General features: G+C 45.0%; 6 protein-coding genes, 1 long non-coding RNA gene and 1 pseudogene across 11 annotated transcripts in view; 5 read left to right on the top strand and 3 right to left on the bottom strand.

Moving 5' to 3' along the window:
• Positions 1-17,723, top strand: part of COL7A1 (collagen type VII alpha 1 chain) — a 119,511-nt gene extending 101,788 nt beyond the window's left edge. Inside the window, exons 102-120 of the mRNA XM_077924950.1 lie at positions 443-499; positions 721-792; positions 1,319-1,390; positions 1,973-2,008; positions 2,104-2,184; positions 2,814-2,867; positions 3,482-3,535; positions 3,625-3,687; positions 4,172-4,234; positions 4,922-5,038; positions 5,357-5,434; positions 6,925-6,978; positions 7,471-7,519; positions 8,123-8,155; positions 9,732-9,827; positions 11,022-11,135; positions 12,172-12,234; positions 12,980-13,159; positions 13,642-17,723. Of these exons, the coding sequence (XP_077781076.1) occupies positions 443-499; positions 721-792; positions 1,319-1,390; positions 1,973-2,008; positions 2,104-2,184; positions 2,814-2,867; positions 3,482-3,535; positions 3,625-3,687; positions 4,172-4,234; positions 4,922-5,038; positions 5,357-5,434; positions 6,925-6,978; positions 7,471-7,519; positions 8,123-8,155; positions 9,732-9,827; positions 11,022-11,135; positions 12,172-12,234; positions 12,980-13,149 (1,326 nt within the window). The 3' untranslated portion in view covers positions 13,150-13,159; positions 13,642-17,723. The remainder of the gene's footprint in view (positions 1-442; positions 500-720; positions 793-1,318; positions 1,391-1,972; positions 2,009-2,103; positions 2,185-2,813; positions 2,868-3,481; positions 3,536-3,624; positions 3,688-4,171; positions 4,235-4,921; positions 5,039-5,356; positions 5,435-6,924; positions 6,979-7,470; positions 7,520-8,122; positions 8,156-9,731; positions 9,828-11,021; positions 11,136-12,171; positions 12,235-12,979; positions 13,160-13,641) is intronic.
• Positions 17,724-20,715: 2,992 nt separating this feature from the next.
• On the top strand, positions 20,716-51,022 carry COPG1 (coat protein complex I subunit gamma 1). Of its 3 annotated transcripts, none has more exons than XM_077924951.1 (24): positions 20,716-20,804; positions 25,246-25,298; positions 25,389-25,469; positions 26,107-26,178; positions 27,162-27,241; positions 28,512-28,587; positions 28,812-28,904; positions 29,375-29,461; positions 30,072-30,229; positions 31,195-31,328; positions 32,718-32,785; positions 33,398-33,586; positions 33,705-33,800; positions 36,661-36,904; positions 38,108-38,183; positions 39,299-39,402; positions 41,128-41,253; positions 41,697-41,765; positions 42,829-42,971; positions 45,528-45,699; positions 46,350-46,447; positions 48,776-48,914; positions 49,025-49,123; positions 49,747-51,022. In XM_077924951.1, the coding sequence occupies exons 1-24, from the start codon at positions 20,777-20,779 to the stop codon at positions 49,875-49,877; spliced, it is 2,616 nt and encodes an 871-aa protein (XP_077781077.1). In that variant the 5' UTR covers positions 20,716-20,776; the 3' UTR covers positions 49,878-51,022. The 3 variants fall into 3 exon arrangements, with proteins under 3 accessions (XP_077781077.1, XP_077781078.1, XP_028574993.1); XM_077924952.1 differs by having other exon boundaries at positions 20,787-20,808; XM_028719160.2 differs by lacking the exon at positions 20,716-20,804 and adding an exon at positions 23,111-23,314.
• LOC114591720 (NTF2-related export protein 2 pseudogene) lies at positions 21,959-22,823 on the bottom strand (annotated as a pseudogene).
• A 2,918-nt stretch (positions 51,023-53,940) lies between the features above and the next one.
• Positions 53,941-68,253, top strand: HMCES (5-hydroxymethylcytosine binding, ES cell specific). 2 transcript variants are annotated; one of them, XM_028719162.2, is made up of 7 exons: positions 53,941-54,294; positions 55,575-55,844; positions 58,891-59,034; positions 62,558-62,677; positions 65,336-65,505; positions 66,236-66,428; positions 67,014-68,253. In XM_028719162.2, the coding sequence occupies exons 2-7, from the start codon at positions 55,662-55,664 to the stop codon at positions 67,221-67,223; spliced, it is 1,020 nt and encodes a 339-aa protein (XP_028574995.2). In that variant the 5' UTR covers positions 53,941-54,294; positions 55,575-55,661; the 3' UTR covers positions 67,224-68,253. The 2 variants fall into 2 exon arrangements, with proteins under 2 accessions (XP_028574995.2, XP_028574994.2); XM_028719161.2 differs by having other exon boundaries at positions 53,944-54,294; positions 55,651-55,844.
• On the top strand, positions 55,852-57,327 carry LOC144327013 (uncharacterized). Its single transcript, XR_013391987.1, has 2 exons — positions 55,852-56,377; positions 57,193-57,327. It is a non-coding gene; the product is annotated as an uncharacterized LOC144327013 (long non-coding RNA).
• Positions 68,254-71,050: 2,797 nt separating the features above from the next.
• LOC114591721 (histone H2A type 2-B-like) lies at positions 71,051-74,621 on the top strand. 2 transcript variants are annotated; one of them, XM_028719163.2, is made up of 2 exons: positions 71,051-71,166; positions 71,370-74,621. In XM_028719163.2, exon 2 carries the CDS (start codon positions 71,469-71,471, stop codon positions 71,847-71,849), a length of 381 nt encoding a protein of 126 aa, XP_028574996.2. In that variant the 5' UTR covers positions 71,051-71,166; positions 71,370-71,468; the 3' UTR covers positions 71,850-74,621. The 2 variants fall into 2 exon arrangements, with proteins under 2 accessions (XP_028574996.2, XP_077781079.1); XM_077924953.1 differs by having other exon boundaries at positions 71,138-71,240.
• A 5,135-nt stretch (positions 74,622-79,756) lies between these two features.
• On the bottom strand, positions 79,757-81,356 carry H1-10 (H1.10 linker histone). Its single transcript, XM_028719164.2, has one exon. It carries the CDS (start codon positions 81,212-81,214, stop codon positions 80,540-80,542), a length of 675 nt encoding a protein of 224 aa, XP_028574997.2. The 5' UTR covers positions 81,215-81,356; the 3' UTR covers positions 79,757-80,539.
• Positions 81,357-88,651: 7,295 nt separating this feature from the next.
• Positions 88,652-116,272, bottom strand: RAB7A (RAB7A, member RAS oncogene family). The gene is made up of 6 exons (XM_028719165.2): positions 116,112-116,272; positions 94,629-94,719; positions 91,849-91,975; positions 90,568-90,786; positions 90,095-90,223; positions 88,652-89,604 (listed from the first exon to the last, which is right to left on the bottom strand). The coding sequence occupies exons 2-6, from the start codon at positions 94,679-94,681 to the stop codon at positions 89,509-89,511; spliced, it is 624 nt and encodes a 207-aa protein (XP_028574998.1). The 5' UTR covers positions 94,682-94,719; positions 116,112-116,272; the 3' UTR covers positions 88,652-89,508.
• Positions 116,273-117,789: the final 1,517 nt, after the last annotated feature.

The following is a 117,789-nucleotide window of genomic DNA, read 5'->3' on the forward strand; positions in this document are numbered from 1 at the left end:
CTGTAGCTGAGAGGTAGAGCACATTCTTTGCATGCAAAAGGTAACAGGTGCAAGCCCCAGCATCACCAGGTAGGGCTGAGAAAGAAACTCCTGCCTAAAAGAGACCCACTGCCTGTCATTATAGACCATACTGAACTGGATACAGCCATGTTCTGACACACAATAAGGCAGCTTCCGATATTGGTATAGTTAGCGGTATGTGGCGTTACCCCTAAACTTTTTTTTCCTGACCTTGCAATTGCTCTAATCATTCTGTAGCTGTGAGGTGAGCTGGTGCTCTCTCCTTGGATTTTGCCATGCTGTTACGAAAAGCTTCCGTTGATTCTGTCTGGACTGAAAATTTGAATTTGCCCAGGAGAAAGTGATTTTTGCTCACATGACCAACAGGAATGGGGGATGCAGGCATATGATCTGATTGGCAATTGCTTTCTCTCAATTGCAGGGTGACACTGCCGTTGTGGAGGGCCCACCAGGTGCTCGGGGGAACAAAGGGGAGCCAGTAAGTGTCTTGGCTTTATATAAAAAAAAAAACCCTCTACCATGTGGTGGGTGGGTGGGGGCATATGGCACTGAAGTCTGCATCCCTAGTCCTTTCAACTAGTTTTCTTTCCTTGTACCTGTTGATGTTTCACCCAATATCATATCATATATACCATTTGTACTCTTCCGACTGCACTGCTGGTTATTTACTGATAATCCCTCTTTCCCATCCTTTTCTAGGGAGACCGTGGCCTAAAAGGGATGGAAGGTGACAAAGGTGACAAAGGAGACCAAGGCATCTCTGGAGAGAAGGTACCAGAGCAAATCCCTGGGTACCTGCATACATGACTTACATTGGGTTGGGGTTGTATACCTGTGTCTGAAGGCAATGAGCAGATATGGGGCCATATTTTACACAGATCATAAAGTTGCCAACTCAGAACAAGTGGTAGGGGTTTTTTTGGGGGGGGGTGCTGCAAAACACTACTAGGACGTTGGCAAGGCAGGCTAAAAGAAGTAGGTTCAAATTCTGAATTCTCACTGGTGTACAATAAGGTTACCAAAAGATATAATAATGGTACAATCACTTAAAATTAACCATAACTTCAGAAAGCTTAAAGTGCTCGCTGAAATAAAAATGTCTTCACCAAGTTCCAACAGGGAGGAAGCTTGTCTGATCTTGTTAGGAAGAAGTTGAACACATGACTCCTAAACTCTGGCTTTGGCCTATAGTAATTTTGGAAAGTGATTTTTGTCCCTTCAGCACCAGGATGGGACAACCAACTTCTTTTCTCTGTTGCCCATATTTTTCATTAATGTTCACTTTTATAACCTATAGGGAGCGAGAGGTGAGCAGGGAGAGAAGGGGTCAGCAGGATTCCCAGGAGCACGTGGTCCTGGTGGGCAGAAGGTAAGAAGTTATCTCATGGTTCACTGATTACTGTTGTCCTATATGACTTCAGGAATGACACCGTTTGACTGGTGGGGATGTCGGGCGCGAAGAACGCTTTTTCATTTAGGGTGGGTTTAGGAGACACCTGCTTTCTTAAAGACTACTGCAGAAATGACACCGCAGGTTTCATGTCTAAAAATATCGGATGGCCGTACTCAAAGGTTGCAATCTAAAGTATTGGTAATATGGCTGGTTGACAGCAGCTAGGATATCGATGTGATCTCGTCTTCTTTTCAAGTATCATTGCAGGTGCTTTGAAACTTCTGCTAGCAAGAAGGCTGTCATTCTGGAGTGGCTTGTGCATGTTAGAAAGTTCAAAGATGTCAGCAGAATGATGCCCTTTTGTAGTCTTCATTGTTTTTAGAGACTCTCATTGAGGCCAGCAAAAGTTTTAATTTAGATTTTGAAGCTGAAATGGCCATCTCCCAGCCTTTGATCTTTGTTGCATGCAGATCTGTGTGCGGGTTTCTTCTTTAGCATACCTGCCCACTTGACTTCTCACCTTTGTATTAAGCATTTCCATATTGTGTATTTGCACAGGGAGAAGTTGGCGCATCGGGAGAACCAGGAGAGCCGGTGAGGACTTGTCCTTTGCTTCTCTTTCTGCTCTGTCTTAACGCAGATCGCATCCTGAGACTCACAGTGACTTGCCTTCCTCTTTATCCCTCCAGGGCCAACCCGGGAAGGATGGCATCCCAGGCACCAGAGGGGAGAAAGGAGACATGGGTCCTTTTGGGATGCGAGGTCCAAAGGTGTGGCATGGCGTGATTTGCTTTCTTTTGTGTTTCTCCCTGTGATCCCAAGAGATAGTTTCCAGACAAGGAAGTACTATGTGAGCCCTGTCACGAAACAGACTGGAGCTGAACCTCTCCGGCAAAGCTATTTTAATATACTTGGGAACTATCAAAGGGGAGGTTCAGATTTTGTGGTTGTTGTGGGGTGTGTTGTTGCTTCTTATAGCCCGAGACTGCTTGCATTATCAAGAAAAGGTTTCTTCATCTTGTAATCCATGATTGCATGTAAAAGGTGCCTCTGTAGCTCATCAGCGAAGGGTGTGAAGATCCTTGGATTACACTGGCAGAATACATCCCCTGCTGGGCTGGCACAGTGGGTAAAAACCTTGGATTGGATGTGGGAGATCCATGTTCAAATCATTCCTCAATCATGCAGCTTCTTGGGAAATTCTGTATTATTCAGCCTGGTCCATTTCACCAGATGGTTATCATGCTATTGTCACCAATGGGCTTGCTGTTGCTTTGTCTGGGCAGGGGTCAGGAGATGTATTCTAAAATCCTAATAATGAACTGTGTACGCTGAACAGTACTATAAAAATAGCTTAAGGCTCATTTGTGGTGTTCTATTTCTCTTCTACCTGTTGTAGGGGGACCGAGGGATGAAAGGAGCCTGTGGCCAGGATGGAGATAAGGGGGAGAAAGTAAGTGCCAAAGTTTCTCTTGGTTCCTCCCCCCCCCTTTTTGCATTATGACACATTGGGTGGTACTTAAATAAATAAAAATGCCAGTGTAAGGATTAGCGCTAGTGCAAGGGGATTCCACCCCCCTCTCTAAAGCACTAGAAGTTTTCAAAACATTGCTTTGGGCAGACACAGAATCTGTATGTGTAACTGCACAGAAACTCCAATCAGCTGAGCAATGGGGGGGGGGGAGGTTGCAGCACAGGGATAGCAACCACTGCTGCATCAGGATCACTAGGTATTCAAGTCTTTAGCCTCCCCTTTCTCCAGCAATCCTGATGCAGCTGAGATCATTCTGCGTACATGTGTAACTTGTGGCTGTGTGAGAGAGATGTGTGACAGTGCAGCAGCAGGAGAGGGTGTGTGTGTGTGTGTGTGATTGTGCTTATGTCCCTGCCCACCACTGTTCCTGCCCACCACTTCTTGTTGCCCTTGAGGGCCAAAAGGTTGCCCACCTCTGTCCAAGAGACCAACCGCTCATCCTATGAAGAGTGTGTGAGCTCACTGCCATGCTAGCACCCAGCATTTCCCTCTCTTGTGTCCTTTCTCACTATTGGACCCTCCATCTCTTCTAGGGAGAGCCAGGCCTGCCAGGCCGAATGGGACTTGCTGGAAGGAAGGGTGACCCTGTAAGTGTTCCCAGCGCATGCCAATGAAGCAGTGTGTGGCAAGACATGTGTTTAGAGAGGTCAGCCTACCTTCTGCTTTCTTTTCCTAGGGTGAGGTGGGCCTGCCTGGAACCCCAGGAATCCCCGGGAAAGAAGGCCTCATTGGACCCAAGGTATGGACTAGAGAACATTTATGTGGACTCAGTTAATTGGGCTGGAGGATGGCCAGTAATATTAAGCTGCATCCCAGCAAGATGGAAGTACCAAGGATGGGAACCAGGCAGAGGGCCTTGTCGGTAGTGGCACCCACCCTGTGGAACGCCCTCCCACCAGATGTCAGAGAGAACTACCAGACTTTTAGAAGATATCTGAAGGCAGCCCTGTTTAGGGAAGCTTTTAATGTTTGATGCATTACTGTATTTTAATATTTTGTTGAAAGCCGCCCAGAGTGGCTGGGGAAGCCCAGCCAGATGGGCGGGGTATAAAAAATAAATTATTATTATTATTATTATTATTATTATTATTATTAGGTGTTCTTGAGTCTGGTTTTTCTTTTGTGTGGGCAGGTGGTCTTTATGAAATGCTTACTCTTACAGACACATCTAAAAAGTCCACTTAAGTTATATACTTGATCAATATGTTGCTTTTTGTTATTAGGGCGACAGAGGATTTGATGGCCAACAGGGGTCCAAAGGAGACCAAGGAGAAAAGGGGGACAGGGTATGTTGTTATTTCTCTGGAAAGTGGTGAGGTTTCTGGTTTCATCAGGATCAAAGGTAGTCTCAGACTGCTGAAGAATTTGAGAGCATCCCTGCATGTCCCTTTTCTGTGCTCTGGCACACAGTGTGATGCCTTTGGACATGCGCTTCATCTTCTGTGCGTCTGCTGGGCAACTTTGAGGATGATGCTTGTGAAGCCTCGTTAATTGCTAAGCAAAGCTGCTTCCGTCAAAAATTGCAAGGTCCTTTGAGTAAAAAGTGTGGCGTGTGAAACAGGAATCGCATTGTCTACATATAACTATGGTAGACGTATTTCATTCAAGCGCATGACGAAGGCAAAAAGAATTGCTCCATAACTCAGAAGGAATGGTACAGGCATCAAATGAAAATGAACAGTGGGCTAGTACACTACAACGTGTAGTAGGCACCTGATAAATGCTTCCCATCTGATAGCAAGAACACTGTTGTTAAGGGCTGTAAACAGCTGTGATAACACTGGAATCCTCCTATCGGTGAAGCGTGTTTTGTTTTTGAAGGCAGGGAGAAAATCTTCTTACCATTTGAACTATTTTAGTGCATGCTGGCATTGTGTAATATTGGCCTTATGCAGAAGCAAGGGGCAGTCAGTTTTGTTTGCAGGTTAGGGATGCCATGTTCCTATTCTTATCCTCTGTTCCTTATTTCATAGGGTGCTCCAGGCATTATTGGCTCTCCAGGACCCAGGGGCAGTGATGGACCCCCAGGCCCCCCTGGTCCCCCTGGCAGCATTGGCCCAAAAGGCCCAGAAGGGATTCAAGGGCAGAAGGTAAGGGCCCATAATTTCCACACCACTTTCCTGAAAGCCAAATGTCTGTGCTTTAAAAAAAAAAAAAAAAAGGTTGATTTGTTGCACTAGGGCTTTGATCTGCTTCATTTGTGCAAATCTAAATCTCCAGTTTTGTGCTTGAATCCCTCCCACAAAATAGTGATGATCTGGAGGTCCCGTGTCCCCCCAAACCTGCTGTCTCTTCTTCTTTTTAAAGGGCCACATAACTTCTGACGGCTGGAGAGGCAATGCAAGAAGTGCTAAAAAATAAAGCGAAATAAAGCAATTGTCTTGGTGTGTTTGATTTCCCCATTTTAGGGTGAGAGAGGGCCACCAGGAGAGTCCGTTGTAGGAGCCCGTGGAGTCCCGGGTCTGTCAGGAGAAAGAGGGGAGCAGGTTTGTAAATATGTCTGTAAGTCCCTTTGGAGGTTGTTTCATTTGGCAGGTTGCTTCATTCTGGCAGGTTGCTTCATTTACTTTGAAATAAAGTAAGGGTGAAGGAATTCCATCAGTTCTGGTTTGGTCTTATTCAGATTTATGCAATGTGCACAGGCCACTCTGCAGAGAGTTTGAGCTATTGAGCTAGGTTGCCCAGGGGCCTGTAGGATTATGGAACTGGTAAGTCCTTTCTGCACAAAATACACACTGGAGATTTCATCTGGCTGGGCTTTGAAATCTGCCACCAAAATCTCTCTGTCTGTGTTTAACCACAACCCTAGAACAGAAACCTCATCATACCTCAAGTCTTCTGGCAAAGTGGGAAAACTCAATTTGACAGGAAGCTCATTTCAGCCTCTCACAATGCTGCACCTTTATATATATTTGCTACATGTCTTCATGAAAACTCGGTTTTAATTTGGAGCGGCAACTTGTAAGTGCTTTAATAGATAAAAGAACACATAAAAAACTATTTCAGGATCAGTAGTTACTTTGGTCACACTAGGATCTCCAAGCCAATAAAAGGGAACCAGACAACAGCAGCAACAATGCCCAACTGATGGAGCCCCAGTGTAGAAGTTTCCCAGGGATCATGAGGAAGGCTGGGGAAGGAGCCCCAGACTGAGCAGGCCAGGACTGGACAGGGTCAGGCAAAGGAGCAAGTTCTGTAGAAGAGTTGAGAACCATAGGTGGAAGGAGTTTGTGGTGGGTACATTAGCTGTAGCTGCAAGGAGGATACAGGAAAGAAAAAAATATTAGGCACAGCGGGGAGGTAAGGGAAGGGAGCGAGGGAATCTCTGGCTATCAGCCGGATGCATTTTCTTTCAGCCATAGGATCCTTGGATACCCTTGCTCTCTAGGCTATATTTTCAGCAGTACAGATCTGGAACTAGCTGGCAGACTGGATCCTCACCTCCCACACCCTTATATGCCAGATTGGTGGGGAGGGGCACCCCTGTTGGTCACCTGACATCACAATGGTGTCCGGTTACATGTTTTCCTTTCCCTGCACCGTTTGAAATCAGACTTTGCAGGTAAAAGGCACAGCACTTGCGGGGTTGGCAATCAGCTGATTGGCGGTGCTTGCAGAGCTGTTTGCTTTTGAAAGCAGTCCTGCTGTTAGCAGGTGTAGAGCAGGTAGCAGAAAATGGCTAATTAGGGCCATAGGTTCTGAATAAGGTGCAGCTCACCTGGGCTAGGTAAGGGCCAAAGGCTTACGTTATTTTCTCACAATGGCCAACCAGCTCGCAGCAGGACATGAGCACTGTAGCAGTCACTTCCTGCTCTTCATTCCCAGCAATTCATATTCAGAAGCTTCCCGCTTCTGACACTGAGCGCCTTCTCTAGCTTATATTGCAGATTTTCCAGAAACTGGGTAAGTTTCTTAGCATTATAATGTATTGTCTTCTCTCATTAACTTGCTGGATTCCTTTGTTTTTTGTTGACAGGGAAGTCCAGGGCTTGATGGCCTCCGAGGAGAGAAGGGAGATCCTGGAATGACGGTGAGGAGAGAGACCTAAGTTCTCTGGCATGACATTCTGAATAAAAACTCTAGGATAGGACGGCCATTTCAATATTGCTAGCCCTATAGCGGCCAATGGCGGTCAATGCAGCCAGGTTTCGTCCTTTAGCAGGAAGTCAAGTTCAGTCAAACTCTTGGTCCTGATTTCCTTTAAACTAAGGTTACCAGACGTCCCCATTTCCCAGGGACAGTCCCTGGATTTACAAATCAGTCCCCTGACAAAATCCTATCATTCCTACTGAAGTTGAAAAGTGTCCCCAGATTCATTGAAAAAAAATCTGGTAACCTTACTTTAAACTTGCTCCCTCCTGCTTCATCCATTTTGACTCTGCTCTTGCACTGGAATGTCTTTAGGTGACAAAAGTTTGCGCTCTTACCATTCCCTGTGTATATCTCACATTTCTACATCGGCCATTGGAGACTCATGCAGAGGTAATAGAACTCATCATGCTATGCACTGTCTCCTCTGCAGGAAGAAGAGATCCGTCTGTTTGTCAGGCAGGAGATGAGTCAGCACTGTGGTAAGGCTCCACCCGCCACTAGCCTTTGACCACCTGCACCTCCATCCTGCTGTTTTCTCCCTTGACTCTTCCGCCTTATTCTGTCTTTCTGAGTGCCCTTCTCCTCCTAGTTTCACAGGTACCCTAACTGGGCCTGAAACATACTTGTTCCATGGTGATAGGTACCCACGTATTTCTCAGGCTGTCCCTTCAGGAGTGTTCTGTCTGAGCCAAACTACCCTTGTCGTGCAAAAGATCTGGGACTGGATTATCGGCTGGTGCCTTCTTTTTTTAATTGAACTGCAGTTGTGGGTAGGTGGGAGATGCAGCAGGCATGAGGGTTGTGAGGTGTTCAACTCTTCCCTCAAGTGCTGTTGTCTCAATCAAAATCCACCTCCAGGGTTTTTTTTGCGGGGGAATAAGTTGCACAGGGGAAAAGGCAGGTTAAATTCTGCTTCCTGGCACTTGCTGCTGTGCCAAAGAAATTGACAGCCCCTCACCCCATGGCTATGTTTCGGTTGGTTTCAAATCTTCCACATAGCATGTAGTTTGGCCTTCAGTGCCTGACAGCTGAGACCCAAAACTGGGTGCCTGGATGAATTAATCGCCTATTTCTCATTTCAGCTTGTGGAGGCCAGTTCTCCCCTCCTGATCGACGTGAGTATATTTGTTTCTGATGGATCAGCTTCCTCTTTGGCGTAATCAAAATCCCAGCCAGCAGGAGCAGCTGGCATGGTGAGACGGTGCCAAGGACCTGCCCTCTCCACAACTGCATTGCTGCCTTGTACCAGAATGGGGTGGGGCAGAACGGCAGCAAGTTTGGGTGTGTTGGTGCACCAGCGGCAGCATCTGATTGGCTCTGCGCTGACCTCGCTGCTGCCTAGCCCTGCCTCAGCACCTTCCAGGGAAGCAGCAGCAGTGCTGCTGTCGGGAGGGCAGCTCCTCAGCACCACCCCAGCATGCCAGCTGCTCCGGCCAGTCAGTGGTAAAGAGCAGCATCCTGTACCTCATGGATACAGAAATATGGTTTGTGCTTCCAGGTATGCAGCAGGCTTCATCAGCTCACTACATCCTTTGTAATGGGCACTGTTTTTATCACCCCATTTGTGTTCTTAATCAATTTATTAATTAGTGCTAGAATTCTTTTCCAGCTATATTTTATAAATATCAAAGTATTAGTGACCTGTAATGTGAGTGTTTCATAGCACTATCATATTCATTTTGGGGGGAACAATACAGGGCAGAACTTTCCAATGGCCTCCATTTTAGCAAGCTGTTCAATGGCAGCATCCGAAAATGGGTTATAGTGTTATAGTGCTGAGTTTGATGCTTGAATGGGAACATAGTGAAATGAGCAGCAAAGCTTTGGGAAAACCCAGCAAAAATTATCTTCCTCTTTGTTCTCAAGGGAGAATGGTGTGTGCGTGGAGAGGCAGCAGAGGAATACAAGCAGAGGAAGAATTTTGGAGGGGCAGTGGGAGACCATGAGGATCTCAATATCACAGGGAGTCTCAATAGCATGCATATAAAAAGCATCCCCAGAAGTGCCAGCATCAGGGGTGGGAGGCTCTGAAGCAGGGCAACACCCCTCAGTCACCTGTGCTCAGGAGCTTGTGATCAGAATTGGATTTCCAGAGGTGCTGGGAGGACTCGAGGGACTTCTCAGGGCTCCCACCTGCCTTCACCACCTCCTAATAGCTCACAGATAAATGCTGCATACCTGGGAGCAGCCGGTGCTGTTCTTATTCATCTCCCTGGCGTATACTTTCCGCTGTTTCGCTAGTAGAAGCTTTCCATGTGTTGTTGTGTAGTGCTGAAACGTTGATCCACCCAAATGTGCCAGGGCTCAAGGGCACGGTCCCGCTTCCAGCATGCAAAACCGGGACACAATTCAGCCGTGCAGACTCTGGTCTGCTTTGCAGAAGGGTCCTCTACCACTACAGGAGGAAATGCCTGGCTGAATTGGAAATGCCACTGGATTGGGCTGCTGGGGACAAAACGTTCTCTCTGTAACAGTCAGCCCATCGTGCAAACCTTATGTCAGGATTTCCCCTGTCTGATGTGTTTAATGGCCGACTTTTGTGGAAGAGGGCAACACCGGGTGCGGCTCTTGAACTCTGGCTGTGGGGTGGGGGGGGGGCCTGTGTTTCATGTCTGGAGTGGGAGGTAGTACAGCTTGTCAGTCACTCTTACGTGCGTGTTTATGTTTGTGTTGTGACCTTGCCCCTCCCAGGTCTCCTCCCCAACTATCCATCCACCCAACCGTTCCCGTCTGTCAATGCTCAAATAGTCCCTGTGCTTAAGTTGTCCCACGCTGAGGAAGAGGAAGGTGAGTCTTGTCTCTTGCTGTTTCATGTGCACAGCATCACCTCTGCTAGCATGCGCAGGGGTTCTGCCACCAGCCTCCCCTTTCCTTGTCTTTTCGCTTCCGTTATAAAGCCAAGCTGTTTCAAAGGCAGGATTCAGTGATAGGCTTGGATCTTTTGAGGGCAGGGCCATTTCTGCATAACGAACGTAATAAAGTGAAAACAGCAAAGCATCCTATGGGGATGTTGAAGACTTAACACACTCATGGCAGTATATAGCATTGCAGACCAGAGCCCTCATTGTCAAATGTATGGTCTCCTTAGCTTATCCATTTGTCAACTGAGGAGGATTAAGCTTTCTTTATCTGACAAATTGCAGTCTAGCCAGCAAAAAGCTTGTGCCGTAATAAACTTGTTAAAGACTAGCAGTCCTTTTTGTTGGCTTTGCTACAACAGATAAACATAGATGGAGTTGATAATATTGCATTTAGGGTGGTAATAAGGACAGAAGTACTGGCAGATCCTTCTCATGGTGACAGACCGTGAAAGGACCGATGGCTACAGAATATGCCAGATACGGAAGTAGCCCAAAGGTTCCCTTTGCTGGAAAGCTGCCATTTGATCACCCAAAATACATAAAGTTGCTATGCCCTTATACTGTGGGGCTTGCCTTTGGGCAATTAACCGATATGGCATAGATCAACAAGCAGCTATGTAACAATTCTTCATTTCATGCATAAAACTAAGCCAAACTATGGTTTGCTGTGAACAAGCAAATGTGCAGGTTACCATGCTACCGGGGCTAAGTCATGGGTTGGCTTAGCATTACATCCAAACCCGAGCTTTTGGTTTGTCTCCCACAGACCAACCATGGGTGGCAAGCCAAGACAGACTTTGGATACAATTCCTGGTTTGTCTGGAGCAAGAGCTCTGCTTCCACAGCTGGAGGCAGCAATGCTTCTGAATACCAGTTTCTGGAAACCACAGGAGGAAAGAGTGTTCTTGTGCTCGAATCCAGCTTGCTGGTTTCCCACAATCATCTGGTTGGCCACTGTAAAAACAGGATGCCAGACTCGATGGACCATTGGCCTGATCCAGCAGGCTCTTCTTACTTTAAGTGTGCTCAGGATGAGACCTACCCATTTGTTCTTCCTTCCTTGCCATCCATTCCTCATCATTCTTGGATTCCTTCTGAAGCAGCCGTTCCTGTTTTGTAGGGAGCCAGACACGACACGTAGTGAACGTAGATGACCCTGAGTATGAGTACATCTACACAGAGGAGGACTATGAAGAGGGAGCAGATGGGACAGAGAGCCCTATGCTGAGGGATGGTGAGCTCCATTGGTCTGCAGAACACGTTTGATGGAATTGGGACATGCTCTCCTGCAGTTGCCCCTTGGGTGGGGGTAGCAGCACGCTGGAGCACTTGGCTCCTACCGAAGCCCAATGAAAGTGATTGGGAATCTGTGGGAATCTGTGTGAAATGAATTACTGGCTTTGGGTATCCCCTGCCCCATAGCATATATTACATTGAATAGAAAACCACTGCAGTTACTGGTGCTGTATACTCCTCCATGACCACTAGTAGGCAGCCTTGGCAAGTAATATTGTAATTAAAAAGCAGCTGGGTGGAGAAGTCACTTTCCTTGGCCATAGGACGAATGGGCTTTGAAAGATGGAGAGCTTTGGCAGACCTGCCTCCCACCTGTGGTAAGCAACAAAGTAGAGATCACAAGTAAGCAAGGCAGATTCCACGCCCTGGTTGAGAATAGAAAGAAGCTTCAGTATCCAGCAAACACATTATTAATTTTGATATTCCCTAGCCCCTGCAAGGTTGGTAGACCTTAAAGTTGCCTCTTGGGCTGGCATATCACTGACCAGAGTTTTCTAACAGAAGGAGTGAAGTAGGTTAATAAAAAAGACTCCTTAGGAAGCCAGTAGTTAGGCCTATTCTGTTACTCCCATACTTCTTTTCCTTGCGAGTCTCAAGGATTTTTAAATTTTTGCACTGTGTGAACTGTATCCATAGTACACAAGGTCCAGTTTTTTCGCTTTTGATCTTTAATCTGCAGGAGCATGGGAATAGTGAGACTTGGATGATATAACAGCTACAGTTCGCTTTCCTTTTTTGTTTTATTGTGTGTGTAGATAAGATGGTGATACACTGTGATCTCCTTTGGTTCTGGGTTTTGTTTTTGGCCAGAAATAAATTCTGGGTCTCCTGAAACACCTTTCATGCCCTCGCCATCCCATTCCTTCTTCCCATCCTGGGGTGGCAGGGAGGATGGGGAGAAGCCCGATACAGACACTAGAAGCTTCTCCTGTGGCCATGACTTCTTAAACCAGTACTCTGCTCCCTGTTTGTAGAGGTACTGGGCCCCAGGGCAGCTTCCAAGCATGAACGGCAAAAGAGAGCTCCCTCTGAGGAAGGTAAGCAGCAGACCTGCCTTGTGACCTTTCTCTCAAAGGAGCTGTCTTCTCCTTTCCTTCCATCCTCTTGGAATGAATAACAAGCCATTCGCTCCACCCGCTTCCGGTGTTATAAATTGTAAAAAGTGGGTTATCTGATAAGGAACATGGAGACTGTGGGGTGCATGCGGCCTGCCAGCCCCCAACACTACGACCTGCACCATTACCATCAGGGCCAACCAAGATGGTGGAAATATTGGCAGGCTGAATATGGCTCTGCTCCGCTTGGATCCTGAGATGGCCTGGTATTCTTTGTAGAGGTGGCATTTTCTGGCAGGGCCAGTCCTCAGACTCCTTTTAGAAGAAGAACTCAAATCTAGTTGTGATGGCACTTGGAGGGCGTGTTGCTCGAACTTCTGGAGATAAAAATAATGACATGTGTCCGCAGCTGCATGTTTCCCTGGTCCTCCCAGATGCTTATGTCTATACTGTGGATGAGTAAACTTAGCTCCTTGTGAGGTGATGGAAGTTAGAAGGAAATCTGTAGGCTGAAGTATGTGAATGACAACATCCTAGCATAACCTGCCGATGTGTTAACTACCAACCCTGTGTGGCTCTTTTCCACCCTACTCTGGCACTGTCTTAGGCACAATAGAAGGTCTGCAGTGTTTTCTGTTGAGGTTCTTCTCAGTGTAACACCTGAGAGTGGATGCTTAAGCCCTAGGAAATCTAATGTATAGGTTTGTTTCTTCTCCCTGCCTTCCAGCTGAGCCATGCTCCTTGCCCCTGGACGAGGGAGACTGCAGCAAATTCACGCTAAGGTGGTACTATAACCAAAGAGTGTCTGAGTGCCGGCCCTTCATCTACAGCGGTTGCAGGGGGAATAGCAACCGCTTCCATTCCAAGGAGGACTGTGAGCTTCAGTGCAAGTCATAGGCTGCTGCAGGTAAGATTGTTTCAAAGAGGGGCCTGGGAGCCGCTTCTCCATATTTTAGCAATTCCTAAAGCATCTTTCCTCAACACTGTGCCCTCTAGACGCTATTGGACTACAGCTCCCATCAGCCTCAGCCAGCACGGCTAGCAGTCAAGGGTGATGGGAGTTGTAGTCTGACAGCATCTGGGGGACACCAGCGACTCAGCTATACAGCTGCAAATAAAACATTTTAAGTGTGTTTTAAGTGCAATATACAATGTGACACTAGATGGCGATGGCGAGCCTTATGGAAAATTCAAGGTCTTTTTTAAAACGCTTTTTAAAAAAGCATTTTTAGAACGGTTTTTATATGTGTGTAGATTCCACGCAGGTTTGGGAAGTCTGTCCTAAACCAACATGTTGAAAGCAGGATCAGTTTTAAATACTGTTTTCAAAAATTGATTGGGTTCTCTCTCTCTCTCTCTCCCCCCCCCCCCCCCCCCCGGTTTTGGTAGGTGGCAACACAGTGGATCAGAACAGATGTGTATAAACTCTGAAGTGGGTTTTGGATTCTGGGAGAACTGACCAAAAGAAGAGTTCCGGCTCCTGAGGCTCCCAAACTATTCTTCTCCTGCAAAAGGTCTTAGAGTTACATACACAGAGAGTACATTTGGTCTGAGACTCATCTTGCAGCCATTTCTACTGCCTGCAGCACAGTTGCGCATGTTTGTGTGTGTGTGTATTTTGTATGTGTGCATGTGTGGGCTGCTTCAGCTGGAGCAGAGAAACGGTGCTATTCTTTTTTTTTAAAAGTATTTTGGTTGCTCTTGGTTTATTTTTTAAATTAAGGTGAAATTTTTATCAAATGAAAAACATATGCATAACCTCTTTTATATATAATATAAAAAGAAAAAGAAAAGACATATTTTAATTAGAGCTTTCTTAACTTATTTGATGCTGGCCGACGGATGACACATGGAATGTATTATATAGCCAGACCAAACTGATTCTCTCAATTCAGGTTTGCATCCTTTATGAGCTTTTCCTCTTGCTCCCCTGTATGCCCTTTCTGTTGCAATAAAAAGTGCTATGAGTATCTGAATTCAGATGTCCCATGATGCATTGCCAAAGCTACAGTTCTAGCGATGCTCCAAAGGGTTTGTTTCTGCAATTCTTCTGTGAAACTTGACCCCCACCCATCCCACCTACCCCAGCTTGTCAAATGAGGCTTGATGAATACACCTATGATTTGCCACATCTGCAAATCTGGTAGGAGAGTTTGTCACTTGGGATGGACTAATAGGGTAAAATGATTCTTATGGAGTGTTTCTTAAGGACACGACCAGGAGGAAGAATCTTCTAATTAGCTCTTCCTCTTTCTCAGAATCTTCCAATGCCTGCAGTGTACGTACACCTCTTCGTTTTTCAGCTCTAGGCTTTAAATCTGCTGTGGGCAAAGTAACTGCACAAGAAATCATATGCAAAGCAGATGAAGTCCAATCTTACCAAGACCCCTATAGATGTCACCTCCATGAAAAACAGGGAGTTGAAAAACTGGAACCTGAGTTTCCAGGCAAATTAGTGGTTCCATTTAGCTATTGTGATTAATCGCCATTAATAAACAATAGTGGTTCCATTTAGCTAGTGTGATAATTGCCTTTAATAGACCCATTCACTGTCTATTAATAGACCCATTCACTGGCCCTTCTCACATCCAGTGGCAGTGAATTCCATATGTTAACTTCACTGGGGCAAAAGAGGCTTCCTTTTTCCATTCTGAACCTACAGATCGTTCTGAATCTCATAGTATTTCATCATATTTTAAATAACACTACTTATTTTATAAACCTTCACTATCCTTTAAATGGCTTGATTTCTAAGCAAGAGTCAAATGCTAAACCTTTTCTTATAGGTGAAGCTGTTCAGTGCCTTGATCACTTAGATTGTTCTTTCCCATCCCTTTTCTAATGCTATTCTGTTCTTTTTGAGATTGGGCAACCAGAATAGTAAGCAGTCTTCCAAATGTGGCTGTGCCACAGATTTAAATAAATGCATGATGAAACTGACAGGAATTATTAGGAAAGAAATTGCAAATATACTTAGCAATGTTTTTTCATTGCTGCTGCACATTAAGCCAACATTTTCAGTTATCTCTTTCTGAGGTACTTACTCAACCAATTCAGATCCCACCAAAAGGTATAATTGACTTTTATTTTTATTTTTGGCCAGAAACTTTCTAAAATACTGTTGTGGTTGTAAACATTTTTTTTTGTCAGAACCTATGGGGAAACACCCTCCTGTGTAAATATCACTCTTAAAAAAATGAATTCATTTGAAGAAGTTTCACCTTAATCCTGAACAGCAAGCAATAGTCTCCAATAAACAATAGCATTTTGGAAGACTCCAAACAAAAATCAGAGCACATGTATTTTGTATGAGGGGATTCTGTATGAAACACTTGTTTTTATGTTTTACCTGCTGAACAATATTATGGAAATAATCAGTGAAATGCTGAGAATGGTGCTATGCTGTTATTATGTTGCTACCACTACAGGGCATTTTAAAAAGCTTGGCAATCATGTGCATTTCAACCTTTTTTCTTTTTTCTTTTGTTATCACCCTTTCCCAACAACTAAGCTTGCTATCTCCTCTGCTCAGCCCTGCTCCTCTCTGTTCCTTCTCGCTCTTTGGCATCCTGTGTGATCTTATGATCAGTGCAGATTCAGACAAAGTGGCTGTTGTTTAAAATACCTTTAAAGAAAATAGGGAAACAGCTAAATACACAAACATATGGCATGTGAAGAACCTAAGAAGAGACCTGCTGGGTCAGGCCATGGCCCATCTAGTCCAGCAGTCCTGTTCTCACAGTGGCCAACCAGATGCTTATATGAAGCCTGCAAGCAGGACCTGAGCCACAACACTGCTTTCGCCACTTGCGATTCCCAGCAACCGATATCCAGAGGTGTACTGCCTCCGATAGTGTTTCCCACTGATGTCCTTGTGGATGCTACCTGGTGCTATTACAGTAATTATTTAGTCATTGTGTATATAGGAAAGCAGCAATTTATAACCCACCGGATCTGGTCTGGAGTCAACAAGTTGTGGGTTGTTGCCTTTGAAGGGTGGCTATTAAAACACCTCAATCTTAAATGTGTTTGTGGAAGTACCTTTACTTTTTAGTGGAATTTACTTCCACCTTTTGGGCACCACCCAGCGACCATTGGGCATGCCTAAGTCCCCTGGCTCAAGTACACAGTACCTGACCACATTCGAAATCAATTGGCTTAAGCACACTTAACTGGTGGATTGTTGTCTTATTTCCTGTTGGATTTCACCAGAACCTGTGAAAGTTTTAAGGTGGTAGCCAAACCCACTGGTTTCTTAGAGCGGTACTTCATAGTTAAGGCTACCATTTTCCTGTTGAGCTCTCTTGAGTTTGCAGAACATCAGGTGTTATGCCACCAAATTGTAATGCTGTTTGCTAGCTCCAGAGAGACTCTTTAATCCAGAGGGACTCTGACAATAATCCCAGCCCTTTCCCAGTCCATGAAGAGATGTTGCTTGCCTTTTGTATTTCTGGTGTGCAAATGCAATCAAATGTAAAAATGGCCTCCGAAAATCAGAGAAGCAGATCATAACAAGCCCAGCAAGTTAAGTGCAACAGGTGACTCAGGTAATAATTTAGTACTGGGATCTGTGGGGCAGTTTCTGATGGCATCACCTAGAAGTGTTCATTTGGAACCCTCCTGTCCATAGGACACAGTTGACTATATTACAGTAGTTTATCTGCCTGGGGTTGGTAGTTTGATGTTGCTGACTTTGGACAGGATGGCTTTGAATGGGCTACCATAGGTTTACTGTAGCCAACCTGATGCCCCGCCTCAGATGCTGTGAACTACAACTCCATCAACCTTGACTCTTGGCCATGCTAACCAGGACTGATGGGAATTGTAATCCGCAACTTCTGGAGGGCACTGTGTTGTCTACCTGTGCCTTAACCAGCTCTGTGCTCCTTTGAACAAAGGGAAAGTCACTGTCAATGTAAAATCACATGAGAAAGAACCAGCTATCTGCTATCTAGTGTTCATTGTCTCCATCATGGAAAAAGCATGAACATAGGAACCTGACCATTTTAACAAAAGATGGCAGGGCTTCAACCCTGCAAAGAAATCATGTGCTCTACTACTCCACTATAGCTCTTCATCTATACTATCAGTACCTTGCAAATTCCAGAAGAGTAGGCAAGTTTAGTCTTTTATAGAAACAACAGAGTCCCATGGCACCTTAAAAGACTAACAAGGGTATTCCAACATGACCTTTCATAGACCCAGTATATGAACTCAACATAGACCTTGCCTTTTGTCCTCTGTCCAGTGTGTCTGCAAAGAAAGAAAGGCATTTTGGTCAAAGAGCACCACCCCCTTGGTGTACATATGATCTTTGCTGCCATCAATCACTATTTTATTCCCAAGATGCTGGCTGCAGAATAGAGATGCAAAACTAACTGTTGTTTCTTCTGTTTGTAAGATGCCTCTAATTATGTATGGTGCAAAATCCAAATGCAGTAAATGAATAAAAGTTTGTTTTACCTCATTCAGTCAAGTGTGTTCGTCAGCTATTTTGTTAGAACCCAGAACAGGACAAATCACCTACTGTACCTCTAATCCCACAAGAAATCTGCTTCCACCTGAAGCTGGTTCTGAAGATCTAATCTCCTCACTGTGAAAGGGAACCACTTCTCTAGTGTTCCCATCCCAAGGGTCCTCATTCACTTTTCCCTCTGCATCTTGATGGAAGATTTGGGTGGTGTACCGACTGAAATAAAAATAACATTCTTGGCAATACATTCATTTTTATTACAGAAATCCTTCCCCATAGCAATAAGTTCATCCTTCCCCAAATCTCTAAATTTTTCTTTATTTCTTTCCAAGTAGTTATATAATTGTCTTTAAAAATATTTATGTTCTTAGCTGTCAGCCATACACCTAAGTATTTAACTTTTTTTCCTATAGATAATTCCATAGTTCATTGTAAGTCCTTTTTATATTGCTCTGTCACGTTTTTCACCAAGACCTTCATTTTATTTTTATTTCATTTGAAACCCGCCACCTGACCAAACTCCTGGATCCTATCCAAGACCTTCGGTATGCTGCTCCTCAGATCTTCCACAGTAATCACAAGATCAGCCACACCACCTTTCCTATGCCCCTTAAAATAGCCTGCTACCTTCTGTTGTGTTGTAGGACCCTGTCCCATCATCACTGCTGAAGGTTCAACTTACAGTCTGGTTGGTTTCTGCATGTGGAGTGCAGTTGGGAGGGTGGGTACACCACCATGTCCTTTGCCTCAGGTAGCAAAACGTTTTGGGCGGTCCTGATGCAGTTATCATGTGTTGTCTTAAGCTGTAACATAAGAAGAGCCTGTTGGATCCGGCCAATGGCCCATCTAGTCCAGCATCCTGTTCTCACAGTGGTCAACCAAATACCTGCAGGAAACCTGCAAGCAGGACCTATGCACAAGAGCACTCTCCCCTCCTGTGGCTTTCCGGCAACTGGTATTCAGAAGCATTGCTGTCTCCAGGTGTGCAGTTTGAGCCCCTGACTCAAGCCTCAACACTCCATTACATCACAATGGCTCACACATTGTGAGTGGCACTAGCCATTGTGGCTTCAGAGGCACTGTAACAGCCAATCCCTTTTGTCTAAACTTTATTCTTGGCTGTCCACGTGTCAGCAAGACTATTTCAATTATGAAAGGCCAACCTGATTCCCTGCTTTCCTCCCCTAATGGCTGTGGATAGCAGAAAACAACCAACCATAACTGTCGTTTGCGCTGCTACGCTTGAAGGTCAATGCAGCCATGAATTTGGGAGCAGAGCAATGGGTTCTGCTCAAATGGGTACCAGCACATGCTCTTGTCTACCAGTTGCAGTGAACAGAAGGAGAGAACTGCTAGATCAATCCAAAAGCCCATCTAGACCAACATATCATTCTCACACTGGCCAACCAAAGGCCTATGGGATACCCACGAGGAGGACCATAGCATGATAGGAATCTCCCCTTTCAATTCACAGCAAGTGGCATTCAGAGGCCTACTGGCTCCGACAGTGGAGGGAGAAAATAGCCATCCTGGCTAGTAGTGGTGAGTGCATCAGCTGAACCTTGCTCTGTGAGGCTTGGCATGGAAAATAATGTTTTGAGGCAGCCCTTACTTAGGGCTTCTTAACCTGACGACAGAACTCCTTTAGTCTCGTCATTTCTTTCATCTCATCGGCACTACAGCAATGCAGTGAGGCACTATCCCCTATAAAGTAGTTTTTCCTGCTTTCCTCCCCTGCCTCAATATTATCAATAAACCACATTAAATGAAAAGCATATGTGTGTAGAGCTAGACACCTTACTCACACCATGGTTAACTTTCTATAACAATAGCTAAAAGGAGCATCAGAAAAAGCTGTAAGGTCATGCCTCCCACCCACCCTTGATATAACTGAACACTATGGACACCGGGCTTTCAAAAAACAACAACACAACTGCATCCAAAGGTGAAGTGTCCTAGTTTGCACTGTATCATCTGGACAACTAGAGTTCAGCTAAATAAGGTATTCAGTGGTGTTGTTGCTTATTTTTTTAAAAACAAACATTTTGATTGAAATGTGTATTACCTTGGGCTTTGAGACAGTGCATGCACACCCACACGGAGGTTGCCTGTTGTGCTTAGTTTTGTACTTTCCAACAGAATTTATGCTTGCAGCAGAGTAGCTAAATAAAGTAGGGATGGGGGGGGATCTATAGTCCTTCAGATATTTTTTGATTATGACTCCTGTATCATTCCAGATCTCTGACCATGTTGGTTGGGGGCTGATGGGGAATTGGGAGTCCAAGAACATGTGAGGGTAACAGATCTCCCTACCCCTGATGTAAAGGAAGCTGAAATTATTCACTACATATTAAACAGGCTCTCCAGAGTTTCTTGGATATAAAGACTGACTTTGGAATCAGCCCCAATTCCCAGGTTTCTGGTTAAGATGCCATCCTGGTTTGGATTGTATATACAACTAATATAAGACTGAAAAATATTGTGACAATTCAATATGCATTTTCCTTCTAGCCTAACTATTGTTTGAAAACCGAAGTAGAAAATGATATGGGGTGATACATTGTGTAGCTAAGATGGAATAAGTCTCTACTTGGGGTATTATTCTCCAGAAAGAATGCCTTTTGAAATGTATCCATTAGAAATTTTATGAACTGCTATCTCAAAAATAATAATAAAAATAAATAAATTCCAAGCTGTGTACAAGTCCTATCTAAATATAAAATTTGACTAAATTACATAAACCAATGTAAAACAGAAATAAAACCGTAATAAAAACAGATAAAATCACTAAGACATTGAAAACAAATCTAACCTGACAGCGAAGTTTTCAGCAGTGCAGTGATGGCACCTGCTGCAAAGCTAGCAGAGAGCAAATCTGAAGCGTCACCTTTTGTTGCTGGACCCTGACTCCAGCTTCTTTAGTGAACATTTTGAGATAACAGCGGCTGGCAGCTTGGTGCAAAGTACACAGGCCACTTGTGTAGTGTAGGTACAGCACAAGCTGCTACAAGACGTCCCTGCGTACTCTAGCTGAAGCTCACCACCGTCAACATGTTCTTTGAGGACCACTGGATCGACAGTAGGTACATCTCTCTTTTTGAATATTTGCAGAATGTAAGATATTGGTATGAGGAGGTATTTTGAACGAGCTTCTTACTTGCTTTCTCCTTGAAAAGGACAAAGTAGCATTCCACAGCAGACAACAGGAAGTGTTGATAAGTGTATAATAACTATCATTATTAAACTAATGCAGTCTACAACTAGGTCTCAACGGCACAATTGAAGAGACTGGTGGTGGTCTTCTCTGGTGGTGGGTTTTTACACAATAGTCAAGATTCTGGTCCTCATGCTGGTTAGGTTAGCATTTTCACAGCAAACTTCTAAGCATATGTTGTTAGGAGTAAGCTACACTGAGTAAGTATATTTAGTAAGAACATTTAGGATTGCAATTTTCATTTGGTCCCATTGCCAGCCTATTCTTTTGTCTGGTGAGCAGGGAGAAGCTTAAATTCCTCTGACCCAAGGGATTCTTTTTTAAGTTCAGTTTAGGGAACAGAATAGAATATTCCACCATGAGTATACAAAAGCATGGGACTACTCAGTAGCTCGTTTAAGACTAGTATCTGGGCAAGCTTGTCTTGATTCAGTTCCAGGTTGAAACAAGCTCTGCTGGTTTACAGTATATGTCCTTGATATGCTTCACATTTCCACCACCTAATACACCTTCAACTCCTAACATTTTGTTACGCGGTTAAGTGATCCCTGCTTTTTCCAAGTGATGGAAGACCAACATTACAAAATTACAGGATTGTTATCTTGGATGAGAGAACCCTGGGTACTTAGGCATTGAGAGAATGCTTATGGGGTCTTTGTTAAGGTTTGTTCTATTTACAAAGTACAGTATGTTGGAAGAAATAGGCCCATACAGGCATGACTAAGCCAAGCATGTATGTCCCTTTCCTTGCCCCTATTAACAGTTTAATAACACAAATTCTTTGGGGGTGGTGGTATTTTTGTTTCTTACTATGCTATGTATTTTTGTGTTTTTATATTGTAAACTGCCCTATGATCGTCAGATGAAGGGCAGCATAGAAATTTAAAAAACAACGTAACAAATAAATTTGAGAGGTGTAACTTTCTCCCAGAATGGGACAATGGGGAAACACTTCCTTGACTGACTTCTGCTTGTTAGGCAGCTACCTTGTCAAGAAAAAAACCAAGAGAAAACACAAGTAAGAATAAGCAGCAGAGGACTTTTACTCTTATTCATGAAAAACCAACTCAAACGATACCATAGGGTAACAGCCGTATTGGAACAATTAGAATTAAACACAGGTGGCTCTCCAAACAGCATCAATACAAATGTTCTGAAAGGAACAGCCCTTCTTTTCAAGTTCTATTTTTGTGAAGTTGATAGTTCCTGGCAAGCTGCAGTTCTTCCAAAGAGGAGGGACTTTCCCACAGCCAGAGTACGGCCATCCTGAAAGCCAATTAGCTTGTCCAGAGGAAAATATACCCAACTGCGGTTGCCCACTAATTCGGAGAGTCCAGGAAGCGGAAGCAGTCGCTTGCGATCTTCCACACTGTGCTGTTGTTTGTGGTCTGTGCTGTTAGCAAGAAGCTCTGGTTGAAGTACTGCTGCTCGTTCCCATCAAACTTGACGAACCCGTATGTCACGATCAGGATCGTGTTGTGGTTCTCTGTGGCTTGCTCGTGAACAGGCTGGCAATCAAAGGTGGTAATTTGAAAGTCGCTTGAAGGCAGCTTTTCGAAGAACTCTGCAAGGGCTGCTTGCCCAGAGACTGCATTCCCATTCCAAACGAGGGTCGCTTTCTCCTGGTAGAGTTTGGTCAGCGCCCGCCTCCTTTTATCCATGGTTTCATAGTAAATATTTGCGAATTCTTCCGCAGCTCGGCAAGCTTGATCCACATAGGTTTTAAAGTTCATCGAGGTGGCCATGTGGGCGGCGTCTCTCGGCGGCTGAGGCGGGAAAATAAGAGGCGGAACCTCCCTTCTCTTGCCCGCAAGGGTCCGGAATAAACCCGATTCCCTCAGTCCTGCTCGAGATTTGCTCCCGCGCTGCCCACGCGTAGCTCTCCCCTCCGCTGCGGCGGCGCTTCCGCTTCCCTCCCTCTCAAATATCCGCGTTCCCTGAAAGCCATTGGTCAGGATCACGTTCTCTCGGTTCCCAATCCGGCGCAGCCATTGGCTTGAGAATCAAGGACGCCTCGCGGTCAGCTGCCCGCCCCCGCGCCCCTCCATCTCCGCCCTACTGCTGGCAGCCACGTCGAGCCCTCGGCTGCCGGCGAGGCGACGAGGGCGCCTGCGCGCTGCTGTGGTGCTGAGCTGTCCCGGTGACATGCTGGCAGGAAGTGGCGCCTTTGCAGGAAGTCGGAGCTCCAGGGATGCCCAGGGAGGCGCAGTCTACCCTAGTAGTGTGATAGCCCTTCTCGGGGTCCGCGCCCCTTGCCTCTCCCCTTGGCCGTGCTGGGTCGCCTGCCGGCCTCGGCTCTCAAGCTTCTCCACGGCCCCTGCAGCAACACAGGGACAGGATGCTGAAGAAATTCGATAAGAAGGACGAGGAGTCCGGTGAGTTGATGGGGAAGTGTGTTACTACTACCCTCTTAGATCTGTCGGTGTCCATACTGAGTTCAAAAGGATGGGATGCGAAAGTTGCAATATTTATCTCATTAAAGAACAGCCAACAGCACCCTAATGAATTGATGAGAAGTCTTCGCTGTATCTCGTTGCCTATAGCAATTCATTTGTTGTCCCAGTTGGGGAGCAATGAAACTACTAGCACGTTTGCAAAGCTAAGCAGGGTCCAGTATGGTTCCGAATTGGATGGGGAGCCGCCTCTTGAGATTTCTGCATTGCAGACAGTTGGGCTAGATGATCCTAGAGGTCCCTTACAATTCTATGATTTACATGTGAAATTCTTATTATATAGGAATTATTTTAGGCATACTGTATATGTTTTGATTGTTGCATTGCTTCAAGGTGCTTCATGGGAAGCGATTCATCAGATAAATAAAGGTGATCTTAAGGGAAGTGCATCTATATCTCTTGCACATCTTATTTTAATAAGGCTTGAAACTGTTATCGTGGTCTTTCTGCGCAAGGTTTCTTTTGTTCTACCATAATATACTTTTATTGTACGTTGGTTCAGCAGTTGTATACTTTCCCACCCCATAGCTGTTCCATTTCTGTTGGAACATTTATCTACTGTTTTTGCTTCATCTCTCCTAATCTCTTGGGCCTCGCTTGGCAACTTATAAAGCCCTAGGCAAGCACTCTTGGACTGTTTTAGTTGTACAGTTCCAAATGTGACATTAGGCAGTCTATAAATAAATAGTGCTTACATTTGACTGGTGAGTTTTTTGCAGGCAGTCTATAAATAAATAGTGCTTACATTTGACTGGTGAGTTTTTTGCAGGTTTGGAGAAAAAGCAAAATGACACCTTCTCCTTTCCTCTCTCTCTGTGTGTATAAGGCAAGTGCCTATCAGTGGTTTCTCCCTCCATCTTTATTTCAGATATGGTACAGCTTTGTTGATAGATGTCTGCAAGCCACCCTTCTTTGGAAACAATAGGGATGCTCATTTTAGGGCAGTACCTTGTGTGGATGAGGGAACAGATAATGAATTTGGTTGACAAGATATGTTGGATAATTAAGTCACCTACAACTGAGTTTCTTTTGTGTGTAAGCTGTGAGTACAAAAGAAACTGCCTTATACCAAGCCTGACCATTGGTCAGTCTAGCTCAGTATTGCTGACTCTGGTGGGCAGCAACTCTTCAGAGTTTCCAGACAGAAGACATTTTCAGCTCTGATGGGAGATGCTGGGAATTTGAACCTGTTTTATTCTACATGCAATGCATATGCTTTACCGCTCAGCTATGAACTGTAGATGAGACAGGGCTGCATAAATTTTATTTGCTTTGTTTTGTTTTTGGTTTTACACTATTGTTTTTTCTTCCTTTTTTAGCAAAGGGCTGGGAAGTGACATTTGAATTCATAGAATATCAGAAATAGGGTTAATGGGTGTACCTATCTTGAGGTTAATAGCAACTGGGGGAGGAGAGAATTGAACCTGAGACCTTGTTCATGCAAAGCATGTGCTCTGTCGCTGAGTTATGAGATCTTCTCCCATCACAAGTTTTTCTGTAGGTAAGACTCTTACAGAGCTGGTAAATTTCCAAGCTGTGGTTGCTCAAGTAGCTAAATATATCTAAACTTTTTGAAATACTTCCTTCGCTTTCACAGGGTTGGTTACAATGGTGTTAATTGCATATAGCTTGTCAGCCTCAATATATGGGATGACTTGTAGAGGTCTTAGCCTATCACATATGAGGAATTCCCAGATCTACATTAAAAGTTCTTTTTGAGGATTCCAAGGTGATAAATATTCACCCCAGCAAAGTTGATGGTGGCTGAAATTCAGGCTTTCCACATAGTGGAAATAGTGACACATAGTGACAAATCCTTGGTCGAGATCACATTTGATGTTCCTTTGTTGCAGGTGGGGGTTCCAATCCATTCCAACACTTAGAGAAAAGTGCTGTGCTGCAAGAAGTAAGTTCTTTAACAGTGCCGGTCTTTTTCTCAAGGAAACACATTTTGGCATATCTCTGAGATCTCATTCATTCACATCTTTCTTCCCAGGCTCGAGTATTCAATGAGACACCTATAAACCCTCGGAAATGTGCTCACATCCTCACCAAGATTTTGTATCTCATAAACCAGGTAATGGGGAGACTTATTTTTTTCATTTACAGTGGTTTCTTGTTAAACCAGAACTTGTCTGCCTGTTAATGCTCATGAGTAGAGCTTGTGTTGTGCTGCTTGGAAGAACGGCTGTTTCAATAGCAGTGGGTTGTGAATTGTCTTGGTAGTGTTTCTTTTCCCGCCTCCAGACTGATGAAGCAGGGACTGTCATCAAGCAGCAACCAAGTAGCCTGTGCCAGTTCTCAAAGTGACTCTCTTTTGAAGAGGTAGTTGGTTCTTTCCACCTGGGAAGGTAGCCTCCTTCCAGCAATTCCTGTAGCCAAGCTGGTGCCAAAGGTATTGCTGCTTTCCTTTGGACCACATCAGTTTGACTTCACGCCCAGAGGCACACTCCATTGTCTCTTGAGACAATGGAGACAGACAGATGCCAGCAAGAAGCTCTTGTGGCAGGGGTCATTTCCCACAAATATGATGTTAACAAAGTTGCTTCTTTCTGACCTCCCAGCTGAGGCAAACTGTTGACATGAACTTCCATCTCTTGCTTAAAGCGATTGCTAATGTAAATGTAATTTCTGCGGCAATGCTCACTGCAGTTTATTCCATTACTGATTCTAGTTGCTAATAAATGTTGATGGGTTTCTTCCCTGCGTTCCAGGGGGAGCACCTTGGTGTGATGGAAGCCACAGAATCCTTCTTTGCAATGACCAAGCTGTTCCAGTCCAATGATGTAAGCATGCCAAGTCTGCCTCTATATGTTCACATAGGGGAGGGGAAGAGTATGGGAGGCCTATCCTTTAGTGCAGGGCTATCCAAACTCCAAGAGACTGCAATCTACTCCCACTATAAAACAACTGGCAGTGAGCTACCCATTGGATTGTCCAAAGTTGTTGAGCTTTTTTTTAGGGAGCCAGAGTTGTTGAGTTGAGGGTCCTAGGATTGACCACGGATATCCCACGATCGACCAGTAGATTGAAATCAACCTGTTGGACAGGCCTGCTTTAGTGTGCAGTCCTGGGCAAGAATTCCTTTTGCCAAAGAGCCACTTTGGCAAAATGGTGGGGTGGCAGGTCCACTCCCAAAATGGCCTAAAGCCATTGTTACATTTGTTTCTCATAGAATCATAGATTTGCAGAGTTGGACCCAAGGGTCATCTACTGCAGCCTCTTGCAATGCAGGAATCTCAACTGAAGCATCCATGACAGGTGGCCATCCAACCTCTGCTCATATGCAGCCTCCTTTCCTCTCATGACAAAACAGTTTATTTTTTGACATATGCTATTGGTCAAGTGCAGTCATGGGAACATAGGAAGTTGTCTTATACCAAATTCGACCATTAGTCCATCTAGCTCAGTATAGCCTACACTGATTGGCAGTGGTTGTCCAGGATTTCAGACAACAAATCTATTCCAGCCCGACCTGGGGATGCTGAGGATTGAACCTGGACTTTCTGCATGCAAAGCAGATGCTCTGTCACTGAGCTATGACTCGTACCAAAATATGTTCTGGGTGAGCCAATGGCAAAATGTTTGGCGACTCCTGTTCCCCCCCAGAAATGATAGCAATATCGATTGATTGATTGATTGATTGATTGATTCATTCATTCATTCATTGGTATCCCACTCTTCCTCCCAAAGGATCCCAGGGCAGTGACATTATACCCTGTCCATTTTTTATGCATCATAACACTTATCTCCCTTGTTTTTCTGCCAGCCAACTCTCCGCAGAATGTGCTACCTGACCATCAAAGAGATGTCCAGCCTCTCAGAGGATGTCATCATTGTGACTAGCAGGTGATTCCTTCTTGAGCTGTTCTCCATGCAACCGTTTCCCCTATTTTTATTTAAGTTGTGTGTGTGTGTGTGTGTGTGTGTGTGTATCTCCTTGAGACCCTTTTAGCCCAGTAGGGTTGGCAGCAGTGCCTATAGGAAACAATGAAGTTGGTGGGTGTTTGAGAGGCAGAAATGATCTTCTTGAAAAAGGGTGTTGAAAGACAGATGCTGAAGTCCTCTCAGTGCAGTTGGACAACTCCAACCTGGAGCAATCCAAGCATGTTCACTGCAGCTGGGAAATCAAGACAAAACAACAAGATAATAGTGCCTTCTTTCTTTCCCCCTCTAAAAAAAACCCTATTGCTTTTTTATCCTGTGGGTACTTTCGTGAGAATCTTTCTAGCATACATGGAGATAAGGAATGTTTTGACTCAGTGGAAACTGTTAACAGCAATGCTTGTCAATGTTTGCAGGCAAATTTGAGCAGTAGTTTGCACCTTCCTTTTGAGTGTGTGAGAGCACACACATTTTGACAGACAACAAACCACATTGTTAAGGTGTAGCAACTCGTATTTTAGCTTTTGTGCTGTATCTTGTGATTTACGTATTAGCTGTTTTCCTGCCCCCAATGAGGGCGGCACATGTTGTGAAATCATCAGTTTCATAAAGTAACAGGCTACCATAACTTCTTTATTAGGAGCACACTCAGGGATTTGCAGGGGTACACATTATCATAATTATTGTGGCCCTTTGGGCCACTCCCACAAAGGCATTTCCATCTTGTTGGGAACGTGCTTCTGTTTCTTCCAGCCTGCAGCTCTTGTTGTGGAGGAGGTGGTGGTGAGGTTAACAAAATTAATCCTCCTGGCAAACTGGGAATATCCCCTCACTCACCCAAGTTTAGGATATTCCAGCATTCTTCAGCAGAGTTTCTTTTTCTTTGAGAAAAATAAGTGGCTCACGTAAATGTAAACAAGCTTTAATAATAAACTGAGAGAAAACTGTAGCAAAATAACATGATGAGCAAGACTAAAACAACATTGTGAGTCGAGTCTGAGGTAAGAAAACAAGAAGAGGCAGTTGGTCCCTCTTAACGGACATTATTAACTGAACATAACGGATCACACTGAAGAGAGGGGCTGATTCCGGATCAGAACACACAATCCCTGCCCACCAGATACCAAACATTCAACTGATCAAATTAGGTCCCAGTGTTTTTCTTACAGCTCTCGCCACTGTTGTCTACTGTTTATGAAAGCAGTCCTAAAAGCTTTTCCTTATTTTAATCCAGTTTAACCAAGGATATGACGGGGAAAGATGACAACTACAGAGGCCCTGCTGTACGAGCCCTCTGCCAGATTACCGATGTAAGTGCCGCAGTGTAATTCTTTGATGGCGGATCTTTTTCTCCCGGCTACCCCTGCTGTCTTTCCCCATCCTTCCAATAGCTGTCTCTCTTGAGTCCCCCTCTTCTCCCTTGCTTCCTGACTTGCTTCTTTGTTGTTCATTTTGCCCCTTCGCTGAAGTCCTCCTGCCAAATGGCCTCTTGTTTCTGCTCTCACAAGCACCTCTCGCTTTGCCATCCCCGCAGACGACCATGCTGCAGGCCATCGAGCGCTACATGAAGCAGGCGATTGTGGACAAGGTGCCCAGTGTCTCCAGCTCTGCCCTTGTGTCGTCTTTGGTACGTAGGTTTTTGACACACAGCCTGTGCCCAGAGCGAGAAGGCCTGTGTTCGGATAGGAGGAGTGTTACATTGTTTGACCATCTGTAATAATAAGGGTATACGCTCCTTTTTGTGAAAAGCTAGGATCGGAGAATGTACTTCTTTCCAGGAACTCAGAGTGTCTCTGTTCTTGGTCCCTTGGTGGGCCATTGCTGCATTTTGGGGGAAAAGCAGTGACGTTCTGAAATTTATACCTTTTGCCAAATTGCTTTTCAGAAGCATTGCCTTCCTGATATCTGAGACTGTTTCAAGCAACAGATGGAAAGTGGGTGGTGGTGATAGGCTAACATTAACATGTGCAGCTCATAGAGCCCAAAACCTGTGCCAGATCTTTCTGGGGTCTTCCCTTGTCTCTGCTGGAAGGACCCTTATTTGGATTGCAAAGGCCACTTCGTTATGTGCCTCCTTGTTGTTATTTTTCTTGACAGCATCTTCTGAAAACAAGCTTTGATGTGGTAAAACGCTGGGTGAATGAGGCTCAGGAGGCAGCTTCGAGTGATAATATCATGGTCCAGGTAAGAATATTAAAGCCACTTTCAGTCATTTTTTAAAAATGACATTGAGTTTTAGGTGTGGGCTTCTGGGTTGATTTGTGGCAGGGAAAGGGAACCCTTCGTCCGCTGGCTAAACTTGACCCACCAGGGGTTCATATGTGCCCTGCAAGTCCTTGCCCCCCAAAGCACACCAACCTGCCTTATACATGATGTCCTATGTGATGTTAGGTGGGGGAGCAGGTAGAGATATGGCTGCCAGTTCATAAGCAAGAACCTCAAAGTGCAGACTCTTCTGCCCATTGGCTGGTGGGTGGCACAAAGGTGAAGCTTTGTGCACTTTAAGGCACCACGTAGGGTTCTTTTTAAAATAGGCGACCCTTCCAGCTCTACAATTCTATGATTCTAAGCACAGTGTGGTGCTTTGAAGTCTCAGCTTTGGGACTTCAAAGTGCCCAATCCCTTGACATCACAGTGATGTCTGGTGATTGACAGGTGGGCTACCACACCCACCTGTCACATTTGGCCCTGATAGCTAGGATCTGATGGGGTTCTAGCCTGTGAAGCCAAAAAAACGTGGAAATAACCTTGACCCTGATACGACCCATTTTTTCCTCTCCTTAATGTCTTCCAGTATCATGCCCTTGGCTTGTTATATCACGTGCGCAAAAATGACCGCTTGGCTGTCAACAAAATGCTGAACAAGTTCATGCGCCATGGCTTAAAATCGCCTTTTGCCTATTGCATGATGATCCGAGTGGCCAGCAAACTGCTGGAAGAAGAAGCTGGAAGGTAAGTCCTACTGCTTGCTATTGTTTTTACATCCCAGGAAAAAACATTCTGCGTAGTGCTACACCAAATGTTCTTCAAATTTGATTTTGGGCTTTTTTTAAGTATTGGAAAGTTTCCCCAAAGCACCTGCAAGTCTTACCTTTCTTACGTTAGAGAGCCAGTGTGGTGTAGTGGTTAAGAGCGGTGGACTCATAATCTGGTGAACTGGGTTCACTTCCCCGCTCCTCCACATGCAGCTGCTGGGTGACCTTGGGCTAGTCACACTTCTCTGAAGTCTCTTATCCCCACTCACCTCACAGAGTGTTTGTTGTGGGGGAGGAAGGGAAAGGAGAATGTTAGCCGCTTTGAGACTCCTTTGGGTAGTGATAAAGCGGGATATCAAATCCAAACTCTTCTTCATAAAATGGGGGGGGGGGGGAGGTCTCCTGCTTCTAAGAAAGTAGGAAGTCCATTATAGGAACATAGGAAGTTGCTTTGTACTGAGTCAGACTATTGGTCCATCTGGCCCAGTACTGCCTGCACTGATTGGCAGCAGCTCTCCAGGATTTCAGGCGGGAGTCTTTCCCAACCCTACCTGGAGATGCCTGGGATTGAACCTGTGACCTTCTGCTTGCAGGTTGGATGCTCTACCGTTGAGCTGTGTCCTTTCCCCAATCAGTTTTGGCTGCATTAGAACAGCACTAAGAGCAAGCAAAGCTATTTGGGCTGGGAGGCATGGCCTTTGATGATACTGCCTTGCCACCAGATCTGATTCCTCCCACCCTCTAAAACTCATATGCCGCTCAATGGTGGCAAATCGCCCCCCTTCAAGTGGATAATACACCTCCAAGCAGTTGGGTCATTTCCGAAAGTTCAGTTTGCTTTCCCAGTGGACAGCCATGCAAGTTTTTAAGTCAAGCAGTTGGCCTATGTGTGGGAACCTGACTCCTCCTCCTCTTCTTCTTCCTCCTCTTTTGGTGTCCTAGCCGTGACAGCCCCCTGTTTGATTTCATTGAGAGCTGCTTACGGAACAAGCACGAGATGGTGGTCTATGAAGCTGCATCTGCCATTGTTAACCTGCCCAGCTGCTCGGCTAAAGAACTGGCACCGGCTGTGTCTGGTAAGTCTTTTAATTGTTGAAGGAAAGGGAGGCTTGCTGGACGCAGGCCAGTTTGGCTTGCTGGTCGTAAAACTGAAGTCTCGCTGTCAATAAAAAGCACTCCCTTGCTGGGTTCAGTGCAGGATGCTCCAGCATCTTGAGGGTTGCTGTGTGTTGCCAAGCAGGCCTGTGAGTGCTGTAGGATAGCATCAGCAAAGTGACATGCAGGCAGGCTCATTGATTGAGATGGTGCATTTGGGCCCTGGGAAGATTGGATATGTGATGTAAGAAAGCCTTTGCCTAATGTTAGGCACCAGGCCAAAATGTTCCTCTTTAACCAGGCCTTTGCTTGATTTGACTGACATTCTATGCCCTTTTAAAATGTATTAGGGGGTGTTATTGGGTGGTTGTTGTTTGTATTTTGATTATGTACTTTGTGGTTTTAAAGTTTGATTTTTTCCCCTGTGAAGTGCCCTGAGACATTCGGGTATAGGGTGGTGGAATAATAGTAGTAGTAATAATAATAATGGTGATAATAATAATAAATTAATAATATAATATTTGCTAAGAAAACTGTACTCTAAAAGAAATCAAAATCCACTGTGAATATTAAGAGAGGCATAAATGAGTGGATGAGGGACGCGGGTGGCGCTGTGGGTAAAACCTCGGTGCCTAGGACTTGCCGATCGCATGGTCGGCGGTTCGAATCCCCGCGGCGGGGTGTGCTCCCGTCGTTCGGTCCCAGCGCCTGCCAACCTAGCAGTTCGAAAGCACCCCCGGGTGCAAGTAGATAAATAGGGACCGCTTACCAGCGGGAAGGTAAACGGCATTTCCGTATGCTGCGCTGGCTCGCCAGATGCAGCTTTGTCACGCTGGCCACGTGACCCGGAAGTGTCTCCGGACAGCGCTGGCCCCTGGCCTCTTAAGTGAGATGGGCGCACAACCCCAGAGTCTGTCAAGACTGGCCCGTACGGGCAGGGGTACCTTTACCTTTACCTTTAAATGAGTGGATGAACAACGACTTGATGCAGGAACAAAAACCTGGTCATGTCTTGTCATCTCCAACAGACAGCGTCAACCAGGGGTAGCTAACATTGTGCCCCCCAGATTTTGTCGGACCTCAACTACCATCATCACCAGGTAGGCTGGTCAATGGTCAGGAATGATGGGAATTGTAGTCTAGGAACATCTTGAGGGCACCACATTGGCTATCCCAGCTTAGATTTGGTGACTGGTGGACAAAGCAATGTGCATTTGCCTCCTCTGGGAATGAGAGAAATATGTCTCTTCTGCAAACTTCTTGTGTTCCAGTTTCACCCCTTATGCAGGCTGTGAACTGAATCATTGCAGTATGGCTGGTGTGACTATCTTGCCAATAATACTCTATCATCATTATTATTCATTTTACAGTGTTACAATTGTTCTGCAGTTCACCCAAGGCAGCACTTCGCTATGCAGCAGTTCGAACCCTCAACAAGGTAAGAAGGCTCAAAGAACTCTGTGACCAGTTGGGTTTGCCTGCTTGGGTAGGGCTAAATTCTTAGTCCTTGGGTAGGTGAAATAATAAAAAAGAAGTGCCATTGATCCTATGAGACCAGCTGATAGGAACAGATTTCACCGGTTCTTTGAACCACCTCTCTGGTTATGTGTCCATTTCTTGGTTTTCTGAACTGTGGTTTAAGAAACTGGGAACAAGTTTTGAGGCCCACATACTTCTTCCCCTGCACACTGTCTTAATTTTAAGTTGCAGCTCCTTTTTGTATCCCAGACAAGAAAATCTGGGTCAGTGTTCCACTAGGCAGGATCAACTGTGAAGATTTGTGTTGCTAAACTGGTATTAAACTACAGCATTTTGTATGCAAGGTGGAACTGTTGCTCAAAGATAACAAGGCAAGAGCTGAAGTTAGAGCACAACAAAAACAGTTTAATAAATGGCAGTTTATTTGTGTGAGAAACTTTATGATTCTTGCCCATTGTGCTGTGTTGTGAACTCTCCCAGGGGCTCTTGTATTGAAGATACTCTATATTCATGCTTACAAGTTCAGCCAGCTTGCAGGGAGCAAATTCTTCTTTCTGTTCCTCGCCACTAGGTTGCTATGAAGCACCCGTCTGCTGTGACTGCCTGCAATCTTGATCTGGAGAATCTGGTCACAGACTCCAACCGCAGCATTGCTACCCTGGCCATCACCACCCTGCTGAAAACCGGCAGCGAAAGTAGCATTGACCGGCTCATGAAGCAGATCTCCTCTTTTATGTCTGAAATCTCCGACGAGTTCAAGGTATGGAAAGACTCGTGCTTGGGGCTTTTATTGAGCTTTTCTGTTTGTGGGATGTGGGCTGGTGTGAGACGCAACTCCGGTCATTCAGTGTGCTTGTTGCATTCCGTGTTCTTTCCAGGTTGTTGTGGTACAGGCCATCAGCGCCCTCTGTCAGAAGTATCCACGCAAGCATGCCGTCCTCATGAACTTCCTCTTCACAATGCTGCGTGAGGAGGTAAGTGTCGCCATTTGCATTGCTCTCCTCATTACTGACTCGGGGCAATCTTTCTCCTGAAACCTGTGCTACCCAAAATGGAAGCCTGCGTGACAGAAATGTGACTAGCTTCACCTTACAGCTTCGACTGCAGGAATCTGATACGATGTAGAAGTCTTTTAACCCAGTATGTTTCTGAGCACAATTCATAGTGTTTGTGCTGACTTTTAAAACCCTAAACGGCCTCAGCCCAGTATACCTGAAGGAGCATCTCTACCCTTATCATTCTGCCCAGACACTGTGGTCCAGCACCGAGGGCCTTCTGGTGGTTCCCTCACTGCAAGAAGTGAGGTTACAGGGAACCAGGCAGAGGGCCTTTTCGGTAGTGGCGCCCGCCTTGTGAAACGCCCTCCCTTCAGATGTCAAGGAAATAAACAACTATCTGACTTTTAGAAGACATCTGAAGACAGCCCTGTTTTAGGAAAGTTTTTAATGTTTGATCTTTTATCGCTTTACGATTATGATGATGATTATGATGATTATTAATATTCTGTTGGGAGCTGCCCAGAGTGGCTGGGAAAACCCAGTCAGATGGGCAGGGTATAAATATATTATTATTAATTTATTAATTTATTCTTTCCCCACTTGAGTAATGTCAGTCAGATGCTACCACTGCTCACAGGGTACATGCCTACTACAGGCATGATACATACTTGCCAATACAGTATTAGCTAAAACCCACTCACCATTTCCTGCAGATAAGCATTGCTTACTGATTAAGCTGTACTTATTTGGTGAACGTCCTTAGAAGCCTCTGCATGACTGGGAACCTTGATAAGGCAAGCAGTCACAAGGAGACTTTTACATGAATTTAGTCAAGCATGCTTAGAAAACCACATTGGACCTTCTCACTCAACATGGATCAGGTGCACACAAGTGCGCATGAGGACAGTGGGGGCTGTTTAATGTGTAAATAAGGCTACAGTTTGGGTTGAGGGATTTTCTAAGGTGCTGCTTGGTGTTAGAATTATTTTTTTAAACTGTCAGCCTGTCTCCATATTTTAGATTAGGAAAAGGGAGATGTTTTGGGTCCATGGGCCAGGTCCTTATCAGAACTGGCCTTGTGGACCAAATTTGACAGGTGGGTGCTAGTTTTGCCAGCCCTGGGTGCTAGTTGCCGCCTGTCTTGCCACCTCCTTTAGAATGGGCACCAGCTCCCAGCCAGTTGTTGGCCATTTCAGCACACTCCCCCCCCCCCACCTAAAAATCTGCAGCCTGAGTTACATCAGCTCTTTCCTTTGCTAATGCCACAGTGCTTGCAAAGAAATGAGTTACCCCTTTAACCATTTTTGCAGGCAGATCACCAACAGAAGTCAATTATTTTTCCAGATACTTTTTTTTCTTCAAAAAAGCAATCTGATGCAATGTCTGTTTTTCTAAATATATTAACCAGCTGCCAATATTTTCAGTTGTATTGCTTTCTAGTAAGATCTGGATAAAACTACGACTGTTTAGGCTGATTTTTCTTTCCCTCTGAAAATGGAATGTTCTGTTCTGATAGCTTTTTGTGTGGGTGGAGAGTATCGTCCTGAGTATTCTGGTTTCAGATGTTCCTTCCATTCCGTTTATTCCTAATGGCTCCAGGGCAAACAATCTGAGACGGCTGCAGCATCAAATATGGACTGAACTTTAGATGAGGCAGCACATTTTTAAATCCTATAGGGCAAACAATGGTCTCTTTCCCTGCAAGCATAGCCTATTCTACTTGTAATAAGCAGCTGTTGGTTGTATCTGGGAAGATGAAATGCTCTTGTTTTCCTAGTATGTCATTTTATGAAAGAACCCAATATTCTGTTTATTTGGGGGCTTCATGGACATGAAAATATTATTGCTTGATGGTCTGTTCCACCTCTGTCCATCCATTCTGTTTGATATGTGCCTTAATTTCGTTCTTGAAAATCTTCCTGCCAACACTGTGATTTATAGCCAGTCCCTGGGGACTCTTCAGCAGAAGATTTCGGCTGGAACAGAAGAAATGCAGAGCTTCAAAACCCAGTTCTCTGCATGCTGGAGGCTGTACTCAGGGTGCCTCCAGGCTGTCGGTGTTTTGTGGAAGGGATTCAGGCGCTTGCCGGATCATTAGCTTTATGCAATTAAAGTGGATTAAAGTGTTCTGTCTCCCTGGCTCAACAAATCCACTTTTTAAAAAGGGACACTCTTCGATTTGGAAAGTGGCAGGGAAGTGCACTGAAGTGCAAGTTGAACAAATGATTAATGGGAAGATGTCTAACTACCCAGCAAGCAAATTGGGATGAGTGCAGGATGAATGCTCATTGTCTCTACAACAACCCAACTGGCACGAATGCTCAGCACAGATTGGACTTTATCTAATCTCTGTATAAGCTTTGTGCAGACAAATTGGGAAGAATGCTGAATAAACAGGTTGCCTTGAACAGCCCTAAGGCTTTTCCTTTTGCACCTGTGCCTTCCAGTAAAGTCTGTCTCTGCACTTTTTTCAGGCTTTTATTCTCAGCCATATGCATGAGAAACTCTTTTTGGTATCCCGTCTTCTTTTTCCAGCAGAAGGCAGCAAGCAAAAGAATTATAAAAATGCAAATTGGTTGGAGCAGGACAATGGAACAGGCAGGGGAGGTGGCAGGGTGTCCCTTTATAAAAGGAAAGCATAAAATCCTAAAGATTCCAGACTCTTCGCTAAACAGTGCATATGAGTAAGCGCCCTGACACCCTCTTGCCTTGAAATGCAGGTGAAAAATCATTATTACCCAGTAGCTTTTCTTTTCTTTTTAAGAAAGGTACTGTAAAAATAGAGCCACTGTCCTCCACTGAGCTTTCACCCTGACTCATTCATGTTCCTGTCCAGGGTGGCTTTGAGTACAAGCGAGCCATTGTTGAATGTATCATCGGCATCATTGAGGAGAACTCAGAGAGCAAGGAAACCGGACTCTCCCACCTGTGCGAGTTCATTGAAGACTGCGAGTTCACCGTCCTGGCCACCCGCATTCTCCACCTGCTGGGCCAGGAAGGGCCTAAGACCAACAACCCTTCAAAGTACATTCGTTTCATTTACAACAGAGTCGTCTTGGAACACGAGGAAGTCCGGGCAGGTACATGCACACATACAAGGAGCTTATTGAGTCAGGTTGTCGGTCGGTCTAGCTCAGGATTGTCTGGGCTGCCTGGCTCCCCAGGATTCAGGCAGGCAGGAGTCTTTCCTGTCCAGAGGTGCCAGGATTGGAACCTGGGACCTACTGCCTGCAAAGCATGACAGCCTCTCCTCCTCTTTATGCTGTTGGGGGTAATTGAGCTTTCCTGGCTTAAAATCAAATCAAGGCAAATGGTCACTTGGGACCAGGGTTTAAATTTTAAAATGGGAACATTGCTTGATTTCTTCTGAACATTTTTATCCTTATGAAGCAGGGATGGGGAACCTGTAAGTCTCCAGGTGCTGTTCGACTCCCAACTCCCATCAGCCCCAGCTGGAAGGGACAATGGACAGGGATGGTGGAAATTGTAGTTCAGCAGCATCTGGAGGGCCACAGATTCTCCATTCCTGACGTAAAGAATGTACTGATAAAGAGCGATGATACCTTACATGTTATAAGAGGATATTAGCTGCAAGGGATAGTTCAGATACTTCTGTTATATGAGGTTCTAATGATAACATAAAAGCTATTTGTTCCTGGTTCAGTCCTGTGAATATATTCCTATTCCATGGTTGGCTAAACCTTTAAGGCAGTGGTTTTCAGCTAGTAGGCCATGGCACTCTGGGGTGCCATGAATGATGGTGAGGGGTGCTGCAGGCAATACTGGCCTCTGTCCCTCTTTCCTTCCCTCCCTCCTCTGATGCCCTCTCGCGTCTCTGCCTCCCAAAGGCTTGCACAACTGTTTATTGCAGCAGCCCTGGCTACAAGCTCCCCAGCTGAATGATGCCTCTGGGGCTGGCCAGGGGGTGCTTCCCAGGGCCCTGTGGGAAAGTATGAGGACGCACCTCTCTTTGGGGCAGGGGAAGCAGCTCACAGACCGGGGCATCAGCTGCAGCTTTCTGGAGGACTCCCAAGGAGAGAGAAGAAGAGAGGAGGCTGAGGGAATACTTCGCAAGGGAAGGTGTTCAAAAAAGGGTAAGAGGCTGCCAGCTCTGCAGGCAAGGGGTGACACAACTGGGCTCCTGAGCCCCACAAGGGTGCTGCAGAAAGAAGGTAGTTGGTCAAGGGAGCCGTGGACCCAAAAAGGTTGAAAACTTCCGCTTTAAGGGTCTTCCCACACTGTCTTCTCCAGCTGATCATCCTCCTTTCCTTTCTTGCTTACAGGTGCTGTGAGTGCTCTGGCTAAATTTGGGGCTCAGAATGAAGAAATGCTCCCCAGTGTCCTTGTGTTGCTGAAGAGGTGAGTTGTAATTAGAGCAGCATGACCACATAGATCTAACCCAAAACACAAAAAACTCTCCCTGGGAAAGATGGGCAGTTTTTTTGCTGTTGAGACAGCTCTGGGAAAAGCCAGACATGCTGACTGTGTGGCCTAAGCTGATTTCATAATTACTCCTGCTGCTCTGTGGTCAAAGAGGGCTGGCATGGACTACAGTTCCCTGCAGGAATCTGATTGGATGTGGAAGTCCCGCTGATTTTCCCCAAGCAAACAATGCACAGACCTGCTTTAAATTTCTGATTTCCTTCTGACTTAGAAAAACTGGCTGGCTGGTCAGTGCTACTGGAAACCCAGCCCGATAGGCGGGGTATAAATAGTAAATTATATTATTAATATTGTTGTTGTTGTTGTTGTTATACCATTGCAGCAAGGACTGTTGCTGTTGGAACCGTGTCCCTGGCCAAAGAGGCAGAGCAGACAGAATCGAGACATCAGGGTTTCAGGTGGCTGGATTTGAGGATAGAATCAGTGCAGAAGGCTTAAGAAAATGAACAAAACATTTTTAACGGGAGCAGTAACATCTCACTTTGCAAATCCCCAAAATAATAAAAACCGGAGGAAGGGAAACGCAAAATTGGAAAATGCCGGATAAAAATATAAGACTTCCACAGATGGAATGGAGGAGAACTGTTAGAGGCCTAAACATAATAACCAAAAAGTGCTGACACAGCCTTGGGTTTGCTTCCTGAAGGAGGACTGAAGGAGGTCAGGGGTTGCGTGCATTGATGCAGCTCTCTGATCTTAGTCTCTGCAGCAGATTAGGAGCTTAGCAGGGTCAGCACAGATGCCTTGGTCGAAAGAAGGGATTGTTCCCAGGCTCGGATGCACTGAGGTGGCCACCCATTGCAGATTCACTCTTGGATTTGGCGCCACAAAACAGTCTTAAGGGGCTCTGAGTAAGCAGCTGTTTCCTGACAGTTGTCAGCACTGGGACAGGCTATATATGCTGCTTGCTGATCCCTTCACCACAGAGCATGCTATCCTCTTTATTGACCATCTGGATTGGATTAACTTGGATAGGTCCATGTGAATTTAAGTGATTCCCACTGAGCAGAGCTCTCTGATCTCGGTTTCAGGTGTGTGATGGATGATGACAATGAAGTGAGAGACAGGACCACGTTCTACCTGAGTGTCTTGGAGCAGAAACAAAAAGCCCTCAATGCTGGCTACATCCTGAACGGTAACCAAGCTGCCAATTTGGGGGCATGTGAAACGTAAAAGTCACATTTACGGCTAGAATTTGCCATAATGTGGAACAGGGGTTTGGGGGAGGTTTTTTAAAAAATAATAATAATAATCTTGAAGACAGTGACAAAGATTTGACAGTTAGAATTGTAGGTGCTGTAGTTTGGCTTGAAACTTCTGTTGTATTTTTCTTTTCTTTTTTTAAAAAAACTGACTTTCAAACTGCTCAGGTTAGATTGGGAAGCTGTTTTGTAGCCCAAAGTCTCACGGCAAATTTTATACTGCTATCAAAATTGTTCACAGTCACATAAGACAAACCAAAAGGAAGGTCATGCATACATTGAATAAATCCTTAGCTCTGACTCGGGGAACTTAAAATTCTCAGCTTGTTCACCCTACCACCCCAAAACAATGCCACCCCTAGCTTACTTTTTAAAAAACAAGTTATATTTTATTGAAAAGTTTCAGTGAGAAAATAAAGTAGAAGGAAGGGGGGGGGAATGAAAAAGGAAGAGAGACCCGTAGCTTATTTTTGCTAAAATTCACCACATTGGCTCTTGCCAAAGCTATATACAGACTAACAAGGGCAGCTCAAAATGTTTACTTGCCTGAAGTGAAGCACAAGTCTGCCCGTTCTCCTCCCAACTCCCCATTCCACATGGAGAAGCCAACTGGCCTGGCCTCTGAACCTTCCTTTGACACTGGTGATGGGATAGCATCCTATGCTACATATGAGACAGCTGGCTAGTTTTGGGGAGCCAAAAGAGGCTGTGCAGCATACGTGCAGGTCTCTCCTCCAATGGAAGGGAATGTCCAGGAGGCTTAGGAGGGACCGGACCCTGCTGCCCATCTACCCCAGTATCTGCTGCCCAAGGCACTTTGCCTAGCAGTAGGGCCGGCCGTGCAGATTAATTTCCCTTCTATCCCAACCTAGTAACCGTCACCTTCCAACCAGCTCATCATTTCCACCTTTAACGTAGAACATGCAGTTCCTCTCAGCCAAGGGGTTGGTTAGAAAGAAGGAACAGGAAGGCAGGCAATAGATGACCCCTTATTTCCACACCTGCCAAGCTAGGACACCAAAGTGCATTGTGCAGCATTGATGAATTGGTGGTGTAGTAGGGGAAGGCTTGATGAATAGCTCTGTAGGCTCCTTTTCGGTTGCCAGCATTTACTGATACTTTTCAAGTGTGTCTAATCTGTGGGTCAGCGGAGATGGCTTTGTGTAGCATGAAGGGCAAATAGAGATTTTAGCCTGATTTCCAGATCTGCTTCTCTTCCTGTGCAGATTGTATAATAAGGGATGGCAGAGCCTCTGTGCTCCCTGAGCCCTGAATGGGAACAGATGCATTCCAGTTGTTTTGTACGCAGCTCTCAGGAGGAGAGTCGTCTCCATAGGTACCCTTTTGAGGTTATGAGTGTCCCCAGCTCCCTGAAATGCAGATATTCATCAGGAATGGATTTGCAGTGAAGCATTTGGTTCCTCTGCATCTGGATAGCAATATCTCCTCAGTGGATAGTTTCTCCTAGCTCAATCAGCAACCCATTTAAGCTGTAGGGGATTAAATTGGCCCCAAGCCAGGCCCTTTAAGCAGGTTTTGGGATGAGGCCATATGGAAGAGCAGATGTGGAGACTTAATTGAGCTCTGATTTATAAGGCGACAAAGAGGCCCCTGGTTTCCTGTTAAGTTCAATTTTGGTCACCCTTTCTCTTCTCCAGGATTGACTGTATCCATCCCTGGCCTGGAGAGGGCGCTACACCAATATACACTGGATCCTTCTGAAAAACCCTTTGACCTGAAGTCTGTTCCCTTGGCAACTGCCCCCATCACTGAACAAAGAACAGGTAATTGTAGAAATAACAAGGGACAAACTTTCTCATCGGTGTCTAGCACAGCACGTTTCTTGGGGACTTTCCAGTTCTCTCTGCCCTTTCAAGGTGGCCCGGCTTGAATTTCATGGGCCCTTTTCACAGCAGCACCTGCGATATTATGAATTGCTTCAGTTTCATCTTGCTAAGACATCAGGGACCGTTTTCTTTTCCCCTTATGCTGCTACCTGATCAGAATATTGGTGCCATCTTCTTCCATTACTGTAATCAACCTGCTGTTTGTTCCAATTCTGGCTCTCCTCCCACCTCCTGTCCTGGTTTTCTAAATGAGCACCAAAAATAAGGTGCTGTTTCTCTGTAAGAGGTTCGATTCCCCTTTTGAATTACTACAACAGAGCTTCAGGTTAGCAAACGTGAATTACTGTACATGTGCTGTGTTTTTCTTGCTCCATTTGCAGAAAATGCTCCGGTGTCTGCCACCAAGCAGCCAGAGAAAGTGGCAGCAACCAGACAAGAAATATTCCAAGGTATGATATCGCCTTGTATTTGAGTATAGAATGTGACAGTTGAGCAATTTGTAGGATTATTCCCTCAGTCTTTCGATATCTGAGATTTTTCTGATAGATGAAGTGTGTTAACTAGAAATGTTTTGGGGGAGAGTAGAGTCAAGATCAACTACTTTTTAATGTATATAGCAGTTGGAGGAACTAGATCTGGACACTGGGCTAGATCCTTATCTCCCCCACTTGTGGGCCAACTTTGACTAAAGAGAAACGGACAAATTGCCAGTTCCAGATGGCATCCACTGCAAGAACTCAAATGTGAAATTGTTGATCTTCTAAACAGAAATGTGAAACTTGTCCCTCAGATCAACCTGCATACATTAGCTACTTTCCAGTTCTCAGGTAATACAATTTTTAAAAAAGGGATCCAGGGAGGATCCTAAAAGTTATAGGTCAGTTAGCTTAATGTTTGGGGGGAAACTGGTGGAAAGTATTGTTAAGGATAAAATAGCCAAGCATATAAGATCAAGTCTTGCTGAAGTAGAACCAGCTTGGCTTCTATGAGGGAAAATCCTTTCTCACAAACCTATTAAGAGTTCTTTGACAGTGTCAACAAGCATAGATAGAGGTGATCTGTGGTGTTCTTTGACTTTCAAAAAGCTTTCCACAAGGTACCTCGCCAAAGACTGCTGAGTAAGCAATTCCTGGATCAAGAATTGGTTAGGTGCTAGAAGCAGAGAGCAGGAATAAATGGAATTCCGCCAAGGATCAGTACTGGGACCTGTGATCTTTAACTTGTTCATAATTGAATAGGATGCTGGTCTACATGAGCCATTCTCTTGATTCAGCAGGCTCTTCTTGTGTTGTTCTGTACTTGAATGTTTTTATCCATGTTTTACAGATGAGGGAACTGAGGCTGGGAGTTGTTTATTTCCCTAAAGCTATGGTCTAAGTAGAGCAGAAATCTTGAATAGGTTCCACTTGCCAATTCTTTCTCTCTCTGTGTGTCCTTGCACTTGACTTTAGAACTCATCCTCTGACAGTAAATGGAAACCTATTTGTTGCCTTTTAAAAAACTGTATTTTAGAACAATTAGCTGCTATCCCAGAGTTCCGAGAACTCGGCCCGTTGTTCAAGTCCTCTTCCGAGCCAGTGGCTCTTACAGAATTGGAGACGGAGTACGTGATCCACTGTACCAAGCACACGTTCACAAACCACATGGTGTTCCAGGTGGGTACTGCGTTGAAAATACATGAGTAGTGACAGTAGTCTCTTCCATTTATAGATGGGTTAATGTTTGGACATCTCAGAGTTGTTTACAGTATGATATATGCACAGTGGGTGCAATAAAAATGTCACATGGTTTACCTTCAAATAAGCGCCAAATATGGTTTCCATATCCATGAAAACAGTATCAGTATAAATAAAGTCAAATAGCATTTGAGGCAGCATAAGGTAGAATCCTAACAAACATAAAACACCCTTTTCATACCGCCACTTGCCCAGTCTCACGCTCACAACATCTGTTCCCCAGTCACTACAATCATTCACTACCCCTGTCAACCAACCAATCGCACTCAGCACCCACATACAAAGGATTGCTGCCAATCATATACACATAAGTGACTCTCCTTCTCTGGAGGCTAGGACCCTAGCCAATGGATTCAAATTACAAGAACAGAGTTTCTGACTAAACATCTGGAGGAACTTTCAGACAGTAAGAGCTGTTCCAGCAGTGGAACGGGGTCCCTCAGGAGGTGGTGGACCCTCCTTCCTTGGAGGTTTATAAGCAGAGGTTGGGTGGCCATCTGTCATGGATGCTTTAGCTGAGATTCCGGCATTGCAGAGGGTTGGACTAGAGTAGACGATCCTTGGGGGCCCCTTCCAACTCTATCGCTCTGTGATTCTACATATGCTTGCACACCTCTCTGTCCTCCATCCAGGCAGTCAAGAGGCATACTGAGAGGTCAAGGACATAGTCTCGCGAGATAAAACACTCAGAGGTTCGAAGCAGGGCTGTGGCTGGTGAGGAGATTGTGGCCTGGGTAAAGTCTCAAGAGGCTTAGTTAGTCAGAGGGCTGCTTTTGGTCCCTGGTTCTGAGGTTCCCCATCCCTGCCCTAAGACTTAACCACATTGGGTCTGGGTTTAAACAAAATGAGTAACCGTGGTTCATTAGAAACAGAAGCAGAACCTTCCAATCTTCTTGTGGCTGAACTGGAGGAGGAGAATGGGGGGCATGCAAATAACACGGTGGCCTGGTGCCTAGAATGATTCATTTGGGGTTGTCCCTCACAGAGGCCTCAGACCAGAGGATTTCCCTCAGCTAAGCAGGGTCAGATGATTGATGCATGCAGCACAGCTCCACGAGGGTAGGTTGGATTAGCTTATGGCAGGGCACAGGTTCCTTTTCATATCTGAAAGATGGGGAGATGTCCTAGTGGGTGTCTACCTGACCCCATTACAATGCTAAGAACCACTTTTGATGCTGATCCTAAAATATATGCAGATTTGTTTTACTACTGAAACTGTATATGCCTTGGGAAATGTGCACTCCAGTGGTGATGCTGGAGGATGGAAAGCCATTCTTAAGGATGTTTCAGCCCAAGAAATATTGTAGCAGAGGAAGCCAATGCAGGCGACTCTCAACTTACACTGGGGTTATGTTCCGGGGATAGGGTGTAAAGCCAAAATCGTGTATTGTCAAAACTCATGGAGCTCCATGGCATGGCAGGTGGGATTGCCAAAGTCTTTTCCCCCTGGAAATATGCCTCTTTTCCATCCATTTTTTTTATTTGATTGATTGATTGATTGATTGATTGATTGATTGATTGCCAAGCACTTAAAGCTGAATACAGTAGTTAAATGTGTGTAAGTTGTGAGTTACTGTATATGGAAATTGGATCTTCATGGAAGCAGGCTCTGTGCCTATGCTGGCTCAAGAACTGCACTGGCCTACAGCTTAGTTGGGTGTGGAGGGTCAACCCAGGACCAGTGCAGGCACTATGTCTGCAGATGCACTGAAGCAGGTGCTTTCTGCAGTTATCGCCTTAAATATGGGTCTTACTATGTGTGTCTTTGAAAACTATTGTTGGAAACCAGTTAACCTGAAAGACCGCCTACTCCTCTGTAAACCAGCAAGATCGTTTATATCCTCTGCATATCTCACCCTACAGAATGTTATAGGATGGTGCCCCCAAAATGGGCATTTTCCGCTATTGCCCCTATATTATGGAAAATCCTTCCCTTTGAAGCAGCAACCACCAGTCACTTCAGATATCTTATAAAGAAACATATTTTGGCCTAGGTTTTCCCTAATCCCTAAGATCGTACTCTGTCTTAATGTAAATTCCCTGAATTTTTGTTTTTATATATTACTTTCATACAGTATTATCCTTTTACTGAGCCCAGGATCTCTGTACATAGTGCCCAGGTTTGCCCCGTGGAGAGGTCACTTTGGTGCTGCTAACACAGCAAAAACAACATGGGGGGGGGGCAGCAGTTATGAGTTTCTGGTCTCTGCAGCCACAGCAGGTTGCTGTGATTCTCTGACAGCCTGGCTTTGCTCCCAGAAGGACACTCCGTTGTCTCTTGAGACAGACAGATACCAACAATTGGTTTTATGTTGTATTTTTTTGTTTCATTTTTGTGTTGTATATTGCTCAGAATTATTTTTAAAGAAAGATTAAGAGACTTAGAAATGCTTTTAAATAAACAAAACCCCCAAACATTACAGTAAAGTACATTCAGTATTTTGTGCCATGATGTTCCTTGTTTTTCCCTGATAGTTTGACTGCACAAACACCCTGAATGATCAGATTCTGGAAAATGTCACAGTGCAGATGGAGCCAACTGAGGCATATGAGGTCATTGGTTACATACCGGCCAAAAGTTTGCTGTACAACCAACCTGGCACTTGCTATACATTGATTGCATTGCCTGAAGAGGACCCAACAGCAGGTAACAAGATTTTCTCTGTTTTCTTCCCTTCTCAGTCAGACCAAGCTGCCTTGTAGTTCTGAGCTTGCACCCCCTGTCCATTTTAACAGACGTTAAATGGCTTTTGAGAATTCACGTGTTTTTTATTTGAAGACTTGTCTCAAATGCAGTGCTCGGTCCTGTCAGTGCAAGGATCTGTTTTGCACAGTGGGACTGACTTTGCCCGCACGTGCCCTGTACCCGACTAAAATGCTCCAAATGGGAGCCGGGGGATCCTGGAACAGATTTAGAGACGTGCTTGGAGAGAAAGGGGAATGTACCATTGTGTCAGTGTAAATCCTTGTGCAGATGGGACAGTTTATTAGCACTGCATTGGACATGAGCCTATAATAACAGTGTGTGAATTGTAGGCCTAAAGACTTCTAGACACCCTTTCTGTGGAAAAACCTTGTTTACCTTGAGTGAGGTTGGTAGGTTAATTTGACTTTTCTGTCTAGGGGAGAACTGTCTTGTTGGGAAATTAGAACATTACAAGCACTCCTCTCAGTCCTCTCTCACTTTTTAATAAATAGGCAGACTGGAACCTAGGAGCTGAGACAGGAATATAAATTAACTTGTACATTTCACAGATCTTTGTGCTTGATTTCTTTTTCTTTTTCCCCTTTCTGCAGTGGCCTGTACGTTCAGCTGCATGATGAAATTCACTGTCAAGGACTGTGACCCGAACACCGGTGAAGCAGAGGAAGAGGGCTATGAGGACGAATATGTGGTAAGAGGAGATTTAGCTACTTTCCTGTCCCTTTTTCAATGTCTCCTGGTCAGGTGGTGAGATGTGAGCCAAGGCAAGGCCATCCAGGGTGACATGGCTTTGCCCCCCGACCTCCTCTGGGGAGCTATGGCTTGATCTAACAAATGCATTAGAAACCCTGTCTCATCAGGGCCAGAGGATGGATTGACCAGCTTCTGAGCTAACAGGCTGTTGAGTCTCAGCATGTCCAGATGGCTAAGTGTCAAACCTGGGGTGTCCTGTCACCAGCTGCTCACACACAGACCTGGCTTATAGCCAGCTGAATGTTGGCAGCCATTTACTTGAAGGCTGTGACATCTCCCTGGGGCAGGACTACTCTGAGCTCCCTGTGCTATCCCCACATTTCATAGATAAAATGCTCCAGCAAAGCTGTTTTGCTTGTAAACTTTTGGGTAAGGAGGGGTCTTTTTAAGCAAAATACAGCCTTCCCGGCACACTTAAAATAACAAAGGCTCTATTCCCCCCGCCCGAAATATGAATACATAATAATATGCTCTAGAGAGTGTAGCTGATGCGCTGTGTGGAGGATAGTGATGAGCCAGCTTTTATGCTCAGTGGGTTTCATTTTATGTATCAGGGCCATTGATTTCCTGTCAGCTTAGGGCACCATGGAAGTGTTCTCAGTGTCAAACCTACAGGAACATTTTGCAGGGAGGGCTCCTTTTTCCCCCTTTGCCTGGGAGTTGCTGTTTTTTACTCCAACCATGCAACTGATATTTCGAGCCTGGGCTGTTTTACCTGCTCCAGTGCAGAGGTTTTGCTTGCCCTAAGACTTGTCTTCTCCCTGCAGCTTCAGTCCCATTACACAGGGTGGCATTTCTTTTTTCTGCTCGGAAGAGCAGACTGCACAATGCAACTTGAACCTGGCTCTGATCTATTGATTTTGCTTCTCCGTTTCTTCCTCCCCACCCCCGCCCAAGTGTCTGGCAATTCTGCTGAGAGTCACATCCGCTGTGTGCGCTGCTCCAAAAGCTACCCACTAAAAAGATCGTCATTTAAGAATGGAAAAAAGTGACAGCATTCAGTCTGCGTTTGTGCCATATTAGAAACATAAATGACATGCTGCATCATGCTGCTAAAGGCTCAAAACATATTCTTTCTCTCTCTCTTTTGGCTGGTGTGCAAAGTTATTTTTTGGAAGGGCAGCACAAGCCCCTCCTTCATATGCAGACCATAATGTGAGTCAGGCTCCCTACAGGGAGGCCTTGTGTTATGAGGAGACCAAGCTTCCTTCCTCACCCTCAGGAAATATCATGCAGATCAGTCTGTTTTGCATATTCTTCTTCTTCTTTGGCGATCACTTGTAGCTGAGTAAGATTGTCTTCCATAAGTTTTAACAATGAGTCTGTAAGTGACTGTGGAGGCCAATTCTGGACCCACACGTCCTTCCACAGTGGGGACATTGGTTCCCGGGCGGGAGTTGATCGCGGTGTGGATTTGCCAAGCGTGCCTTCCTCTTAGCACGTTTCTCCCTTGCGTTCCGAGTTCGAGTGTCTTCAAAGTCCATGACACCTTTGGTAAAGGCTGTAGAGCACCCAACTCACACATAGCGGGCATGATTCATGGGATGAACTCGTGTCAGCAGAAGCCCAGTTGAAGTGCTCCCACTTGCGCAGCAGGGCTTTTCCAACCACCTCTTCCACTGTGTGCCCCCCCCCCATTGGCTTTTGGAGGGGATGGTCGGGAAAACCATCAGAAGAGCATGCAGGGAGAGGGGCAATCCTTCCATCTGGCAAGCTGATGTTTGTAATGGTGTGACTTGGAAGGGCGCACCACTCTTCCGTTCAGCGTGTGATTTGGGTGCTGGCCCAGTGATTCTGTGGAAAGACGGGCATTAAGGGATGTTGAAGACTAGATGGCTGGTAAAGGAGAGGGAGTACAGAAGAGGAGGCAGAGTCACAGGCATATAGAGTACTATGCAAAATGCAGAACACCTTGGCCAGCATCCCTCTAAATCTAGGGGTGAGGAACCTTTTTGACTCCAGGGCCCAAATCCTCATTAGGATCAGCCTCGTGGGCCAAATTCTGTGGGTGGGTATGGTTCCTGATCTGTCAGTCACACATGACACATGACTGGCAGGTGGCCAACCTGGGGAAAAATGCAAGCCCTTTAAAACATTCTCCTGCCTTAAAGCTGCTAAGTGCCCTTTGAAGCAGCCTCCAAACCCTCCTTTAAATTGGAAGGCGAGAGATGCCTTAATGTGACGGGGGTTACAGCTGCTCAATGAGCCAGTGGCAAAGCTTGATACAGAGTGGTATCGATTCACATGTCCTTTTTTTTTATATTAGCTGGAAGACATTGAGGTGACCATAGCAGATCACATCCAAAGGGTTCTGAAGCCAAATTTTGGAGCAGCCTGGGAAGAAGTTGGCGATGAGTTTGAAAAAGAAGAGACTTTCACGTTATCCACAGTGAAAACACTGGAAGGTAATATTTGTGGGGCTCTTGATATGCTTTCTCCCTCCCCCTCCCCCCACGGAGTTTTTAAGTATTTTTTCTTGGATTCTGATATGGTCCCAATATATTTCTTTCCACAGAGGCAGTAGGCAATATTGTCAAATTTCTAGGGATGCAGCCCTGCGAGCGGTCAGATAAAGTGCCTGAAAACAAGAACTCTCATGCCTTGTACCTGGCAGGTGAGGAGTTGTGCTAATATATTGGTTTCAATTTTTGTGGTGATCCTAATGGGTATGGCTGAGTAAAGGTAAAGGTACCCCTGCCCGTACGGGCCAGTCGTGTCCGACTCTAGGTTTGTGCGCCCATCTCACTTAAGAGGCCAGCGCTGTCCGGAGACACTTCCGGGTCACGTGGCCAGCTTGACGAAGCTGCTCTGGCGAGCCAGCACCAGCGCAGCACACGGAAACGCCGTTTACCTTCCCGCTATAAAGCGGTACCTATTTATCTACTTGCACTTAGGGGTGCTTTTGAACTGCTAGGTGGGCAGGAGCTGGGACCGAAAGACGGGAGCTCACCCCGCCGCGGGGATTCGAACCGCCGACCATATGATCGGCAAGTCCTAGGCACTGAGGTTTTACCCATAGCGCCAAAGTATAACACTGGATAACTGTTAGCCAAAACATTATTAATGTAAGAGCCATTCTAATTTTCAGGTCTTTTTCTTTTTTTCTTTTTAAGTGTCGTATGTTTCTTTGGAATTTTAGTTTAATGCTCTTGAGGTAGCAGAGATGCAGAATTCTTCTAAACATTTGACATGCTGATGGATAGCCTAATGCTATTGTCGTATTCATGTCTACTACAGGTGTATTTCGGGGTGGCCACGATCTCTTGGTCCGTTCTCGTCTTGTCCTGACGGACACTGTGACAATGCAAGTCACAGCACGGAGTGGAGAAGAACTTCCTGTGGATGTTGTCATGGCCTCTGTTGGTTAAACACAATATAGGACTTGATATTTCAAACTCTGAAGCCAAAAGGGGTGTTGGAAATGTATCCCCACTACTCTGGACGCTGAGAGAATCATTAGAACATTAGCTCTTTTTCTAATTAGGTGGGGGGGAAAACATTGTGTGAGTTTAAAGCTAGTCTTCAAAGTATGATCAGAGGTTTTCTGAGATACAGAACCAGTAATTTTTTTCAGGATCTCTAAACCATTTCAAAAGAGCATCCTTTTCATATCAAACTCTGCAGGCTCCCAGTGCCTAAAGATGCTCACACCAGCTCCTGTTGTAGTAACCGTGTGTCAGATCCTTTCTGTGATCAGTGAGAGCCCCTCCCATTATGGCAATTTCTATTTGTGTTTGACATGTTTTAAGCCCTTCAAAACAGATCATAAAGCTAAAAGCATGAATTTACTCCCATTGCTGCTACCAGTTTAGTTTCTTTATGGTGGCATTAAAACAGACCTTACCTGTATCAAATAAAATACAGTAACGCAAAAAGGCTGCCTTGGTATTCTCAAGAATTTGATAGGGGGAAAATGCCTCAGAGTAGTATCTCTTGCCCACATTAGAATGCAATTGCAACCACAGAGTACAAATTCAGTGGACCTATTACTTGTTCATATGAAAACTGACTGACTTCCCTTTCCATTAAGGATAGTTGACCCCAGTTTTTCTTTCATTAAAACAATTAAGTTATGCACAAATGTAAAAAGATGTTTCTGGTGGCAGTAATTGGCAGCAGAGAAGCAGCAGGGGTGATCCAGAGTGGAGAAACAGTGAGCTAGAGAAATGTTTAGCTTCTGACCCCACTATATTGCTCCTATTCACCCTCTACCAAAGCAGTTTTTCCATGCTAACAGCAAAATAAAGCAATTGGCCTACCATGTTACACAGTTTGCTCCTAAAATAGGATGTCTCTTTTTTGTATTTTGCAGTATCTGGAAAAAAGAAATGGTCTAATAAATGGCTGGTCATCAGATTGCTTCATTGATTGTAATGCAATTGTTTAAATAATTAGCCAGCATTTTATTTTATTGAAGGTACTTGGAGTTTTGTTTTATTTATACGTGCTAATATTGTGCTTTGTTCTACTCTGCATAATTTTGTACATAAAAGTTGTGCCATGTAAGCCAAGATTTAAACAGTATAGCCTTCTTTTTGAAAAGTATGTGGTTGGTCATTATGGTTGTGAAGGGGGTTGTGTACAACCACATTTCATAATTATATGGCTTTGGCAAGGAGAGGAATAGTTTTACAGAGAGCATGTAAGGGCAAGTTCACCCATAAGTTATATGCTCAGGCTCTACATTCAGCAAAGCTCCTGCCAGATCTGGTTCCTTCAGAGTCTACCTGCAGAGTCCATACATTTTCAAACACATCACTCATATTCACATTATCATTTATAGGGGTTGTGCCCCAAATACCTTGCATGTAGCTCAAAAAATGTGTGCAATGGCCCTAAGAATTGTCAAAGACGGCACCAGATATGTTCAGCATTAAAACACTTCTCTTCCATCTGCTTCAAACTCCCATTAGCAAGATGCCTTATATTAAGTCAGATCATTGGTTCATCTACTCCAGGATTGTCTACTCTTGAACAGCAGTGGCCCTCCTGGGTTTGAGATGGGTCTTTCCCATCCCTACCTGGAAATGCTAAGAATTGCACCTGGGAGTGTCCATTTGCAAAAGAGTTTGCTGTTCCACTGAGCTACAGTTCTCCCAGCAAGTCTCTTGCTGTGTTGTGATCATTCTCCCACCCCAGCAAATGCACATCTTCTGGTTTTGCCTTACACATTGTCTTTTCACAGCTCAGAGGTTTGGGGTACTGATATTCAGGGCTTGTGACGCCTGTTTTTATAGCTGTTGCTAAAGTCTGTCTTTACATGGCAGTGGGCTATCCTGCGCCAGGAACATATCGCCTGGATTCGTCAGCTTGATTATATTTCTATACTCTGTTGATGAAGTCAGCCTGCTGCCCTTGTGCATTCAAAGCGTGTGGGGAAAGCACACAAACAGGGGGGGGGGGGGAGATAACCAAACAGAAACAGCCAGGTGCAATGACTCTGCCAACATCACTTAATGGCCTGTAGAAAAAGAGAACAGGTTACCCTGGCAGAGGATGGATAATGTCAGGGTGGAATTCAGGGACAGGGAGGGCAGCCAGCCTACCTCCATGTTTTAAAGAGTGGCCTCACCCTTGGAGTCTCAATATTAAACCTTTTAATTGTCTTAGTTTAATAGAAATATATAGAACATATATAGAGATACAGTGGTGGCCCACAAGACGAAATTAATTTGTTCCGCGAGTTTTGTCGTCTTGCGACTTTTTCCGTCTTGCAAAGCACGGTGTCGGGAAAGTTTTGGAAAAGCTTCAAAAATCACCAAAGTCTTTAAAAACCAAAAAAGGCTACCACACCGCGTTCTATGAGTTGCTCCTCGAAGTCAAGTCGCAATTGTATTAACGGTGTTAAGAAAAAGGAAACAAACCTGCAAAACGTTTCCGTCTTGTGAAGCAAGCCCATAGGGAAAATCGTCTTGCGAAGCAGCTCAAAAAAACAAAAAACCCTTTCGTCTAGCGAGTTTTTTGTCTTGCGAGGCATTCGTCTTGCGAGGTACCACTGTAACATAAGGGAAGATGACAGGGTCCCTAAGGATGTGCTCTATGGGGAGCTGGCTTCAGGCACCAGGCCTGTTAGCAGGCCAATTCCATGTTACCAAAATGTCTGCAAATGTGAGTTTAAAGGCAGGGAACATTAAGCTCGCTGTGTGGGAATCCCTTGTAGGTGACTGCAGGACCTGGAGACAAGCAGTCACGTCATACATTCATAGTATTGACCAGAGGAGGAATGACCGCTAAGAAGAATGTAGAAGGAAGAAAGGCCATGCTGCATCTGCAGTAGCACAACCGGATGCCTTCATCTGCCCCAGCTGCAACAAAACAGGTCTCACCTGTATCAGTTTCTACAGCCACAGCAGGCACTATAGTTCTCCAACACATTGACTTCACCCCTGAAGGTGCACTCCTCCATTGTCTCCTGAGACAGACAGATGCCAACAAGCTTGCAAGGAATCATGGCCAATGTAGTAATTGCTGAGAGTGAATTCCTGTTTAATTATTATTTGTTGCTATTTTGAGAGTTAATTTTATTGTGTACTATCCTATTCTAATGCATTATTGAATATTACTTAATTTGATATAAGTTGTTTAAGTCTATTTTTATTATGATTTATTTGTATTGGATCAGATTGCTAAAAGATGTGTGATCTTTACTTTTTTCAGCTGTAAACCACCTTGTGTTAGTAATATAGAAAGGCGGTACGTATACAAATTAAAAGTGAAATGACATGAAAACAGGATATCCCAAGTGTGTGGCTCCATACTGCAACCCCAACTGCGATTTAAGTTAAGCCGCATTGAATATTGCGGGATATTGCGGGAACATGGCCTAAGATTGTGCTGGATAGTTTTACTGCAGAAATCCTGGGGCATACACCAGAAGCACGCTTGGTAACATGCATTTTGGGACACGAATATTGCCTGTGGTTTCAGCTGCTTTGGTGACTACAATACTCTCATGATGAGGTTGTATAACCACCCTGGGTTCCTGCAGGAGAAAGGGTAATATAGGGTAAGGTAGAAATGCAATAATAATAGTAGCAATTATTATTATTAGTATTATTATCATCAGCATCTCTATCCTACCCTTTCCCCTGCAGGAGCCCAGGGAGGTTAATAATTGCCGCTATTATTATTATTATTATTAATATTAATATTATTATTATTAATGTTTTTTATGTGGTGGAAGCCGCCCAGGTGGGGTATAATTAATAATAATAATATAACAACAACAATTTTATTTAAAAGTGGGAGTGGGCCTTTCTTGGCATTCCCTTCGAAAAGGCCGAGTTGTAGAAACCCTAAGTGTGCCTGGTGTTGCACCTATGCAAGGAGGCAAGATCCCGAGGGGCCCCGAATCCTTCCCCCGCCCTCGCGCGCCCCTTCCTCGCTCCGCGGAGCGCAACGGCCCATTTCCGAGGCGGCGCTTTGAAAGGCCCGCCGGGGCGCGGCGACGGGGTGGAACCACCGGGCCGGGCTGCTGACGTCACCACCAGGCCCGGAGCCGGAGCTGCGACGACGCCGAGGAAGGCGCGAAAACCCCGGGAGGGAGAGCTCTCCCTCCGCCTCTTTCCCTTTCCCACCCCGTCACGCGAGAGCGGAGCGCGCGCACAAAGACCCTCGCTGAGGCGAAGAGCCCTGCGGGGGGCGGGTTCCGACGTGCGAGTCCACACACCGGGGCGCCGTTCCGGGGCGAAGGTTGCCCTCCTTGCCAGCAGCTCTACAGTCCGCGCTTCTTTCCCTCGGCAAAGGTGGTCGCCGCCTTTTTCAGCCCTTAAAGACATCCCACAGGTAAGGAAGTTGCCGTCTCTCTCCCTTCCCCACCCTCCGTTGTTTCAGAGCTTCCCCTTTTTTCTTTCTTAAGCCAAGAGCGGAGATTCGTGAGGAGGGATAGTTTTCCCCTCTGTAATAAGGCGTCTTTGTCAAGTTGCCCGTTCTGATGATGACTTTTTACTGGCTCAAATTTCAGTCTTAAAAAAAAAAAAAATATGCAGGAAAGCTGTTATTTGCCTCAAGGAAGTTAAACGTGGGCTAGAGGTGTCGCAGAAGAGCTGGATTAAGGTTTTTTTTTGGGGGGGGGTCTTTGCTGCAGCAGAGATAGGGCAGGTACCCACATCTGAACTTTTTCAGGAAGGGAGCCTATAATGATAGTGAGCTGTGAAGCTTTAGGGCTTACTGACAAATTAAAATTTAACATCACGTGCTCCAATAAGCTCTTAATTCGAATGTGAAATTGCTGATCTTCTAACAAAAGTATGTGGCTTGTTTCTACTTTGGGCGTTAGTACCTGAGAACTAGAAAGTGGCTAATGTAGCAACATTTTTTAAAAAACAAAGAGGGATGTAAGGGGGAATATAGGAAACTGTAGGCAGGTTAGCTTCTGTGTGAATGAGTGTAAAGGAAACTTTAAAATAGAATTATCAAACATATAGAAGAAGAAATCTTGCTGAAGAAAAATCTGCATAGTTTTTGCAAATGTTATGTCCTGTGTCTCACTAACCTTTTAGAATTGTTTTAGAGTGTCAGCAAACATGTGGATAGGGGTGAACCAGTAGATATTGTGTACTTTCAAAAAGCTTTTGCCAGAGTCCCTCACCAAAGGCTCCTGAGTAAGCTTAGCAACCATGATACCAGAAAACAAGTATCCTTATTGACTACTAACTTCTTAAAGAACAACCAGCAGAGAGTTGGAACAAATTGGCAGCTCTTAGAACAGAGGGATGTATGAAGTTGGGTTATTGGCATCCGTCTATCTTGAGAAACAATGGACTGTGCCTCTGGTGGTGAGATCAAACCATTGGAGAATCACAGCACCTGCTGCAGCTGCAGAGACAGGTAGCTTGTAACTTGCTGCCTCCCAAGATTGTTTTTGCTGTATTAGCACCGAAGTGGCCTCTCTGGGGCACAAGCCTGGACACTGTAAATGGAGGTCCTGGGCTGTCCACACTACAAGATCTCCCTCTCAACCCATCCTGGAATGATCTCTCCAGGAAGGCTTGGGATTCTATGAAAGGTGCACATCAAGGGCACATGGAATACTAGGATTTACTTCTCTGTGTTTGCATTTGTAGAACTGAGACATTGGAGACTGCAGGGGTGTCAGCCAGATTCATAGGCCTTTGGTCTGAGTACATCTGCTTTTTGCAGGCCACTGAAGAATGTGTGGGCGAACAGCTGTTGTACTGGGAGCAGATCGTATCCGCCGTGCCTGTGAATACCGTGATAATCAAGGAAAGAGAAGGTGTCCAGAATGGAAAAATGCTGACAAATATAGTCCATCCTACAATAAGAGCCCACAGTCTAATAGCCCTGTGCTTCTCTCCCGACAACACTTTGAAAAGGTGAACCCCCAAAATATTAGATTTGTGCTTAGCATAACTTTCTGTTCAGCTACTTTTACATGTATAGGTGCTTTATGTTAGCTTTGCAAGATCAAAATTTCACAAATAAGGGGAACTGTGACTGCCTGCTCAGTGGAGCATTTGTGTTCCAAAATTAGTGACATCTGTTATATTCTGTAAGTCTAATCATCTAGAATAGAGAGCTTCTGAAGAAGCAGTCTTTCAGAGTAAGACATTTACCACTCTTTGCTTTATACGTGAGGCCAAATTTTGACCAATCCATCTTTATTTAAGACAGAGATGTGGAACTTGTGTTGCTGGACTCCAACTCCCATCAGACCCAAGTTGCATGGCCAGTGGTCAGGAATCCTGGGAATTTTCATTCAACAATGTACGGTATAGAGAGCCACAGGTTTTCCCATCCCTGATTTAGGGCATTATGGTCAATGTTGCCTTCATCAATGACTCCAGCAATTAAGCATGGTTGTAATAATCTTTAGTGTTCACTGTGTTTCCAGTATTGCTGAGGGAATGTTTCCTTGTTTCCAAGACTACCAAACCATCTTTCAGCAAAATACAGTTTTGGTATATTAGTGGGGAAATGGTGTGAAGGTGTTGGATTCATATGAGATGTTAACTTCAGCAGCCCTCTATAGAAACTTCCCACTATCCAGCAGTGTGTTGAGTTGGATGTTCTCAGTCGCACTAGATCCAGCTGACCCCCGTCATGCCATTTCATCTTCATAATCTCTTGACTAGTGTTGATAGCAGCCCTAGTAAAGGAGCCAAGACTGAAGTCTTTGTATCCTGGCATTGTGACGGCATCACACAGGTCTTTTGCAATATATAAATCATTTTCTTTTCCTTCTGCGTCACCCTATTTTTTTCCCAAATAAAAGTTAGATTTAAAAGTTTAATAAATATGCTTACATTCATCTTTATATGTACAGTGGTACCTCAGGTTATGTACCTAATTCGTTCTGGAGGTCCGTACTTAACCTGAAATTGTTCTTAACCTGAAGCACCACTTTAGCTAATGGGGCCTCCCGCTGCTGCCGCGCCGCCGGAACACGATTTCTGTTCTCATCCTGAAGCAAAGTTCTTAACCTGAAGCACTATTTCTGGGTTAGCAGAGTCTGTAACCTGAAGCGTATGTAACCTGAAGCATATGTAACCCGAGGTACCACTGTAATACAATCACTAAATAACAATTCTGTATACTGAGAAATTACTAATAATTACAAAGCTTACATTTCATTTAACTCAATCTGCATAGGGCTTCATATGGAGGATTGAGTTGCTAGTCTAACTGAGAGTGATAGGAGAAATGTACCGGTATGTTGGGAAGTGAGAGATAGAAACCCTTCCATCAGCCAGAGATGATTATTTATCTGTAATGGAGCATTACAGTCTAAGCAGGCTTCTCTGCACTACCGTGTTTCCACAGGGTGCTATAATTGTGTGTGGTGGTGGTGGTGGTGTTGTTTAAAAAACAAATTCCTGCTCCAGCACACAGACAAATACAATATTGGACTGGTGGTTAATTATGTTTTCTGATTTGCAATAAAGCTGAGTTCTCAAATCTTGGAAGATAAGCACTTGTTCTGACACGATTTCACTCACAGTACAAGAGTAAAAAAGGAAAAAAGTGAATTTTAAAATAATCTGTCTCAAAATAGTATAAATGCACAAACCTGAAGCCCCCGCCCTGTCACCTTTTCAAACCAAAAATTTGCAATTCATTTCCTCTTTCATTTTCCTGCCTAGACAGGAAGCTGCCCGAAGTGCTTGTGGTTTATTAGTTCTTTCTCAAATGCACATACCAAAGGTATGCTCTTGTTGGCCAGAGGAGCACAACATAATTGCCTTGTCTAGGCAGAAGAAGAGGGTGTATATGCAGCAGTGTCAAGTGGATTTCAAAACAGCAGGGAGGTCAGCAAGTTGGAGGAGTGAATGGGTGTCTGGAGTCCTCAGTACACTGCTCTTCTACCACGGATGTCAATAAACATTTGCTACACTGTATTCCTTAACAAACTAGTTTCAGTGGTATTTACCATTAAGGAAAAGGTATCATACATATTGATTTAATATTGAATTAGAGCTTGTGCTGTATTTTCTGATGTTTACATGTGTATGCATGCTGTAAAATCTCAGACCAGTAAGACTATTTTGGTATTTGTTTTCATTGAAACCATTTTAAAAGTTGCCCTCGGGATAACACCGAAACTGAATTTGAATAGAAACTGGCAAACAGAGAAATGAAACCCGTTGGTCTGTTTCAATTGTTTCAACTGAGAAAAATGAAAGAAATGACTCATAAAAACCGGAAGGTACATTGTGAAGAGGGTAAAATAGCAGATTTCAAATTCTGACAGCACAATCCTACGCACGTTTACTCAAAATTAAATCCCACTATCTGTTCTACTTGCCTGTTTTCAAATGGTATTTTTTAACGTGACTTGCCTGGCTATAACTCATGTCTAATTTACTTCAGCAGGACCCTTGCATTTTGTTGGTTCCTTCTGTAACTATTGTAGTCATATAGTAGGGTCTCATCACAACACAGAATTAGAGCAATGAATCCCAGAGCTGTTATAAAGTGATAATTAACTTGCTGCCTTCTTTTTAAATATAAAACTTGGTATTTTTGTCAGTAACTGACTTGATTAGAATCACTTTGTTTATATAATCAGAGACAATGTAGAAATCTAGTACACCCTTTCACCCCAATCTACCTAGGAGGTATAAGTGTATAGAAGTTTGCATCTCTAACTGGATAAAGAGCTGCTTGTACAAACAGGTGCTCCACACATGTTTTCCAAATCTGAACACCTGGGCCTGTGCACCCAGCCCATTTTAGAAAGGTAAAAATCCCTCCCGTTTGGAAAGGTGAATTTATCAACCATTTTCTGCATTCCAACATGCTTTTTCAGCAGGAATTTTGCTGTTTTCTGTGTTCACATTGTACACACTGATTACTCTGAAATCTTCTTTCTGTGTTTTTGGATGCTTCTCAATATTTCTTCCTGTTTCCACTTTATTAAAGGATGCCAACTCTTCTGAACGTGTCCTTGTAGCTATGCGTTGGGGGCTGGTTCCAGCCTGGTTTAAGGAAGCTGACCCATCTAAAATGCAGTATAACACTGCAAATTGTCGGAGTGATACCATGATGGAGAAACTTTCCTACAAGGTTAGTTTTTGTGTAGCTTTCCATTTGAAAATAAACTTCTTCTTTTTTTGAAAGTCTGTCTCCTCCTGGCCATGCTATTTACGGTATGTCTTTTGAGCTATACACAAAAAGTGAAGCTTTTTCCTAGAGGTATTCATAACAGTTGCCTTGCTGCACCAAATGTAAACAATTCTGAACTGCATGCTGTGAACACAGCATCATGATTTTCCTGAAAGGGAAGAGCCCAGCAGGTGATAGCATTTCACATGCTGTGCTTGACAGAGCAGCTTCAAGATAACTGGCTGTTTGGTATCTGTGCAGGTTCGATTAGAGAAGAACATAAGTAATGTTGCTGGTATGGGAGGCTTTGGGAAATACAATAGCAGAAGTGGAAGTCTATGAAAACTCACGGGAAAAACGGTTTGCTCTGAATACTGTCACCTCTTTCCATTTGCATCCCACCAACTTCATGCACACAAATGGAGGGTCTCTATTGGGGGGGAAGCAAAGGGTTATGAAGTAACATGCATTCGACTGAGGAAATGAGAGATCACATTGGAAAGTTAACCCTCCTTGTTTCTTTGTAACTCATTTATTCATTCATTCTGTCAGATTTCTTACCCACCTTTCACCAAAATGTCCCAAGGCAGGTAACAATATAATCATACCATTATAAAAACAGGTAAACAGTTCCAAACAAAAACAGCTCAGTATAGATTAAACAAAATGGTGGGTCCTCAAAAACCAAATACCCTCACTATCAAAGTCTAGAGTCAAGATGTATGTATTCAGCATATAGCAGAAGCTACATGATAAAAATCCTAGACACACCTCTGCGGAGAGAGAGTTCCACAACAGAGAGGGGCCCACTTCTGACCACCTTTTCCTGCACTTTTGAAGGATGGTGGAACTATCAAGAGAGCCCCTTCTGCCAACCTTAACACCTGGGAGTCTTTTCCTCCAGCAGCACAAGTCATCATCTAACTGTGGAAGAGCCCCCTCAAGGGCATGTTGCCATCACACAGCAGTTTAGTCAGTGTTTAGGAGGGGAAACCTCATTGTTCCTCTCATTTTCCAACCTATAGACACATTCCATACTTTCCCCCCATACTATATTTTCCAGCCTAAATCTCTCATTTTCCAGCCTATAGACACATTCCATACTTCAACGCTTCCTTTTTATTTCCAAGCACAGTAAATGCCCTAAAATAGCTAAACCCCTTGACTCAGTATTATGTAGAAGTTGGAATAGGTCATGGATAAGCTTCTCTCAGAGCATGCTAGACAGTGCCTTTCAGCACGTAGATGGGTGTCTTTCTCTGATCATTAAGTAGCATTCTCAAACACTTGTTCATTAATGTTGGATTCGGGATACAGGCTTGAACCTTTCTTCAGTTCTCTGAAATTGATCATGGTATTGACCCATCCCAGGAAGAAATCATTTGCTGGAGAGGTGTTGCAAAGCTGTCTTATGTGAAATGATTTCACCAGTGAAAGTGCCTTAGCACTCAGAAAGTGTGAGTCGCATTGGTGCTAGGAATAGAAGAGCTTTCATATGAACGGTTGGTGCATCTGACTCCTGAGAAATTGGAGAATTTGCACCATGCAAATACAAATTTAATTAACAACAACAGAATGTGAGGTGGTATGGTGCTTGTTGGCAGCAAGACTGTTTCTCCCCAGTTTCTCCACCTGCTTCACAGCTCCTTTTGAGAGCCTCTGAATGCAGATCAGCTAACTTTGTTGCCAGATTCTTCCGTTCCAAAACACAACACTGAACTGCCTCTCACTATGTTGCTGTCACAATCTGGGCTCTTAAGAGCAGAACTGAGCAAAGTGCACTGGACCTTTTTTTTCCTCCAGTGGAATATCCTTGCTGCAATTGCACATGCTCCCAACTTTTTGTGAGAATTTTGTGTGATGCTCCGATAGTGTGATTCCTGTCAGGTCTTCCATCCTAATTTCTCTGACTACTTCTCAGAACAGGAGCATGGCAAACCTTGGGGATTCCTCCCTGTTGCTCTCCTACCTTTTTCTATGTTACAGGTGTGTGCTCCTCTTTTAATAGGTGGCTTTGTTTTAATAAAAATTCAGCTTTAGAAATGTACTACATTTTATCCTAAAAATAAGATTTGTCCTCAAATCTTCATGTAGAGGCACAAATAAGACACATAAGAGACCTTGTGGGAAAGTGGCCTAAATTCTCATCTACACTTCTGGCAGGGATGAGTATGTCGCGTATTCCACGCGGCGCTTTCAGCAGAGACGCTAAGAGTTCCAGGTTTTTCCAGTGCAGTCTTTTTAATGTGAGCTATATACAGGCATTTACAAAAGAAACAGTCCATACAGAGTACTTACAAACGAATACTCTCCACCACAGCACCACCACACTACAGCACAACCACCACACCCACTGTTAAACAGGCTTTCCTTTTAAAACAGGTGATAGCCAATCACACTAATCACACTCCTGCTGAGTCACTCTGACTCAGCAGAGTATTGCATCATCCTGTTGAAGCCTGCAGACTTATCCAGTATCCTGCAAATCCCAACAGAGTAGAGGCTTGTGTAAGGAAGGCCACTTTAGGATACATCTCTGAGATCAGTAAAAGCATCTGTTAGGCTGATAATGTGAGTTAATTAGAAAGGTGTAACAGCCAGAACCAGAGTAGAGAAAAATACAAATAAGCACTCTAAAGGGATGGTAAGGATTCTTAAACATGACTTGTAAGTGGAAAGCTCACAAACACTCATTAAGGAGCAGAATGATAGGGGATAGGGGAATTGTTCCTCACACTCCGTATATGTAGAAACCGTTGCAATAGTATCCCCAAAAAGCACCTGAGCTGCACCAGGAACTAGCACAATTGTAGGACTGTTGCCAATCACCACCATTTTAGAATCCCTGTTGTGTTAGGAATGTCATTGGGTCAATAAGTGTAGATGTAGTAATTAAATTTCTGTTTCCTTCCAAGGATTGTAGTGAAAACAAATGAGTCTGTCAATTTTGTCAACAGCTCCATGTGAATTCACATTTGCTCTGAAGATCATTTCTTTAGAATCCTATGTGATACTGTTAAAGTTGTCCCATCCCAAATGTTTGTTTTTAACTACAGTGGTGCCTCGCAAGACGAAATTAATTCGTTCCGCGAGTTTTGTCGTCTTGCGATTCTTTTCGTCTTGCGAAACACGGTGTCGGGAAAGTTTTGGAAAAGCTTCAAAAATCACCCAAGTCTTTAAAAACCTCAAAAAAGGCTACCACACCGCGTGCTATGAGTTGTTCCTCGAAGTCAAGTCGCAACTGTATTAATGGTGTTAAGAAAAAGGAAACAAACTTGCAAGACGTTTCCGTCTTGTGAAGCAAGCCCATAGGGAAAATCGTCTTGCGAAGCAGCTCAAAAAACAAAAAACCCTTTCGTCTAGCGAGTTTTTTGTCTTGTGAGGCATTCGTCTTGCGAGGTACCACTGTATTTGCATGAATTACCGGTAATAAAACTTGCTCCCCCTTCCCTACATCTCTCTCTCTCTCTCTCTCTCTGAAAAGGGGCCTCTGTTAAAAGGCAAACGCTGTGTTGTGCTGGCTGATGGCTACTACGAATGGCAACAACAAAATGGGCAGAAGCAGCCCTATTTCATTTACTTCCCCCAGACCGAGGATAAAAAGGTACAACAGCAATACGTTCATATTTAATGCTGAAGTGCTCATTGGCTCTTTCATTTTCATTTACTTTCCCTCAAACTCTTAACTTGCTTCAGAAGGTTTTGGCTTTATTATTTTGGTCAGACTGCCTTTCCCCATGAAGCAAGGCCACCTGAGGGTAGCTGTTGCTGAAGGTCATACATTTCCGTTCTCCTTTGGCCATGCTAAAAGTTCAGCATAACAGTATGTCGGAATTGTTCATCTTTTATACATGTAATTTTTATTATTTCATTTCTGAATCTCTTCCCATGAGGCATCCTGAAGCAATTTACAATATTTAAAGTGTTTTTGCATTGCCGTTCAATTCAAAATTCCCAGGACAGTTTAAAATAACTGAATTCTTTTAGTTACTAAAAGAGTACAATAGAATGCTAAAAGCAATTGGAGCAAAGTGCAGAATACATCACAGGTTAAACCCATAGGGAGAAATGGGTATTTGCCTTGCACCTAAAAAGAAACAAAAAAGGCAAACCTCCCTAACATGAGAATACCCCTCTCCCACAGCCACCCAGAGGCAAATTTAGTGGTGTGTGACCAATTCATTTGCACTGGGTGTGGAGTCTCAGGGGTGCCGCAACTTTGATGTAGAATGGAAGGGGGGCACTGAATTCTGGCATTTCACAGGGTGCTGCTGAAATTTGAAACCCCAAGATGTGCCCCTGTAGCCACACAACTCACTACAGATCATAAAGGGAACCAGAACAAGACATCTGAGAAGATACTGGCAGGTTGAGGTGGGAAATGTTTACTTAAGTAGCCAGGTCCCAAGCCATGCAAGGGTTTAAAGGTAAGCACCATCAGTTTGAATTGTGCACAGAAATAGACCAGAATCCAGTGGATCTCTTAAAGAACTAATGAGTAGTGGTTACAATTCCTGGTTCCCAGTTAGTAGTCAGGCTGCTGTGTTCTGAACGAAAAGCAGTCCTGAGAGTCTTCAAACACAGCTGCATGTACAACATGTTACTGTAATAAAAGGTTACCAGGGCATGGATAAGTGCAGGTGGTTTGTTTTATCCCAAAGGGGTGCAGCTAGTGTACCAGCTTCAGTAGATGAACAGGCTCCATGCTGTTGCGACCACTTTATCCTCTAGTATAGGGGTAGCAAATGAGGTGTCCTGCAGATGTTGTTGGACTCTAACTCCCTATCAACGCCAGCATTGCCAGTGGTCAGGGCTGATGGGAATTATAATTTAGTAAAATATGGAGGGCACCACACTGGCTACTCTGCTCTGGTGACATAGCTAGAGCAATGGGCCTTTCTAACTAGATCAAAGCACGTTGGGAGCTGACTAGAACACAAGTGGCAGAAGTCTCTAGGGAAATGTCACTGAATGTACTCCCGTTATTGAGCTTACTCTGCTTGAGCGTAGGAAATACTTCTCTGCACCTTTGAATCCTTGGGGTCCTATCTAGAAGAGCTTTTCTGAGTGGCTTAGTGTCTATTCCAGCTTGGCCCACTGGGCGATGTTAGTGACATGTTTGTTAAGCACTTGTTAAGGATGATGTTTCTCATATCTGCCTCAGCCTAGATTCTACTGGTTCAGCAATTCAGTCTATTGATGTGTCCAGAGCACCATCTAGTCTTGGGTTAAGGAATCAATTTCACATATTGAAGTCTGAGGACTTGGAGAAAAGCAGCCTATCCGTGTTTGCTCAGCTTGTGCCCTTAGCTTATTACATCTAGTAGGAGAGGGATAATCTGGGTCTAGAAAGTAATAAAATTGCTTGTTATAAAGAGTCCCGTCTGCCTTGAAGGAGGTAGTTGTGATGCCATTCTTAAAGGAACCCTTTTTGGACTCTGATAACTGCACTATTAGCCAGTTGCAAAGATGCTTATGAAGTGTTGCGAAGCAACTTCCGACAATATTGGATGAAAAAGACCCTGTGGATCAATTTTGATTTGGTTTCATGAATGGTTTTGGCACAGAAACAATTTTGGATAACATTCACTGGGAGAAGGACATGCCCACTGAGATTCTTCTGTATATCTCAGCAGCTTTCAGTACTATGGACCATACTATTATTCTTGATCCGAGCTGATGCCTGACCTGCCTCTATCGCTGGTGGAAAAGCAGCCCCAGCATCAGCACTGATTTCCCACAAGATCTTGTGAGATTTCATCTTGCCATAAATTGGCACAGATGCTGGCACAGCTTCTTCAGTGGTGGAGGCACTGAAGATGTGTGGCGCAGGGACAGGTGGCATGGCACTTCCTGCTTTGCCTCAAGTAGCGAAACAGGGCTTGCTGCCCCCGATTTCCGTGATTCTGCTTGTAGCTGAAGTGCCAGTTCTAGGACTTCTGAGCAGCAAAATGGCACCTATGCTGTGGGGTCCTGCTGGGCTATTGTAAACACACAACTTATGCTCAGCACTAGTGTCTTTTTTACATCAAATGAGAGTGAAATCATGGAAGTGTTGAATTGCTGCCTGGAGGCAGTGATAGTCCTTATGAGGCCAATAGTCCCAATGAGGGCTAACAAATTGAAACTTAATCCTGACAAGATGGTAGTATTGTTGATGGGTGGTTCATCTATCCAGGGAGGTGTATTCAACCTTCTCTGGAAGGGGTTGTGCACTTGAAAGATTTATATTTTTAAAAAACACGATTCCTTAACTTTGCAGCTCAGCAAGCCAGATGTGGACAGTGAGGATGAAGATTCAAAGGACAGGAAGCTACTCACCATGGCTGGTATTTTTGATTGTTGGGAGCCCCTTGATGGAGGAGAAACATTGTACAGCTATACCATCATCACAGTAAATGCTTCAAAAGATCTAAGCTCCATCCATCACAGGCAAGGGAGAATAGCTCAATAAGTGTTTGGTGAAAATCATATTGTACAGTGGAACTAGTTGAGAATAAGGCTGCTTAAGTCTCAATTCCCATCACTTCTGTGTACCAACTAGTGTGGCATATGATTTTTATATTATATAAAAAAATAATCACACCTCTCTCTATATATAATGTATAACTTTTAAAGGAAGGTCAGAGAAATACACCCCCCCCAAAAAAAAAACTCCTTTGTCCTCTTAGAGAAGAGGATCTGAATAGAAGTTACTTGTTCTAAGTGACAGGATTTGGCTTATAAAGAATTATGTTTATACTATATTTTGTGGTTGTCATTTGAATTATTCCAAAACGGTTACCTGGCTTTGTCATTCAGACCCCTTGAAAAATAGGGCCTCTTTTGAATGATTGTGCTGCAAATTCATGCAGATCTTAGTTGCTGAATTCTCCTTCCTTTATCTCCATCTAATCAGTGGCGTAGCGTGGGTTGTCAGCACCCGGGGCAAGGCAAGTAATTTGCGCCCCCTAACCTGTGGATTTGCCCTAACCCCAGATGTTGCGCCCGGTGCGGCCGGCCCCCCCTGCACCCCCCACGCTACGCCACTGCATCTAATATTAGGAATCTGATTCTTTTTGATGCTTCAACTGTGGTGTCCCCCCCCCCCACAACCATAACATGCTGTAGACTAATTTGGGTTATTCTATTCACTGAGATCTGTATTGTTTAACTTGTTTAGAATGCCAGCTGTCTTGGATGGGGATGAGGCGATCAGAAAATGGCTGGATTTTGCAGAAGTGCCCACACAAGAAGCTATTAAGCTTATCCAACCCACAGAAAACCTTGCTTTCCACCCAGTCTCAACCATAGTGAACAATTCCAGAAATAATACACCAGAATGCATTGTACCCATTGAACTGGACCTCAAGAAGGTAAGATTTGGGATTTTAAGGTTTGGGAAAATAGGTAGGGTTATTATTCTCGCGTCATATTTAACTTCAACCAGGGCTACATTCACACCATACATTTAAAGCACTAAGATACCAATCCAATCCAAATAACTTTATTGTACTAGCCATTGGCCATGACAGAGCTGAATCAAAAATAAATACAAGCAAACGGGGTGTCGCACCACACTATGATACCACTTTCAACAGTCATGGCTACCCTTAAAGAATTATGGAAACAATAGTTTGATAAGGATGCTGAGAGTTCTTCCCCTCACAGAGCTGCAATTCCCAGAGTTGCCTAGGAAGAGGAATTGATTGTTAAACCACTCTGGGTATGGCTCAGGGAGGAGAAATAGGGATCAAATAACAGCTCTCAGCACTCTTAACAGACTACAGCTACCAAAATCCTTTAGGGGAAGCTGATTGTTTAAAGTAGTATCACAGTGCTTTAAAGGGGTGCTCCAAAAACCATGATGGTAATAGGTAGATACTCTCATCATTCCTAATCAACCTTTAGTTCATAATAGTGGTATACTTTTCTAATGGTCCTTGTTCTCTGTCTCCTAGGACACCAAAGTTAGTGCAAGTAGCAAAATAATGATGAACTGGTTAAAAAACAAATCTCCCAAGAAAGAAGATGATTGCGACGGCTTACCAAGATGGTCCAGCCAGTTTATCCAAACCACACCACCTAAAAAGACCAGTTCAAGCTTAATACACCAGTGGCTCAAGAAAGAAGATGGAGAACCTTCTGCAAAGCATCCCAAAATTCAGTGACTTATTGTTACTTGCACTTTATTCTTAAAACACATTTGGCAGTTTCTACTGATTTGAATTTGCAGAGTGGGATTGCAAATATTCTGACTATGTGGGCCTTGACATTTAACACTTTTTCTTGTCTGTAGTACAAACTGGGGTGTGCATTTTATGTACCGTGTTGCTATTCCCCTGCCAACCTTGGGAGAGCAATTGTACTTCATATACGTGAGACACTTAATATATTTCTCCTCCTAGGAGAGAAACAAAGATTCTGTAAGGCGTGTTTCTTGTTCAGGTGTTCATCCAGTACACTTATTGGATTCTTTGGAGAGAACAGACCACTGTTACAACTAAGAGCTCCTGTTGCAAAAATGAAAATAACTGTGTTCTTATTATGAATATCTTATGTTCATCTTATGAGGCCTGGGGTATCTCCTTCACGTACTTTGTAAGTATGAGCTGTATTAGTGGGAAACTGCTATGGTGGTGGTATGCCTGTAGCTACTGTTTTAATTATAACTGCCCAAATTTGTGATGAGAAAATGAATAGCAAAAATTCAGTACACTGGCACTGTAGAAGGAATGAGAGTTTGGGCCTACTTTTCTGACATCAGACTTACTCATAGTCAGAATTGTACATGTTCTCATGTTTTAAGCAAAGTTGCCTGTTTCAAAAATAAGAGATACTTCTTTTGGTTTAGTTTCTGGCTAGCATTGTTCTTGGCATATCAAAGGATTATTTCGTAACCTCTCTGACAAATGAAAGACTCTTAAGAGGAATGAAATACTCTCAGAACTCTTTTTAGCAACATTGAACTGCTCTGGTACTCTGCTGTGTTGAACAACACCTGCTAAAAATTGATCTTCTAGAAGGGACAAAGCACATGCTGTTATGTTTCTGGTCTTAAGTTTTGAATAAGCAGGTGCAAATCTTATTAAAGCTCACTATTTGAGCACAGTTTAGCAGAAGCCAGGCTCTCTGGAAAAACATTCATTGCTTTTATTTAAATAATGGTTGTAAAAAATAAAATGTGTTTCTATCTCATTATTTTTTGTGTGCATTGCCCAATTCCAGCTAATCATCAAAACACTTGTTTAGGCTACAGTGCTAACCATGCTTACTCAGAAGTAAATCCCACTTACTCCAAGGTAAGTGAAGTTAGGACTGCAGCCTCAGAGGCACTGAACAATATGCCTGTCTTGTCTTGAAGACTACAACAATGAACATTAGCAGATGAATTTGTAAGAACTCTGGCTATGTTAAGAATTAATGCTGTAAGTGTATCATGCTAGCCCATGAGAGTTTGCAACATTTTATAAGTTCAGTACAGTGGTACCTCGGGTTACAAACACCTCAGGTTACAAACTCCGCTAACGCAGACGTAGTACTTTGGGTTACGAACTTTGCCCCAGGATGAGAACAGAAATCGTGCGGCGGCTGCAGCAGGAGGCCCTATTAGCGAAAGTGCACCTCCGGAACGAATTAAGTTTGTAACCCGTCTTCTGCAAAGTCAGACTAATGGTCCGTGTAGCTCAGTATGGCCTGCACTGACTAGCTGCCTCTTCCAGGTTTCAGGCAGGGGTCTCTCCTAGCCCCACATGGAGATGCCAGCCATTGGACCTGGGACCCTCTAGATGCAGGGCAGATGTTCTACCTGGGCCTTTTGACACAATGTATCTGAATGTAGTTCATATGGCCTTGTAAGTAATGTATATGAATGACGTGTGTTTAATAATGATACTGCCACAAGCTCGGTGCTCTTTTCTTATGAGGAATGGAATATGGGTCCATCACAAGCCTCTCCAATTCTTTCAGCTCTGGAAAGCCTCCAGAAGCATGAAGGCAAATTGTCTCTATTCTAGAGCCTTCTTACAATGTATATCACAGTGCTAAGTCCACCAAATGAATTGGTTTAGGCTTGGAATGTAAGCGTTTTGGAGGATGCCTCATATTTATGTACAATTATGTCCAAAGTTGGTCTTCCTACGCACGGATTGTCCGTTTCAGTAATTTAAGGAAATAATTAACCTAGCTTGCTTAGATTCTTCTTGCTTAACGTCTAGCTGGGCCTAATTTCTGCTGAACCTAGAAACAATTTCACTCTCCCCTGGCCCTAGAAGCGTATCCCTGACTCAGCGGTTTCATCTGCCCCCTAAAGTCCAGTCTGGCAATTACAAGTGTTGGGGCATGCTGGAGACTTAACAAGATTTATTGCAGCAAGCATTTGTGGACTAGAGTCTACTTGAGCAGATGCATATTCATCCGTTTCATCTGGTAAAATGAGACACTGGTCCACAGAAGCTTATGCCATAATAAATCCTGTTAGTCTCTAAGTGCCACAACATTCTACTGTATTTTGCTGCAACAGACTAGCACAGCTATCCCTGTGTGAAGTCGCTGGTCTGGCTGACAATGTTTGATTTAGCATTATTTGCAGCAGGTATTTTTTTTTTTAAATGGTTTAACTAGAATAGAAATGCTTGTGATTGGAGCATGGCCTGCTTGGCCCAACATCCAGTACATCACAGAACGAGCTTGTTGGCCAGACTCTTCTAAATCCTGCTGGCTTCCTCACCAGCCACAAAAACAGTAACAAAACCAGGCCCAGCATAACAGGCACGATTTGCTGATCCATGAAGGTGGCACAACTCTTACTACAATCCTAGCCCCCATATAATCTCAACCTAAATCCTTCCAGATGGGTATCCCCCCTGCCCCCACCCATCGATTTAAACTGGTGTAAACCCTCACATCTTCCCCGGCAGATTTCCTGAGTTAAGACTGCTCTGCCTTTCAAAGTGGGACAATATACTGGTTTTAAGAATGCAATGTGACCCTTAAGACATTGACTTCAAATTTCACTTCTATCCATGAACTCCCTACAACTAGGTGGCTTTAGGCATGCCACTGTCTCTTAACCTCCCCTGTAAGAACTTAGCAATACTGACTTTTACTAGATTATTAAATCATACGAGGATAACACATGCAAAGTGCTCTGTCCAATAAAGGCACTATATAAAATGCTAATTAGTTATTGCTGGATTAGGTTTCCCCACCTCAGATGTGCCAATTGAGAAACACTTGATTTGGCCTTTTGACTAAGGTTTGGTTGGGGTTTGGGATAGGCCAGCATCCTTTTTAGGTGTCTTTGCCATAAGGGTACTGCTAATTAGGCTTATAGAGAGAAAGCAATACCCAACTGAGAGGATCTATAAATAAATAAGAAATGTCCTCCAGAAGGGCACCCAGATACCGCACAAATAGATGGCAGGAGGCGTGTAATCCTATCATGCTCTTCCTCCTCAGGCCCTGCCTGAGTTAAGTTCCCCTTGTGAAAAACCAGACGGCCTTAAATGTTTGCCTTTATTGCGGGTGCTGAATTTCCCCTGGGGCGCGGCGGTCGTGATCCTAAGCTTGGGTTTGCACCTGCGGGCTAGCCGTCAGCTGGGTTTGGGGGGCAGACCAAGTATTTCAAGTAATTCAACTCGGGGAAGAGGGGATTGGGGATATTCTGCTAACCTTGGCTGCCTTCTCCTCACCCAGAGGGGCGACTGCTCCAGGTGGCATTATCGGGAGCAAGTGCAGCAGCCGCCCGCCCGCCTCCTCTTTCCCCCGGTGCATCCCTTTGTCACGCCGCGCCAGAGACCCCCCGCGTCTCCCAAAGCTGCTGCTGCTGCACATTAATATGCTTCACCAGCAGCTCTCTTTGCAGGCGGCCAAGCCTGTGCGTCTGTTGCCGCTCCAGCTCCCTCCGAGTCCGAACATGGACGACGCGAGCTCCTATGCAAATCAGGGATCGGAATACCCGCCAATAGCGGCGCGGCTCCGCGCTCGCCCCCGCCAATGGGAAGCCGCCGACAGGCTGGGCTTGGATTTATATCCTCCAGCATCTCGCGCTTGTTATTGTCACTGCAGCTGCGGCTCTCGGGCGGAGCGCTCCGCTTGGCGAGGCGGCGAACGGTGAGGGGAGGGAGGTGACCCCTGCGCGCGGCAGAGCCGGGAGCGCGGCCTGCAACCTGCCACTCCGCTCCGAGGTTGGGTTGCAAGGCGGGGTGGCGCGCAGCGGGGAGGGGGCGGAGTTGCTCTGGAACACGCGTCAGGCTCGCAACCTGCGTTCCCACGTTACTTTGCTAACACTCTGTGGTGGCGGTGTTTTTCTCCAGGTCTTTCTCCTCCTCTGCCTGCTTCGCGCCGGGCCTCGGCTTGCAGCCCTTTCGGAGCGCCCCCCTGCCCGCCGCCTCCAGCCCAGCCGCCTGCCCGCGATGTCCGGCCGAGGGAAGTCCGGCGGCAAAGCGCGCGCCAAAGCCAAGTCCCGCTCGTCCCGCGCCGGCCTGCAGTTCCCGGTGGGCCGCGTGCACCGGCTGCTGCGGAAAGGCAACTACGCCGAGCGGGTGGGCGCCGGGGCGCCCGTCTACCTGGCGGCCGTGCTGGAGTACCTGTCGGCCGAGATCCTGGAGCTGGCCGGCAACGCGGCGCGGGACAACAAGAAGACCCGCATCATCCCGCGGCACCTGCAGCTGGCCATCCGCAACGACGAGGAGCTCAACAAGCTGCTGGGCGGGGTGACCATCGCCCAGGGCGGGGTCCTGCCCAACATCCAGGCCGTGCTGCTGCCCAAGAAGACCCAGAGCTCCAAGAAATGAGCCCGGCCCTGTTTCCGAAGGGGAACAACAAAGAATGGGCCGGTGATGTGTCCCCGCCACCCCACCCGCAGGATCCGACCCAGCGGGCACCGGACATTTTCTCCCTTTTCTCTCTGCTTCACTTGGAGCAGCCAGCGCCGGGCAGATCTCTTCCTCTCCGCCTCCTCTGCCTTGGCGCAGCCATCGCTGGGCAGCCTCTGCTCCTCCTCTCCTCGCTCTGGTCCTCCCTGTCCGCCTGGCGCTGCAGCCGCCGGGCTTTCCTCTCGCCCTCTCCAGCCCTCTTTCCTTCCAGTGATCTGCACCTCGCTTGGCCCTCCTGCCCTCTTCCAGTCCCAGGGATTGGAGTGGGAAGAGCAGGCTTAAATCATTTTTCTGTGTCGCGAGAAGGGCACGTGCTGCGGGCCTGGTGGCTGCCACCTAGTGCCCTGCAAATTGATTTCTGTATTATTATTTTTCCTCCCTCTGTCTCTCTCTTCTCATTCTCCCTCCCATTCCCATGATTTATCCCCTAATCTCCTACCCTGAAGCTGCTTATACCTGCAGCATCTGTGCAATTAGCTTTTCTTTTCCCTCCCTCTCCCTCCCTTAAAGCCACTGTTAATTTTTCGGGAAAGGGGATTTGGAAAGAAAGGACAGTTTTGGAACTAGAAGAATGATTTGTGCATCTTGTTTTTCTTGCATTGGGACTAACTGGAAGAACGGAAGTCACGAAGCAAGGTGGAAGCTGCAAGCCTGCCCTAGGAAGGCAAGGGACTTTTGCTTGGCAGTGTGCCACCATTTGTGACCATGGAGGCTTTCTGCATCCTGTCTGTGCACCTGTCAGGGAGGGAGGATAAAGGCAGAGCCTCTCCGTTCATTACTGTTCTGCACAAATATTCCGTCTACTCTCTTAAAACTGCTCTGTCACGGAGCTCAATACAGTGATGGATCTATCTACCTGTTGTTGCTGCACATCCCCATTCAATGTGATCACAAACTTAATAAAATGTTGGAGGGGGGAGGGGAGAAAAGGAAGCTGCCAGAAAAACCGTAACATGAAAAGAGCCACTACTCTTGTTGAGAGAAATATTCATCTCTTCAAGCACTAAGCTTTTTTCCTCCCCCTTCCTTGTTTGCTTTATGATGGTATTGTGTCACTGTATTTGTACTCCATTCCTAATTGTGTGCTCGTGTTAAATTTTGAGTTTATTGTTGTTGCAAACCTTTTTTTAAAGAAAGGGGGAATCTAGTTTATGAAGTTAACAGCCTTGGGCTGGAGGCAAACAGTAGTGTGTGTGTGTGTGTGTGTGTGTGTGTGTGAGAGAGAGAGAGAGGGGGGGGGGAAGGTTATTGGACAGTGTCTTCAGTTTCCTAAGGTATACACATCTTGTCCTACTGTCACTTCTGGCCAAACATTTTTGGGGTAGGGTTTTGAATGACGTGAATCATTTGGGCCAGACAAAAAGTGAGATGAGTGCACAGGCCAAGAACAGTAATTGTCTTTCAGACCAACTCTTCGGAGAGGGAGGGCTCCTATTATCTGTCTCTAGCCTTGATTGGTGCTGCATTCAGATCTTCTGAATGCGCTTAGCAGCTTAGCTGGAACCTCATTTTAAGCAAGAGTTCTTGGATTTAGGTCGTATTTTTGTCCTGTTGACGTCAGCAGAGCTAAAATCAAAAGTATTTTAGTATAATGGCTTTTGTGGTTTTTCAGCCTAAGTGATGGTAGGTCTGGAGGTGCCTGAAGCTTCCTTGAGACAGAAGCAATTGCGTTGTGTGGTCTGTTCTGTCCTCCTCCCACCCCATTCCCTTTTGGATTATTAATTCTGTTATAGACCTTTCCCCAACGATGGAGGTTTGGCATTCTGTATCTTTGTTTTGCACTTTAAGACTATACACAGTTTTTTTCGTGTTCAGAATTTCACGCCTGGTGCATAAAATAGAGTGCAATTGTGGCATCTGTTTAATTGTAATCCTCAATGGATTAATTTTTGGGATTTGGGTTTTTCTAGGGGAAAAAACTGAATTTATACTAGAGTAAAATATCTAGTTAATGTGTTGGTTTACTAAATTGGTGTTTGGGTAACGTATGAGCATGGAAGGTGGCCTAGCCAGTCCTGTGGTGCATAGTAGCTATGGTACTCTAGAGATGGTATCGGAGCCAAATCTTGCTTGCTTGCCTAGGTGAAAAGTTTATAGAACCATGTGCATGCAGCAGTGTCTAGGCTATTGAGCAAGTAGAACTTGTAATATTTATGGGCAACTGTGTATGTGCTGTCAAGTAGCATGTGTTCAACCTATCAAGTGAGGTGTAAATCTGTGGATGAAGTATTGTCTTGCTCTGGTTCGACAAATAACGCATAGGTTAGTGGAACTTGGATGCTTTAATACCTGGGTAATGAAGGTGGTTTGTTCACTCCTTAGTGATACCGGAGAGGTAGAACCTCTGCTCCTGTCTGATTTGTCTTGCCTATCTCCCACTGCAGACCCAGGGAAAAAAGACCCATTGTTTCTAAGTTGCTATCTCATTCCTCTGGCACTGGACCAGTGTGAGGCTCTTGCTTTCTTCTAGAATGAACATGGATTGCATAATTGTGGGGAAGAGATTGTTTAAATGCAAATAACTACTGAAAAATAGGAAATGAGAGTTTGTGTTTTTCTGTCTTTTATTATTTCAAGATCAGTATTTTGTGTTCTGTCAAAAGACTGCTTTGTATTTATTAGAAAATGCAGAACTTGTGATACTGGAAAAGTGCAAAACCAATATTCTTATTAAACCGATTCAGTCTTGAATGCACGTCAAAGATGTCTCTTGTCGACACATCACTTAATTAGCTGTTTGGGGGTTACTGAATCCATGAAAGGTTTTTTGGTGGTTTGAGGTCTGTAATGTGCATTTATGCCCTACTGTCCTGAAAATACTGCTGGAAGAAAGGGAAGGTGGGCAGCGGAAGGTCAAAGGTTTGGTCTAGTAACTCTGACTTGACTGCAGTGTGAGCCATCTGTCTTTCAGCTCCCATGTTCCCTCTTTCTATCTAATAGCAAATTAAATGGTGTTGATTAATAAATGGGGAATTAATGTTTGTATCAAATCTTACAGCCCATTTTGCCCAAAGTATCCTTCTGTGGTCCTGGCAGTAGAGCCCATTTTTAAAATACTTATCTGACTTGCACAACCAAATGCCTCATATCTTCCTCACTTCTCTCCTCTCCGCTTGGCAAATGACACCCTGATCCCAAGATTCCCCTGCATGCAGAGAGCTCTGCACAACCCAAGGTTTCCCATTAACTTACATTAGAAGTGCACTGGGTTATTCCTGACATCAGTGCAACCCATGCTCTGTGTTAGAACTCGTCAAGCATTTATTTGGTGGTGCCCATTCAAAGTTGACATGACTTGCTTCCGAAAAGTGCTAGCATCAGAGTATGAAGTCCTGAGGAAGCCAGTTCAGTTGGATGCAGTATTCAAAGTAAATGGGGACAGGGTTAAGCTGTGCAGTGCATTTCTTGCTGGCAGAACTTGCATTGTGCTCTCATGTATTCTCTGTTCAGAATTAATGAAATCTGTTTAGCAATTAACAAATATAACCTTCCTAAGCCCTCATCACATGGCCCCTTGGTATATTTTACTTTTAACGGTGTTTTAAATGTGAAGCTGAAGCAGTGGCGTAGCGTGGGGGGTGCAGGGGGTGCCGGCCGCACCGGGCACAACATCTGGGGTTAGGGCAAATCCACAGGTTAGGGGGCGCAAATCCACGGGTTAGGGGGCGCAAATTACTTGCCTTGCCCCGGGTGCTGACAACCCACGCTACGCCACTGAGCTGAAGGGAAGAGAACATGATTAAATCAACAGATGGTAAAAAGTAATATTAGACAGGGATGTCAGTTCTACAAAGGGGCTTCACTGTGAAGAGCTTAGGGTCCCGTATGTGAGCATCTGAAAGGCTGGTGCTTCCCTGCAGCCTCTCTCCGCCTCCCTTTAGTACCTTTCTACCATCTGTTTATGTCAATGGGTAGAGCTGGCGTGTGGGGTTGTGAAAACTTAAATGACACTAGAACAAAATATTGCTCTTGTCCAGAAATGGCATTACTTACAATAGCAGCTAGCTTGCTCTTCTATCTGTGGGAGTCTATAGTTCAGTTTGCAAGGAACACTAAGCCAAACCATGAATGTATCGATGTCCAGACTGCCAGAGAGGAGAAATTGTGGCTGCTTTGTTCTTCCTCTGAGCTAAGCTGTGATTTAGTTTAGCATATTATCCAAACCCAGACTTGTGGTTTGCCTTGCTCCAGACAAACGAGGAACTGTAAACCAAAAGCAAATCTTGGAGTTTACTGGAGCAAGACAAGCCATGAGCCTGGCCTGTATTTGGATGACATGCTAAGCTAAACCATGACTTAGCTCACAGGGGCAGGAGCTAAGTGGCTATGATCTCCAGGAATCCCGATGGTATGGCTTAGCATGGTGTATGAACTGTGTCTGTATATTGCTTGAATTAGTGGCACAAATGTGAGCTTTTCTGCCCTGTCGTAAGTGTCACCGTTAACTCTTCCCTTTAATGCAGATGGAAATGAATGAATGATGGAAACTAGATTCAGGAAGAGAATGCAGGTGGCAAAGTGTGTGGAAAAGCTTAGAAGTGACTTGAAAGCAGCAGCCTTTATATCCATTTTGGAAGATAACTTTGGATTGAGGGTGAAGACAGGAAGTCTTGGTTATCGGTCAATTCAAATGTACAGTATTGCTTAGAAGCATAAAAGGTAAAGGTACCCCTGCCCGTACGGGCCAGTCATGTCCGACTCTAGGGTTGTGCGCCCATCTCACTTAAGAGGCTGGGGGCCAGCGCTGTCCGGAGACACTTCCGGGTCACGTGGCCAGCGTGACGAAGCTGCTCTGGCGAGCCGGCACCAGCGCAGCACACGGAAACGCCGTTTACCTTCCCGCTATAAAGCGGTACCTATTTATCTACTTGCACTTTTTAGGGGTGCTTTCGAACTGCTAGGTGGGCAGGAGCTGGGACCGAAAGACGGGAGCTCACCCCGCCGCAGGGATTCGAACCGCCAACCAAGCGATCGGCAAGCCCTAGGCGCTGAGGTTTTACCCACAGTGCCACCCACGTCCTGCTTAGAAGCATAAGTCATTGCAAATATATGAAGATCTTGGTGAACAGCATTAATGACCACTCTACAGAGTACCAAAAAATAAAAATTAATTCTAAAATTATTAGATTCCCAATAGTGAACTGAACAGCCATCTTTAACAAACTGGGGATATGCATTTAAAAGGCCTTCCATCCATACTATAGAATACTGTTGAAATCTGATGTGAGCCGCAGCAGGTAGGTCAGGACTAGCACTGTGTTGCCACACGATGCCTCTCAACACATTATTTAATATAGCACTTGGATTGAAAAATGTGCTTCTATAATCCTTAAAACAGTTTAAGGTGGTGGGCACAGAGCTTGTGTAAAAGGAACGAGAGATCTTCAACATAAAAATGCCTCCAAACTCCCAGCGGACTCCGCTACCAGCTACTCTTCTGTTTGAGCTTGTAGCCTGAGAGCCTTGCAAATTATAGAAGGGGGTGCTGTGGTTTTCTCCCTCTGCCTATTTTTCACGTGCCTGTTTCTGCCTTTTGGAAATATCCTTGCAGGGAATTAGGGTAATCATGGCTCCTTTTGGAAAAGGTGAAGTCATTTAATGTTTTCCTTCTCTTGAGGAAACATACCATGCTGCTACAGTGGTGGTTGTAGCTATCTGCGCTTAGATATAATAGGGCTAGCCAGAGTGGGGCCCTCCAGGTGTTGAACTACAACTTCCATCAGCCCCAGCCAGTAATTCCAAGGTAATGGGTGGTGGGAGTTGTAGTTCAATAGCTGTAGCACATGGTGTTCTTTTTCCCCTTGTGTACAGAGCCCATAGCTTAAGTGTGGCTTAGTTGGATGCTGCTGGTTAAAGCTTGAAACTGTTGGATCAATCTGGAATGGACAAAGTTGAACTGTAAGAAATGTGAAAATACCAGTTCACAAAAGTGAAAGTATCTCCATGCATGATTTGAATAAAGTCTATCAATATGGTTTGCAGAGGGGTGCCTTGCTCCTGTATGTACATTGGGTTGTGAAGCTGGGAGAATATCTTACCATCCTGTCTTCTTAAGTAGTTTATCAAGATAGAGTTTTTTCCTGAAGTTAGTTCTAGGCCACAACTCAGGCTATATTTATTATAAGGATCTTTCTATGCCACTAGTTTTATCTGGACATTTAGAATAGTATTATCATCCTTTTTGTACAATTTGGATACCCCTTACAGCGGCACACTTGCTATGTATTATTACGTTCTTCAGAACTATATGGTGGTGGTTATATTTGCATGATGGTGAGTTATGGAACCTATTAGGGACCATTTCATGGTGGGTGATACATTCTCTTACTCTCCCCCTTATTTGTAAACCTGAACTGTGTGCTGTGTGTTTTCTTTTATGTAGAGGATTCCTTGTGGACAAGTGCTAAGATTAAAAGTGTAGAAGAAACAGTCAGGCTGCTCCTTCTACAGGCTTGGTCTTAGTTCCTGATTCTAATGTGCTCAGCTCTTGGAGCTCCTTTAAGTGTTCTCCAAGGGGTTGAAAGTTAGGCCATAATTTAATATGTGGGGTGATATTTGTAGTTACAAGGTTTGTATTAGCAGGGCCCTGCTTTACTGCAGAGTGTCTGCCACCTTAAGCAGCTGCCCTCCAATTCCCTTCTTAAGGTTATATACTTCCCTGACCTGAGTAGCCCCATGGCAAGATCCTGCAAAAGCAGGCCTGTGGCTAGCCCAGCTTCCCTCTCTCCCAGGCCATATTCTCCCTAGACGGCACCGGGGTACCAGCCTCCGCCGTTCATTTCCCACTTTCGCCTCTTCGTTTGCTGCGACTGCCCCTTCATATCGCCGTCACGGACAGGTAGCGAGCCGCGAAAGGTGCAGCAGTGAAGTCCTTTTCCAAGCTCTGGGGTGGAGCTCTTGTTTTTCTGGCAGCGCAAAGCGGGCCACTGGCAGGAAGGGTGGGTGAATATGCAACTACCTCCCAACATCATATGGGATGGTTAAGAAGAGGTGTTTTTTAGCTTAGGAAGTGAGCTACATTGCAGGGCTGCTGTAAGCCACTCCCGCCCCTTACGCTGAGATAAATGAGGGGCCGGAGCAGACCTTTTGGTAGAAAGCAGCGGTAGCAGCTCCGGAGAGGCGATCAATTCACGACTCAGTTGAGCACTTTAGTGCCGCCTCCCCCCTTTCAACCTGCTATCTGCGAAAGGAGTGACGCTACCGGTGCAGCCGAATGGCTTGACGTAACCGCCCCCGCGAGCCAACCAGCGGGCGTTTCCCCACTCGTGCGCACTGGCGCCCGGTGACGTAACCCCCCCATGTACGCAAAGGCCAGGCTCGCCCCCTAGAGGCTTCTTAGCAAGGTGTATGTGCGGGGTTTTGGAGAGGAGGGGAACCGCCAAACCAAAGGATTGCCGCCGCCTCCCTGGAGCTGCAGGTCCGGCTCGGATTTTTATGGGGACGGCGACCTCCAACTTGCAATACCTACTACGATATGGGTAAAAAAAGTGACCAAGGGCAGAGTTTTTGCTAACAGGGCAATGTAATGCCTGCCGGCCTTTGCAGAAAATGGAGCTCTAATCAGAGAGGAAAGAGCTCGTTTGAAATGATTGACACGCCCACCTCCAGAAAACTCCACACCGGCAGAAAATTAAGCGGGTGGAATGCGCATCCTTCCCCACCCCCCACGCACAAGCTACAGCTCCCCCTGCATGGTACCCAGCCTCCTCCACCCTATAGCCGCACCCCATTATCTCGGGTTAATCCCACTAACGCCCCCATTTCCCACCCTCCCTCGCCATTTTCATTTGCCCCTTGCACACTTAAAACACGGAGGAAGCAGCGAGTGAAAAAAAAGCATTCTAAACGATTTATTGAACAAAAAAACACAAGTGCGGAGGGGAAAGGCTACCGAAGGCAAGACACCTTTGAAGGCAGTGTGATGATCTTCCAGGAGAGGAGGGAGATCCCCTCCGACCCCCACCTTCCCTAGAACTGAGCATTTACGCATCCCGCCCGGTAATGGCTGTGCAGGCCTCTCAAAGGCAAAAACGAAATAAAAAAGCACCCCGCCACAACCCCGCTTGGTCCCAGCCGCTCCCCATTTCTCCCCTCCCTCCTTGCATCCCGAGAAGCGCCTTTTTAAAGGGAAAAGCCCAGACGCCCTTGCAAAGCCGTTGCCATGGCGCCGCAGCGGCATCCGAGGGGCGGCCACGACGGCCGGGGAAACTTTCGGAAGGCAGCCAAAACGCCCCCTTGAGCATGGAGAACCAGAGGCAAGCAGGGAAGCGGCGCCGCCTATCCTCCATATTTTTCGGGGGAGGGGGGCAGGAAAAAATAAACTATTCCAAATTAAAAAACAAAAGAACCCCGCACAATCCCTCAAGTCATCCCCTCTTTATTAAAATAAAATAAAGGGCTGGGGCGAATAACGTATTCCTCTCCCCTCCAAGGAACCGGCGGCTATGAAGAAAAGGTGCGCCTCCAACCCACGCCCACCCCTCACCCCCCAAAAAAGAAAAAGCTACAGAAACGAAACCGGGTAACATGGCTGTGCTGAGAGCAATAAGTCACAATGTCTCGAGGCTCCACAAGTCCAGGGCCCCCTGCCCTCTCCATCTGCGCCTCATTCATTTCCTGCTCTTGAGCGCCTTGGGCTTGGCCGTCTTCTTCACCTTCTTGGCGCTGGGCGAGGCGGCCGTCTTCTTGGCCGCCTTCTTGGCTTTCACCTTGTCCTTCTTGGCGGCGGCCCCGCCGGCGCCTTTCTTGTGCGACTTCTTCTCCAGCTTTTTGCTCTTGGCCACGGGCTTCTTCTCGACCTTGCGCGACGCGGGCACGGCCACCGCCTTCTTGTGCGACTTGGCGGCGTGCGAGGCGCCCCCGCCTCCTGCTCCGGCGCCCCCTTCTCCGCCCTCCAGCTTCTTCTTGTTGAGCTTGAAGGAGCCGTTGGCGCCCGTGCCCTTCACCTGCAGCAAGGTGTCGTTCTGCACCAGCGCCTTGATGGAGTACTTGAGGTAGGTGCGCCCGTTCTGCTGGTCGAACCAGGCCACTTTCTTGGCTTCGTTGTAGATCTTGGCCAGCGAAGAGCCGTTGCGCTCGCCCAGCTTGCGGATCGCCTCCACCACCAGCTGGCTGTACTTGCCCGGCTGGTTCTTCTTCTTGCTATTTTTCTTCTTCTTGGAGGGCGACAACACCGAGCCGCCGCCGCCTTTGGCTTTCTTGGCGGCGCCTTTCTTCTCCGGAGCCAGAGGCGCCTCTTCCGCCTCGGCCAGGGGCAGGTCGGCTTCTTCCAGCTCAACAGACATGCCGGATAAAGCGGGACGGCGCTTTCCGCAAGAGAAAAAAGACCAGGCTCGTGTGCGCGCTCGGGAAGCAGCAGCAAACGCGGTAGCCGAGCACAGCTCGCCTCTGCTCCGCCCGAGAGAAAGCCGTCTGCCTGGGCGGGCTCCGCCACAGCTCTTTATATGCGCCAGGGGCGGACCACGTTGAGAACAACAACAGGCAGCGAGGAGGCCGGCTCCAAGTTGTGCTTTTTGTGGCCCCTTCGGCGAGCTCTCCCGCCCGCGTCCGGCGGCCTAGGGTCGGGCTGCCGGCGCCAGTGGCTGCTCCCGACGGTGCCTGACGGAGCTGCCCGGGCGCCGCAGCCTCCCGGGGCTGGGAAAGGTTCCCTGGAGGCGATTTTAAGGGCGCACCCTATGCTGGGGGAAGGCAGAGGATGGGGGCGCCCTGTATGGAGGGCTCTGGGGGGGCCCGAGGGATCCGCACGGCACGGCCAACGCGCGGACCCGGTAGAGAAGAGGGCGCCGCGTGCCGCTGGCCGGTCGTGGGGCGCCGGCGACCCTCGGGGGGGTGACTAGCCCAGGGTTAATTTGTTGCAACTAACACACTGGACGCCCTCACGTGGTCGGCTGCAGCAGCAACGGAGCTGTGGAGCTCATTCCAGGGGGGTCCCCGCCCGATCTGGAGGGGCTGTGACTCAAGGGGTTGCGGGGCTCAGAGAGGGCAGGATTTGGCCGCCCAGGGATCCTCGGTTGTAGGGCGGCAGCACCTTCCAGTTTGGGCTAGAGGGGGTTGCAAGCCCTCCCCCTACCACGCAGGCACTCCCGACAGAGGCGCGTTTGGTCTCTAGTATGAAGTGGTATGGAAGGGCAAAGGGGCGCTGCTATTTGTGCTGCTTTTGGGGGGCGAGGAGGCGCGATGTATGTTTACCATAGGAAATGCCCAAATTGGTGAAACAGCCGATGAAGCGAAGGTCGGGGGGGGGGGGCGATTCTTGAACAACCAGGTGAAGGAGCCTGCAGAGAAGGCGTTGGGTGCCCACTCACTTTATTGCTTTTGAGTTTGTATATATTTATATTTGCGAGTTCATTATATCAGCCTCGGTAACTCCTGTTAGATGGGGTTGGGGTGGCCATGTCTCAACTTGGGCTTCGTGCGGGGAAATGAATATGGAGGATGTTTTCAGGATCTTGCCACTTGTCTTTAAAGACGCGGGTAACATTGCAAGGCACCCGGAGATAAGAGGGTATGTAAAGTCTAGCCGCGAGAAGTCTCTCCGGGCTACTCCGCACCCCACTTCGAGCTACCTAGGGAGGGGGCGGCGCCCCTTTAGTTTCTGGTTAAAAGAAAGCGATAATCGGAGGCGTGCAAAACGGGGAGAAGATCAGCGCCGCGGGGTGGGGGCGGTTTGGTGCAGCGGCTCCTTTTCAGCCAAGGCGCACCTTGGTTCCCCCCCTCTCCTTTTCCGGATTTGATTGGAAACAGATTGGGTGGCAACGGACACTTCCTTCGGGGAGCAGCTACCGGCGGCAGGAGGCATCTTGCTCCGCACGCGGGATGCCATGGATTTATCCCGCCTGCTAAGTCTCCTTCCCGCCCCCCAATTTGGGCAGAATTTAAATTCCCTTTTACCCACGTTAGTTTATAAGCTATCTGAGAGGGCGCCCAATCCGGACGCATTTAAATAAGGGGGGCGCATATTCCCCCCCCCCCATAGGAAGGGGGCTGACAGGGAAAGGGGGGCGGGGCGGCACCACCTCTGCTTTAGAAGTGCAGACAGCCCTAGCCAGTGTTGCCAAGAGCACTGTGTAAAATGTGTGTGTGTGTAGGAGGGGGACGTTTCTTTTTAGATTGGGGGGTGGGGGTGGGGAGAGAGAGAAATCTTCATGCAGGGAAGAAAACGAAAGCAACCCAGCGCGGTTACTGAAGGCGAGGGAGCTTTTTAGCCATGGAATCCGCCTACTCCATCAAAGCCTCTTCTCTGCTGCCACCTTTTAAAGCTGGTTCACGATCGCTCTGGGAGGGAGGGAAGCAGGCGCGTTACACCCACTTTCAACTGCATCCTCCTGCGCAGGAAAAGTTACCCCCACCTTCCTTTGCCTTGAATTTGATTTGCTTCTTATGCCAAAAGGGAAAGGGGGGAGGGAGGCAATTCAAACCCTCGAGCTCCGCAGCTTGCTTTCTCGCTCCCCCTCCCCCTTTCGATAAATCTGACACCCGTCCTCCTCCTCCTCCTCCCATGTCTTATTATTTTATCCGCCATTTCGCTCGTCCTGCCTCCCTCTTGCACGGCTTTAAAAAACAGCAGTTCTGTGCAGGAGGTAAAAAACCGCGCTCTGGGGAAGAGCCCACCCCGTAGACGTCTTGCAAAGCATGTTGGGACGAGGTGGACCTCGGTTTACCACAGCCTCTTCTGCTCTTAAGCAAAGGATCGCTTTTAAACCCATTGGTTATGCCTTAGAACAGCCAGAGGTTTCTATGTAGATATAAAAAAGCAGTCGGTGAACCGTGGGGATTTTATTTTTAAAACCTTCAAAGCTGAGACCATATCACCACACTGCTTCTCATCTAACTTTTGTTTGAGAAGCAGAGTTCAAATCCCCATGCATCCAGGTAACTACCGACTGGTCAGTTTGACATTGATACCAGAACAGATAATTAAACTGTCCATCTGTAAGCACTTAGAAAAGGAAAAACCCAGCATGGGTTTCTCAAAAACATGTCATGCCAAACGAATCTTATTTCTTTTTTTTATGGAGTTACAAGCTTGATGGATCAGGAGAATACTGTGGACATGGTGTATCTTGATTTCAGAAAGGCTTTTTACAAAGTCCCCCATGATGTGGAGAAGCTGGTAAAGTGTGGGCTGGACATGGTAACTGTTAGATGGATTTGTAGCTCCTTGACTCACCGAACCCAGAGTGCTCACTAATGGTTCCTTGTCTCTTGGAAAAGTGACAAGTGGGATGCCACAGGGTTCTGTCCTGTGCCTGTTGCTGTTGCTGTTCAACATCTTTATAAATGACTTGGACAAATCAAGGATAAGATAATCCAATTTGCAGATGACATGAAACTGGGAGTGGTAGCTAATGCTGCAGAAGACAGAATCAGGATTCAGTATGATCTTAACAGATTGGAGAACTAGACCTAAACTAATAAAATGAAATTCAATAGAGACAAATGTAAGGAATAAACTTAGGCACGAATAACCAGTTGCAAACATAAGATGGGGAACACCTGGCTTGCCAGTAGTACATGTGAAAAGGATCTTAGTAGACCACAAGCTTAACATGAGTCAACAGTGTGATGTATCAGCAAAAAATAATAATGCTACTCTAGGCTGCATCAACAGTAATGTCCCAGTCAAGGGAAGCAGTAGTCCTGCTCTGTTCTGCCTTGGTTGGATTACACCTAGAGTACTGCATCCAGTTCTGGGCACCACAATTTAAGAAGGATGTTGACAAGTTGGAACGTGTTCAGAGGAGGGCGACCAAGATAATCAAAGGTCTGGAAACCAAGCCTTGACAGCCTTACAAAACTGAATTCTGCACTTTCCCCCAGGCTCTGATGGAATCACAGTATACACACATCCCCAATAATAGGGAGTACAGTGTAAAATATGGAAATGCCAAAGAGCATCAGCTTATAGGTTGGCCAAATTTCCACATGGAACCCACTAGAGAAAAGGGAGTGTTAATAAACAAGCTAAAGAATTACCAACCCAGTGTGGTGTAGTGGTTAGGAGCGGTAGTCTCGTAATCTGGGGAACCGGGTCCACGTCTCCGCTCCTCCACATGCAGCTGCTGGGTGACCTTGGGCTAGTCACACTTCTTTGAAGTCTCTCAGCCCCACTCACCTCACAGAGTGTTTGTTGTGGGGGAGGAAGGGAAAGGAGAATGTTAGCCGCTTTGAGACTCCTTCGGGTAGTGATAACGTGGGATATCAAATCCAAACTCCTCTTCTTCTTCTGACCAAGGCAATAGAGTAGGCCTGTTACTTCCCTTGAATGGCTTCCATAACTTCCTAGCCCTTCTTATTACATGTGTTAAAGATGCACAGCACTCAGAAGTTTTAATAAATTTTATTCCAAACTGCTTTGGGGCTAGTGGCATTGGTGATTTGGAATACATGGTCAATCCAAGAGTTTACTGCTCTGTCAATGCATTATTAGCTCCTGCTTTTGCCTTTTTGAACCATAGCAGCTTTGCATGTGTGTGGAATTGACAGAGGACATGCCCAGTTGCCATGCATGTCAAGCCTTGTTAGAACCCAGAAAAAATAAAATTTCAGTTGACATGCAGGATATCATTATCTACTACACTCCTATGTCCTATACAGGACATTGCATTCCCCCAAACAGGCAGACTCCCAAGAAAAAAGCTAACCTATTTTGTCTAGTCTTCAAACTCCAATTTCCAAAAGATTCTAGCTGATATTTAAGGATACTCAAGTGACAATGATGGGGAAGGCTATAGAAAATCCAAATTGTTCTATGCCTAGGAGAAAGGAATTCATTATAGACCAGTTACTAGAAATGAAATCATTAATATGAACTTTTCATTGAATCAGCTGGTCCAAAACAGCTTTTGATCTAATAAAAGGAATCAGTTGGGGGGAGCCCTTTTTGCTGATTACCTCTGTACCGCCACCAACCTCCACCCTGTTTTTTTTTTTTGGGGGGGGCTTTGAATCAGCAAAACTCTCTTCTGTTAAAAGATGCCTCTGCTAGACCAGAAACCCTTCCCTGGGGTCCCACCCACTGATGCCAATTCAAGTCATCACAGAGCAAATATGAGGTTTTCTAATGAGGGTCCATCAATATGCTTTTGAAAGAATGTAGATCGAAGACAGTGATCAGACCATTCCAATTGCTACAGAACTATGGTATAAGTGAGAGCGCGGGTCCAAAGCAAAATAGCCACTCCAAGTTCAGCAGCATTTTCTAACTATACCACAATGGCAACAGCCATCCCCTGTATCACAGCAGAAGTTTCCTGAAGGTATATTGGAGGGCAGCTGTCAATGGTTTTACATCCATGAATGAAGACTTGTCGCCATGACAATTTTATAATTTGCAAGCATTCTTGGTGTTCACAACACAGAAATTAATAGTGGGCTCTGCTATGACATTTTCAGTTCCTCCTGGGTTGTTTTGATTTGTCAGCTTCTACTTCACTGGAGCCCTGGGAGGCCTGGTGTTACAAGATGCGGTTTTGAACAGTCATGCTTTTCAAGTGGCAATTTAGTTTGATCAGTGAAGTACGCTTGAAGATACTGAAGCAGCTGGCTACACTGAAACCTCCAACGGCAGAAAAGGCTGTGCCATCGCAGCGCAGCTATGAAGTAAATCAGCTGCAAACCAATTTTGGAAGACAAAGAGAACATTTCTGAGAAGAAACCATAGACCATGAAAGAGGCAAAGAAATTTAGAGGAGCCCAAACCATATTCCAACAACCATAGCACATATCCATTTTGTGGCATTCATGTACCATATAGCCATGGGTGGATGTTTTGACAAGGCAAAGAAACTAGCTGCACAGGCAGAACAAGTGTACAGCAATCTGCACTGAAAAAAACAGTTCTCGATCCACCTTGTCAAAGGCATAAAGGTGGGACATTGCAACAATCCTACTGACAATAACCATACCAGAAGGCCTGTGCATACATGGTAACAGAAGAAGACACATTATATGCTGGCCTAGATCATCCAATTATTCCTGGCATTGGAGGTGAGCACCATCACTGAATGCCCGGAGGATAAAGAACAGCAGCAGCTCCTTGAGAAATGTTCTAAGCCTCTCCCACTATAGAAGAATTTTACTCTGAAATACTACCAATTAGCTGTGCTTGCTTTCTAGAGCTCAAGGCTTTTTGAAAATCACATTGACCTCACACACAACCCACAATGCATGGTTTCAGCATTGCCGATGTTCAGAGAAGCAGAAGTGCTCAGTATTTTTATCCGTGTTTAATTTTGGAGGGATACTCCACACATGAGATGCCTTGAATCTAATGCTTTCATGAGTCATCTATATGGCTAGTGGCCTATATAGTGGTAAGGTTTTGGAGCCAGCTATTGCATTAAAACAATCCGTCCTACATTGTACAGCAAGGACTTGACCCCATTTCTGTTAAACAACATATACAAACTACAGAATGGAGGAACTAAATAGCTGTTCCTTCTGGTATGGAACAAGAAACTGAGGTACAACAATGAGAGCTCTATTGTTCTCCAGGCAATTAGTTAGCTATACAAGACAATGGCCCAGTTTGCACTCAGTGCTAAGACAAACCATGGCTTAGCACAAATATGCAGGTGTGTGGGTTCCTGGGATGCAGAATGCAAACACTGTGCTGCTTCTCTGGTCCTGCTGTGCTGCATAGGAACAGTGGCGTAGCGTGGGGGGTGCAGGGGGGGCCGGCCGCACCGGGCGCAACATCTGGGGTTAGGGCAAATCCACGGGTTAGGGGGCGCAAATCCACGGGTTAGGGGGCGCAAATTACTTGCCTTGCCCCGGGTGCTGACAACCCACGCTACGCCGCTGCATAGGAATAAGTCAGGGTTTAGCATTGTATGAACCTGTGGTTGTGGTTGGTTTCTGCTCAAGCCATGAACAGCAAGCCAAGAACAACAAACCTCGAAAATGGACTCAGATGCAATGCCAAACCTTGGCATAGTTCTGGGTAGCTGGTAGTAACAGGACGGGGCTTTTGGGAGATGGCTTTAAGCAGAAACTCCAGGAACGCATTTGTTCATTCATGCTAAGCCATGGTTTGGCTTAGCTTACATGCAAACAAGGTCAATGTCAAGCCACAGAAACTATCCAATATAGCTCATGATGAGAATTAGCATGGTAAGTCTAAGCATGTTAATGTTTGCTGTCACAACTTTTCCCTTACAAGAATTAAAAATATTAAAGCAGCACAGCTTTACTTCCACACTGTTGAAAGCAGCAACTGAGATTTCTGCTTCATTCTACCCTTTCCCTGGCTGGCTAAGGTTATGCTAAGGGGAAGTAATAGAACAGTGAAAAGTGGGCAGTGGACAAGAAGAGATTAAAATTAGCTCAGGAGCTTCAGTTTCAGTAAGGTGATAAAAATAGAAACAGGAGCAAGAAGTTTTGTTCTTGTTAAGTTTATTGGCATGTTTCTTTACAGAAGAGCTCTGCCTACATACTAGAATGTAGACCTCTGGGAAAAACAGTAGAAGGGCTCCATTTAAGAAAGCTACAAATGCAAGAACAAGGAGAGGGCAGAACAAAGTTGCCAAGTTTCCATCCAGAAAATCCAGACTAGTGACAGTAAGAGAGAAAGGGGGAGGTGCTCTTAGTCACCAAGAATGACCATCACAACCCATATGGAGATTGTTCTACAAGACAGACATGTTAGATTCCTCTTTACATTTGCAGAATTAATCATGAAGGGTGGTGGTGGTGGTGGTGGTAAAAGGCAAACAAAGTGATCATTCTGAAAGCTGTATTTAATTTTTCTTTTTAAGTCCAATAATCCAGTGTGCAAGGTTATGCAAATCATCCTTTGAAGATTTAGCTACAAAGAAGCCAGACAATATTTTTCCAGAAGATGAAGCTTTTTGGCTCTTAAAATCAATAAAAATGTTTACATAATTCTTGCTTCTACTGTACAGAATACTGCCTCTATCTGGACTTGTGTTGCTAGTACACGGCATTCCACAAGTGTCCTGTTCACTTCCTAAACAACCTGTGTTTCAGTACTTAAACATGTAATTCAAGAATTTTACACTAATTTATACATTTTAATTGGTTGCATATATTAACATGTACTATAAGATTTCTCCTAAAGAAGCCATTACATAATACGTGGATACTGTAAAAAGATCTGATTAGTTAAAAGTAACAAGCATTAACAGATACATACAAAACTCAACCTAGTTGGATCGAATGCTGAGCTTGCAATGAACTATGAGTAATCAGCCTTTCCAGTTGCAGCCTTCACAGGGGAAACACAAGACATTAAAAGGTAAATTGTTACAGATTCTGTACATAGTTTCTTTCCGCTGGGACACCTGGAAGTAGCTTAAGTTCCAAACATAGTTTCCTCTTTTTAAAACTAGGAGAAAGGTCTGCTACCATGAAATAATGAGATGGGATGTAGGGACATGGGAGGCGTGTAAAGGAATGGGCTTACAAGTTGTTCATGGTAAAATGGGTGATTTTGGCCACTGAAAATAGGATCTTGTTTCTCTTTTTACACAGAAGAGGGGCTGTGTGTGTATGTGTTTGAAGGCCTAAGTGTGATATCTGTTTGTGAAGGACTGTTCTCAACCCCTCCAGCCCCACCTCAGCAGCTGCAGCTCTCCGCAGAGGCTTTCGCCCGGTCATTCTTGTCTAGTTTGATAGGTTCAGGAAATTCGTTGTAAAGCTCCACTTCAGTTTCCTATAATGAAAGAAAGAAAATGTCACCAACTACAATTTGGTCCTTTTATTCAACTAAGTGGGTGCTAATAGCACCACTTCACCATCATGTCCAATACCTGCCTCCCCAACTCCTGTTCTCTGGAGGAAGCAAGCAAAACAAAGTCTTCCTAACAGAACCAAGTTAATACTACAGTTTATGACAGGAGAAGGTGCAATGTAAAAACCAGGTGCAGCACACCTGGAAGTGCCAGGAACTGAAACACACAATTCCAACTGTTGATGACGTAAGAGGCATCACTGCCTATGGGGATGTATGTTCATCCCACTTTTGCCTTTGAAAACAGGTCTTTGCAATGTTTCAGAATCCTGTTCAACTGGAAAACATATTGGACAAATGCCAGTGCACAAAGGCATCAGTGCCTCCATCACCTATCTCTAGCCATCGCCTGGTTTGATACTGCATATAGAATAAGGACCGGACTGCCAGAAGAGGGCACTAGAACTCATACCTGCTTAAGTGCATTTCGTGCAATTGTTTGGAAAGCCTGTTCCACGTTAATGGCCTCCTTGGCACTGGTTTCAAAATAAGGGATATTGTTTTTGCTGTAGCACCAGGCCTGTGCTCGTTTTGTAGTAACCTGTAAGAGAAGCAAACTCCTTTAAGCTCTTTATAATTACCAAGAGTCAACCGCATTTATCATCCATGTCCGTACCAGCCATCTTTTTTCGCTGCCAAAAAGCACAGCAATTTGCCATGCTAAATGTAAAACTCCATGTTTCCCAGAATCCCCAGGAAACATTGTTCACCAACTATTCTCCCCCCCCCCCATTGTTTTCTCTTCACTATTTAAAAATAGCAGGCTTCTGCAGACAGGATTCAGCTTGGCATCCTTAGGAGATCCTGGTTAATGGTGGTAGATTCAGAAGGTTTGCTTTGATAATTATTCTAATTAAACACCACAGTATGCATCAACCAGCTTACTTGTCTGTTTTCAAGGTCAATCTTGTTTCCCAGCACAACAAAAGGAAAGTTCTCAGGATCCCGCGGACTGGCTTGAATGAGAAACTCATCTCGCCAGCTGTCGAGAGTTTTAAATGTGTTGGGAGCCGTTACATCAAACACCAGCACGCAGCAGTCTGCTCCTCTGTAGAAGGCTACTCCCAGAGACTGAAACCGTTCCTGTCCTGCTGTATCCCATATCTGCAAGACATTGGAGAAGAACTCTTAGGGACAAGCTCAGATCAGGCCTCAAAATCATACTGACTGAAGTTCCTCAATGCCATAACGCTGCTTGTCAGAATGTCATACAAATTTGGAAGGAACACATTCATGCCTTTGGAAAAAGTATCAGCATGCCCCTAATGGAGAGTAGGTTCTTAAAGACCAATAGTGCCAATAGTTTGGCAAGTGAATTTGGAGCAGCCTGCCAAATGTGGGAAGGAAGTGCCCTTACCCCTTAAACAAAGCAGGACCATCTAGAATTACAAGCCATTCCCCACCCCACCCAGTTCAGAAAATTGCAGGCCATGCAGGGGAAGCTCCATGCCGTGCTAAGCTATCTAAGAGTAGGCTAGTCTTTAGTCTGCATGACAGAAAATAAGCCTCTCCTTCTCAGCTCTCCTGCATCCTATACTTGTGCCTCTGATTTTTTTCTACCTAGATGCAGGACTTCACATCTATCTGTTAAATTTCATCTAACTGGTTTTGCTCAGGGTTGTTTTTGCTTGTGGTCTTGCTGGGAGATGCCCAACATTAGAGCAGGTTGCCAGAGGGAAAAGTTTTGTGATGCTACTCAATTTGCCCTCTGGCACCGCAGGGTAAGGGTAATATAATTTAACCGTAATATAATTTAAGCGTTCTGTAGATATTTGACCATGGCTAGTTTAGAATAGTTGTCCAACTATCAAATATGCCATCCCTAGTAAGATCTGGATTTTTTTCTGCTCGTGTCAACGCATCAAGGGTCACTGTCTCTCACGCACACTCACGTTTGCCACTGCCTCCTCCAGAGGCTCAAGAAGAGCAAGACATGTTCTCAATAGTGTGCTGAGCCTTGGGACCACCAGTCAATCATCCTATTGCTTTCCAAGCATCAATGCAGGGCCTGGTGTGACTGGCTCTTTCGAACTGGGCGTTCCTCCCTACCATGCTGTCAGCCCTATCAATGCTGTCTAGCAGAAAGGCAGATTATAAACACATAAACACAAAATACAATTTGCAGATCTCTGCAAGTTGCAAAAATGCAATGGATATAATTCTTACCTGCATTGTGACTAGCCTGTCATCCACCATCACTTCCTTTGTGAGGAAGTCGGCTCCTATTGTAGCTTTGTACTGGTTACTGAATTTCTTGTTCACATACTGGTTCATGAGAGATGTCTTTCCCACCCTATGGGAGGAGGAAGAGAGAAAAGCCATAAGGATACAAAGAATACATGTTGTTGTGCACACACAATATACAGCCATATTCCATTTACAGAAGAATACAAGTTACCCTGCATCACTTTTGGGTTTATTCAGGAGCGTTTTAATCCTTAGGACTACAAACTAAAATGCTGGTGCATTGGTGGCAAACTTATGACTCTCCAAATGTTGTGGGACTCCTAACTCCAATTAGCCCCAGCTGGCATTGCCAATGGTCAGGGATGATGAAAAGCTGCAGTCCAGCAACGGGGGGACGGGACAACAGGATACCCACCCCACCTTAGATCTGAAGGTACGTGAGACCACCACGTTGCTGAAGCTAACAGGCCAGAGTCTGGTCTGGGTCTGCATGTAAGACTGTTTGGAAAGCACCTACACTGCATTGGGTTTCATGATGTAAAATAGCAGGATATAAATGAAAAAGGTAAAGAAATCCAAACAACTAACTCCTCTCAGGGGTCATTTCAGTGGTGGCCCTGTATTTAGGTGCATCTGGGATCACTTCCACATAACCCATTTAACTGAGAATACATCCTGATTTGTTCACAGGGGGATCAGAAGATGTTGCACCAAGCAAATGTCACTCTCCTCGCCAGTGCATTTGCCTGTCAGTTTCCTTCTGGCAAAAAGTATGAACTTTTGTTGAAACAGTTAGTTGAGCAAGACCTCAAAATCAACTTTAACTGCATTAACTTGAATTTGCCACAATAGAATTTCACCTGAAAATAGCAACAGTCTGGAAGCACCCAAAGCCTGTCAGTTTGCTTTTAAGTGGGCTTTGAGTGTTTTTCTTGCCATCTGTTTTTTACTGAAATGATCTTGATCTTGAAATGCCATTGCTCAGTTTTCAATTACAGTATAGCTCTTTTCTGGTCTGCCTGGAAATTTTTGTATCCTGCTGTTTAACATGCATTTTTAAATACATGTTTTTAAGTTAGTTTCAAGTGTTTTTGAAAAGCAACATAAAACCCTAAAAAATAAGACAATTCAGCCCCGTGTTAAGCATTCTACTTATGAAAAAAATAGTTCACCCTCCAATACATCCGTTTAATAATTTGAGGTTGAAGTAGGGTCAGGAACAAGTTATCCCACAGAATAACTGAAACAAAAGAGGCTCAAAGAGGTTGCATGAGCTATCTGAAGCAGCACCTTCAAATATAATGATTAGATGAATACATCAAATGTATTCAAATCAGTAAGGTGGGTGCTATATTCTTTGTCTGGAAAATAAAGGATTTGTTTCAACATGCCAACCTTCACAAATGTGGAATTAAAACAGCAAATTGTGCTGAAAGCCTTGTGTCTCTACTGGACTAGGCTTTAATTCCATTAGTATTTTTAGGTGCTGAAGTAAGCTCTTTCACAAGACCAGTATCGAGATGTGGCCCAAATTTATTTTCTATTGAAGCAACTCTGCCTATTAGGCGATACAGGGTATGAAAATATGTGAACAGTTTGTAACTGAGGAAAGGAAATTAGTATAGATGGAATAGTTTTGGTCTTTCACTTACACCCTTCCCCTAGTATGATAGAAGATCATGTGTGCGTACAACAGATTGTTTAAGGAAGCTTCACTCTATCGACTGAGAGACTGGTGTGGCACATTAGCAGAATTTGCTATTTCACAACTATGACTGCAGCGGCCAATCTCTTTTGCAGAGATGTACTCAAGATGGCCACAACATCTTTCAGAAGCCTGGGCCAAGTGACATCAGATCTGTTTATTAAGAGTAAAACTTGGGTCACATTACATTCCAGGCAGCAAATATGAAACTGCTTTTCCACTGACAGTTGTGAAACAGCTTTGCTCACAAAAAAACCCCATCCTTTTGCATTAAGCATTTGGTATTCTATGACAGCATGGTTTGTACCGTGCTGCTTTAATGCCTAGAGCACTGCTCTTAAGAGAACTGGTAGAGCTTTATGATCATTGATTTTTCTGTCGCACATCTGCTCTCTCTCTTGTGGGAAGCTCCAAAAAGCCTGGATTTCCTCAGTCATGCAATATGTAGGTGAAGCTGTTAATTGCCTAGGCAGCATAATGCAGGTAGGATGTTTTGACAATTTATTCAGCACTGAAGGTTAGATCAGGCAGCAACAATATAGTTGTTTTTAAGTTTACACACCATCTGACTGAAGAATTACTCTACAATAAAAAATAGTCTTAATTCTACCAGGGTTGTGAGTTTGTGTTAAAAAAAGAAAAGAAAAAAGTATCCGTGTAATTTGAGCCTTTAAACAAGTTTCCCCAGCAACTACGGACTGAAAGTGGAGTGCTGGTTTATTTATTTTTATTATTTTCTTCATTATTCTTGAACTTGTTTCAAAACCTAAATTCACTTCTCCCTTTTGTGGTAATTCACACAACACATGCAACGCTGCAGGCCAAGTGTTTTCCTGGATTCTGCATGGCTCACTGATGCTGCACAGCAATTTATACAGTTCCAGTAAAGCAAACAAAACTTAGGCAGCTTCACAGGTAAGATAGATAGGTCCCCGTTTGTAAAGAGCTTCCAACTACCCCAGTCATATGCATTTCAAGTGAGCATTTTAAGATGCAGCAAACACTGTGCTACATCCAATAGTAACAGACACCACTTTGTTGAGGCTCCACTTACCCCGAGTCGCCAAGGATGATGACTTTGAGTAATACTTTCTTCCTAGAAGTCATTGTTCAAGGGTTCAGAAGATCAGTTCCAAGTGCACTTACTGGACCAAAAAGAGAGAGAGAATACTATTTTTAAAAAAACATGCAGCTCATTTGCTGCTTGCAGCATCTCAAAGTACAGGACAACTGATGAACAGGTTGTGTGGCTTCAAGCTAGGTTAACAGGTACATACTGCCTCTTCAGATACATACTTGTTAAACCCGTAGGGTTTGGCCTACTCTTATGACTAGAAAACACGAGGACCCATCAGGGAAGTTCTGGGAAAGTCTGGCCATGAAACACAAGTAGTAAGGAAATAAAATGTATCCGAGCAAGAGCAGCAAAAAGTTGCTTGACGGGGAAACTAGGCTGCCACACTATCTAATAATGAAGAATCCCAATGATTAACAATGGCTTGCATGCAACATACTTTTTTTTTTATCCAGCTGCCTGAATGCTAACAGTCTTAGTCAATGCTACTATGCACACTGCAACTTCAGTCCTCTCTAGGCTTCGGATTTCACAAGGATTATCCCTTGTGAAAGAACAAAGAGTCTCATCTTACCCCTATTCTATGCATGAATCATGCATTACTAACCAGATTAGACTCTGCAGCAAGGACTCCAGTTCAAAAGTCTTAATTTTCACCAAAAGATCTATAACAAGTTTAGAAAGCAGTTTGGCTATTGCATAGGGAGAAAAGAAATGCTCAACAAGATTCAGGTTTACACACACCCTTCAGGGATAAAAACCCCTTCGATCTACAGTGGCCCACTGGCAGTTAGTTGCAACGCTTTGCAGTGTCTGTATACCAAGTGCTGGAGAATGAAAACAGGCAGCAAGGAAGCTTTCGCAAGCAGCTTCTTCCAAAGGAAGCAGAATGAAGGAGAGCAGGGGCTTTTAGGAAGAACTGATGAAGGCACAGGAGCAAGGAAAAGGTTTCACAGTTCTTTAAATGCTGGACAGTCACTATTGTCAAGATAGCAGCATCTGTAAGTAGTTCATAAAACAGCTATAAAGTTCAGCTGGTCAGCAAATGTAGAAGAGGAAAATATCACAAGGGGCAAGCAGCAATTAACCAAAAGTTCTATATGCAATTCATACACCAGAGATTGCTACGCTGCACTGATAGCTTATGACAGCAGCCTTTTGCAGCTTCTTTTAAAAAAAAAAAGTACGCCAATGGTTAATCACTGGGCTTGCTCATTGAATGCACAAACTAGTATTTGTACTCAGTTCCTTAGAATTTGTTGTTTTAGCTGGCACTTAAGGGACCCAGACATTGTGCAACAGACTCATTGCTGTAAACCTCTACTGCAGGCAAGGGAAATTTCCATCCTGTGTACCATATTAGGCCCACACTATTTATTATTTTGATAAGCATGAACTAATATGCAATTGACATAAGTGACACATTGTTAATATCACATTTTTAGCAGAAATTGTTAATACACGTTTTATTTGGTGTTTAAAAAAAAAAACATTGGTACCGTACTTCAGTTTTCAAAACACTCTATTGTTAAACTCCTTAGAATATTGTCTATCCTTAGCAGAGAGCAGGAATACCGGTACTTTGAGGCTTCAAAGCACATACATTTCAATAATCCTTGAGTGTCAATAAGGCCCAAAAATGGCACCCAGATTTTTTGAAGTGCTCACAAATGGAGAATCTTTAGATGCAAAATGCACTTGGTGCCCTGCTAATTTCAAGTGTTCATAGTGACATGGGAATAACAGGAGGGCAGTCCCACCCTCTTCAAAGTGGTCCACAGTAGGTGGGTGAGGTCAGGATCCAGCACACCAGAGGTTCCCAACCCCTGTTCTAGAACTCTGATTTTCCACACTGACAAATCCAAGGCAACTCTTACTTCAAGATCTAAGTGCACAGCCAGACTCTTAAGTGAAATCATTTTTAAGAAATCACCTAAAGTATCCAGGAATTTTTACTTGCTTCATGCTTTTGAAATTATATGCAGAAATGCAGCTTGAAATAGTTCTACAGAAATTCTCTTTTGAGCTGCACAAAAGCACTACCACAGAAGCTTCCCATTCCTGCAGTGTCAGGAACTCAGATACAATTGTACCTCGGCTCCCGAATGTCTTGGGAGTCGAACATTCTGGCTCTCAAACGATCGGAAACCGGAAGTGAGTGTTTTGGTTTTCGAATGTTCTTCTGGAAGCTGAACGTCCAGTGCGGCTTCCGCTATTGTTTCCGGTGCACCTGCGCAATCGGAAAACAATCAGAAGCCGTGCCTTGGTTTCCAAACGTTTCAGAAGTCGAACGGACTTCTGGAACGGATTCTGTTCGACTTCCGAGGCACGGCTGTATACAAGTTAGGCGCCAAATGGCTCCTTAAACCAAGGCTGCAGTTGCCAATTTGGGTAAGACAGCTCTAAAGTCTTATTTTTCAAATGATGGACTGATTGATAATGATTCTCAGTTCAGATGACAACTTTGAGCTGATTTAAGAGCTTTTAGAACTTAAAGGAGAAAAGCTACTTGATCCAGGGCCTATTCCAATCTCTTTTTCTTAATGGTGGCTACTCCTGCTTAGGCTGCACAATAAAAGCAATTTGGTTCCAGAAATTCATTCCGATTGTGCAGATAAAATATAACTGATAAAATTCTACAGGGTAGGGTATTAGTGTGTGAAAACAATCTAGATCCAATGATCCCCAGATGATGGAGATGTCAGGCACCAGCCTGGCCCCCAGGCATCCTCACTTGGTTACAAGTGGCCAAAAGCCTGGTGCCAAATGCGCCTGCCGCGTGGCTAATTTCAAACACTGCATTCCTGTTTGAGGCATTCAGTCTTAAAAACCCCACACAACCAAGGAGCAGTGCAGCAGCACAAGCAGTACTGCTTATGAGAGAGTGTTATTGGCCACAAAAAAGAAACTAGAAAAGAGTTACAGAGCATGTTGGCCACCCAACATTTTTTAAGGTGGAAAAAGTCATGCTTGGTGTCACACTTTATTTTCCATCTAGACACATTGAAAGAGCTAATGAATTTGGTTACAAGGTGTCTCATGTCTCCTGTTCGCTATTCACAGCAAAAGCATTGCATTTGAGCCAACTAGCTTAAGAGGAGCTACACAAGAACAACTGGTATGTGGAAGCTTCCACGTAACTGAATTGCTGTGCAGTGTACCTCGGGTTACAGACGCTTCGGGTTACAGACTCTGCTAACCCGGAAGTAGTACCTCGGGTTAAGAACTTTACTTCAGGATGAGAACAGAAATCATGCAGCGGTGGTGCGGCAGCAGCGGGAGGCCCCATTAGCTAAAGTGGTGCTTCAGGTTAAGTACAGTTTCAGGTTAAGAACGGACTTCCAGAACAAATTAAGTTCTTAACCAGAGGTAAAAGGTAAAGGTACCCCTGCCCGTACGGGCCAGTCTTGACAGACTCTAGGGTTGTGCGCCCATCTCACTCTAGAGGCCGAGGGCCAGCGCTGTCCGGAGACACTTCAGGGTCACGTGGCCAGCGTGACATCGCTGCTCTGGCGAGCCAGAGCCGCACACGGAAACGCCGTTTACCTTCCCGCTAGTAAGCGGTCCCTATTTATCTACTTGCACCCGGGAGTGCTTTAGAACTGCTAGGTTGGCAGGCGCTAGGACTGAACAACGGGAGCGCACCCCGCCGTGGGGATTCGAACCGCCGACCTTTCGATCGGCAAGCCCTAGGCGCTGAGGCTTTTACCCACAGCGCCACCCACGTCCCTAATAACCAGAGGTACCACTGTACTAAAAAATAGGTGAGTTGAATACAGTGGTACCTCTGGTTACGAACTTAATTCCTTCCGGAGGTCCGTTCTTAAGCTGAAATTGTTCTTATCCTGAGGCGCGTTTTTGCTAATGGGGCCTCCCCCTGCGCACGTGCCTCTGGCGCGCGATTTCCGTTTGCATCCTGGGGCAAAGTTCGCAACAAGGAGCAGCTACTTCTGGGTTAGCAGAGTTCGTAACCCGAAGCATTCACAACCAGAAGCTAATTCCTCTAACTGCACAATTTCCAAGGAAACACTAGTGACTGCAGGTCAATTTTGCTATTACCGCTCGTCAAAGAAGCCTTGTCCCTTCCTACTGAACGATTTTGTCAGGCACAAGGCAACTTGAGGCATTATAATTCTGTTGCAAAAGCATGAACTGTAATAGCCTCAAACATTTTGGTACTGAAATTGTCTACTTAAGAAATGGGCATGTGATATAGGCATCTTTCATGAAGCAGCTCAAAAATATTAAGACCGATATTAAGATAATCAGAATATCCTGCCTTAAGTCAACTTGTTACTAACCTGAAAATTTGCTTTATAACTGTTCCTTTAGACACCTCAGATATTGCCCCAGCATTCTCTCTTGCAGCAAAATAAACCCGAGACAGTTAACAGGACTTTTGCTTCTTACTGAATTCCAACAGCTAGCATTGCTCACACATAGCAAGGATGAATACTATAATTGAAAAGTAGTTTTTTTGAGTCCTTGTGAGAAATACTTAATAAGTCCATGTGACAGCCACAATTAGGAGAGTCAATTGTTCAAGAGTGGCTGCCTCATGCTATTCGATATACAGCCTTGGCCAGTTCAAGCACATCTACCACCAAGGCATGACTAAGGACTCCTGAAGACTCAGAAGGATCACATGCTTTGTAAACATCCACAGAGCCAGAGCTTCCTAGTGACGAGCCAACGACGCATCTCAGTTTCGGGCTTTATATAAATCCTCCGTGCCCTGCTGCAAATTCAACCTTTGGTGATCAGCTGGACTAGTTTAAGTACATCATGAGTAAAGTCAAATTCAGCATTTAGTTTTGGGCCAATATATTCCAATTACTCCAGAGGCCTGAACAGTTTGGAGTTTGCCACAATGAAGGCCAAGGTAGCAGCTACCTAAACCAGTGTTTTCCAACACTGGGTAGCAACTACCTAAACCAGTGTTTTCCAACCTTTTGCCAACCATGGCCCTTTCAGACCGTGTTTCCTTCCTGTGCCCACCCCCCACGGTCCTACCGGTAGAAAGGTAGCTATTTAAATGTTTTGTTTGTAAATAGAGTATGTTTTATTTTATAATTCATACCAAATACAATTACATTAAATGGTAAAGGTACCCCTGCCCGTACAGGCCAGCGCTGTCCGGAGACACTTCCGGGTCACGTGGCCAGCGTGACATCGCTGCTCTGGCGAGCCAGCACCAGCGCAGCACATGGAGACGCCGTTTACCTTCCCGCTATAAAGCGGTACCTATTTATCTACTTGCACTTAGGGGTGCTTTTGAACTGCTAGGTGGGCAGGAGCTGGGACTGAACGACGGGAGCTCACCCCGCCGCAGGGATTCTAACTGCCGACCATGCGATCGGCAAGTCCTAGGCACTGAGGTTTTACCCACAGCGCCACCCGCGTCCCTTATATTAAATGGTAGGAACACAATAAAATATTGTTAAAGCAGAAAAAAACAAAGAATCATAAGAGCTGGAAGGGATCCTAAGTGTCATCTTTCTAGTGCAAAGTAGGAAACTCAGCTAAAGCATACATGACAGGTGGCCATCCAACCTCTGCTTAGAAACCTCCAAGGAAGGAGAGTCCAGAACCTCCCAAAGGAGATCCATCTTTCACGTATTATAAAAAGTAAACAACACTTATTTGACTCCAGTTATTAGACAAAGAGGGGGGAACCTACAGATTACAGTCCAAAACCATACCCTCCAACATTTCTCCGATGAAAATAGGGATGTTGTATTCAATAATAATAATTTTACTATTTATACCCCACCTATCAGACTGGGTTGCCCCAGTCACTCTGGGCAGCTTTCAACATATATAAAAAACATAATAAAACATTAAACAAACTTCCCTACACAGGGCTGCCTTCAGATGGCTCATGGGTCAGATACCCTTCAACATTTTTCCGGTGAAAATAGGAATGTCCTAAGGAAAAGCAGGGCATTCTGGAATCAAATCAGAAACTGAGATGATTTCTGTAAATCCGGGACTGTCCCAAGTGGTCCTCACTGACCTGGTGCAAAACGATCTTCTCATCCAGAGTAGCCCTGGCTGCCCCTAGATAAAACACTATAGCCCCACACACCTTCACCTGGGAGTAAGGCCCACCGAGGTCAGTGTGGCTTTCTTCTGAGTAGACACTTAGTAATTTACTAGATACAAGTGGAGTCTCCTTCTTTGGAGGTCTTTAAGCGGAGGCTTGACAACCATATGTCAGGAGTGCTCTGATTGTGTTTCCTGCTAGGCAGGGGGTTGGACTCGATGGCCCTTGTGGTCTATTCCAACTCTATGATTCTAAGTCAGCAGCACCAGACCTTATTGGCTAGGCTCTGGGGTGGATCCCTGATCTGCTAGGTGCTGAGGTGGATTGCACCCCAGCAACTTGCAGAGTCTGTCCCAGGGTGCCACTGGCACTGGCAACTGCTACAAGCAGTGGTCAAAACGGGAACCTCAGTGATCACCCTCTCCGGCTGGAAACAAACCAGGACTGCTCCAAGAAAATGCACATGGCAAAAAGAAGCGCTAGGCCACCCCCTTACCTGCTTGTTATTGACCAAGCATATAGCCAGCCAGCCAATCAGGTATTTGTTTTTTTAGAAAAAGATTTTTTTCTCTTCTTCTCACTTCACTCTGTGGCCCCCGAGCCTCATGCTGTGCCCCCCCCCATTTATGTAATTTTCACCGGGGGGGGGGGGACTGGAATATCCTGGGGGCCCCAGGTGGGAAGAAACATTGACCTAAACCATACAGTCAGCAGCTGTCATAATGGAGACTGTAAGGAAAACTAAGAGCTATGCATTTTTAGGATTTAAGATGCCTTCTGCACCAATTAGTACCCCTGGTATTCCATCAGCTCTAATTTATGAAGAAGTTGGACTTCCTTCAATTGCGGCCCAGTTTTTAATTAACAGTTTTTAAAAACTTCAGATACAATAAGATTCTTATTATCTTATGATACCTCAAGTTATAGAATTGGCTCTCCAGGAAACTCTTGAGATAAAATAAACTCTCTCAACATCAGGGGCAGGAAACCTTTCCGGCCCAAGGGCTGTATGCAAAAGTAGGCATGCAAATGCATGTAACTCTTACCTTTATTTATATTTATATTCCAGCTGCACAAATGCCAGAGGTTTTTACAGACAAAGCTCCCTCCCTCCAGAATGAGAGGCATTTGCACTATTCAAGGAAACATTCCAGGCAGGCAAAAACAGTGTGGCCTGGACAGAGTCCTGAGGGACAACTAGAAAGGTCTGGAGGGCTGCATTTAGCCCCTGGCCCCCAAGGTTCCCTATCCCTGCTCTATATACTCTTTGATTACCCAAATCACAGATGCTAAAATTATTGCTCTTAAAATTGTCTTTGTTCAAAAAGACTGAGTTTTAAGTTCAAAAGCTTCCAGCTGAACTTGACTATGTAAAGATAACCACTGTAGAGCTCCTATTTGGTTTAATCTTGCTTCTTCCAAGCTCAAGCAAGCCTTTATGGCTATTCTCAGAGTATGTCATTGATGGCCATGATTGATGGCCAGTACTGCTGGACTCATCTGACTCAGGATGCAATGTGGAAGATCTATTTTATGCTTCGTACTTTTATTTAGGAACTTGAATTGGGATCCTACTTTATCGGGATTACATTCAGCATCTTTTTTCTGGGATGGTACCTTTTTGCACTGGTTACTGCATGGATATCTATTTATGTATTTATATTTAGTTAGTTAAGTTATTAAGTAAGTACTGAACTTATATGCCGCCCTATGCCCAGAGGTCTCAGGGTGATTCACAAAATAAAATCAAAACATAAAACGACAAAATACACAATCAAAATAAAAACAACAACCCAATAATCCCCCCTCCAAAAGCCACATTTTAAAAGGGCATAAGATGTCAATCAGATCAACCAAAGGCCTGGTTAAAAAGGAACGTTTTTACCTGGTGCCTAAAGGTGTATAATGAAGGCACCAGGTGAACTTCCCTGGGGAGAGCATTCCACAGATGGGGAGCCACTGCAGTGAAGGCCCATTCTTGTGTTGCCACCCTCTGGACCTCTTGAGGCAGCGGCACATGAAGAACAGCCTCAGAAGATGATCTCAGGTTTTGGGTAGGTTCACATGGGAAGAAGCGGTCCTTGAAGTATTGTGGTCCTGAGCCGTTTAAGGCTTTATAGGTCAAAACCAGCACTTTTAATTGGGCCCGGAAACTAATTGGTAGCCAGTGCAGTCAGACCAGAATTGGTGTAAAATGCTCAAATGATCTTGCTCCGGTGAGCAACCTGGCCGCTGAATTCTGCACTAGCTGAAGTTTCTGAACAGTCTTCAGAGGCAGACCTATGTATAACACATTTCAGTAATCTAACCTTGAGGTTACCAGAGCATAGGCAACAGTAGTTAAGTTATCCCTATCCAGATAGCAGCGTAGCTGAGCCACCAGTCAAAGCTGATGGCAGACACTCCAGGCCACAGAGGCCACCTAAGCCTCGAGCAACAGCTAAGGATCCAGCAGCACCCCCAGGTTATGAACCTGCTCCTTCAGAGGAAGTGTAACCCCATCAACAGCAGGTGATCTCCCTCCCATCTGGTCTAGGGTACCACCCACTAATAGTGCTCAGTCTTATGTGGACTGAGATTCAGTTTGTTGGCTCTCATCCAGTCCACTACCGAGGCAAGACACTGGTCCAGCACTTCCACTGCCTCACCTGCAGATATAAAGGAGAAATAGAGCTGAGTGTCATCAGCATATTGCTGACAACATACTCCAAACCTCCGGATAACCCCACCCAGTGGTTTCATGTAGATGTTAGACAACATAGGGGATCAATGTCCCCCACCTTCAAATCAGCCTCTTGCTGCCCAGTCACGAAAACAAGGTCCAGAGTGTGGCCTGCCATGTGCTTTGTGCCGGGGACATGTTGGGACAGCCCCATGGTTGTCATGGCAGCCATAAAGTCGTGAGCTGCCCCAGAGCCTGAATGCTGAAGTCTCCCAGAACCAGCAGTCTAGGAGTACCCAACACCTTCTCTGAGACCAGTTCTATCCGCTCAGGCAGGAAGATTGCTGGGCAGCAAGGCAGACAGTAAACCAGCAGAATCCCTAATCTGTCCCAATTGTCCAATGCCAGGAACACACACTCTAGATTCCCACCCCCACCCCCGGACTGGACAAAGAGCCTGGAGATTGAGAGAGAATCTCTATAAACCACAGCAACTCCCCCTGCCTGACCCTCGAGTCTAGCCTGATGCTGCATTGAGTGCCCAGGTGGGCACAGCTGGGTGAGACCAACTCCCCCTGCTCACCCACCCAGGTTTCAGTGAAAGATGCCAGATCAGCCTCCTCATCCATAATCAGATAATGGATGAGGGAGAATTTATTCTGGACCGACCTGGCATTCAACAGTATCAGTCACAGACCTGAGGGCTGGCTGATATGACAACCACAATTCCCCAGGTTGGAGGAGGGGGCTGGCACACAGCACAGTCACTAACTACCTGTGCCATGTGCACCTTAACTGGTCTGCCCCACCTCCCATGCCATACCTTCCCCTACCCAGAACCACTGTAATTGGGCCTCCCCCTGCTTTCAGAGAAAGCTAGAATTATCAGGGTGGTACCCAATTTAATTTTATTGCTTTTTTCATCCTTTGTTTTACTGCTTTCTTATCCTCGAGTCTAGCTTTTGTTTATTGTGCTTTATATACTTTTAAAAAACTATCTGTATTTTCAAATATAATTTGTTGCATACCTTTGAGCTGGTTTGAATCTCAATTTTTGCAAAGGCTCTAAGCAATAGAAATTTGACCTGCTCAATGAGTGCAGAATTAGCAGTTAAGGTCTGCATTACATTTTTAAAGGAATATCTGGCACCTTTAATACTCTGGTAGTTACCACCGCTTAAGGAATGCCATGAATTCACACAATGTTTGCTACTTCAGCAGTCAACGGCATTTAGGGGCATGGTGTGTATGACCCTCCCTAAATATTTTTCTTTTGAAATCACATTTTAAAGAACTATAACCTGTAACCTATCTACTGTGTCTGTAATAGCAGTACTTCACTACATAGAGTATGTTTTCAGATTTATATATACTTCGCCAAGAACCTTCCTGTTTTAGAGTTATGCTGGAAAGAGGCTCTTAGGAGTTGGGGAAAGGTTTGCAAGCTACTTCTGATATGCCAGATACTACCTAATTCACACCATGTTCCATATTCTGTAGTTCCAAAGCATTTTCTACTCATTAGAATTGTGAATATATTTTTTGCTGTTTTACTGTTTTCTATCACAACAGCAATTTATTTATCAAACAGCTTGCATAAAACAAAAGCTGAATTAAGTTATTACAGGAGAGGTGGGGAACCATCAGCCCGTGGGCCTAGTTAGGCGCAGCACATGCCTCAATTTGGCCCACCGGAGTTTCCCACAGCCACCTGCCATATACCTGAAGTCACAGGCAACATCAAATGTGAGGAAAGGGTGGATCCATTTGTTCCTTTGCAAGTGTGGCTCCCTGTCAGCACCAATCAGCTGACAGATGCGGAATGGAAGCCCTGCTGGGAATTCTCTAGAGCAGCTGTGGGGGCTGAAGGAAGCAATTTGAATCAGCAACTTCCTTTGAACTTGGACAGGTGTCAATCACCTGATAGATGAGTGACCATGCCCACTTATCCAAGGTGGCTTATTGGGGGGGGGGGTTGGAAACTGGCCCACCAGCAGGATCCAATTCCAAACCCCTGCATTATTAGGGTGGTCTCCAACCAGGTAATATTCAGAATACAGCAAGAGAAACTGACTTTTAGTCATTCCTAATTTTAAGTACATTAATTTTAATGGATCTACTCAAAGCATGACTTAGATAGTACCCATAGTTAATTTGCATCTGCTAATCTATATATATTACCGCACATGGGACAGATTATTCTGTATTTGGCCGCTAGGTATTTGGCCACAAGCAACTAAACCGCCATTTCACAATCACTACCAGGTAGAATGTAAATTAGGACACTGCAAATTTAAAGACCACAGGGTGATCTATCAGTCACATAGGTAACAAGTCAGCCACTACTAGCCTTGCTACTTTACTGATTTCCTGTACACTTGGCCTGAATATGCCTTTATGCTCCTGATCAGTTGCTGCCTCTTTTAAAGAGGTATTTGGACACCAGGCCTGTCAAGTGCCAATCTGGAGGAATGTAAAGAGTCAGAAGCTTCTGGAAAAGTACAGGTGGCATCCACACTGGTTCAGCAGCTCTACATATATTGCATATGATGAAATTGTCAGTTCTCCCATATAAACATGGGACCTACACTGTGCCACAGATAGAACAGGCTCTTTCCGCATTACCCTCAGGAGTCAGAAGCTGTTCTATTGAGTTAATATACCGGTATGTCTCAAAGCCTAGCACACTGTGGAAGGTTTGTGCTTCTATATTGTAGAGCACAACTATGAGGGGAGGGGCCAAAAGAGAGGATACCTTGAACCTGCTATGCTACTTTGAAGGAAACAAATTCAGTTAAAACTGAACAGTATTTCAGTTTCTGCACATATTAAGCAAGTTCCTCTTGCCAACTTTCTTTCTGGTGGCATGTCTTCCCTCCTCCTGTTCACTCCTTCTGGTGTCCATAGGAACAGTACTTGGCTCAAGGCTGCACAGTCAGATTACAGCATCATGTGTGGGCTCAGGGTGCTTAATCACTTGCCCCCCCCTCCTTGAGAAAACACTCCATGTCTGCTTCCCCACCCTGTCAGAATGAGTCTTCGACTTTCTATAATGGTTTTAGATGTATTGTGAACTCAGCACAGTTGAATGATTCTTTTGGAAGTGAGCAGAAGTATAAGCAACCAGCATTTCCCCCCTGAGTTTCTAAATGCAGCTAGGATAGAGCCACACATTTGAGTGGCAAGTTGTACTTTTCCTATAAATGCCCCTCCTCAAATTGAGAAGCAGCAAAGACACTAGCAAAAGCTTCTGAACAGCTGAAAGTGGCAGTTCAGCCTCTGAGGAGGTAGGGTGGAACTAGGCTTTGCAGTCTGATGTGCTCACTTGGTCGTTGCCAGACCCTAGGTATATTAGAATGGTTATTTCACATGCTTTTTCAAAGTAAGCCCAAGGGCATGCAACACAAAATCTCACTGCTAACACATGAATGATTCAAGGGATTCATCTGCCTTCAAATCCCTAACTCTTCACCACCTAGATCGACAGTCAACTTTGGCACATCAGCCCTGCCTCCCACAGATTCTGGAACCACTAACAGTTGATACCTAAACATGACTGCCAGTGCTTGCTAGCTTCTAGTCCTTTAGTTCCAAGCTTGAGGCACATGAAAGCAACAGAAAAAGATTCAAGAAGGGCTCAAGGTAGGAGGGTCTCCATTGCATTACAATGGTATACTTACATTACAAGGGTTTGGAAAAAATTAAGCTAGATACAGAAAACCAGATAAATCTATTGAGTTAACAACAAGAAGAACTAAAATGAGTAATTTGTTAAGCAGCAAGTACAGGTAAAGAAGTTATCCTGCCACACAACCTGTCCACAAGATAAAGCAGAGTACTGGACTAGTTTTAGATCAAGTCTTATTTCATCATTATAAAAACTTCTAGCAAGGGAACAACTCACCTGGTTAATGCAACTGTTTCCTTACCTAGCCACAAGGATTTACTATCCTCATGATGGTTGATCAAATATAAACCAGGCTTCCATCTTACCGAGCCTTCACTTTTAATCTGGGCACAATGGGCAGTTTCAAACTGCCAGATCACACAGGCAAATGTATTAGACTCTTAAAGAGAACCTGTATACAAGCTGAATTAATGAAGCACTATGATTAAGTAACAGATAAGCCCCTCCCCTCTTTGAGAAGACACCCTATGCAATTTTTCTTTGAGAAGTCAGCAATGCTAGATCTTGTATGATACAGGAATACTTTTAGTACTCAGGAGAACAATGCAAATCTTTCTATCAAGTGTTTATGGTCTCAACTCTGAATTAGCCTTTATGGCAATTAAAGTGCCACCTCCTTTAAATTTCACAACACTCAGTAATTTACAGGTTCGTATTTCACAACAGCATCTAAAAAATTTAGTTAAGAATAACCTGCTTGCTTAAACAGGCAATACTTTTTGCCAACCCCAAGGTTTATTGAGTGCTCTATGTTCTGGACAAAGTTGTGCTTCCACTAGAAGATCAGGTGGGCAGCTTGGAGACCTCCTGGCTCTATTACCACCACTGGAGGCACAAGTGCCACACTCCCAAGTGCAGGGTGCCTTCCAGTATTAGAAATCAGCCAGGCACCAGCTGCATTTTGTGACTGACGTGGGTCCAACTGCAACCATGTGGAGATTTCTGATGCCAGGTTGGTGACTCAGAAAAGCAAAATGTCACTTAAATTGAAATATTTTCCTTGAAGCTCGAACTTGGGGGGGGGGGGGGACGGGACGACAGTGCCAAGACATTTCAATGTGGCGACCACACTGGGTTTAAAGTGCTATTGGGCAACTATATTATATATCCAAGTTTCTAACACTGGTCCCTTCTGCTGCCTTCAGTGGTCTAGAGTCATTACTGCAATACATTATATGTATTATTGTCTTTGAAGCTGCCGTTATAGTGCAGAACTCAGCGGTCAGATTATTAATGGGAACTAGGGGTCTGAACATATCTCACCAGTTCTGGTGAAGTTGAATTGGCTAACAATATGCCACTGAGCTCAATTCAAAGTAATGGCTTTTACCTATAAAACCTTACACAACTTGGAACCACAAAACCTAATGGATGGCTCTGCCATATGCATATATCTGGAGCCCAAGATAGTCATCCAAGGCCCTTCTCAACATTTGAAAGTCCTCCCTAGTGAGGTCCAGAGGCTAGCTATGAGATAGCAGGCCTTTCAGCTGGCAGCCCCTGCCCACCCTCTCTGTTATGCTCTCACAGGTCAAGGCGCCTAGAATCAACTCTTTCTGGCACCAGGAAAGATGTTTTGGTTTTAGCACTGCTGCTGTTTTAGAGGGCATTCTGTTGGTTTTGTGACAATTGTTCTTCGGTGAATGGAAAGGATATTCCCTCAAGTATTATTGTTGGATAGACACTTCTTAACGTGCTTTTGTATGGATTTTTATTCTGAGAGCTGCTTTGTGACTGCTTTGGTGCAAAGCAACTCATCAATATAATAAACATTATTAGCTAATCAGGCTGGTAGGCTTGACCAGACTTTCCACTTTTGACAGTTTACATTAACAGCACTACTGAGAAAACCTGCCATGTAGTTAGGCTCTCTTCTATGTAAGAAATGGCTTTATAGAACAGCAACAATGACATCACCAAGGGCAGACCAGTGCTGGGCAGAGAGCTTCAAGCACAGCTGCTGCATGTAAGCTGCAGCTTTGGTTTAAAAAAACAAAAAGGAAAGCTCATCAGCAGATATGCTTGTAGCAATATGTGCCAGAACGATAGCAACTGATAACAGAATGCTCCATGAAATGCCTGCATGCTATACAGCAACTCCTAGTCTATTCATTTACCTACCAATCGTTTAGCTGTGATACATAACCAAGCCATGTTTATACAACCTACCTTGTTCTTACGAGCCTGTCCTAACCTAAGTCAGAGCAACAGTCCTTGAAGCAGCCCTCTGCCGGCTGAATTCCAAGTCCCTGAATGGACTGAAAAGCCTTAGGGTGCAAGTGCAAATTAGTGACTATCCCACTACACACAAAATGCTGTACTCCAATACATCCAATGGTGTTAAAAGGGTGCTTCAAACTTTGCATTTGAGGCATTTGTATGGTACAGAGTGGTTTCTTGAAAACCTATTTCTCAAGCTTAACAGTGGATGTTTAATTCTACGCTAGTCAGGGTCAACCCAGAATTGAGCTATGTTGAAACTATGCAGGCTCTCTTTAACTGCTTCACTGACTCTCATCATATATTGTTATAGAGTGCCATGGAAATCATATTTGATGCAAAGCAGTGTTAGAAACTCAAATATATAAGCTAATACCAAATGGCACCTTAAACTTAGGTTATGGCCACCACAACAGAATGTCTAGTTTCCTTTTTTTTACAATGGGATTTATTATTATTAATTTCATTTATATATATTTTAAAGAATTTTTTTTCAAAGAGTTATACAACACATTAAAACAAAACAATCCAGAATAAAACAAATTCAAGCTTCAAGGAAAATATTTCAGATCCTTCTCTAAATGACATTCTGCTCTTCCCATATTTATTCACCTACTTAATTTATATACTTAATTTATATACTTCTGCCCCATAGCAGAAGTACTCTAGGAAGCCTCTGTGGTATAGTGGTTAGAGTGTCAGAATACAACCTGGAAGATCAGGGTTTAAATCCTCTCAGTCATGAAGCTCATTGGGTGACCTTGGGCCAATCACAGCCTCTTAACCTACCCCATAGAGTTGTTGTAGGGATTAACTGAGGAGGCGGCAAACCATGAACTCCTTGGAGAAAAAGGTGAGATATAAATTCAATAAATAAGCTCTTTCGCTTACCTGCTTAAGAAAGCTGGAGAGGCTAGCCAGATGGAGATGTCAGTCACCAAATCAGAGATCTCCATGTGGTTGCAATTGGACCTACACCAGCAGCAAAATGCGCCTGGCTAATTTCTAACACTGAAAGCAATGTATATGGACCAATTCACAGTGCCTCCTGCCTGCACACAGTTCTATAGTACAGTGGTACCTCTGGATGTGAACGGGATCCGTTCCAGAGCCCCGTTCACATCCAGAAGCGAACGCAACCCGCGCCTGCGGATTACGATTCAACGCTTCTGCGCATGATGGCGTGAGTGGTGAAACCCAGAAGTAATGCACTCCGTTACTTCTGGGTCGCCGCAGCGCGCAACCCGAAAATACTTATCCTGAAGCTACTTCAACCCGAGGTATGACTGTATTAGGTTGAGCTCTCTGGGCAGGATTCATCTGAGTTGTTGAATACGTGGCTTACTCGTGCAACTTATCCCCCCCCTCCCACTCCTGAATATGCTCAGGGGTGGGGGACCCCTAAAACAAGATTAGGGGGCATGCAGGGGAAGAAAGGGAAATGTTTCCTTGCACAAGCGAATTCCACTTAGCACTACATTAAATTCCAGCCTGTAGTTTAATTTTGTTATTTTTCACACCATTGCATGAAATGGCAGATTGGAAGAAACATATTTACCAGCACTGGGGAGGGCAGAGAAAAACGTTATTAAGGAAAGCACAGAAGGAAGAGTTTTGGACAGCTGAATAGTGGCACAGAAGATAGAGGGAGATATTATCTAATGGGGATGAATATAATTGTCAGCTAGTGTTAGGGTGCATGCTTCCAGCAGTTCACCCGAAATGCAGCTACTGTAATGAGATCACCCATCAGACAGGGATGAGACCCCTGCAGAGTTTGCTCATACTTTCTTCCTGCGCCTTATAACTAGTCAAGGCTAAAAGTATAAGACTTGCAAGTCAGCATGAGTGAGTGGATAGATAACCCCGAGAGATGGTGTTGCTGCAACAGAAATGATCTTGCCAATGATATTACAGAGAGTACCTCCAGCTATTTCACAGAGGACTCCAAGAAGGCTTCGTGCATTCATCTCAGTATCACAAACCAACTCTGAGTTGGCTAATCCCAGGTGGGGGGTGGGGAGGAAGAAATCTACCTTAATGTTTTATCTTCTGAAGCTATCAAGAGTGTGCTACATGGCTGGGATCTGGATTTAAGAACATTACCTTCATGCATCTCACAGAAAATCAAGTACACATTTAACTTATCTGCAAAACTGGTTGAGGGTGTGCTTCCCAAAGAAGTTAAGGCAGGGCAACAACTGGTGCATTATCTGTCTTCAGGCTACTGCAAGAAAACTGTCACCCCAAAATTAAGGAGACTATGGTTACTCAACGAGGTGCCCTACTAATGCTCCTGGACTACAGTCCAACTCTAACCAATCCCACAGACTTTTCAAAATTAGCCAGGCACATTTTGCACCTGGCTTTCGACCACTTGCAACCAAGTGAAGATGACAGGGTGCCAGGATGGCGCCTGACATCACCATTTGGGGATCATTGGATCTGGACTGTTTTCACATGCTAATACTCCATCCTGTGGAATTCTATCAGTTATATTTTATCTGCATGATCAGAATGAATTTCTGGAACTAAATTGCTTTTTCTGTGCACACCGAGCAAGAGCAGGCCAATATATATGTGGAGTGTCCCTGAATCAAGCAACTTTGCACTTCTCAAAGCTCTTAACCTAACTCAAGGTAGTCATCTGAACTAACTGAGAATCAATCACAGGCAGTCCATCATTTGAAAAATAAGACTTTAGAGCTGTCTTGCCTCAAAATAGCAACTAGACATTCCGTTTTGGCGGCTGCAACCTTGGTTTAAGGAGCCATTTGGCACTTAACTTATATCTGAGTTTCGAACACTGCCAGCCAGCATGGCCAACATTCAAGGATTATGGCACTTTTAGTCCAGGAATATCTGGAGCGCACATTGGATACCCCCTTCAAATTTTATGTACTTGGGCTATATACCAATTGCAAAAATACCTGGATAGATGCATCTTGGAGAACAATTATGCATGTGGTTGTAGCTGCCTATTTAGATTACTGCAATGCAGTGTACAAGGGGCATCCTTTTAAAAAATGGCCAGGAAACTGGAGCAAGCTCAAGACAGAAACACAAGATAGTCAATTGGGGCTGGACGATCTGGTGATATTATGCCAGCACTTTACCAGCTATGTTGGCTTCCAATCTCTTTCCATACCCAATTTCAATGGCTGGTTTTAAGCTTTAATTCCCTTTATAGCTTGTGGCCAGATTAACTGAAACGTTGGCTTCTCCCATATACAGTGGTATCTCAGGTTACATACACTTCAGGTTACATACGCTTCAGGTTACAGACTCCGCTAACCCAGAAATAGTGCTTCAGGTTAAGAACTTTGCTTCAGGATGAGAACAGAAATCGTGCTCCGGCAGCACAGCAGCAGCAGGAGGCCCCATTAGCTAAAGTGGTGCTTCAGGTTAAGAACAGTTTTAGGTTAAGTACGGACCTCCGGAACAAATTAAGTACTTAACCTGAGGTACCACTGTATACCTACCTGAACCTTACATTCCTCTTTGCAATTTACATTCCTCCCACCAAGTAAGGCCAGTTGGATGGCTACTAATATGGCCTTCATGGTGTGGGCACCAAAACTATGAACGAGGTTCACTAAAGAAGCTTGCCTGGCACTGCTTCTAATTGTTTCTTCAGTGCCAAGTGAATACATTTTTATCCAGGCATTTTAAACTAACTTATTTTAATAAAATAAAAAGGCAGACTCTAACCACTTACTGTTTCGTCTGTTTGCTAGAAGCAAAGCTACATTGTATTTTTATTTTAAGTGTTGCGTGCTTTTAATATTGCATCTTGTTTAGTTGGGGGTTGGCAGATTGCTCTATAAACTGACTACAGAATATTTGTTGGTGGGTGTCCATAAAGCTAATAATGATGATGCCAGCTTTCAACAGCAAGGTAGAAACTAGTCCACTGTATAAAAGTAAAATTAACATTTTTTGCCCTGGCCACTTTTGCTCTGGTTGCACTCACCGCTGGCATGCTGCCCAGAAGGATATCCAGAAAAGAACACAACCCTCAGGTTCAAACAGATTCACCAACTATAACTACCATTTTTGGCCCTATTCAGTGTACTGCTCCCTCCAGACAAAGGTAGTCTGCCACCTACATAGACATTCGTTTTAACAGGGAGCTTCCAACTATGGAAGGAAATCCAGTACTGTTTTAGTTGATTTAACATCAAGTGGCTTGCATTAAAATTGTTTGCTATAACACCACACTTCCAGGATATCCCTTGCCATGTATATTTTTGAACACAAGTTGAATTCAGAGCACACATATATAATTTAACTGTTGTCAGCTTTCTTTTTCCTAGGAGTCTGCCTTACACTAGGTCAGACCACTGGTGCACAGAGTTCAGTATCATTTACTCTTACTGGCAGTAGTTCTCTGGTAGCTGGCATAAGTCAACACCTGCTACTCTAGAGCCAGACTGAAGCCGGAACCTTCTGCACACAAAGCATATGGTCTTACACAGTATGAAATCAAATTTGTTGAACTGAAAATGCCTTGAGTCTTGCTTTAATAGGTGCCAGGTAAAGTAAAAAAAACTTCAATACCAACTTAAAAGTAAATATTTTTTTAAGCTTTGTACTGCAGCTTGCAGCTCTAAGGTGATCTATTTCCTGTATTCTGAGTTTATCCTTTCTTGCGTCTGTTTTTAAGAACCCTTGGCTGGAACTTTTATAAGTACAGTATTGCGTGCAAGAAAACATATGCAAGAGCATCTTTCTATTACTGAGACACTGAATGAAGCAGACATTTCTACAGATTTTGTACTATTTGTATTTTATAAGACAAAGTTATTTTTAAAATTCATCTAGAACATAGAGGCTATGTTGATGAAGTCCAGGATGTGACCATTTCCCCCCTAAAAAGTGATTCTGCATAAACATGCTAGGATTTCGAAATACGAGAGTGACATGTATTTCTTTGCTTCCATTAAAGACATGGCATTTATTTGATACCTAGTCAAATCATAGTTAACTATTCATAAACTAAATCATGTGCTTAATCAGCTGCTGCTGAAGTCACAAGCAAGACAGTATGTTTGTTCTTCCCAACTAAGAGGGCATGGCTTAGAACAGGAAGAGTTTTCTGGACGTTTCACTTTTCAGCCTCTGAACAAAGTAAATATATTCTGAAAATGTATGCTGCCTATAAGAGATACTAGATTACATATGTTACATCTGACGAATAGTCTGCATCCAGGAGTGTTGCATTATTGTTGACCTAAATATTACGCTGGTCCGATTTTCAGCTGGCTTTTAAAAAAAAGGTTTTTTTACTATGGTAGTTAGTATTTGGTAGTCATTAGAGTAAAATCAGTTTTAGGGCCCAATACATTTTGTTCTTACCATTTGGCTGCTGCTTTAGAAACAACATGCTTCTATTGTGCTCGTGCTGAAATATTTTTAGTTTAGCAAACTGGTTTAAAAGAATCAGCCTGACAAGATCTACTACAATAGGACTAAGATAAGATAAGATCTTTATTTAAGGACATCAGCACTTCAAACCTTGGAGATCAGAACACCTGCAGTCTTGCTCTGACCAGTGACTTCTAAAGCATTACTCACGGGCAACACTCCAGGATGAGAAGATCACATTTTGTTTACCATCCCAACTTATCAATGACCTCATGTTTAGCTAGTAAGATAACATGTAGCTGGCCCCATTTATTTAACATTCAAGGTATTCAGAGCAGATTCTGTAATAGATTCTTCAAATAACTACTATCTTAGTTCTCTGTGTAAATATCGCCACATCATTCCACACATGCAATTCACCAAAACTAGTATTGTCAAGTCACAATCATTACTAATAGCTTATGTGCAACACTCCACTCAGGATTAGGTCCAGTTGCATTCAATGGGACCGAGTGTCTGGCAGCATGCTGCCCACTAGGAAAAAGCACCGCCCTCCACCACAATCCCCCCCACCCCAAACTCTGCATGCACTTCGAGAGCTCCTTTTTAAGCACGGCAAAGGAACAAACCAACCTCCTCGGGTAATCACAAATATAAAGCTACACGGGAAAGGTGGAAAAGAGAGCAAAAGCAACAAAAGTTCGGGAATAACACGAACAGGGCTAGCATCCCCACCGGGAAGTCATCCAACATGCCTTGCTCCAGCCGGCAGCTATGGGAAGCTTTATTGTTTGGCCGGGAGGGGCGGGGAGAAGGAACTTGGGCTGGGCTTGCAAGCTGCTCCTCCGCTCTCACCTTCCAGAGCTTCCCGAGGACTCGGGAGCCGAACGGTCCCGGGCGGCCCGCACCGTGACAGCACCCTGGGGGAGGGCGGCCCCTTTCCCACGTTTCTTTGTTCCGGGGAGGGCGCTGGTGGAAGGGAAGGAGGGAGCCAGACAAGGAAAGAGGAACCAACCCTCCCCCGCGCCCCGGGCTTCTCCTGCCGGGTCTGCCACACAGGCACGGCCGGTGCTCGCGGGGGAGACCCGCTCCTGTGACAGACAGGCGGAGGGCAGCAAAGCGGATAAAATGTCCCACCGCCACCCCCGCGCCGCGAAAAGACCAACCCGAATTCGCTCCCCGCCTTCCTAGAAGACCAGGGCGGGGCCCAGCCAGCCGCTCCTCGACGCCCCAAACCCCTCAGCAAACGCGGACCCAGCGAAGAGGCAGGAGGAGCAGCCGCTCCGGCGCCGTTAACGGAGCCGCACCCAGCCTCCTCTCCTTCAGCTCCGGCGAGCGAGCCGAGACCGCCGCACCCGGGGCCTCGCACCCAGCACCGGGCCCAGCGGCCCTAGATCCCGAACAGCCTCCGCCTCCGCCCGCTCTGTGTCTCTCGCTCTCCCGCCCTCCGCCCCACAGTATCGCCCCCTCCGCCCTCACCGTATACGAAAAGCTCGGCCGCCGCGCTGACTCGCCCCTCCGCTACCTTCGGCTCCCTCTATTAATGGGGCCAAACACCCTCCCCGCTTTCACTTCCGCCTCTTGCTCGCCCTCTTCCGGTCACGGGACCCGCCCGCCGTGTTGACGCTCTGACGTGGTGGGGAGGTGCGAGGGTGGGGCGGGGAGAGGGCGGGGCTTGGTGTCCCAAGGCGGCTCGGGGAGCGTCTGGTGCGACGACGGGCGGGCCGGACTGACCTCGGCTGTGTTTGGCCGGCGCCCCACGTGACTTAGATGCGGTTGAGGGGCTTCTGGGAAATCTGGGGCGGGCTGCTCTTTGAGCCTTGGCAGCCTCTCGGTGCCGGGTCGAGTTTGCTTTGAAGAAAGCAGGCCGCAACTCAGTTCCCCCATCTTGGCTTAGAGGCTTCTTGCATTATATAACGTGTCTCTCTTTTTCTCTCTCCAAGAGTTTCTGGCGCTGTGGTACTTTGTGCCATTGCACTTGCACTAGCTTGTTCTACGCCTCCCCCATTTAAAATGTTGTTATAAGAATTTTCAATGTCATCAGCTTTTTATCATCTTCATCCTCGGCAAGAGGTTCTTTCAAACTGGACCTGCCTCAGGGTCTGTCCTATACCCCCTCCCCATCAGTTTAAAAGCTGTTCTCCCAGTAGTCTGGTTTCATCCTGGTTCAATTGGAGCCCCCACCCCGTTTGTACTAGTCCCAACTTGCCCCCAAATGTTCCCTGGTCCCTAAGAAATTAAAAAGCCTCCTTCCGACACTGTCACCCTCGACTCAGCCACACGTTGGTCCACGTGGAACCAGTTGTACCTGTATTTCAGAGAAGGCTACCTTGAAGGTCCTGGCTTTTGACATCCTACCCTGCAACTTAAATTCTGATTCCAGGAGCTCACAACATTTCCCCATGCCATTTATGCATTAATTAAATTTGTATACCGCCCAATACCCATAGATCTCAGAGCAGTTCACAACCTAAGATTGCTAATGGGTCATGGTCCATATTGTAATTTTTTGTAAGTCAATGATGGTAAGTCCCATTGAAAGCTAGAGACCCCAGGATTTACTTCTGACTCAGAGTAAATTCTGAGTAAGCAAGCATAGGTTTGTGCTGTTAATTCCCCCAAGGTAAAGGTTTTTTCCCCCCATGTTGGAAGTTTTTCATTAATGTTTTTAATTGCTTTTCTTTTGTCTTTTTTGTAGCAAATTGGGCTATGTCACAAATAAAAACTTGGAAGAAAATCATAGAGAATATCAGTAATTAAAACCTCTACTATACTAGGGACAGAAACACATTTGTGCAACTGAGAGAGGTTATTCAAGAGGCTATTGCTTACCAATCCCCCTCCTGGCACTCATCAGAAAGCAATAAAATGGACTGAAGCCACAAAAGGAAATATTTAATTCACTGCAAAGTACCTGTGAGGAGGGAGCAAGAAAGTGTGCCAAGGGGCTCCCAGTCTGACCTGGAAGTGGTATTGCAGGGAGAGAGTCCTGAGGATGCAACACCGCTCTGTCCAACAGAGGATTAAGGCAGGGGGAAAGACACATCAGGTGTGGGTCCTCACTATTAAGAAGGGGAAACGAGCTAAAGAACCGAAGTATAGCAAAGGAAGCCAAAGTGAAAGGAGCAGCAGCAGAGAGCACATAGATGAAGGAATG

Source organism: Podarcis muralis, chromosome 2 (genome assembly GCF_964188315.1).
Source record: "Podarcis muralis chromosome 2, rPodMur119.hap1.1, whole genome shotgun sequence".
Classification (NCBI taxonomy): Eukaryota; Metazoa; Chordata; class Lepidosauria; order Squamata; family Lacertidae; genus Podarcis; species Podarcis muralis.

What these genes read in the sequence shown, in the direction of transcription:
- COPG1 (XM_028719160.2), top strand. Translation starts at nt 23,278, where the DNA reads ATGCTGAAGAAATTCGATAAGAAGGACGAGGAGTCCG. An exon ending in AGCTGTTCCAGTCCAATGAT is followed by an intron (nt 26,179 to 27,161) that starts GTAAGCATGCCA and finishes TTTTTCTGCCAG; the next exon opens with CCAACTCTCCGCAGAATGTG. An exon ending in CTGGAAGAAGAAGCTGGAAG is followed by an intron (nt 30,230 to 31,194) that starts GTAAGTCCTACT and finishes TTGGTGTCCTAG; the next exon opens with CCGTGACAGCCCCCTGTTTG.
- RAB7A (XM_028719165.2), bottom strand. Translation starts at nt 94,681, where the DNA reads ATGACTTCTAGGAAGAAAGTATTACTCAAAGTCATCATCCTTGGCGAC. An exon ending in ATCATCCTTGGCGACTCGGG is followed by an intron (nt 91,976 to 94,628) that starts GTAAGTGGAGCC and finishes CTCCTCCCATAG; the next exon opens with GGTGGGAAAGACATCTCTCA. An exon ending in TTGACCTTGAAAACAGACAA is followed by an intron (nt 90,224 to 90,567) that starts GTAAGCTGGTTG and finishes CTTCTCTTACAG; the next exon opens with GTTACTACAAAACGAGCACA.
- LOC114591721 (XM_028719163.2), top strand. Translation starts at nt 71,469, where the DNA reads ATGTCCGGCCGAGGGAAGTCCGGCGGCAAAGCGCGCGCCAAAGCCAAG.
- HMCES (XM_028719162.2), top strand. Translation starts at nt 55,662, where the DNA reads ATGTGTGGGCGAACAGCTGTTGTACTGGGAGCAGATCGTATCCGCCGT. An exon ending in TGGAGAAACTTTCCTACAAG is followed by an intron (nt 59,035 to 62,557) that starts GTTAGTTTTTGT and finishes CTCTCTGAAAAG; the next exon opens with GGGCCTCTGTTAAAAGGCAA. An exon ending in TTGAACTGGACCTCAAGAAG is followed by an intron (nt 66,429 to 67,013) that starts GTAAGATTTGGG and finishes TCTGTCTCCTAG; the next exon opens with GACACCAAAGTTAGTGCAAG.
- H1-10 (XM_028719164.2), bottom strand. Translation starts at nt 81,214, where the DNA reads ATGTCTGTTGAGCTGGAAGAAGCCGACCTGCCCCTGGCCGAGGCGGAA.